Source organism: Hevea brasiliensis, chromosome 13 (assembly GCF_030052815.1).
Source record: "Hevea brasiliensis isolate MT/VB/25A 57/8 chromosome 13, ASM3005281v1, whole genome shotgun sequence".
NCBI classification, from domain to species: Eukaryota; Viridiplantae; Streptophyta; class Magnoliopsida; order Malpighiales; family Euphorbiaceae; genus Hevea; species Hevea brasiliensis.
In genome coordinates this window covers 86527808-86656252 of record NC_079505.1, presented here as the reverse complement: position 1 = coordinate 86656252, position 128445 = coordinate 86527808, and the positions used below count along the sequence as shown (strand labels likewise).

Genomic DNA, 128445 nt, shown 5'->3' with positions numbered 1-128445 from the left:
GGGTTATTTTGACTTGAGACAAACTTTTTTCCTTTTTCTTTATAGAAATAATTGACCTTGAATCTTACTATCTTATTTCTCATTCAGAGTTAATAAAATTTCTTTGGAATGGGTTGTCATCTGAATTAAGAAAGTCTATGCCAGAAATTTTTGCTTGAATTAAGTTTATTATGTATTATAAATTTAATAAATTAATTTTATAATATTATATATTTTAAATTTATAATAAATTAAATCTAAATAAAAAAAATCTTATCATATATATTTAAAAAATAAAGCTAATTAATGGGTAATCGTCAAGCAGTGGCAGGGATATCTTTTTTTTTTTCAACAGCGGGAGGATTTGATGGTTAAATTAAAAGAAATTTGAATCGGGGTTTATAAATTAAATTCCCACGACGGCTAAATGCCTAAATCCTAACCAGCCAAGCCAGCCCATGGGCGGAAGGGGGTTGGGTTATGGGTTGGCGGTGGTGGGCGGCGTATCTTTATCTCTTATCCAATTAGGTAACGAAGTGTGGTCTTGTCAGAAAAAAATGACCCCACAATCCGCACATGTTTGTTGAGTCTTCCTTCCCAATTGGGATTAAAGCTTGTCATGCATGACGGAATCATTACACACCACAATAATCCACAATAAGAAAAAGATAATTATGGCAAATGATATTTATTAAAAATATATTTTTTTTCATTTATAAATTTTAAATTTTAAATTAAAAATTGGGTTAATAGTTTGGATTATGACTTTTTTCAATATTTATTAATTAAATTTTAATATAAAATAAAGTAAATCATACTTATTTGTGTTTAACATTTATGTTTGAATTAGGAATTTGACTTTATAAATTTAAATTTTGATTAAATATATTATTTAAATGTTATAAATAAAAATAAAATAAAATATATTTAAAATCTCATGTATTTATATTAAGTTTAAAAATTTAAAATATATTAAATTTATATCACTATAATTAAATGTATCAGGTTTATTTGATATTATAATTTTTAAATACTTTCATTAAAATAATTTTTATTAATTAAAAAAAATATTTTTAAATTTGTTTAAAATTTAAAATCCAAATAAAACGTAAAATTATTATTAAATTCTAATTTATAAATTTCAACTTTTAAATCACTTGATAATATTATCATTTTGCAATAATCAACATAATATATAAATTTTGGCTCTTGTTTGATTGAAGTATTAATTATGATATAAATTAATTAAATTAAAAATAATATATTTAATATTTGCACGCAATCATTGAATTATAATTATGTAAAATTGAGGTAATTTAATTAGTTGAGTAGTAAGCTGCATACAAAATGAGAAAGTCAAAATAATAATTAAAAAAAATAATTCAAAAATTATAAAAAGGCATTTCCTCAACCTAAGTAATATTCTGTATTGAAAAAACATTAATTAAATTGTAATTTTAATCAATATAGTATCTGAATAATAATAATTAATTCTAAATTTATTTACACGAATTCAATGACAATATAATTAATTTTAAATTTATAAATTCAAAATTTTCATGTGAATTTCAAAACGTTGTTATCTTCTTTCTAATAATTTCATTCTCATCCACTCCTTTTATGGCTGTTTGATTTGGTCATTTTTTATCCTTCCTCTTTTGGTGAAGAAATTTCAACATGAGAAAAACATTAGAATGGGAAAGAGTCTCACCTACATATTCAATGAAAGGTTTGACCCCAAACAAAAGGTGCCTTCGTCTTTAATCTGTCCCTTATGCTAAGGGAAGATCGAAGTTTTGGGATACCCAATTGCGTATGGCTTCAGTGTCTCCCTCTCCCATCTCTTCCCCATGAGAATCAATAATCATCGTGACTGGGTAAGGTGTCACCTGTAACTCATCTACCTTCTCATTTCATTTGAAATAAATCATTTGAAAGAAAATAATTTAAAATGATTCTCACACAATCATTTGAAATGAATTTTATTTTTCATTTTAAATATGAAAATGGAATTAAATTTTTTCATTTTAAATATAAGAATTAGTTAAAAATTAATAATAATTAATCTTATTAAATTCTTGTAATATTTTTTATTTTAAATAGAAGGTAATAGTTGGATGACAAAAAATAATATTAAAATAAATACTGACAGTTTTAATTTAAAATGTAAAAGATCGAAATTAGAATTATGTTTGATTGGATTTAATTAAATTTAAAGATTGAAAATTTTCAGTTTTTAAAAATATTTAATTAAAAATTAATTTTAAATCAAATCAAATCATATAATTTTAATAATTTTAATATGGTTTAAATCGATATAATTTTGATTCTATAACAGCCCTTACCAGGTCTAGGTATTTTACCTTGCGACTGCAGTCTCGGGCTAGACCGTTGGTCCAAACTTTCCTTTTGGGCTCCTTAATTAAAGAGGACTGGGTTGACATGAAAAACGATTCTGTACCCTTCCTTGAATCAAGCCCGCTACAATCAGAGAGCGCAGAAAGAAGAAGTGGGTGTATAATCTGTTATTTCCAAGCTGGGGTGCCAATCATTTCGACTTTGTTATAGGGCACGCTGAAGTAATCCTGCAGTAACCAGTTTCAGTAATGAATTTCTTGGAAATTTGGACCTGCTTACCATCTTCGGCCTTATGGTTTTTCTGCTGTGTACGACCAGCCCATGCTGGGTCAAGGGATGGCCGATAACCCATTGAATTTGTTCCCTCCCTCCCCTTTCTCCCTCGAGGTCTCACTAATTCAAGTTGTGGGCATCAGTGTCACTCAATTTGGTAGCTTCATTGAGACAGCCCATGGTTTAACCTTCGGTTACACTTGGGCTCATAGATTTGTTAGGAAATATGAGCTATCCTTAAATAAGGTATTTACTCACCCACCACATGCAGTACAGGTGTTTGAAATCGGTCCTTCCATAAAATAAATTTGTTTCGATGTTGGAACTTGCAAGCCCTTTCCGGGAATATTCATATTGCCATTGGTTATTTTCAATTGCATATGTGAATTTCTTTGAATGTGTTTGATAATTTGATTTAAACAACAACTGGCTTCACTTGTCACATATTTAGACAAGCCAACAGTCCATAGTGACCCTGGAAGCCATGGCTAGGGCTGTTGAAACCGTGAATTCCCTTATAAATGCAACACTAAAAGGTGGAGTTATTGTGGAGAATGTCACGGGTCCACGCTCCACAGGCGATCTTAAGCTCAGGACCATAAATCCAAACGATAATCCATCAGTGAAATTTTACTACTTCAAAGACCCAGAGGACCTGAAGTGGTGTGTCCAGGGCATGAAAACCATTATCGATGTAATAAACTACACGTGCAATTCCGAGCTCTGATAAGCTGAATGGCAAATCTGCCTGTAAACTTGAGACCAAGACATGCTACTACAGCAATTTGTTGGCAGTTTGATCGTAAATGTAGTAGGGTTCGTGGTGTTGAAGGACTGAGGGTTATCGATGGCTCCGCTTTTCTTAGTTAATTCATTGTCCTGCCATATATCTTGATAAATCATATATAACCTCAGCTCCCAATTGAAAATATATCTTTAATATAAATTTCATAAATTATTGAGCGTCAATGTGATGTGCTTATTTCTGGATGTTAGGCTGTATATAGTACCAATGTACAAGTGAATTTAACTTTTCAGCTACCATTTTTTATTATTATATTGAAATAAAATTAAATTCAGGAGGAGGAGTTAGATAATTTTGCATATAAATTGAAAAAAAAAAAAAAAAAAAAAAAGGCCTTTTGTTTTGACTAGGAACACCGAGAAGCCAACCTGTAAAAGCAGAAGAAAAAAAAAGAAAAAGAAAAGGATGAATGAGGCATCAGCATATGCTTTTTTAAGGTCCAAATTAATGCTTAGATTTTATCTGTGAAGGATATCCACACTGCATTATTCATGTAATGCAGAAGGTATATCTATATATTTATATGCATTGGTCCATTACAAATTTGGCATAACAAACAGGCTACTAGAGAACCCTTTTCCAATATACATCTAGCCTACACAAAAACAAAATCATAAGGATCTACAATCCAACCTAACGGTGGGAGGGAACTGGGCCGGGAAAGGAAAACTTCCCCTGCTCAGAAAGGCAGAAAAAGACCGCGGGAGGCGGCGAGAATGTGAGCCTTCGAACCCAAGGAAAACAGAACTAGAACCAGATAGAGAGACTCTATCTCTCTCTCTCTCTCTCAAAACTAGAGAGATGAATAAAAACTAGTTGATATATGTCCGCATATTAATTTCAAGCGCTAGATCTAGGGCTATGAATTAATTAAGTTGGAGCGCCAATTCAAGCTAAATTAAAAAATAAATAATTCTCAAATATTTAAATTATTACTAAAATTAAACAAAATAATAACCAATCGTTCTTAACTAAAAATTAAACTAACAAAATCACCAATAAAATTATGCTAAGGAAATAATATTGAACCACATTCTGGAAAAATTTAAAATCTCTTATACATACATCGGTGAACAATTTCCCCAAGGACATTCGTCATCGCTTAACAATTTGCCTAAGATTATCAAGACCAAAACCCAGCATGGGAGGAGCAGCAATTCTGTTAGAATTTTCAGCATTAATTTGCTCTTGCTTTCTTTCTTCTTAAGCTTGTCCTTCTCAGAAGGCGGGTAATTGACATCTCTCTTTTTCTTGGACATACGAGCCTTCTTTGCGAGAAGGTCTTGCACGTTTGTCAAATCACTTGGTGATATAGTTTGCACAGGCTTGTGGTCGCAGCAAACGACGAAATCCTCGTGCTTCTCCATCAAGAACAAGTTATTACCCATTAGCTTATCAGAAGGAAAAGAAAAAAAAAGAAAAATCAAAAGGCAAGTTATTAGAAATAGCTCGGAGCAAAGAATGAAACAGAACTCCACCACAGAGACGCGTGTATACATAAGAGAAGTTGTTGGCATTCGACGAGGATAAGGATTGCACTCAATATTTGGAAGAGGAATTATTAGATGCATTCGTTGCACATATACTTTCTCTCACAATCATATGGGACTCACTTCCTATATAATATATAATAGGTAGGAAGGACTCACTTCCTATATAATAGGAAGCACCCACTTTTTGTGAGTACACTAATTGTACCAAATAATTAGTATATTTAAGGAATTATTAGGTGCACCCAGTGCACATATACCTTTTTTCACAATCATGTGGAACCCACTTCCTATATAATATGAATGACTCACTTTTTGTAAGAGATGGAGCACTATTTTTTAGTGCACCGAGTGTACCTGATAATTAGCCTATTTGAGGAATTATTTGGAAGTGATCTTATCTTTGTATTGGATTTGGATAATGAGATGTGGATTATTCATATTTTCTCAATTTCTGTTAGACATTCATGACCATATCATATAGGAGTTTGAATATTATTGAAATTGTAACTATGTGATACTTAAGGTTTTATTTGGAGTATACCTTTTAATCAAACACGCTAAAATTTTATTTATTTTGTAAAAACAATAATTTATAATAAGAAAATTTTGTTTTTAAGAAATAATAATTTTTTTTTATTGCAACGTTAAAAATTAGTGATATATACATTTTTTATTCATTCAGAATTAATTGTCATAATTTTAAAAAATAATTGCTCTTTTCCAGCAAACAAGAGAGGCGAGGAGGGCGTGATGAAACGGCAACATTTTGTATTTGGCCCTCGCGCGCGAGGTTGGCACAGATCCAATCGCCATCTATTTCCAGTGATGATCCCAGTTGAATTCCCTAATTCAAACTGAATGAAGATTAGGGATTCCCAAAGATTAGGTAACAGCAAATGTGAGAGTTCAAAAGTTGAGAAGCTGTGTGATTCCCAAAGATTACAGCAATGTCAATGGAGGAACGCAAAATTGATGAAGTGCCGAAAATTCTCGTTGAAGGTTATACCATAAATCCTGAGTTTTAAAAAAATAATTTTAGTACAATAAATTCAAATTGATAATTATTTTGATATTAAAACTACATTTAAAATTATTAATTATTATCAATGGTAATTAATAAACTAAATGATATGTTTTATGTGATTCTTTTATGTAAATTTCATACTCGATTATCCTTTTTTAAAAGAATAAAAAAAAATAATTATTTTTCTTTAGGATGACATATTTAACAGATATTTTATATATAATATAGTTAATGTCTATAACAATGTGAATGATTTAATTAGGAGTGAGTATTCGATTAACTAAATTGAATCGAATTTTTAATTAATTAAATTATTAATTGATTTTAAAAATGTTCTTTGTATCAAATTAAAATTGAAAAAAAAAATAAAATTAACTAAAATAAGAAAATATTCGATAAATTATCCGTTATAACCAAATTAAGCAATATAATTTATATGTTAATTATTTAATAAAATATATTTATTATCCTTTTATTTATAAAAAATAATAAATACAAAATAATATTAATAAAATAATAATTACAAGTTAAATATTATTATAAAATTGTAAAAATAATAATTATAAATAGTATATTATTAATAAAATTATAATTAATATATTAATTAATGGAAACTCAATTATTTTGATTTTTAAATAAAAAATAATTGAATTGATAACTGAAAATTGAAAATTTTTATTATTATTAACAAATAAGTTGAATTAATAATTAAATAATTCTATTTTTTTAATAATATATGCTTTAAAATAGCTGAATATATTGCTCGGACAATCAAACAATTGAAACCTAAACTATCTTATGGTTCGAATATTGCTATATAATCCTAATCTAATATAAATACTATTTATTAAGGATCATTCTGATTAGATTTCCTGCAAAATAAGTCTTCCAATTTATTCGAAATTTGAATTCCTCCTGATTTGATTACTTTCAAAATAAGAATCCCAGATTTCAAATTCCACTCTAATTATATATTTTTTTTTAAAGATAAGAATATTATATGATTACAAAATCTTAATTCAATACAAATACTATCTATTAAAGATAAGTGTTTCACATTATTCAAATTTCGAATTCACCCTTCCTCCAAAATAAAACTTTTATTTCATATTATTACAATCGTAGTAATATAATCTAATTGTTATTTAAGTGACTCAATATTTATAGTCAAATGCATTGATCTATTTAATCGATTATATATATATATATAAATATTCTGCTCTGTGATTTCTCTAAAATATAAAGTTTATTTTATATGAAGACAATGAGATCATGGCAAAGGCTCCATTGTAAGAAACACTGAAGAGTGAGCACATAAAGCAAAGGAAAAGAAAAAGAATCTGACATGAGTACATGCTGCAATTTCGAGACTACTTATCAGCCACCAGTATTAAGAGGAGCATCTCCTTTCTACTGCTTTTTTCCTCTTCTAAATGAACAACTCATGGACAAAGTTGAGAAGCAGAAGAATCTCATACATGCAATATTTTATATTTCTGACAAACAAAAGGAAAATGGCATTGGGGGGATATCCACAGCATAATCCTAAAGCTGCGAGCATATGCCATTTCTTCTACAGTTTATTCCATCAACAGTGCAGCACCAATCAGAGTGCTTACAAAACTCCGAAACCCAGAAGCGGTATGAAGCAAAATGAGCTACATCAATAAGCAAAGCGTTCGTAAGGCAGCTATCGCTTGGCAGGTAATTAATGGGATACCAATATTTGATCTCAATCATGACTTGCCAAAGGAGAGTTGCCTTGTGACTGCTTTGGCTTAATACGGTAATGGCAATTGTCTGTTCATCCGATCCTCTAAAAGGTTAGCTAAATTTTGCGATTAAAGCAAATGCATTATGGCATCTCTCCTGGAAATTCAGATCATGCTGTTTAATCTACACAAATGATCCCTGGAGAACACAATTAATTGATCTTTTGAATTTTATTTGAACTGAATTTGTCTGTTGTATTCTTTGCTGTTTTCAAGTCCACAGTCATATTCATGTAAATTATACTATCACAATTAATAAAATAATAAAGAATATTAATGATTATTATTGATATTTATTTATTTATTTATTTTATAATTTATCCATTTGTGCATCATTTTCTTTTCTATATTGAGATATATATATCCATATAATTAAAAATTGATACATCACTAAAATAATAGTGAATCCTATTATAAAATATAGCCAATTCTACCATAAAATATTGATTCTTTATTTTTTTTTTTTTCTATCGGCTTTTTTTTTTGTCAAAAGATAATAGATTTCATTGAAAGGAAGCATAGTCATACAAGGAAAAAAGACCCTAATACTACCTAAATCACTTAGCCCACAATAGATCAAATAGGTTTCAACCAAACACAGCCCTAGACCACAGATCGAGTTTACAACTCGATTGAAGATCTAGCATGGCAAACTATCAACGCTACACTACCTTCAGCAAATCATCAGTTGCCGCACCAATATTTTCACACAGCCGAATTCCTCCTTTTGATGGCATGCATCGACGAAGACTAGTTCATTTCCTGTCAAAAAACCAAAAGCACATGACACTACCACCAAAAGCTGTTGAAGTTAGGGGCACTCATAAGAGCACACCCAAGGTCCTCGAATACAAGGGAGAACCAACTTGCAGCAGAATCACAAAATACAACAAAAAAACTATGTACACCCCACTCAGGCGTGAGGAGAGACAAACCCACACCCGGACGGAGGAAGGGGAAGCTGTCCCTTGCTTGGAGGGACGGAGGACAGTTGCTGGACCGGCAGAAACTGAGACTGGCTCTCGACAAAGAAGATGAAAAACAGGTTTATATAATGAATTGGTTATTTCATTAAACCTACACGAAATAAATCAATTATATAGTAATAATTAAATTAAAATAAATTTTATAAAATTTAATTTAATTTATGTATTAAATTTTTTTTTATAAATAATGATTATTTTTTATATTTAATAATCTTTACATGATTGTATTTTTATTTTATGTCAAATGCTGACATCTCATCTATTACTTTTTTTTTCTTTCTATTAGCTGAGTGTACATTCTGGTATATCTAAAATTTTTCCTCTATTAGATAGCCCATCAATTCACAAAATCATATCGAAGCCGAATTGATAAATAACAGAGCCCAAATCAGGCTCAGTCAGCCCAGCTCATTCATCTCAGAAGCAACGTTCTAAATCAAGCAATTGGGTTTTTCCTTTTTTTTTTTTTTTTTATAATTTACAGTTGTAACTTAATTATATTATTTTTAAAGGAAAATAAGTTAATTGAAACAATCAACCTAATTAAAAATTAATAGACTACATTTGCAAAATATAAAATGCAATAGCCTAAACTGTTATTGCTTTTAATCTAATAATAATAAATTTTAATAGAAAATTTATTTTTGTTGATAAAAAAATTTTGAAATCTAACTTAATTTTTCAATAAAAACAAAAATTAAATTAAAATCTTTGTGATATATATATATATATATATATCAGCACGTCAATTTGGTGCCTGGATGGCTGGATTGCGTCTGTGTCGCTGTCGCAGAGGTTAGGCGAATCAAATAGAACCTCCGGCAATTTGCTTCGTTTTTTTATTAATTTTATAATAATTTGGTTCAATAATATTTCTTTAAATTAGATCAACTAGAAAGCAGCCGGCTCCGTCAGATGAGGCTGGTTGATAGACGTCGATGGGTTTCTTATTTTCGTTTGCTGGCAGATGGAAGCTTTTCTTAAATTTTTTTATTTAAGAATGACGAAGTCCATACATATATCGATTTGCACATGAAATTAAATAAGGAGAATTTAAAAAAAAATTTACTCAGTACTTTAGACATTTTGTGCAAATTAAAATTGATTTGTAAATTAATTGGTGAAAAATATTTATAAATGTATTATCAATTTTTTTTTTTATACGATAGAACTCACCTATTAAGTAAATAAATTTTTGATAAACTTTGTATTTATAAATTTCAGATAATATTTGTATTTTAAATTTATTGTGAATAAAATTTATGTTTTAGAATTAAAAATATAGAATTTTATATAAATTTTGTGTGTGAAATATCACAAATGTGAATTTATAAATAAATTCTAGACTATATTAAAAAAATTATTTATTTAAAAAGGCATGTGAATTCAAATCTGGTTTTAAGTTTTGGACCTCAATTTAGTGAGTAAATTTTGGAGCTGAATTCAACAAAGCAAGAGGCTTTCCCCCAGCAAAATCAAATGTAAAGATGGAAAGCCATGATTATAACTCAATACACCAAATGCATCGTCCTTGGCAATAGGCTTTTTTGACTGACTTTTCATTTTTTTGAAGAACAATCAATGGTTGGACATCAACACTTTTATTGAAAAATTAGAGCTTTTATGTTTCTAAAATCATGTTTTGGCCATACCCAACAATGCTAAGTCAAAAAAAAAAAGAACTATAAAAATACAGAGCACAACCTAGCATAGAATCGTTAGGTTGTCTGATTAATATTATAAAATATGGACTGTCCATTTCAAGTTTTGTATAAAATAAGCATAACACCACTCAAAGAGACTTCGGATCGTTGGAAAAAAAAAAGACTTTGGACCAAGCAATGCAACCAACCAGCACCGCAGCAAATGATTGAAGGGACACACGTGGCACCCAATAAATGGGCATTGCTCACCCTGCGCTGGGCTGGAGTGGGGCATTCATTTCATTCCTTTGAAATCAAAGCCTTCAACCATAAGCAAACTAGAAACATTCCAAAGAAGCTTGCAGTGCCAGTTACATTATCGACAATGCTGGCCAACGTAAAAGGTAGTTTTGTCGTCCACTTGCGTTTGTCGCTTTCTAACCCTGCCTCAGCCATTCAAAGCGGTGAGATGTTCAAGAAATGCCATCCAACTATTCTGGTACTGTTTGGAAACTGAGAATATATGTGTACCTAACAGATATGACCATCAAAATTAAGGAAAAACACAATGTAACTAAATCTATGAATCCATATCTGCAATAATGTGGGATGGAATACCAAGCATTGATTCCACTAGAAAAACCATGCATATATCTCTAAGCTGTGCTACTTGTATTCAGTTATGTAGATATGCAAAATTACATAGATTTTAAATTGGAGTGTAAATTTGATTGGCTACTTTGGAACTCATTTTAAATTTATTCGCATTTAACTTATTTATCAAACTTGTAAGCTAAATTCGTATTTAACTTATTTATCAAATTTTTAAACTCAATCTCAATTCATCAAATTTAATTAGTTAAATTATTATATATATATATATTATTAATTATTACCTAAAATTCATTTGATAATAGATCAATAAATCATAATAATCAAATTAACACTTATAATAACACTAATTAATTAAATTACAATAATCATAATTATATCTTATATAGTTATATGATCTAAGATGGATGAGTGGTCATACTAGACTAGATAAAGTTCGTAATGAGAGTATTAGAGAAAATGTAAAAATGGTGCTAATTGAGGATAAGTTGAGAGAAAAGAAATTGAGATGATTTGATCATGTGAAGCGTAAACATATGGAGGCTCCAGTTAGACAAGTAGAGCACATTAGGTTAGATGTTAGAAAGAAAAGAAGGGGTAGACCTAAACTGACTTGAAGGGGAGTAGTACAACATGACCTAGAAGCATTACACATTTCGGAGGATTTAACCCAAAATCGTTTAAAGCGGAGAAAGAGAATTCATATAGCCTATTCCAAATTTTTTGGATAAAGATTTAGTTGAGTTGAGTATAGTTATATGATCTAATTATACTTTTATTTCTATAATTATATTATTTATAACTTAATTTATAATAAAATTAATATATTAATATTTAAATGAGTTCATTCACGAATCTATAGACGAGTTAATTCATAAGCCTATAAAAATGCTAATTCACAAACTTATAAATAAGTCAATTCGTAAGTCTAAATGAACTTAAAATTAATAAATTTAAATTTGACGAATTTAAAAATTAAGTTCGAGCTTGTTTAATCATATTGTCACGACCCAACCTATGTGCCTGACCGGCACTAGGACCTGGGCCAGCCTAAATCCCCAAGGCCCGTAGTAAGCCTAACTATTCCTTAACCCAACTCTAAGACCCATTTGAGCCTAATTTCAAGAATTCAACCGGACAGAGTCCGACCATAAAATGGACCTTTCAACGGGGAGTTTTTGACTCACCCGACCTGTAAACACAATATATATCAATTGGGGAGCTCAGCTCACCCTCCACATACTCATACAACATAAAAATAAATGGGAGCTCAGCTCCCTCATCCAGTCCATCAACATGCATAAAATAATAAGTTTACAGGTCTAAAATAATAATTTTATATTACAGACCCAATTCAAATAAATATTTCTAACACATGCGAAAATTCTAAAAGTTTATAGAATTACACAAACATGAATAGACGACCTGCGAGGGAGAAAAGCAGGTTAACCTCAAAAATATCCTCCTGTGGCCTGGAAAAATATTGAACAGGAGTGAGCGTTCGACTCAAAGAGTAAAATATCAATTTTAACCATAATCTCTATAACTATCTAAAATTAATGCACCCTGTAGAGTGAAATGCAACATCAGTAATATTTTCATATCATAACAGCAAAAAGGTAATTTGGAGCACTCACACACCCGATAATGTCAAACAATACATATATGGGAGCTGATCCCCTATACAGCTCTCTTAATCTAACCTGTGCCAGCGAAGAACTCAGTTCGGACTTCCACTTAATAACCAAATCGGGGTCCCAGTGAAGAACTCAAGCCGTGTCTACCCCAAAGGACCGAGTGTCAGCGAAGATCTCAAGCCGTGTCTACCCGTCCTATTCATAGTCAACACCACATCACACGCACACCAACGCACGCACACTGCACTAAATTACCACAACAACATCCATGGCACTTTAACAGTTATGAATGCAGCATAAAACGTGCATAGAGTTTAACTACTTAGATACATACATATAAGTGATGCATGGGCATGCTTAAACATATAATAATATTGAAATTACAATTAAAATTAATATTTTACTCACATACTTGACAGCGGTCACTGTGGCGGCTGGGCGTAGGAAGAAGGTTGTCCCGGCTCATCTGACAATTTTATTACAATCATTTAATAAATTTGACTTAATACAAGCTAAGAAAAGACCAAATACGTCATAAGTCGTGCCGAAAATCCGGCAGAGTCTCTCCTATACCTAGGACCTACCCAACCTGCAAAAGGGCTCAAAACGCACTTCTATATTCACAAATCATACACTCACAACTCAATCACATCACACAGCCCCTCCTGGGTCCATCAAAACAGTCATCCATCACAATATATAAAATTTCAATTTAGTCCTTATAATTGACTCTTTTTGCAAAAACTACCCAAGTGAACTCTAAAAATTCTAAAACTTTGTCCCGCGGTCCTTAGCAATATTACTAGGCTAATGCAAAAAGAATCATAATTTTCTGAGCTACCACGAATATTTTATGGATTTTTAATCTCATTTAAGCACTAAAAAACTACAAAAAAGTAAGGTTCGGGTTTACCTATGTTGATTCCGACTTCGGGGACGGGCTCGGGACGTCTGACAATGGTGGGGTAGCCAAAACCTCGATCTAATTCCGAAACTTTTCCGGTAGCCGGTCTGTCTGGCCGGAAATTCACAGACCTGGACAACTGTCGAATTTCTGCGAATTGAAGATACTTACACTAAGCTCATTTAATGCTCGAAAAAATACTGCGAAGTTTCGTGGGACCCATCGAAAAACGGTGTAGAAAAATTTCGAAATTTATATTGCCGCGAAGCTCTAGACGAGTGGAGCGCTCTGGTACTCTCGGTTTTCTCGTGGGGTTCACGGTTTGCGAGAAATCTAGCCCAAAAGTCAAAATGGGTTAAAACTTCCCAGGCAAAAATTGGACAAACCGCTTAATGGATTTCGATGTTCTTGGTGTCAATGGAAAGCTCTTGAAGAGTATATGAGTTTAGACACAAGACCAATTACCGACTTCGCCGGAAGACGCGGTGCGTCGCGTCTCTTCGTGCGACGATTGCCGTGGCCGCGAGTCAGCTGGGAGGTGCGCCGAGGGTCGGGCAGGAGGCGGCTGGCCGACGGGCTAGGGTGGGAGGAGAGTGAAAACGGAAGAGAGGGAGAGGAAGGTCGAGACGCGCGTGGGGAGAAGAAAAAGGAAGAAGAAAGGCCGGTCCGATTCGATCGGTCCGATCCGGTCCAGTTCGATTCGATCGGTTCGATTTATGATACAAAATTTTGAATTTTTTTACTCTGCCTTAGGATCGAAAACAAGGTCAAAAAATCCAAAAAAATTCTAAAAAACTCAGAAAAGTTTAGACTGCAAATATAATTTTAATTTTATCACGTGGTCTTTAAATTAATTTTTAAAAATCATCAAAGTTTATATTTTCAAAAAATCGAACCCGATTTCTAAAATCTGAAAAATTTCAAATAATTTCCTAAAATTTCAAATAAAATAAAATATCAATATTTACCCAAAATAATAAATTTAAAAATTAGGGGTGTTACACATACAAACAAATTAAACCAAATCAAATTTTTATAACTTTAAATCTTGAGTAGATCACAAGCAATTCAGCTTATTTACCGCTTTAATTTTGAAACGCGTATCCTTCTTCCAAAAAGCAAAGAGTAGAAGTAACTTTCCAATAGCAAAATAATTAGCTCCAACGCCAGTTTCTCGTTCATATTACTTCGCCAATGACGAATTAGTACTTTTGATACTTTTTTTTTCCCTCGTATAGGAAAAGAGCAGGCGTTATTGACATACTCTCCACTTAGAATTAGCTTTAGATGTGTTGATTAAGTTAATTCCATCAGGTAAATTATCAGCAGTTTTGCCAAAGAAGTAGGCGTTCAGCTAATTAATAATTAACCACATCATATAAGAAGGTTTACTTGGTGAAACATACAACACATATGATAATCAATTTTATAGCTCTGACCTGTTCAACGTGTCCTTGTGGAGCCTGGGAGGCACACTGTCCCCATCACGTTTAAAACAAAGTAAAACCTCCACCGTACTGCAAAGAGATGATATAATAATGATAAATGCTTCTCACAAAGAAAACACACCAAGAAGGCAAAAAAAGAGCAGAAACCAACGTTAAACATCAACATTTTTGAGGAGAGAGCAAAAAAATGGAAAAAATGCAGTCACCTTGCCCAAAAGAAGCCTATCAAGAATGCCTCAATGGCTGCTGCCCAAACCCTCTACTCGGCTTTCCTGAGCCACAGAAAAAAATGGGCAAGACCAGAAGCACAGCAGCAACATGTCGCCGGAACTTTGCTGCGACTGCTACTTCCTGTATCTTCCCAAACACCCAATTCACAAATCCTGAGTCTCTCCCATCTTTGCAAGAATCATTTGCAGAATTCTCCAAAGCTTACCCACAATATATCGAAACCCATCAAGTTGACAAAATTCGAGAACAGGAATACTATCATCTCTCACTTTCCCACCATACCTGCCTTGATTATATTGGCATCGGTCTCTTCTCCTATTTCCAGCTACAAAAACATGACTCCAGAAAACAAATTGTCTCTTCTTCCCATCATTCACCTCCTCCAAATTCACATTTTCCTTTCTTCAGTGTGTCCTACAAGACTGGAAATCTGAAGACACAGCTACTTCATGGCGGCCAAGAATCAGAAATAGAATCTGCAATAAAGAAGCGGATCATGAGTTTTCTGAATATATCTGAAAATGATTATTGTATGGTTTTCACAGCAAACAGAACATCAGCTTTCAAACTTGTAGCAGAATCTTACCCTTTCCATTCTAGTCAGAAGCTTCTGACTGTTTATGACTACGAGAGTGAAGCAATAGAGACCATGATTAACTGTTCTCAGAAGAAAGGAGCCAAAGTCATGTCAGCGGAGTTCTCATGGCCTAGGCTGAGGATTCATTCACCAAAATTAAGGAAGATGATTATGAGGAAAAGAAAAAAGAAGAAGAAGAGAGGACTATTTGTCTTTCCACTTCATTCTAGAGTGACTGGAGCCAGATATCCTTATCTGTGGATGAGCATAGCTCAGGAGAATGACTGGCATATCTTGATTGATGCTTGTGCATTGGGACCAAAGGACATGGATAGCTTTGGCCTCTCCCTCATTCGCCCAGACTTCCTCATTTGTTCCTTCTACAAGATTTTTGGGGAAAACCCATCTGGATTTGGATGCCTCTTTGTCAAAAAATCTACCGCACCACTCTTGGAAGATTCCACTACTACTGGAATGATAAGTCTCGTCCCAGCAAAGAAGCTGTTCTGGTTCCTAGATGAATCTTCTGGTACTGATGCAGAACTTGAACAGATGTCAAAATGTGTTTTAGAAGAAGATGAATTAGATTCATCAAACTCTTTTTCAGGTCCAATGTCCAGCCCAAAGACGTGCTCGGAAAAATTGGAACAAGGAGAAACCTCCGAGTCCCAAACTGCAGTAAAAACTGGAAAGCAGAAAGCATCAGAAACCTCTGAGACTGAAACTGCGGGAACAGCTGCAGAACATGAAGTGTCAGAATCTCCAGCCTCCAAGTCTCAAACCATAGGAATAGCTGCAAGACAAAAAGAACCAGAAACTTCAGAAATTGTTGAATTAGTAAAACCTGCTAAAGTAATCCAACAAGAAACTGCAAAACCCCGCAAAAATGGGACCATGGAGGTTGAATGCAGGGGATTGGATCAGGTTGATTTATTGGGACTTACACAGATCAGTAACAGGGCAAGGTGCCTGATCAATTGGCTGGTGAACGCTTTGATGAAGCTCAAGCATCCGAACACAGAGGAAATCCCTGTCATTAGAATATATGGGCCAAAGATAAAGTTTGATCGGGGACCTGCATTGGCATTCAATGTGTTTGATTGGAAAGGAGAAAAGGTTGAGGCTCCTCTGGTACAAAAACTTGCTGATCGAAGCAACATATCTCTCAGCTATGGATTCTTACATCAAATATCATTTTCAGGTAAGTATGAAGAAGAAAAGGCAAAAGTTCTCGAGAGAAGAACATGTGGAGTAAAAGGAAAATTAACAAACAAGAGTAAAGAAAGAGCCAATGTGGGAATAACAGTAGTCACAGTTGCACTTGGATTCCTGGCTAACTTTGAGGATGCTTACATGCTTTGGGCTTTCATTGCTCAGTTCCTGGACGCAGACTTTGTGGAGAAGGCAAAGTGGAGATATACAGCTCTGAATCAGAAAACTGTTGAAGTTTAAATGGAAATTATTTGTTCACTCTTTTTTTTTTTTGGGGGATTGTGGAGTGCATTGTATACAAAAACAATTATCAAAGGAAGAAAGATCTAAGCCCAATTGTTTATTCAGATGATAATTTCGGGACATTCCATTAAGTGCATAATCAGCTGTATATCATTTTCCCCTTCTATCTGAGTAGCATACCCTTGCACTTGCATTTTGGCAGAAGAACAACTGTAAATAGATTGAAAGCAGTAACCTAGTGGATTAAACTAAGAAACAAGAATGTACTTCCAGGCCAGCTACTCAACTAAAACCCTTGTTTGTTAAATTTACCCGCACTTTACTGTAACATCCATTAAGCACAAATTGATAACATTGTGTTTTTGTCTTTGTTCACATTTTACCAACAATTTATCACTTTTCATTACTGTATTAAAAGAAAGATATTGAGAAGAAGGGGAGCACCCAATTGCACAGGAAGTCAGACAGAGCACCAAGCAAAGAAATAAAGTATTCATTCAAATCATTTGATTTGATTATTACTATATTATTTAAACTATTATGGAAATCTACTACATATAGCAACAAAGTAAGAGCTTAAACTTGTCAATGGAATGTCTAGAGAGCGATGGTTTTAAAACCCTACAATAGTGCTTATATCAAACCTAAGAATCAAATGAGAAAACAACTTAAATGACCATAGTAATATGAAAGGCTCATAAAGCTATCTTATGCAATGAGGATAAGAAAGTATTTGTATTTGTCTCTAGAGCATGGATATAGAGTCTGTCTTTCAGAAATGTCCTATCATAGATTATGCCAAGCATGATGACAATAGAATAATTTCATGCTTCTTTACTAAGACACTTCAGCAATAACTCCATTTTCTCCAAAAAATAACTCCTTCATTTCAATACTCACATAACGGTTAAAAAGAATATACTTTAACACCAATTTTTAATTAGTCTATTCGGCAGCAGAGGCTTCAAAGCTCCATTAAAACTATGAGGTGCATTGTGCATAACACACTTGACCTTTTTCCTTCTACTGGTATTTGATACAAACAAGTGACAGTACACTGTCACTAAAAAAAGAGGGGAAAAAGAAAGACTGACAAATCAAAGGAAGGATAGGGGAGGGCGCGAATTACCAAAAAAAGATTCATAGGCAATGAAGTAAGGATCGACCTATGAAATAAGCACAGTAAAAGTTGAGATCCTAATGAACACATCTTGCTATTTGATTATGCTATTAGTTACTAGAAATCCTAATGAACACATCTTGCTATTTGACAGGTCTGATACTTGACCTATGAAATAAGTCAAGTATCAGACCTGTCACTGCTTCCACAGAACAGAAAATAGAGAAAGATAAAGAAGAGAAGGAGATGAGAATAGAAAAAAGAGAAAAGAGAAAGAGAAAGAATCAGAGAATAAGATGAGAAGAACGATATTTCTTATTACTGATCAAGAATGAATCTTAGACAGGTGATACCACTGTCTTTCATACATTCTAATAACTGCCTTTTACAGTTTGTCACTACTTGAGCTGACTTCTAGAAAGTCTCTAACTGAGTAACTACCTTCTAAAAATATCTGCTAGTTTCCCTTTAAAACATCTAACAAACTTCTCCCATCCCAGATTACTAAAGCTGAAACAATTTATACTCTACATTTCTTCTCCCTTTCCTATAAAATGTGACATTTTACTATGATAATAGTCTCCACTCTGTCAATGGGATTTAAAAAGTATGTTATTTAAGAAGGCATGAACCACAGAAAAATTTGGCAGTGTGAAACCAGAAAAATATATGAAGACAATAGTTGCAATAAGTAAGATTAGGATGTCAAGAATTGGCCTGTATCCTGTCCTTCAAGGAAGATTTGGTTGGTGACAAACTTTAGCAGTATCCAAGCATCCTCATTTTGAGGATGGCTAAATACTCATTCCAGCGATCTTTTTAATTCCTTTATAATTCATCAACCTCCTTACTCTGGTCACATCAGTCCACCTTTGTTTGGTAGCATGGATATTGGAGAGGAGAACGTAAACCCCACTGTCTCGAGACTCAAGTTCTATGATGTGATCTAGTATACTTCGAGAGATTTGCAAAATTCGTATAGCCTTGGAAGCACTAAGAAGAACTCCCACTATAAGCACATCAAGTGACATAGGCATAGTTTTTACCAGAAGTAAAGCTTCATCCAAGAGTCCAGCCCTGCAAAACAAATCTACCATGCATCCATAATATTCTAACCTTGGAGAAATATTATACTGACAGCTTATCATTTGATGAAAGTATTTACATCCTTCATCTACCAACCCAGACTGGCAACAAGCTGTCAAAATGGCAAGAAATGTCACCTCATTGGGCATCATGCCCACCCTTATCATTTCTCCAAAAAGTTTCAGTGCCTCAGATCCATGTCCATGCATTGCCAACCCATTTAGCAAAGCATTCCATTCTTAATGGGCATCCCATTGAAGGTCTGCATTGCAATATCTATAAGGCCACATTTTGCATACATATCAACCATAGCAGTTCCAATCTGAATATCCCATTTGATTGCCCTTCAATCCTGTACTCATGTACCCATCTGCAATAATCAAGAACACCAATGGCAGCACAAGCTGAAAGCACACTATAAAACAACTCCAAAGACTCCTTGGGACGTTTACATTGAACCAATCCGCTTATAATACTGGTTCAAGAAATAATATCTTTCTGAGGAAGCTCAACATAAATTTGCTTGGCTTCACTCAAACACTCACACTTAGCAAGTTAGCATACATGTCAATGAGAGCATTGCCGGCCTCCAAACCTACCTCTAACGCTCGCTTAAAAATCAACCCATGAATTCCGCTCCCTACACTCAGATATCTCTTTCTCCCACAGGCAACTAACACACTTACAAATGATTCGATATTTGCCTCAACGTCCATCCTCAAAAACAGAGTTACAGCCTCATCAAACAACCCTGCCCTCACATGCCCAGATATGATACTGGTCCAAGAGACGACATCTCTCACGAGCATCTCATCAAACACTCTGCCAGCACCACAATCACAACAAATACTGTAAAAATGAAGAAGCGAGTTTTGCTCATAGATGTCAATTACAAGACCCATCTTAACAACAACCTCATGAATCTACCTTACCTCTCCAATGCCCATAAACTTAGAGAACGATTTCAAAACCGCAGATAAAGTGTACATATCGGGCAAAAACCCATTTCTCACAGTCTGCCTATAACCCAAAATTCCTCTCTGCGGCCTAACAATGTCAGCATAGCTGGATATCAAACTATTAAAAGGGAATGAGCTTAAGCGCCAATCACATGGTTTCAGAAAACCACAAGCGTAATCAAAAGAACCACCAGATTTTCCAAAGAAGCCAACAACTCTGTTGACAACTAAGTCATTGCGAACAATCCCTAAGTAATTAACTGCGCATGAATTGTTTTGAAAGATTGCAAGTTGTTGCATCTACGAATGCAATCCAAAAGAACCCATTTCAAAAGATATGGCCTAATCTGGCTCATTGTAGTTGCACTTGCACTATTCCCATATTCAAGCAGCAAAAAGCTCCGCAATTTGTTTGACATATACATGCAGATAAATGCACCTTAGAAGTCCTCGTACAAATTCGATATTGCGAGAGGCACAACTCCATGATTTCATGGAACACAGAGATTTAAATTACAAGGGAAGAGAAGCGGTTAAGTAGTATTACTATAAGCAGAGAATGAGAATATGTGAGGAGGAAGAGGAGCTTTTTCTCCAGTTCCATAACGCGCGTGGTGTATTCTCTGTGAATTTTCCAAATGTGATGTCTGAGAAGTGAGGAGTCTGCTCCGTTCCAGTTCGTATGAAGAAAGACGACGTTAAATACCTCCTGAAAGGTCCATTTTCCCCCGAGTGGCTACATGCCCACGTAACCATACAAACACAGCTCAAGGCATGCGAAGGAGTAAGGAGCATGGATGCTTATAGGCAATTTAAAAAAGGAATAAGTTTAAATTTGCCCGGTACTTATAAGACGGGTTTAATTTAGTTTATTTTTAATTTTTATTTAATTTAATTTATAAATTTTAATTTATATTTAAATTAATTTAATTAATAAAAATATTATTTTTTAATATTAAAAATAATATAAAAAATAATTTATTTAATATTTTAATTATATAAATTATATAATATAAAAATTATATTTTAATATTATTTTTAAAAATATTTAATTATTTTATTTAAATAATATTAAAAATTAATTTTTATTAATATTAAAATATTATTTTATATTGTATAATTAATTAATTAATTTGTTTATATATCAAATAATTTATTTTATTTAATATTTAATTATTTTTAAATATAAAAATATTATTTTTTATATTGTATAATTAATTAAATAAAAATATTATTTTTATTATTTAATATTATTAATTAAAATAGTAATAATTTTTAATTTTAATTAATTATATGAAAATATAAAAATATTTTTTATATTTTCAGTTTAATTAATAATATTAAATAATAAAAAATATATTTTTATTTTTATTAATTAATTATATAATATAAAATTAATATTTTAATATTTTAAAAAATAATTAAATAATTATATATTTTTATTAATTAGACTAATTTAAGCATAAATTAAAATTCATGCATTAAATTAAATTAAAAATTGAAAATAAATTAAATCAAACCTCTCAAATAAATATAAAAAACAAATTCAACCTCACTCCATTTAAAAAAATTAACATTGAAGTTAAAAAAAATAAAATAAAATTATTAGCAGTAATTTTCCATCGTTGTCACCCCGAGAACCGAAGGGCTAATGTTATAGAAAATCCAAAATAATGCACCTTGGATGGTTGCAACAAATAAGCCCAACACCCTAAACCCAATCCAACGTCATTTTAGTTTTTAGTTTTTGGTTTTCAGTTTCACCAAGATCATATTGAAAGATCAATATCATACTGATGGTAGGCGAAGCAAGTGTCAAAAAATTTCCGGAGCCCATATTTACGTGATGAATCGCATGTGTATGTAGGAATTCGGGCCCACACGTTGTTACGTTTGAAGCCTTTTGAGCTTGCGAGGCAGGGTTTCAGGTCTGCTTCTGTGTGCACAATGGCTGATCTCGCTGGCACGCGCTCTCTGGTTAGTAATGATTGCTTGACATGTTGACTTTCCTACTTTCCTCCCTGTGTTGGAGACTGCGAACTAGGAAGGAAAAAAAAAAAAAAGTTAGGAAGGAACAGTTGGTAGAGAAAATATCAAACAAGCTCACCAAAGTTGAGCCTAAGAGGCAACAAATCCTGAATTGTAACGGGTTTAAAGATCGGAAACTATGACCTGGTCAAAGGTGATGTAACCTCCCCAGTATCACAACCTGGTTCCCATAGTCGGTAACTTAAGAAGTCAACTGAAGTCAACCACAGCGAAAGACTATAGAATCTCTAAATAACTGATGCTCATCTCGAGGAACATCAAAGTATCGATGGTCTAAGAAATGCCAAGTTAAGGGAAAGCATCATATAGTCGATTGAGGAAGGAGGAGACAGAAATCTTAGAGACCCATTCGCACCTATTAGGCCAACCTAAATTCAACGAGATGTCTTTCTCTTCATAGCAACGCCATCCTCACACCATAGCAAGCCAAGGGAAACACTGACGTCTGACTTCCACAAACATTAAAAGTTTAATCCTAAAACAGATCTGTTATACAACAAAAGAATCACAGCTACAAGAATTCTTTCAATACAAAATCAAAACAGATATGATACACACACTGCCTAAAAACCAAAGCAGGCATCTAAAGTACCATTTCAATACAAGGTGGACTTGCATGCAACAAAATCACACTAAAAAATTATGTACCCCTTACCTAAAAAAGGGGAGGGAGACCCACAACCGACAAGGAGAGTAGAGCCATTCCTTGCTTGGAAGGGACAAGGAACAACCAACAAACCCTGACAGAATGAAGAGATTCTTGTCTCAGAAGAAACCCACTCAGAGAATATTTCTCCGTATAAACGAAATCACTCCTGATACTGGTTGTACTAAGAAGATGAAATATTGAAACATAAATAAAATTATTTTAATATTAATATTTTTAAAATTATAATTCTTTTTGATATATTTTTTTTCTTTCATACTATAAGTCTTCTTTTTTTGTCTCATCACTTCTTTATCATTAATTTATTATATTTTCATATTAAAGCATTTAAATTTCTATGTTAAATATAATCAAAATTATCTCAATGCATCTTCTTATTTTATTCTCAATATATATATATATATGCACATTTTTTAATGATTATAATCATTTTTAAAAGTATCTATTATTATAATACTAAATATTTATCTTAATATTCATAAATGATAAATACATGCAAACTTTTTTTTTCTTTTTATTGTTATTATTGATGATGGAAAATAAGTGGACAGGTATTTCATTTTTCCTTGCTTATTTTTTTGGTTTTGTACTCACATAAAAGAAGAACGGCTGAAGCTGGAAAGCCCAACAAAATGATCCAGATACTGAAAATGGGAACCAAAACCCACACTAAATTCGACCCACTCCAATACCATGCGCCAATCAGTCCCCCAACCAATCTTGTTTTTAATTATTTTCAATTATTTTTATTTATTTCCTTTCCACAGTTAATAAAGTTTATTTATTTAATAAAGTACAGAATTTTGTGTACTCCGACTCTTGCCAAACTGTACCCTATGGTCTTTGCTTTGCATTGACCAAATTGATAGATATAAGCCAACGGTCGAAAAACAATTAATTATTTCACATTTGAGCTTTGCTGATAAGGAATGCTTGCATTTTAGGCTAAATATAAATCATATACAAATGCCATAACCAGAGCTCACCAATCGCATTACTGTCAGTGCCATAATTAATCGTTTTATTAGCCCCGAGTAACTAACCTTATCAACTAAACCAAACAGTCCCTTGGTTCTCAAACATATTATACCAAATATCATATTAAGATTTAAGACCCATGTTTACTTGGTACTACAAGTCTAAAATTGTACATCATATTGTTAGTAGTATAGATGGAGATACTTGGTTTCAAAGCACAAACCAAAACTCAATTTTCTATTGAGTAACTTCAAAGCATATGAAATCTATAAAAAAAAATTTGTTAAATGTTTTCGATAATAGATCAGTATATATACTGCCCTACGCCCATGGCAATAGTTCATCATTCATAATCATTTACCTTTTTAAGTTCCTTATCTGAAAACTAACAAATGGCTGCTTTTGCATTAAAGCTTTCATTTTTAGCAACAATTTTCCTTCTCTTAGTCTTGATTTCACCAACAAAATCCATGCTTGATGCTCATTACTATGATCAAACATGTCCACAAGCTGAGAAAATAATCTTAGACACAGTTCGGAATGCCATCGTGCATGACCCTAAAGTCCCAGCTCGTATCCTTAGAATGTTTTTCCATGACTGTTTCATAAGGGTATGATATCTCTCTCTCTTACTCTAATAAATGTTCTTCATGCACACACATGCATGATGATTAACCTTGCACATGCATGTGTACAGAAGCTTCCCACCCTTAAATTTTTTTTCCCAATGTCAAGAAATTAATAACCACATTACTGAAAGAATTGGGTGTCATTCATTGTTTATCTATTGATAGGGATGTGATGCATCAATTTTGCTGGATTCAAATCCTGGAAATCTAGCAGAGAAAGATGGCCCTCCCAATATCTCAGTTAGATCCTTCTATGTGATTGATGATGCCAAAGCCATGCTTGAGACGGCTTGTCCACACACCATTTCGTGTGCAGATGTCATAGCTATAGCAGCAAGAGATGTAGTGGCTATGGTAACATACCATATACTCTGCAAAGGCTAAAACTTGATGAAAATTGACAGCTAATATTTTTAATATACATTGGTTTCAAAAGCATAGTTCTCTTTTATTTTCTCCTAATCATCATCCCTTTCTTGACATTTTCATCAGTCTGGAGGACCTTATTGGAATGTACTGAAGGGAAGGAAAGATGGAAGGGTGTCCAAAGCTAACGATACCATTAACCTACCAGCTCCAACTTTCAATGTGACACAACTCATTCAAAGCTTTGCCAAGAGAGGTTTAGAAGTCAAAGACCTGGTTGCTTTATCAGGAGGCCATACTCTTGGTTTTTCACATTGCTCCTCGTTTGAAGCTCGGCTTCGCAATTTTAGTTCAGTCCATGATATTGATCCAAGCATGAACAGTGAGTTTGCAGAGAAGCTAAGAAAGAAATGCCCCAAAACTAACAAGGATCATAATGCAGGAAAGTTCCTCGACTCAACCTCTGCAACTTTTGATAATGACTATTACAAGCAACTCATGGAAGGAAAAGGCGTGTTTGGATCAGATCAAGCATTGTTTGGTGATTACAGGACTAGGTGGATTGTTGAATTCTTTGCTAAGGATCAAAGTTTGTTCTTTAGAGAATTTGCAAGTTCAATGGTGAAACTTGGTAATGTTGGGGTAATTGAAAATGGAGAAGTCAGACGAAAATGCCGAGTGGTTAATTGAGACGGTTACTGAGTGAATGCACTCAGAAGGCGAAAATTTTTCTTTCTTTAAGTTTTTTTTTCCCCTCTTCTATGATTAGAAATAATGTGAGGCTGATCATGTTATGAGTTCTCTATATCTCAATAAATTGCTGCTATTTCCATTGCTTGCTAAAATTCTCTTTTTTAAATGGTCAGATAGAGATTGCTGTATTCTCTTGGTGAAAATTAAACTGCTTCATTGTGTTTTTATGCATATTAGAGGAATATTTAACTGCTTCCTGTGTTTAACAGGACAGTTTGAAGGTTAAAAGCTTCTCTATATAAGTGGCATTAACGAAGCAGAATTGCATTGATCATAAAGGGAAAAATATTATTAGCTCTTGAAAAATTCCTTAACTGAAGTTATCCAAAGGAAAGAAATACAAGTATTTTACCATGGTGAAAAGCTGTGATCACTATTGGCAGAACAAAAGTCACAAACAACTTCTAATTGAAAAACATTTTTATTCAACTATGTCGACAGCTGAGAAAATTTCGCCATGATAATAATGCTGTCAAGGTAAATTGTCAGTGTGGGCTCATCAGTATTCACTGTTTGATGCATAAAAAAGAAGTACAAAATAACACAATATGGCACACCCGGAAGAAATCACCCAACCCCAAAAAAATTAGAGATGCATTTGTTGTGGGCGGCAGAATTTTTTTTCAGCATGCTTTTCAATTAAGAATGTTTTAATGTGAGGATGTGTGAAGCTATTCACCCTGTATCCAAAGTGCCAATCAAGTTTAACAAAGCAAAGGGAGATGATGTGTTTCAGAACAAGACTCAGAAAGAAAGGTAAAGAAATGGACATAAAAAAAAAAATAAAAAAAAATAAAAAAAAAAAAACTTACAGATTTTGCTTCACTTAAAAATGATAGCTACTCTTTAAGCAAAAACTACATCTGACCGAAACACTTATTTGACACCTTTGGTAACTTTTCGGGCTTCATGCAGCTTCTACTTGTCCCCATGAACGTGCAGGAGTGCCATTTCTTCAGATGGAGTCACCTATAGAGTTCAAATTGCATAATAGGCACAATTGACCAATGAAACCTAAGCTCATCCACAAAGGGAAGAAGAAGAAGAAGGTTGTAAAAAAAAAGGAAAAACAATTTCATAGAAAGAGAAAACAGAAAAGGAATTTACCTCAGCTACAACACCATTCCTTGAAGCATAGTGATATATCTCCTCAAAATATATATATAATAAATTCAATAACTCAGATTTTTTGATAGTCCATTAGTCTAATGATATTTAATAGTTCAATAATGAGATTTATTCAGTCTGTTCAACTACTGTAAAATTCACTCAATGAAAGGAAAGGATCTTGATTAAAGATAAGCAATATTAGTAAGATTGCTAAATATAACAATTCCTATAATTATGTATTATAAATAGAATTAAATTTCTATAATTATACTAGTTAATAATATTTACATAATTATATATTTAACTTACTATAATCATTCATTGTTCATATTCTATATAAAGAGATCAGATCATCTATTGAGGTATGTTATTTCTTCTTAATTAATCTAATACACTATTCTCTCATATCAATTCTAACTTGAGCATTGGAGGGTTCTCACCGAATCCACACCCGGTAGATTTCTGAACCATTTATTTTCTATTTTGCAGGTCCATACTCACAAGAAATTTCCGTGGACCACATCATTAGCGCCGTTTGTGGGAAACGACACAAGAAGCTATGTCTCTCCCTTGTATTCTTTATATTATGAACTCAAAATGAGAGAATGAACCAAGTGAGAGGATGGTTTGTGATTTGCAACAATCCAATCAAAAACTTTTTATCATGTTTAAGAAATTTCTAAATGTTAGCATAATTACAGCAATTAGCATGATTATAGGAGATTTGTGTAGCATAATTACAGCAATTAGCATGATTATAGGAGATTTGTGTAGCATAATTACAGCAATTAGCATGATTATAGGAGATTTGTATAGCATAATTACAGATGTTAGCATAATTACAGCAATTAGCATGATTATAGGAGATTTGTATAGTATAATTACAGCAATTATTATTCTTGTCTAAATTAGCTCATATTTTCATGTATAAATAGATGTAATATCTCTGTAAATAAGACACAGATAAATACACAATCCTTTCCTTTATTACTTGTATTCTTTCTTCTAACATGGTATCAAAGCCATAAAACTTTTATTTTTAGTTTCTGGGGTCTTTCTGAGGTCTCTCTTCTCTCTGTACAATCTGTTCTGATTCATTCTTTCATTCCTATTATTATATCATTTTTTTTTCTCCTCATCTTGTTATCAATGAAGAAATCTGATATTTCAAAACCTATTGGTTGCAAATGGATTTACAAAATCAAGACCCGTTCTGATGGAACTATTGAACGCTACAAAGCTCGCTTAGTAGCAAAGGGTACACTCAAGAGTATGGTATTGATTATGAAGAAACTTTTGCTCTAGTGGCCCGATTAACATTTATTCGCAGTCTCTTAGCTATTGCTGCAGTTCGTAAATGAAAACTTTTCCAGATGGATGTTAAAAATGCTTTTCTTCATGGTAATTTAATAAAAGAGGTTTATATGCATCCTCCTCCTGGTTATCATTCTCCTCATAAGATTTGCAAACTTCGGTGAGCCTTATATGGATTAAAACAAGCTCCCAGGGCCTGGTTTGCCAAATTTAGTTCCACTCTTGCTCAACTTGATTTTCTCTCTAGTCCACATGATTCTGCATTATTCACTAGCCAAACTGAAAGTGGTATTATTCTTCTGTTGCTTTATGTTGATGATATGATAATAACAGGAGATGATTCATCTGGTATTTCAGAGTTACAACATTATCTCAATCAGCATTTTGAAATGAAAGACCTGGGTTCTCTCAGCTATTTTTTGGGTCTTGAAGTTTCTCAGAATTCTGATGGCTATTATTTATCTCAAGCCAAGTATGCATCCGACTTACTTTCTCGAGCAGGCATCACTGATAGCAAAACAGTATCAACCCCATTGGAGCTCAATTGCAAACTTACACCTCTTGATGGCACTCCTCTTGATGATCCTACTTTATATCGACAACTTATTGGGAGTCTTGTTTATCTCACAGTTACTCGACCTGATATTTCATATGTTGTTCATCTGGTCAGCCAGTTTATGTCTACTCCTCGCTCAACTCATTTCTCTGCAGTACTTCAAATCCTTTGTTATATTAAAGGCACTATTTTTCATGGTTTGCACTTTTCCACTACCTCCTCCCTAGTATTATTTGGTTACTCTGATGCTGATTAGGCTGGTGATCTGACAGATCGTCGCTCTACAACTAGTTATTATTTCTTCTTGGGTAATTCTCTTATCTCTTGGCGTAGCAAAAAGCAAACTATTGTTGCACGTTCTAGCATAGAATCTGAATATCGTGCTCTTGCTGATGCTACATCTGAATTACTTTGGTTACGGTAGTTATTAACTGATTTGGATGTCACTCATTCTTCTGCCATAATGCTTCATTGCGATAATAGAAGTGCCATACAGATTTCTCATAACGATGTATTTCATGAGTGTACCAAACACATTGAAATTGATTGCCATTTTATACATCATCATGTTGCTCATGGCACCATATGTGTGATTCCTGTCTCCTCTGTCAGCCAAACCGTTGATATATTCACCAAAACGCATCCTCCAGCTCGCTTTCAGGATCTCTTAAGCAAACTCAAGTTGGCACCTGTGCTACCACCTTGAGTTTGAGGGGGGGGGTGTTAGCATAATTACAGCAATTAGCATAATTATAGGAGATTTGTATAGCATAATTACAGCAATTATTATTCTTTTCTAAATTAGCTCATATTCTCATGTATAAATAGATGTAATATCTCTATAAATAAGATACAGATAAATACACAATCATTTCCTTCATTACTTGTATTCTTTCTTCTAACACTAAATTTACTCAGGTACGATCTGAAAATTTTATTTACAGTCACATGAGTTTTGTTTTAAATTTACAAAAAGGTTATATATCCTATTGGACGATCAATCAATGACATTCTTCTTATAGCAAGTATAAACACTTTATCATTGCATCACTCTTTCTTCTCTGCTATTACATGCCTATATATAACCCATGTGCTTCAAGCGATATTTTCATATTTTATTTTACAAAGATTTGATATTAAGAAAAAAAAAATCATCACATTTTCATTTGCTATGAAGTATTTTTAATAGTTTAACAATTGACAGGAAATCATTGTGAAGTTTCAGAACTTTCAAATTATTTGAAGTTATAAAAATTTTTATTTAATAATTTTTGTTTATTTTACAAAATTATCAATGTTTCGATGATAAAAAAAAAAGCCTCAATTTATGCTAATAACTATAAAAGAGCCATAATCAATAAGTCCTTCAGTTTTGTATTTTGGGCTATTGTTGTGTTTTGTTGAAAATTACCTATAATACTTCAAATCAAAATTATATGAATTTTAGTTAATTTTCTTGACACAGAATTCTATTATATCAAAATTAAATTTATTGCTTGACTTTAAACGAATAGAAATTATGATTGTATTTTAGTCTAATGGGACTTGAAAAAATTATATGATTCTAAAAGTTAAATTTTAGAATTATTTGGGGGCAATAGCATAATCTCCATTATATTAAATTATAGTTCAAGTTTGTCTTCAAAATGAATAGTAATTGGAGGCATCTAAAATTATTTTAAAATTTATCGCTCTAATTTCCGTGATTTAGCGTTGTTTTTTATTTCTATTTAGCTCATACTTATTATACTGCAGAATTTAGATGTGATTGAGAGTAAAATTCATTTTACAATTATGTATATATGAAGATATGTTTATGAATAACATATCACTCTTAAATATTTTTTAAACCTAAATACCTTTATTTTTTATCAAAATCATTTGGTAAATCCCCCTAGAAATGTACATTATACATTCCATTTATAATACTATTTATTTAGAAAATCGTGGATAAGTTTACAACATGCATTATATAGATTATCTTCACAAAAATACAAGTATTATTTTTGCAGATAAATTTTAAGGAGTGTTTTGCCCATCCACAATGATAGTCCGTCAAGCTAAATAAACTGAGGGTGTTTAGCCCATCTACAGCGATAGTCCGTTAGGCTAAAAAATCTAAGGGTGCTTAGCTCATCCACGGTGATAGTCCACTAGGCTATGTATTTAGCCCATCCACGACGATAGTACGCTAGGATAAATAAAATAAAGGGTGCTTAGCCCATCCACGACGATAGTCCGCTAGGTTAAATAAATTAAGAGCGCTTAATCCATCCATGGTAATAGTCCACCAGGCTAAATAAAATAAGGTGCATAGCCTATCTATGACGATAGCCTGTCTGGCTCAAATAAAGGTGCTTACCCCATCTAAAATAATAACCCACTAAGTAAGCAAATTAAAGGTGCAAGTCCACTCAAGGATTAATTTACCAAACTAAGCAAATCGAATGTGCAAATCCACCTAAAGGTGAAAATTCTATCATTATCAAGTTTATCAATATGATAGTCCGCACTAAAAAAAAATTTAGGGTGATGACCAAAGTTTTGACATGTAAACGAACCTAAAGATTCATACTTGAAGGGGGGACTAATGATATAACTCATCAAAATATATATAATTAATCCAGTAACTCGAATTTTTGGATAATCCATGAGCCTAATGATATTTAATAGTTCAATCATGAGATTCGTCAGTTGGTTCAACTACTGTAAAATTCACTCAATGAAAGGAAAGAATTTTAATTAAAGATAAGCAATATTGGTAGGATTGCCAAATATAACAATCCTTATAATTATGCATTATAAATAGGAATAAATTCCTATAATTATGCTAGTTAATAATATCTACATAATTACATAGTTAACTTACCATAACTATTCATTATTCATATTCTATATAAAGATATTAAATCATCTATGGAGGTATGGTATTTCTTCTTAATCAATTTAATACATTATTCTCTAATATCTGTTCTAACTCGAACATCGAAGGGTTCTTATCGGATCTATACTCAGTGGATTTCGGACCTATTTATTTTTTATTTTATAAATCTATACTCACAAGAAATTTTCGTGGACCACATCACATAGAAGATAGTTTCTCCTCCCGCTGGAGACTCTGACGAAGAATACTTTGGATCATTTCTAGTTTTGAATTTAGAATCACCACTTAAATATATCAGCAGAGTATAATGGGGGCTTCCCATCCCCAAGATAAACATTTTCATCAATATGACGTCCAAAACGCTGGCCCGCCTTATACCTGAAAGGTGAAAAGTAGAAAACTCGTTGAATCCCAAATGTCATGTAAATTCAAAGTATACACAGAGCAAAAAGAATCAGGTCACTACTACATTAAATGAGCAAACTACAGCATAAACAAAGAATGTAGGTGATAGAGATCTCTCTGTGTATTGAAAACAACTCAACTAAGCCTTAATAGTAAGGTTTAACCATTTTCATAAATTCCTTTTTTACTTTATAATTAAGCCTCTAAGTCACAAGCCAAGTGTTCTTCCAGATGCCAGTTCATTGCTCACAAAACTTTAACATAATAGCTGGCTATGCATTACTGTATGTCTGTATAAGAATTAAGAATGATTGTAAGAACACTGCGTCTCTGAAATCCGAGACAAGAAAATCCAGCAAACCTGTAGAATCTTGATATTTGGAATCAAGCCAACAGCAACTTTTCCTCGAATTATTTAAGTCCAGACTCTCATACTGTATTTGCAAGAACAGGATCATTAGCCCACATTCTGTCATTGTCTCTATAAGCTTTTCCTTTCGTTGGACCAAGACTCCCTTGATGAACAAATCCAATAGATGCTGCAGCTTTGACAAACACCTGCTTTTCCTTCCTCCGCCATAGATTCACCTTCCCTTCGTTTCTGATGTTTATGTTTTTCTTCTCTTTATTAAATTTTTCGGGTTATTAATGAGGCCAGATGCTATACAATCTCGTCATTTTCTGGGCTTCCATTGGTCCTATAATAAGGCCTTGATGGGCCAATTCTATACAAAAAATCTGGGCTTGGATCAATGTGTATTTTCTATTATGCTATTTTCAGCTGGCATCATAATTTTCTAATGCTAGATCAATACGAATTAGGGGACTATTTAACACGAATTTTTTTCCCCAAAGATTCACGAGTTCAATTCTATTCAAATCGTCCTTTTTTTATTTAAAAAAATTTTAATGATTTAATTTACTTAAATAAAAATAAATTAAAATCATAATCGGAATCAGAGAGCAGGCGATGGGCACCCTCAATTGTAAGAACTGATAGAAACGAAAATATGATAAAACAAGACTTGATAACTTGTCGAGTCCGAATTAGATGTGACTGATCAACAACTACAGTGGACCCCACCCACAACATCGACTCTCAGCCCAAAAAGAAGTGCCGCCCCCAGTCCCACTCAGAACGGCATCTCCTTACACGCCACAGCTAGTCATATTTCAACTTTTCTTATCTTATTTTGTTCGGTACGATCTTAAAACTACCATCCAAAAAGAATATTCTTCATATTAAAAATTAATTAATATTAAATCTAATAATTATTTTCATAAAATTATTAAAATAAGATTTTTTTTTAAAAAAAAAATCGCTGCTTAACCATCAAACTATAATGCAAAATTGGTTTGTCATTATTCTTTATCAAGTAAATTTTAAAATTTATATTAATATATTAATATTTCTCCTTTTATATTTGTATTCATTATAAATAAATTTTAGATTCTCTTTTTAATATTAAAATCTTGTTATTCTTATTATTGGAAGGTTTTATTTATTTATTTATAATATTTAAATAGATTCTTGAAATACACATTAGATTATTATTTTTTTTTTAATTTGAGACTTTAAATATGTTATTTGATAATTTAAAATATAACATGAATTATTGATTTTTTTTTTATTGGAGATTTTAAATTTTGAAAGTGTCACGACCCAACCTATGGGCCGGACCGACACTAGGACCTGGGCCAGCCTAAAGCCCCCGAAGCCCGTAGTAAGCATAACTATTCACTAACTCAACTCTAAGGCCCATTTGGGCTCAATTTCAAGAAATCAACCAGATAGAGTCCGGCCATAAAATGGACCTTCCAACGGAGAGTTTTTGACTCACCCGACCTGTAAACACAATAAATAATCAATTGGGGAGCTCAGCTCACCCTCCACATACTCATATCAACATATAAATAAATGGGAGCTCAGCTCCCTCATCCAGTCCATCAAACATGCATGTTATAAAAATTTTACAGGTCCAAAATAACAACTTATTACAGACCCAAATCAATTAAATATTTCTAACACATGCTGAAATTCTAGAAGTTTATAGAATTACACAAACATAAATAGATGACCTGCGAGGGAGAAAAGCAGGTTAACCTCAAAAATATCCTCCTGTGGCCTGAAAAAATATTGAACAGGAGTGAGCGTTCGACTCAGAGAGTAAAATATCAATTTTAATCATAATCTCTACAACTATGTAAAGCTAATGCATCCTGTAAAAGTGAAATGCAACATCAGCAATAAATTCACATCATAACAGCAAAAAGGTAATTTGGAGCACTCACGCACCCAGTAATATCAATCATAATATATGGAGCCGATCCTATCTGACTCTCTTAAATCCAACTTTGCGTGAAGAACTCAGCTCGGACTTCCACTTAATAACCAAATCGGGGTCCCAGCGAAGAACTCAAGCTGTGTCTACCTCGAAGGACCGGGTCCCAGCGAAGATCTCAAGTCGTGTCTACCCGTCCTATCCATAGTCCACACCACATCACACGCACGCCAACGCACGCACACTACTCCAAATTACCACAACAACATCCATGACATTTCAACAGTTATTAATGCAACATAAAACGTGCCTATAGTTTAACTATATAAATACATACATATAAGTGATGCATGGGCATGCTTAAACATATAATAATATCGAAATTACAATTAAAATTAATATTTTACTTACAGATGATACGGTGTGTCCGCAAGTGCACGGGTCACAGTAGTATAGTTTTTTAAAAAAAATGATATCGATCCCACAGGGAATTGTGCTTAAATTGGAAATAAAAGTATAAGCTAATTAGAATGACAAAAATTAAAGATGTAAAATGAAATTTCAAATTAAGACAAAAATTAAAGATGTAAAATGAAATTTGGAATTAAAATTGGTATTTGAGGAATTAAAACTAAATCAAACAATTAACTAAAATTAATTAAACTAGATTACCAAAAATTAATTTGAAATTTCGATTTATGAAATTTGAGAGGAATTAAATCTAAATTCAATAAAAATTAAAGTGATTCTAGAGATTGGATTTTTCAATATTGTTTGCATGTGGTTTATCCCTAATTTAGCCAAACACATGAGAATTGCAATTTTGAGGGAAATCAATTCTTAAATTTTTGAAACCTTTTTCAAGCATTTCAAAGTTGGTTTTCATTAAATCAAACCCTGTTTTCACGGTATTTCAAACCTAACAAAAACTCATTTAAAGCTCTAATTGATTTTTGAAAAGTTCCCCTTAATCCTCTTAGCTTATCTCTAACACCAAGAAAATAAAGTTTATTGCAAGATTATCTATCCCTAATATTCACTTTTCAGTCCATCTATTAAGGATTAAAGCTTAACTTAATGAGGGCCCATTCATCAAGCAAGGCAACAAGCTCACAAGCAATAAATCAAAATGTAACAAATCCCATTTAAATGGCTAAATCAGTTCAAAACCACAATACAAATCAATATTTACAAACCCATCTCTAGAATCTCAATCAACTACTCACAAATCATTGTTTAAAGACAAACCCAAATGTATAAATGAAGAAATAATGGAACTGTAAGCTCAAGGGTAGAAAAACCCAGAAATATGCAGCAGAATCTGCTGCAGAAAAGTGCAGAAAACGAGTTCTGCAGGCTGCTGGAAAAATGGAGAACGTGCTCCCTCCTTCTCTCTTTCTAATCTTGCCAAAAATGCCTCCCTTGCTCTCTATATCAAGAAAATGATAAAATGAGACTTTATATAGGCTAAGGGTCTGCCCTAGAATGGGTAAAAGGGGGAAGGTTCCAGAGAAAGTGAGGTAAAAAGCTGGAGTAACGGAAATGCCACGTCAATTATTTCCAGTAAAAATGACATAAGCCGAGTCAGTTGTGTCGTGGGTTGTGTTGCGGGTTGTGTCGCTCTCGGCCTGAATATCTGACGATCGACACAACCTGCTACATAAGCTAACTCGGTTGTGCTGCAGGTTGTGTCGCTCTCGGCCATTTTTTTACTCAACTTCAAAATTTTTGCAATTCGACTTTAATCTCCTCCAAATTGCTACTCTGATCCAAATACATCAAATTTCTCCAAATTTATCCTACAAAACAAATGAATTCCAAAAATTAAACTAAGAAAAGTGAAAATTATAAAATTGACTAAATATATGCTAATATTTATAATAATAGCTATGAACAAGGGTAGATTATGTGCAAAAAATTACTCCTAAATGATGATCTAAAATGCATGCATCAAATTCCCCCATACTCAAACTCTTGCTTGTCCTCAAGCAAAATTTCATTAAAACTCATTTGGAAGGGAATAGAATCAGTCTTTGAAAACACAAAAATCACAAATCCAAACCACCAACTTACCTCTAGCCACCAACATTCCAAGTTCCCACCAGCAAAAGCACAAAGAATGAAGCAAGCACTCTCAACAATTACAGAATAGCTAAGAATTAACCAATCAACCCAAGCAACAAATACCAACCAGCTACAAGAGTCAATTGTGCCAAAACAAACCTAAATGAAATAGATAGCCAATGTGTCTCAAATAGATGGTGAGTAATGTATGGAAGATTATATTGCCAAACCCATATACTCAACTCAACTCAACTCAACTAAGCCTTTATCCCAAAAATTTGGGGTCGGCTATATGGATTCGCTTTTTCCACTCTGAACGATTTTGGGTTAAATCCTCAGAAATGTGTAATGCTTCTAAGTCATACTGTACTACTCTCCTCCAAGTCAATTTAGGTCTACCCCTTTCTTTCTTTCTATCCTCTAGCCTAATGTGTTCTACTTGTCTAACTGGAGCCTCTGTATGTCTACGCTTCACATGACCAAACCACCTCAATCTCTCTTCTCTCAACTTATCTTCAATTGGCACCACTCCTACCTTTTCTCTAATACTTTCATTACGGACTTTATCTAGTCTAGTATGACCACTCATCCACCTTAACATTCTCATCTCTGCAACTCTTATCTTAGATGCATACGACTCTTTCAGTGCCCAACACTCACTACCATATAGCATAGCCGGTCGTATGGCTGTATGGTAAAATTTTCCTTTTAATTTATTGGGAATCTTACGATCACATAAAACTCCCGTGGCACGTCTCCACTTCAACCATCCGGCTTTAATCCTATGACTAACATCCTCCTCACATCCCCCATCTACTTGAAGGACTGAGCCTAGATATTTAAAGTGATTACTTTGGGACAGTGCCACTCCATTCAAACTAACTCCTTCCCTATCACCAGTTTGGCCTTCACTGAACTTGCAATGCATGTATTCTTTCTTCGTTCTACTTAACTTAAAACCCTTTGACTCTAGAGTACTTCTCCAAAGTTCTAGCTTCCTATTGACTCCTTCTCGTGTCTCATCTATCAGAACAATATCATCCGCAAACATCATGCACCAAGGAATACTCTCTTGTATATGTTTCGTCAGTTCATCTAAACCTTATGTAAATTGGTAAGGGCTTATGGCTGTTCCTTGGTGTAATCCAATTGAGATCGGAAAATCTCTTGTGTCCCCTCCCACTGTGAATACAATAGTAGTTGCTCCTTCATACATATCTTTCAATACTTGTATGTACCTAATAGATACCCTCTTTTGTTCTAACGCATTCCATAAGACCTCTCTTGGAACACTATCATAAGCCTTCTCCAAATCAATAAAAACCATGTGTAGATCTTTCTTCCCATCTCTATATTTCTCCATCAAGCTTCTAATGAGAAAGATCGCTTCCATAGTTGAACGACCGGGCATGAAACCAAATTGATTGAGAGAGATAGAAGTATCATGACGTAGTCGATGCTCCACAACTCTCTCCCACAACTTCATAGTATGGCTCATTAGTTTAATTCCCCTATAGTTTGAGCAACTCTGTATGTCTCCCTTATTTTTAAAAATAGGTACTAAAATACTCTTCCTCCATTCATCAGGCATTTTCTTTGAGTTTAGAATCTTATTAAATAATTTAGTTAACCATGCCACTCCCATATCTCCCAAATACTTCCACACTTCAATTGGTATTTCATCGGGTCCACAGGCTTTACCTACTTTCATTCTCTTAAGTGCTTCCTTTACTTCTAAAGATCTAATCCTTCTAGTATAATTTACATTCTTTTATATTGTTCTATAATCTATATTCACGCTATTTCCATTTTGGCTATTATTAAAGAGATCATTAAAATAATTTCTCCATCTTTCTTTAATGTCCTCATCTTTCACCAACACTTTTCCTTCTTTATCCTTAATGCACCTAACTTGATTGAGATCTTGACATTTCCTTTCTACTCCTTGCGAATGTATAAATATCTTTCTCCCCTTATTTAGTTCCATGTTTCTCATCTACCTTTTCAAACGCATGTGCTCTTGCTTGGCTAACTGCCTTTTTTGCCTCTTTCTTTGCTATCTTGTACTGTTCATATGCCTCATTATTATCACATTTAGGTAATTTCTTATACCATTCCCTTTTTCTCTTCACTGCCTTTTGTACTTCCTCATTCCACCACCATCTCTCTTTTGAGGGTGGTCCATGTCCTTTAGACTCCCCAAGTACTTTTCTAGCTACTTCTCTAATCTTTGATGCCATCTGTATCCACATATCATTTGCCTCCATATCTAGCTTCCATACTTCAGACTCAAGAAGCTCATTTTTGAACTTCACTTGCTTTACTCCTTTGAACTCCCACCACTTTGTTCGAGCTACACTATTTCTTCTGACCTTACTTGAATTGTTCCTAAACTTGACATCCAAGACCACCAACCTATATTGACTTGTTAAAGCCTCTCCTGGAATGACCTTGCAATCCTTGCATAGAGCTCTATTTGTCTTCCTGGTTAAGAGGAAGTCGATTTGGCTTCTATGTTGCCCACTTTTGAAAGTCACTAAATGTGACTCTCTTTTTATAAAGAAGGTATTTGCTAGTATTAGGTCGTATGCCATAGCAAAATCCAGGATGCTTTTTCCCTCCTCATTTCGACTGCCAAAACCAAAACCTCCATGAACATTCTCATAACCTTGCCTATCACTTCCTACATGTCCATTCAAATCTCCACCAATGAAAACATTCTCTTCATTCGTTATGCTTTGCATTAAATCATCCATATCTTCCCAAAACCTTTGTTTACTCTCATTGTCTAGTCCTATTTGTGGGGCATATGCACTTACTATATTTTTTGTTTCTCCGTCTAGTACTAGCTTTACTAGTATAATTCTATCTCCTACTCTTTTCACAGCTACTACTGCGTCTTTCAATGTCCTGTCTATGATTATACCCACTCCGTTCTTGTTTCTCTCCTTTCCGGTAAACCATAATTTATACCCTGAATTACCCACTTCCTTACTTTTCTCTCCTACCCATTTAGTCTCCTGAATGCAAGCAATATTCACCCTTCTCCTTTCCAAGGTATCCACAAGCTCCATTAATTTTCCTGTAAGTGATCCAACATTCCAAGTACCAACCCTAATCCTCCTCCTATCCTGCTCCTTCCTAATTGGTCTCCTTCTATGATATCTTCTATTATTTTCTATGTCTATCTTGTGTTCTGTTCCACTATTTGTTCTATTATCTGTCCTATGGACTAACTTCTTTACCCACACCCGTCCATGATGTGGGAACCCTTGCTCACTTAACACTACACCCGGTAGGCATGGCGTCGCTCGTGAACGCCCTACACCCTTGCATATTTATCACTACACCGGGCTCCATGTAGCGTCGTTAGTAGAGGACGCCCCAACGTTTATATCATTTGAATCCATATCATAGGGTGTGACGAAATTTTTACGCTGGTTGTCACCTACCGCAACCCTCCTCCTTTATCCGGGCTTGGGACCGGCTAAGCACAAACTACTTAGGTGGAGTTATTGCCAAACCCATATGCAAGCATAAAAGATCTAACTCTACTAATGTAACAAGCATTTTTCAAAGAATCATTAGGTCTTTTTAAGGGTTGTAATGGGGTCAAATAGGGTAAGATTGTGGTTATCAAAGAAAGGGAATAAGGTAAACAAAATATGAGAATAATATTAACCATGAAACTCAAAGTGCATCCATTTTTTTTTTTCTTTTTTTTTTTTTTAATAGTAATTTTTTTATCAAGAGTAAAGAAATTCACAATGAATCTTAAGTGCTAACACAATAAAGGGACTACTTTTATAATATATTTTTTATTTTGTATGTGTCCCTATTTCACGTCACACCCAAAATTACCTTTGGGATATTTTTGTGACTATTTTTTTTTTTATCAACTTTTCACAATTACTCTAGCACTTTTCAAGATGTTTCAATCCTCCAAGTTTTTTTTTTTATATCATTATTTATTTTATTTTATTTTATTTTATTTTATTTTATTTTTTTTATGCACTTAATTGCTAAAATATTATTCTCATAATAGGTGGTAGTGTTTAGGTTTAATGGCTAGGTAAATGATTTGGGTTCCAAAGAAATTAGGGAATTAAGGTTCAAGGGGGTTTGCAAGGGTTAAAATGAGATTAAGGTAGGTTAAGGCTAAATGCGAGGTTTAAAATATGAAGGAATGCCTAAATCATATTCTTATCAAATGCAAGTTAAAAATTTCGCTTTGAAAGATCTAAGATGCTTGTTCTAGGAATGGTGAGACGACAATGACCATTTTCTTCCTTAAAGGCTTATCCAGACACTCAAAACTCAAAATAACTAATCAGAATCTGCATACCTAGATGAATATATTAATTTTTAGCTATTAGGTAAGAGAAAGAATAATGCTTAAGACTTTGTACCCAGCTGGAACTTTCATTCCACTAACCATCTAAAGGCAAGTTGGATTGCTTGAATAAGTGGCTTATGGAATTCAAAGACTGGTTTAAAAATTCAAAAATTTTAAATGAATGAATAAAATGCATGAGTGTATAAATGTATAGTCAACTTATATGCAACTAAGTATGCATAACTAAGTATATGAAGCTATATGCAGTGTATATACGTGAATATGTACAAGTATGAAGTAATGAATGAGTATGTCACTATATGCAAATGAAAAAGGAAAAAAATAATTTTTGCAAAAAATTTACCCTCTCCCCCATACTCAGAATGAACATTGTCCTCAATGTTAAAAGAGTGCAAGGAATGGGATAATTGGGCTATATGTGCATAGAGAATTATTACCCTGTTGCATAAGCGATAGCACAACTTGTGTTGAAAGTGACACAAGCTGAGATAAGAAGTGTTACCTCATTGAAGTGCAGCCAATTTAATTAGATAAATTTTGGACAGCTGCTGCACTCATTGCAAAAGAAACAGTGCGATGGAATCCATTAAATCAATTAAACTCAAAAAGTTGAAATAGGAAGTTAAGCTCAAAAATGTAACCATCAAGTGTAAATCCGAAGTAGCACATAAAAGCAAGTGAGCAATGTATTAAAGATATAAAAGAAAAATGTATTTTATGAGGAACTAAAAAAAATTGAATAAGTAAACGGTTCAAGTAAAAGAGAAACAACACAAGCAAAATATTAACTAAATAAGTTCAAAATACTAATTAATTAAGCAACGAAAATAAAGACATGAAATGTAAATGGAGAATAAAAGCTGGTCAGTCAGGTATGAGAAGTCCTTTGCCCTTGTCATCTTGTGGAGGTGGTGGTGCTTGTGGTGGCTGCTGTGGAGAGATGATGCTCAAAATCGATTGCTTGGTTTGTTTGATCTTCTCGACTTAGCTCGCATGACTTTCAACTCGTCTTGCATTTCAGCACTTCTATCCAAATATATGTCAGCTAAATCTCGTAGTGTCTGAAAAGATACATCCGTCATTTGCCGAAAAGAATAAATTTCATCACTGAGATTCTCCATGAATGTCAAAAGAGTTGCTATGGATGGTCCAGAAGCTGTTGATGAAGCAGGTTGAGCAGCTGGTGGAGCTCGGCTTGAAGGTTGTGTAAAAGGCTGTGCAAATGGTCGCTCAGATGCTGAGGAGGAGCTAATTGCAGTGGGAGAACCAGGTGGTGGGTCTGTTAGTGCAGGAATCTCATACAGCTTGGTAGCCTCATTTTTGATACAAAATTTTTGGTTGGCCAGATGGGGTCCATCCAAAAATAACAAACCCGTTGGAAGAGCAGGACACTTGTACATTTGAGGATTAAAGCCAAAATAATGGGCAATGGGTGTGACCAATCCTCCAAAGACAATATTACCAGTACCCTAGTGGTGCAGCGGATCACATGGCGCGAAATAATAACTGTGGGAAGCTTTTTGCCGCTTTTGCACACCACAAAAAGAAGAGATCATCTCGTGACATTGTGCCAACACTAGATCCTCTGCCTAAAATTGTATTTGCAATTAGTCGCTGAAGCAATCTCAAGGCATGATTCTCAATCTTGGAGGCCTTACTGTGTCCTGGTTTGAAGGTACCTGCTGAAGGTGCAATTCGCTTCCAAAATTCACATGCATTGTAGTCCCATTGGCTAGTAGGTATTTTGAACAGACCATCAGGTGGAAAGCCAAATATATGATGAAAATTATCCATAGACAGCACCCTATCTTGACCAAGGCATCTAAAATGGATTGTCAAGTCATTGTCCAAGGCAATTTTATGCTCATTAGTGGACAGGGAGGCCATAAATTCCTGCACTAAAATGGGGTAGACCAGTTCCTGTTTATGTGCAAATCGCACCCAACCTAAAGCATCTAACAGAGTCTGCATTTCATCATAAATCTTCAAGGATTTAAGTGTAGACACATCCAAATACCGAGGTTGAACCATTTGTCGGGCTACAACTCTTGCCTTATTTTTCTTCATGTCGGCAGTAGGTAATACCCAGTGTGTAGCAGTAGGCAAAGAGGAGGGGAATGCGAGGTTACCTTTAGATGTACCGGGGCGCTTGACCTCTGACTTCGGAATGCCACGTCGGACAGCAGGTGCGGCCGGCATTGGGGGCGGAATTGGGGGTTGTTGTGTGGTCGGGTCATGTCACTTCCTCTTGACGTCGCCCGTTGATTTGTGAGGTTTAATACTTTTCGCCTTTTTCTTCTTGAATGTGGCGATCGGAGCGTCAGCAGAATGGACCGGCGATGGGTCGGCGTGCATGGGTGGGGTGCCTTGGGGCTGCGCCGGCTGGGAGGAGTGGGGAGGCGAGTTTTCGAAGGATAATGGGGAGTCAGACATGGCGAAATGGAGGGTTTTGATCGGAGAAAGAGAAATATGGGAAGAATGGTGGGTGGTGGAGGCAACGGTGAAGATGAAGGTGACAGCGGGATGGGAGGGTTGTGTCGGGAGCGATGTCGAGAGGGAGAAGGGGTTATGGGTTTACGGGTTGTGGGCTTGGGGATTGGGGTTTAGTCGGTTGGGCTGGTTTTAGGTTTGGTTTCGGGCTTGTAGGTTTTGGGTTTTTTAATCGGTTGGGTTTTAGATTTAATTTTTGGGTGTGGGCTTTTGGGTTTTACTGCTGGCCCATTCCGGTGAAGGGAGTTTTTATCCCAGTTATGTCGCAAGTTGTGCAGTCTGCTGCCCGAAAATGACCGAATTTTATAGCACCTAAAAAAATTGAAACAAATTAGATTTCGAATTATTAAACCTTTATAACATGAATTCTAATTGTTCAATTTGTCATGTTCATCAAGTTCTCATAAAAAATAATTTTTCAAAGCACCAATTCACACATCCAAATTCAAATAATTTTCCTTTTAATCCAAGATGTCAAAATGTGGAAAGATTTTCTCTTGAAATTAACCAAAAGGGCAATGAATCCAGCAAAAATCACCAGCAAATACTCAACGAAAGAAAGATGAAAATTATAAGTGAACAAATTTAAAACTAAAATTTAAAGCTAAAAATTTAAAGCTAAAAATAAAATTTTTATTGCCCATTTACTTGCAATGCATTGTATCCCATCTGCACAAGGAAATTAGAACAATGTTAAACTCTGAATAAGGAGTATAGAAAAACTTAAAACAAATATTTATATGAAAGAAATAAAGAGTCAATGAAAAATTGGGAGTTATGCACAAAAATGCTAAGTTTAGGTCTTTAGCTTGACCATACTCACTCAAGATTTTATGGAGAATGAGAGAGATAGCAAGTTGCTATCTTCTCAATTGGCTCACCAACTGAATAGTGCCTCAACCTTTGTCCATTTACCTTGAAATTACCAGATTTTGCACCAAAAATTTCCACAGCACCATGAGGTAAAACTTTCACAATTTTGAATGGACCGGACCACCTTGATTTTAATTTTCCTGGAAAAAATTTTAACCTTGAATTGAATAAGAGAACCAAATCTCCTTCTTTAAAGTCCTTTTTCTTGATATGCTTATCATGCCATTTTTTAGTTCTTTCTTTATAGATCCTAGCATTTTCATAAGCATCAAGTCTCAATTCTTCTAATTCATCAAGTTGCAAAAGTCTTTTATGTCCAGCAGCTTGTAAATCAAAATTGATTGCTCTAATGGCCCAATAAGCTTTATGTTCTAACTCTACGGGCAAATGGCATGATTTCCCAAAAACTAACCTATAAAGTGTAGTTCCTATGGGGGTTTTAAATGCTGTTCTATATGCCCAAAGAGTGTCATCTAATTTAAGGGACCAATCTTTTCTGGACTTATTGATAATTTTCTCCAAGATTTGCTTGATTTCTCTATTTGTGATTTCTACTTGGCCATTTGTTTGAGGGTGATATGGTGTGGCAATCCTATGTTTTACCCCATATTTTCTCATCAATTTCTCAAATTGGTGGTTGCAAAAATGGCTACCACCATCACTGATTATGGCACGTGGGGCACCAAACCTGGTCAAAACAAATTTTTTCAGAAATTTCACTACAACTTTTGCATCATTGGTAGGTGTAGCTATAGCTTCTACCCATTTAGATACATAGTCCACCCCTACCAAGATATATTTATTCCCATAAGAAGATGGAAATGGCCCCATGAAATCAATTCCCCACACATCAAATAATTCAACTTCTAATATGGACTGTTGGGGTATCTCATCTCTCTTGGAAATGTTGCCTACTCTTTGACACCTATCACACTTGCTTACAAAATTTCTCACATGTTTAAACATATTAGGCCAATAGAAACCTGATGTTAAGACATTTTCAACAGTTTTTGAGACACTAAAATGACCACCATATTCAGAGGAATGACAATGGTAAATAACATCATGCATTTCTTCCTCTGATATACATCTCCTAATTATTCCATCATTACATCTCCTAAACAAAAGAGGTTCTTCCCAAGAATAAAATTTAACATCATGCAAGAATCTTTTCTTTTGCTGCCAAGATAAATCAGGTGGCAAGACACCACAAGACAAGAAATTCACAATATCAGCAAACCATGGAAGTGTAGAATTCAACACATACAACTGCTCATTCATGAAAAACTCATCAATTGGCACAATTTCATCATCTTTATTTTCAGTTTTCATCCTAGAAAGGTGATCAGCCACCACATTTTCAACACCCTTTTTATCTCTTATTTCCAAATCAAATTCTTGAAGTAATAAAATCCATCTAATCAACCTAGATTTAACCTCTTTCTTGTTTATTAGATACCTTATTGCTGCACGATCAGTGAAAACTATTACCTTTGAGTTGACCAAATAAGAACGGAATTTATTGAGTGCAAATACTACCGCAAGGAACTCCTTTTCAGTTGTGGCATAATTAACTTGAGCTCATCAAGGGTTCGGCTTGCATAGTAAATGGCATAAGGTTTTCTATCTTTTCGCTGGCCAAGGACAGCTCCAACAGCAAACTCGCTTGCATCAGACATGATTTCGAATGGCAAAGTCCAATCCGGGGGTTGCATGATAGGAGCTGTTGTTAATGCCGTCTTCAACCTGCAAAAAGCAACCATACAATCTTGATTAAAATCAAATTTAACATCATGATTCAAAAGATTTGTTAAGGGTTTAGCAAGTTTAGAAAAATCCTGAATAAATTGCCGGTAAAACCCGGCATGTCCAAGAAAACTCCGCACTCCTTTGACAATGGTTGGAGGTGGCATTTTTTCAATAATTTCTATTTTAGCTCTATCCACTTCAATTCCCCTATTGGAGATTAAATGCCCTAAAACGATTCCCTCTTGGACCATAAAGTGGCATTTCTCCCAATTCAACACCAGATCATTATCAGCACATCTCTGCAAGATTTTAGACAAATTAGTCAAGCATGAATCAAAATTAGTGCCATATGCTGAAAAGTCATCCATGAAGACCTCCATAATTTCTTCAATAAAATCAGAAAAAATGGCCATCATGCACCTTTGAAATGTGCTAGGCGCATTACACAATCCGAATGGCATCATTCGATATGCAAAGGTGCCATAGGGACAGGTAAAGGTAGTTTTTTCTTGGTCATCAGGATGTATTGGAATTTGAAAGAAACCAGAATATCCATCTAAGTAACAAAAGAATGAATGCTTGGCTAATCTCTCTAACATTTGATCCATAAAAGGAAGGGGAAAGTGGTCTTTTCTTGTGGCATTGTTCAACTTCCTATAGTCTATGCACATTCTCCAACCTGTAACAGTTCTAGTGGGTATCAATTCATTATTCTCATTTTTAACAACTGTCACCCCACCTTTTTTTGGTACAACATGCACAGGACTAACCCACTCATCGTCGAAATAGGGTAAATAATTCCAAAGACTAGTAATTTTAGGATTTCCTTTTTCACAACATCCTTCATTGTAGGATTCAATCTTCTTTGGTGTTCAATGGAAGGTTTACTATTTGGCTCAAGGAAAATCCTATGCATACAAACTGTTGGACTAATTCCCTTTATATCATCAATTGCATAACCCAAAACTCTTCTATATTCTCTCAAAACTCTCAACAATTTTTCATTCTCAATATCAGTCAAACATGCATTAATTATAACAGGATATGTTTCATTCGATCCAAGAAAAGCATACCTGAGGTTGGAAGGAAGAGGTTTAAGATCTACCTTTGGGGCATCCTCTACCTTTAATGATGGTTGTTTGATTTCCAAAGTTTTCACTTCTTTAAGTTGAAAAATTGTGGCCTCAGGATGTGGTGGAGAGCTCTCCAAGTGTTGTGCAAAAGCAGCTATGTTGAGATTGTCATCATCAATGCTCCCACCATGGACTAAGCAATTTTCAAGTGGGTCATGTGGATAGCTTTTTCTGAAATGCTCTTGAACAATCTCATCAATAATGTCTACCCGCAAACAAGACTCAACTTCTTCATGTTTCCTTTTCATGGCAGGATTGATGTTGAATATCATTTGATCATCTCCCACTCTAAGCGTCAATTTCTCACCCTTTACATCAATTAATGCACCAGCTGTTGCCAAAAAGGGTCTTCCCAATAAGATAGGAACTTTTGTGTCTTCTTCCATATCTAAAATGACAAAGTCCACCGGAATGTAGAATTTCCCAACCTTGATAGGCACATTTTCAAGAATGCCTTCTGGATACTTAATTGAACGGTCAGCCAATGAAAGATACATGTTTGTGGGCTTCAACTCTCCCATATTCAACTTCTCATATATTGAAAGAGGCATTAGGCTAACACTAGCCCCAAGGTCACATAAGGCATTTGCCACACAATTATCACCAATATGACAAGGAATGGAAAACACACCCGGATCTTTGAGTTTGGGAGGTAACTTCTTCTGAATTATAGCACTGCATTGCTCTCCCAAGTTGATGGTGTCATAATCTTCTAGCCTTCTCTTGTTGGAAAGAATCTCCTTCAAAAACTTGGCATAACTTGGCATTTGGGATAGTGCCTCAGTGAATGGCACATTGATATACAACTTCTTTAGCACTTCAAGGAATTTGCCAAATTGTTTGTCTAGCTTATGCTTAATGAATCTTTGAGGGTAGGGAAGGGTGGGCTTGTAAGGTTCAGGTGGGATGTATGGTTTCTCTCCCTCATCTTGCTCACTTTTGCTTTCTTCTTCTTTTTCATTTTTCTTGCTCTCAACTGAATTTTCTTCTTTTGTGCTCTCTTTTTCTTCTCTCTTGTTTTCACTCTCTTGACCAACTTTTTTAACACTTCTCAAGGTTACAACCTTACATTGTTCATGAGGGTTTTGTGGTTGGCTAGGTAGTTTCCCATAGGAATTGCTTCCTGATGAGCTTGCTTGTTGAGCCAATTGAGTCTCCAACATGCGGTTGTGGACTTGTAATTGATCCATGGTTTGTCTCATGTGTTGCATTTCTTCCTCCAATTTGCTATTCATCTTGCTTTGTTCAGCAAAAAATTTCTCCATCATGCTTTCCAAGGTTGGCTTCGGTTCATGAGGTGGAAGGGATTGTTGTGTTCTTGCTTGATATCCAGGTTGTGGCTGCCTTGTGGGCTAAAATTGAGGCTGAGATTGAGGCCTATTTTGCTGCATAAACTGCTGGTTATGAGCATAATTTGAGCTTTGGCCTTATTGAGCAAAAGTTGCTTGTGGTCTCCATGTTGAGTTGTTCACATTAGAGTAAGCATTTCCCATAGGTTTCTGTTGATAACCTCCTGCATAAGCAGCTTGTTCTTGCAAATAATCATCACCATAAGAAGAATAATCAACTCCACAACTTTGAGTTCCATCTGTGAAGGCAACTTGTTGCATAGTTGTAGGAGTTGAGGTTGTTGCCTTTGTGCAAAAATCACTAAGAAGCTGAGTCAACTGATCAAATCTTGCATTCATGTAGCTAACTGAGTCAAGTTCATAAATCCCAGCCTTCTTTGGCTCAAGTGCTCTAGGATTTCCCCATAAATGGGTATTATGAGCAATCTTCTCTAATAGATCATAGCATTCTTCACTTGTCATTCTCATGAAATCTCCTCCTGCTTGTGAATCAATTGTGTTTCTTATGGCTGGAGTAACTCTGGTGTAGAAATTTTGAACAATCATCCATTTCGGTATTTCATGATGAGGACATTGCCTTTCAAGCTCCTTAAATCTCATCCAAGATTCATACAAAGTTTCATCATCTCTTGGTTTAAAAGCTACCATCAAATTCCTCAAATGAGTAGTTTTCCCGGGTGGGAAAAATTGAGATAGAAAAGCTTGAGATAGCTGCTCCCAAGTAGCTATAATAGCTTGTGGGAGTGAGTCATACCACTCCAATGCTGAATCCCGAAGAGAGAATGGAAATAAGGTGAGCCGAATAACTTCATCTGAAACTCCAGGCTGCCTTTGTGTACCACATATCATCAAAAATTTCTTCAAATGAGAATGAGGATTTTCAAGTGGACTACCTCCAAATTGTGAATTCTGAACCATTTGAATGAGACCAGTCTTTAACTCAAATTGATTAGCTCCAATAATAGGTCTATTATCTCTCACATCTGTACATCTAGGAAAAGCATAATCCAACATGGATCTTCTTTGAGGATCATTTTGATTAACAACTACATTTTGCCCATTTTGCTCATTTCCTCCATTGTCTCCACCAATAGCTCTATTTTGATTCTCCATATTTTTAATTGTCTCCTCTTGCTCAAATCTTTGTTGTTCTTCTTTTTCTGCTTCTTTTCTTCTTTTGTATTCCTTTTTGTTGGCTCGACAGAATTTTTCAATTTCAGGATTGAACAACAATTCAGTATCACTTGTGCTTTTCGATCGTCTCATAAACAAGAAAAGTACCTGAAAAACACAAGGAACAATAGTGAAAATAAAAGAAAATAAAAATTCTAATTAGCTTAAAACAATTAAAATCCAACTTAAAAACAAACAATTCCCCGGCAACGGCACCAAAAAACTTGATACGGTGTGTCCGCAAGTGCACGGGTCACAGTAGTATAGTTTTTAAAAAAAAATGATATCGATCCCACAGGGAATTGTGCTTAAATTGGAAATAAAAGTATAAGCTAATTAGAATGACAAAAATTAAAGATGTAAAATGAAATTTCAAATTAAGACAAAAATTAAAGATGTAAAATGAAATTTGGAATTAAAATTGGTATTTGAGGAATTAAAACTAAATCAAACAATTAACTAAAATTAATTAAACTAGATTACCAAAAATTAATTTGAAATTTCTATTTATGAAATTTGAGAGGAATTAAATCTAAATTCAATAAAAATTAAAGTGATTCTAGAGATTGGATTTTTCAATATTGTTTGCATGTGGTTTATCCCTAATTTAGTCAAACACATGAGAATTGCAATTTTAAGGGAAATCAATTCTTAAATTTTTGAAACCTTTTTCAAGCATTTCAAAGTTGGTTTTCATTAAATCAAACCCTATTTTCACGGTATTTCAAATCTAACAAAAACCCATTTAAAGCTCTAATTGATTTTTGGAAAGTTCCCCTTAATCCTCTTAGCTTATCTCTAACACCAAGAAAATAAAGTTTATTGCAAGATTATCTATCCCTAATATTCACTTTTCAGTCCATCTATTAAGGATTAAAGCTTAACTTAATGAGGGCCCATTCATCAAGCAAGGCAACAAGCTCACAAGCAATAAATCAAAATGTAACAAATCCCATTTAAATGGCTAAATCAGTTCAAAACCACAATACAAATCAATATTTACAAACCCATCTCTAGAATCTCAATCAACTACTCACAAATCATTGTTTAAAGACAAACCCAAATGTATAAATGAAGAAATAATGGAAATGTAAGCTCAAGGGTAGAAAAACCCAGAAATATGCAGCAGAATCTGCTGCAGAAAAGTGCAGAAAACGAGTTCTGCAGGCTGCTGGAAAAATGGAGAACGTGCTCCCTCCTTCTCTCTTTCTAATCTTCCAAAAATGCCTCCCTTGCTCTCTATATCAAGAAAATGATAAAATGAGACTTTATATAGGCTAAGGGTCTGCCCTAGAATGGGTAAAAGGGGGAAGGTTCCAGAGAAAGTAAGGTAAAAAGCTGGAGTAACGGAAATGTCACGTCAATTATTTCCAGTAAAAATGACATAAGCCGAGTCAGTTGTGTCGTGGGTTGTGTTACGGGTTGTGTCGCTCTCGGCCTGAATATCTGACGATCGATACAACCTGCGACATAAGCTAACTCGGTTGTGCTGCAGGTTGTGTCGCTCTCGACTATTTTTTTACTCAACTTCAAAATTTTTGCAATTCGACTTTAATCTCCTCCAAATGGCTACTCTGATCCAAATACATCAAATTTCTCCAAATTTATCCTACAAAACAAATGAATTCCAAAAATTAAACTAAGAAAAGTGAAAATTATAAAATTGACTAAATATATGCTAATATTTATAATAATAGCTATGAACAAGGGTAGATTATGTGCAAAAAATTACTCCTAAATGATGATCTAAAATGCATGCATCAACAGACTTGACAACGATCACTGTGGCGGCTGGGCGGAGGAAGAAGGCTGTCCAGGCTTACTTGACAATTACATTACAATTATTTAACACAATTGACTCAATACAAATCATGAAAAGACCAAACACGTTCTAAGTCGTGCCGAAAATCCGGCAGAGTCTCCCCTATACCGAGAACCAACCCAACCTATAAAATGGCTTAAAACACACTTCTATATTCACAAATCCATATATCCACAATTCAATCACATCACACAGCCCTTCCTGGGCCCATCAAATCAGTCATCCATCACAATATGTAAAATTTCAATTTAGTCATTATAATTGATCATTTTTGCAAAAACTGCCCAAATAAGCTCTAAAAATTCTAAAACTTTGCCCCGCGGTTCTTAGTAATATTACTAGGCTATTGCAAAAAGAATCATAATTTTCTGAGTTTATGAATTTTTAATCATATTTAAGCACTAGAAAATTACGAAAAAACAAGGTTAGGGTTTACCTTTGCCGATTCCGACTTCGGGAACACACTCGGGATGTCTGACAATGGTGGGGGAGCTAAAATCTCGATCCAATTCGGAGAATTTTCCGGTAGCGGGTCTGTCTGGCCGGAAATTCATAGACCTGGACAACTGTCGAATTTCTGCGAATTGAGGATACCTACACAAAGCCCACAACACGGGGGTTAGTATAAAATTTTTACAGAATTTTCTAAGCTCATTTAATGCTCGAAAAAACACTACGAAGTTCCATGGGACCCATCGAAAAACGGTGTCGGAAAATTTTGAAATTTATATCCCATCGAAGCTCTCGAGGAGTGGAGCGCTCTGGTACTCTCGGTTTTCTCGTGGGGTTTACGGTTTGTGAGAAATTTAGCCCAAAAGTCAAAATGGGCTAAAACTTCCCGGGCAAAAATTGGACAAACCGCTCGATAGATTTCGGTGTTCTTGGTGTCTATGGAAAGCTCTCGACGAATAGATGAGTTTAGACACAAGACCTGATTCGATTGGTGGCCGAATCGGCCGGATTTCGATCGGGAAGACGAAGCGGCGCGCTTGCGTGTCGGGTTGCGTTGCTTCGGGAGCCTTTTTCCGGCGTTCCAGGAGGCTGCCGGTGGGTTGGGACGGCTAGGGATGGGCGCCGGATGGATGGGGTGGCAGGGGAGGTGGCGGCGCGGCAAGGGGAGGAGGGAGGAGAGAGAAAACGGGAGAGAAAGAGATAGAGGAGGAAACGCGCGCGGGAGAAAAAGAGAAGAAGAAGAAGGGGTCGGTCTGATTCGATCGGTCTGATCTGGTCTGATTCGATTTGACCGGTTCGATTTAGGGTACAAAATTTTGAATTTTTACTCTGTCTTGGGACCGAAAACAAGGCCCAAAAATTTCAAAAAAATTCTAGAAAACTCAGAAAAATTCGTAGACTCCAAATATATTTTTAGTTTTGCCATGTGATTTTTAAATTAATTTTTAAAAATCATCAAAATTTATATTTTCCGAAAATCGAACCCGATTTTTAAAATCCGAAAAATCTCAAATAATTTTCTTAAAATTTAAATAATTAAAATATCAATATTACTCATAAAATAATAAATTTAAAATTTTTGGGGTATTATAGAAAGTAATGATATTTTATTAATGAATTCTAACAGTGAGGCATATTTTTTCTATTGATATTTAGTAGGCACAAATTCAACAAGCTTGAAATCACAATATTGTAAAAGATTTCTTTAATTTTTTAAAATAAAAAATAACCCGTTACTCCTTAAAAAATTTTTATATTTTATTTAAATTATATTGAAAAAATTTAATTATATATATATATTTTTTCTCTCATGAGAAAATTATACTATATTTGTCATATGATTTTTATTATTGAATTGCCAAAATTTTATAAAAAAATTAATGCAAAATGGGCTTTAAGCCTTTTTTCAGTTGTTATTCATTTTTCAAATAAAATACCACAGCTCAAAAGATAAGTAATCTTGATATTATGAAAAAATGGATTGGATCCTTTTATATATATGCAACAATGATTTATTATTTTTTAAATAAAAATAAATAATTGAAATTTTATTAAAAGTTAAAACTTCTTTAAAAAAATAAATAATTATATGTAAAAATAGAATTTTAATTATTTATTTTAAATTTAAGGACTGAAATTAATTAAATATAAGAGTGTGTTTGGATTGATGAAATAAGGGGAAAAAAATTGTGATGTAAAATAGAAAAATTTACCTTTTTTATGTTTAGATGAGAGGGAAATTAAAATCAAAAGGAAATAATAAATAAATTTGAAATTTATTTTTTCTTTATATCTGAAGGAAGGGAAAATTTATTTTTTTATATCGAAAAGAAAAGAAAGTTAAGTAAAAATTAATAAAATTACATTTTAAATTTTTTTTAATTTTATTTGAAAATAAAATAAAAATTTTATTAATTAATAGAACAATTTTTCATACCATTTATCTTCCTTATTATCCAAATATAAAAAATAAATTTATTTTCCTATTTATTGCTATCCAAACGAGACGATTTCCCAAAAACATTGGGACCTTTTCCAATTGATTCGATCTGAAAGTAATTGAGCAGACACTCAATGTAAGGAACGTGGGACGGTCTCTGCCCGCTGTTGGATGTGACTAACGATGTGGTGTCAAAAATCCATTGGATAATGGCGCACACCAATGTACGATGAAATTGACACGTATTACTGCTTTCTTTTTTTTTTTAATCAATAATATGGGCTACACACTTTCGGTGGGATTTTACAAAGATTTTATAGTTTAAAAATTAGGGATTTATATTTGAGAAAGTTTAGGTCTTTATTTGGGATTTTAAAAAAGTTTTTATATATTATTTTTACTATACTTTAAAAATTATCTTAAATAAAATTTTGTGATTACTGTTTTCCCTCGCTCTCAGAGTCACAGTCATCCGGCATCAATACCCATGAAAAATATCATCTTGCAGGTACAATATACTTTTTCCTCTCTTTTGTCTTCTTTCTTGTTTATGATGGGGGCCAAATTCTTGGCACTTGGAGAATGCAGGTTCCAGTTATTGGGAACAAACTAGGCAAGGCTGGTCTGCCTCTGACATGTACATCCATTGTTGCAGTGTGAAATAATTAAGCCTTTGGGAAATTAGCAATATCAGTTTCTTTTGGAATAAATTCTCACAATCGCTTAAATATTCAATATTTATTAAATTTATATATTTTTTAAAAATTTTTAACACATAAATTAATTTTTAAGTTAAATTTAAAAGTTTAAGATAATACTAAAGTCTTGATTACAGAAAAAGATGAAAAGCGTGTGAAATAAAGTCTTATTTAAATATTTAATATCTATAAAGTTTATATAAATTTTAAAGATTTTTAACTTATGAGTTAATTTTTAAGTTAGGCTCAAAAATTTAAAATAATATCAAAATTTTGATTAGAGAAGAATAAAGAGTATGTAAAATAAAATTTTGCATCACTCAAATATCTTGCATCTGTCAAATATATATAATAAATTAATTTTTAAGTTGAACACAAAATTCAAGGTATAATAATAAGATTTTATTATTATCATCTAGAATATTAATTTTTAAATAAATCATAAATATAATAAAATATTAAACATTATTTTATTTTCAACCAAAACAAAAAAATTAAAATATTATTATTATTATTATTATTATTATTATTTTATTACTTTCCAGGTTTTATATGATTACTTTTTTGCGTGGCCTTTGGATATTTTGAGAATTTTTGTCGCCATATCCTATCCACACACTTTTTATTTTCTTATTTTATTACCTACCTCTTCTTAATTTTACCAAAATAGGCTAAGAATTGAGCTTTTATTGTTTCTTAATGACATTCTTATTATGGTCTGTTTTGGTTCACTTTGTGTAAATATGTGTGTGCTTCTTTGATTTGAATTTTTCTTCTTTTTGCAAATATTCTCTCTTCCGCTTCTGGATGGGATGAGATCTTGAAAGCGGACACACAACTTGCAAATTGAATTCTATGAATAAACAGGCCAAATAATCTGGGAAATTGACCGTACAAGGATAATGTAAAAATAAAAATTATAAAAATTGAGTGGGATGTGAAAAATTTATCTGATCGGGGTGAGAAAAATCAGGAATGCAAAAACGTTAGTACTAATAGCGTTTTAATGTCCAAAACGCTATTAACAATAGCGTTCAAACAAAACGCTACTTTTAATAGCGTGCGGACACTATCTAAATTAAAAAAAAAAAGAAAAATTTTGTTTTAATTTTTTTAATATTTTAAATAAAATATAAATATTATTTTAATAAATAATATTATAATAATTAATATTATATATTATAATATTTTTATTATAAAAAAGTATTTTTTAATTTAAAATTAAGTTAAATTTTAATTAAATAAAAAATTAAAATATAAAATATTATTATAATAAAAAAATTAAATGAAAACCTGAACGCTACTATAAACAGTATCCAGCTTCTTATTTAATTTTTTAATTATTTTATTTTTATATTTTAAATAAAAATATAAATATTATTTTAATTAAAAAATAATTTTAATTTTTTATTTATAATTTTTTATAATAAAAAATTATAATATATAATTTTAATTATTATACTATTATTTATTAAAATAATATTTATATTTTTATTTAAAATATAAAAATAAAATAATTAAAAAATTAAATAAGAAACTGGACGCTACTTATAGTAGTTCAGGTTTTCATTTAATTTTTTATTATAATAATATTTTATATTTTAATTTTTTTATTTAATTAAAATTTAATTTAATTTTAAATTAAAAAATATTTTTTTATAATAAAAATATTATAATATATAATATTAATTATTATAATATTATTTATTAAAATAATATTTATATTTTATTTAAAATATTAAAATAAAATAATTAAAAAAATTAAATAAGAAGTTTGACGTTGCTGTTTAAATTTTTTTTAATTTTTTAATTTTTTTATTATAATAATATTTTATATTTTAATTTTTATTTAATTAAAATTTAATTTAATTTTAAACTAAAAATAATTTTTTATAATAAAAATATTATAATATATAATATTAATTATTATAATATTATTTATTAAGATGATATTTATATTTTATTTAAAATATTAAAAAAAATTAAAACAAAAGCTGAAAGAAGTGTCCAATTTTTTTTTTGGATATTATTAAAAATAATGTCCTGAACGCTTTACTTCCAAATGCCATATTTAATAGCGTTTCAATTAAAAATATTATTTTCAATTCACTTCATTCTTATAATTTTTAAATTTTTAACCCCCTTTTTGTATTTTTTTTCCCATGACACCTGGTAATTAACCCAAATAATCTAGGGTTTGTGGTATGTAAATAAATACACTGATACATCATTCTCTGGGATGATACTTGGGCTGGTTTTTCGTTCAATGAATCTTTCTAGGGTTTTCTCTTTGCCACTTTTTTTGGTTTTCCAGTGGACTGCTTTGATGCCTACTTTGTATTTAGTCCCCTTTCCACTTCCTTTTCCTTGTATAAATCTTTGACAAGAATTTCCCTTTTTTTTTCAAGTGTAGAGGAATTTTCCATGGCTGGGCTTGTGATTTTCGTTTATAGTTGGTGTACATTTAGTTCTGTAAGTCATCTCTGGGTTTTCTGGGTGTGTACTATTCTTGGAAAATTTTGACATTTTGAACTCTCTTAAAGATTTAGACCCTTTCTGGTGGTCTTGTAAAAGACGGGTAGAGCTAAATTTCTTCAGCGCAAACGCAAGGATTTCTGGGGTTTACTACCTTCTATTTGGTGAGATCGTGTATCTATTTCAAAATGAGAATTATTTACTTTTGCAGTGTTCTACTGAAAATCCTTAATTGCAACTGGTCTTTTGCGTGATCAACCAGGAAATGGTGAGAGGAAAGATTGAAATGAAGAGGATCGAAAATGCCACAAGTCGGCAAGTGACCTTCTCGAAGCGTAGAAAAGGGCTTCTTAAGAAAGCTTATGAGCTATCTGTTCTATGCGATGCAGAAGTTGCAGTACTAATCTTTTCACAGAAAGGGAGGCTCTGTGAGTTCTCAAGCAACGAGTAAGTTTTTGAAGAATGAAATGAATCCTTCATTGTTTTAATATTGGTTTATGCATCCTATTATATTATGCATGTCCTTGATGCCACTGCCAAGTAAATTAATGAATGCGTGTCATGGCCACCTACAACTCATCCCCTATTAGGTGCAGTCTACCAATGCTCCTCTCTATGTCACTTCTGGTCAGGGTTTAGTGATTACAACCTTTTTTTTTTTTTTTTTATAGATTATAACCCATTTGATTTGTACCGCATAGATTTTCTAAACGGAACTTAGATTTCCACTTTCACTGATGGTATACTACTTCTGCATTTGATTTCCTTCACATTCCAACTATTAGGAGGAATTTTTTTTTATATTTATGAGTGGCTCCTCTTTCTTTTTTTTACCTTTCTCTTTCTTATCTCTCTCTCTCTATATGTTCTATTTGTTTATTCTTTTTCCTTTGATTCTTATTCTTGTTCTAAATGCCGCTTATTCCCTTCAGCTCTGCTCCATTCGTATAGTTAGTATTTCCTCTCTGAACCATGCCATCTAGGGTTGCAACAGCTTCTTGAATCGTAGGCATGGCCATCTGGTTGGTTTGTAACACTAGGAAAGGAAGCCACTGGATTTTATGTTAAAACATTTTAGTTACTTGATGCAGAATATCCACCAAAAATTATACCTTGGTCAGTTCTTCTTCTTGTTCTTTCCCCTTTTTTTTATTGTTTTCTTCTCTTTATGTATCCTCTAGTTATGATTTCCTCTCTTTCCTATTATTGCTTGATTTTTAAACGGAAATACATGTGTTGCTTATTGAACTGGAACGAGATATGATCGCAGCTTGACCTTCAATGCATAAGATGGTGAATTGTCTTCTGTGGTGATGGGGATTCTTTTTTTTTCTTTGCTTACGGTAATTTTAGTCTGGTATTATTTAACATCTCTCCTTCTTTTTTCCAATTCTTTGATAATTTTTCTTCCTTTGGGAATAGGTTTGATATCTTGTGGATTCTACTTGTATGCTATTTAAATGGATACTTTGGGAGTGGACTGTATATGATTGCTGCTTTTTTTTTTTTTTTTTTTTTATAAGCACATATGATTGCTGTTAACATTCTCTGGGGTATTTGTATGAGTAGATTAAAACATTTGTAAGTGGGCATACGTGACTGATTTGTGTCTGAAAGACAGTATGATAAATCTCCAGCCAAATTAAGACAGAATTCATATATGATCAAATAATAAATGGTGTGAAATCAAATTTTCGAGTCAGAACACATTAGATGAAGAAATGGAAAGGTTGCTTATTAGTAGCAGAATTAACTTATTCTTGTTACTCATATATGTTATGTAGTTGTTATGGATTTTGGGAAAGAAGAAGAAAAATTTTCATTCGCTCATCCATGACAAGATTCAGTTACAGATGATAAATATCAATTTACAGAAGAAAAAACTTTGAACTGCCTCAAAAAAAGTTTTTCTCTAATTGGAGACTTTTGAGAGCATTATTAAATAGAAATCACCTCTGGGTCAAATATTCTAAGTTGCTATTGAGGAAGCATGCATGCATGGATAATATTTTGATTAGCTATTGTACGTTGCAAGTTTAGAGTCTCTAGCTTCTTTCGTTGAGTTCTCACGTCTGATATTTCGCATCCTTTTGATACTTAGTATTAGGTTGCTCCTTTTTGCCAGTTTTTTTTAATATTTTACGTAATTACTTCATAAGAATGTAGTGCTTTGGAAGCAGAATGATAAGATTCTAAGGCGTTTGAATCTTTCTCTTAGAATCTAATTATGTTTGTTACTTCTGACTAGTTGAGAAATATGCCAACTATAACCCTTGTATGATGGGCAAACCTTTGATCTAGTGTTGGTAAAAGTTGGAGGTTAAACAGATGACTGTTTGGCGATTGGAGAAACAAGATCATCATGCATGGTTTTCTGAACAGAAACTTAAGACACTGATCTCGGGCTTGTTTATTAACAGTAGGGAAAAAAAATAACTTAAAATTGAGGTTTATGTTAGTTTAATGGAGTGATGAGATTAAAGGCTTATTACTACTGGAAAAAGAGGGAATTTGATAATTTTTTTTTGCTAAGATAGAATGCGTTGAAAGCCTAAAGAGGCATAGAAGAAGTTACAAATAAAACTTGTCCCCAAGGATTATATAAAAAGGAAGAGTCTTTGAGGGCTTTGGAGGCTAAAGAGTGGGCCTCCCTATTAGAGCATCTTCTAACAAAGGAGAATTGGACATAATTGAAATTGGAGGACAAGATCAGTACGTCATTAACAATTGATTGAATATCTAAAGGGCCTGGCTTCCCATGAAGAGCTGCGATAAGCGTCTGGCAGTCTCCCTCTATTATAATATCTGACAGGCCTTTAAATTTTGCGATGACACAAGCTTCTCGGCAAACTAGGGATTTTAGAATAAACGGATCAAAAATGCAGGAGAATTGCTTACAGGACCAACCGACATGCCGTCCTAAATGGTACCTAGCTAGCGCAGCCACAGCTTCTGAACCTTGGGAAGGATTAGTAGCTGCATCAAAGTTCAATTTAACTCGTCCAATAGGAGGGGCTACCCAAGCAATGTCAAGAGAAGGAGCTACCGGAGAGTTAGCATCTGGAGTGGGGATGGATGAAGAAAAATCGTCAAATTGGTGCAAACTCAATTCATTCTACTTCCTAAGCATATCAACTTACAAGCATCATCATGGGACCAAGTTTCATCAAATAAAAATATTAAACCCTAAAGGATTTCATGGCTGCCAAATTTCATGGTATCCATGCTCATGTGTTTTACTTCAATTTTATGCAATCCCTACCTCAATTTTTGCTCTTAACAATAAATATAAAGAGAGAAAAAAGATAACTAGCACTAACCTCTTATAGCTCAAATTTAAGCTAACCAAGACTTTAATTTTTCTTCACTTTCTTACTCTTTCTTGGCTGCCAAACACTTCTCCAAGGTGTGGGCTCAAGTTTTTGTGGAGGTGACTAGGGCTTTTGGTGTGAGAGAATGGAGAATTTCAAGCTAGAAAGCTTGAAAATTTTATGGGAGCGCCATCCATGGAGTTCGGCTGATTTGGGGAAGAGATGAGTAAATTGTGTTTTCAATTTTAACTCCTTTTACCTCTTTTTAATTGGGTTATAAAGTGTGTGTTGCAATATGATTGGTGGAGGGCCTTTCATTGCATCATGGTGACTTAATTCTTATGTCATAATCCCAATTTTATTTCATTTTCTTTTCTTTTCTTTTCTACTCATTTTTAATTTTATTTTTAGCAATATTTATTCATATTTTATGTCATATAAATTATTTATTTAATTGGACAAGTTGGCAAAAAATCATCTCTGAAGAAACGACCAAAATGCCCTCTATTTGGCTTAACAGACTAAAATTGTCTATACCGATCTAAAAATTTTTCTAAGCATTTTCTTGGCATTTTAATGCCATCGAAACCTCAATGACTCTTCTCTGGAGTCCCAAAAATTATTTTACGAATTTTTCACTGGGTTTAGGGCTACTAGCTATCTTCACCGCTACTTCTCGTTAGGTCACCCATTGCTAGGACATCGACTCATTTAACTTTATTGTATTTCATTTCTAAAATTTTTCCTTAATTTTTCTTACCATTATTTGAATTATTTATGACTCATCACTCTAGTTTACATATAGTTTCAGTCATTCTAGCTGTTTGGACAGACATTGGTCATCGGAATAGTCGAATACACGGACTAGCTAAAGTGAGGGTGTTACATTTCCTTTGAAGATCCTTATATCTCTCCCAAGCTTCATAGAGACTCTCATCATCCCTTGGTCTGAAAGAAGTTAATTCATTTCTCAATTTTGCAGTCTTACTAGGAGGAAAGTATTGAGCCAAGAAAGCTTATGACAACTCATCCCAAGTAGTTATTGAACCCAGAGGTAATGAATGCAACCACTCCATAGCATAATCCTTCAAAGAAAAAGGAAATAATCTCAAACAGATGACATCATCTGACACTCCATTTATCTTCAGCATGTTACTAATTTCAAGAAAATGTGCAAGGTGCACATGTGGACTCTCAGCAAGACCTCTCCTAAACTGTGATCGTTGAACCATTTGACAAAGTGAGGGCTTCAACTCAAAATTATTTGCTTTCACTCTAGGCTTTATAATACTTGGTCTAAAATCTTCAAAACTAGGGAAAGCATAATCCTTAATTGATATGTTGTTGTTATTTGCCATAGCTTCTATCACTTGTTGCTCTTGTTGTTGTTCTTGCTATCTTTGAATTTTGAGTTCAGCTTTTCTTCTTTTAGACTCTGCTCTCAAAACTTTAGCTGTCTTTTCAATCTCAAGATCAAAAATTAAATTAATTTCTGCACTTTTTATTCTTCTTATATAAAAGATATGTACCTGAAAAACCAAAACAAGAAAATCTCAAAGTAAAATGATAAAGAAAGAAATTAAAATAAAAAATAAAATGCCCAAATTAACCAAACAATTAATCATTTAATATCAAACAAAAACAAATCCCCGGCAACGGCGTCAAAAACTTGGTTGCGTATTCCGCAAGTATACGGGTTGTTTAAGTAGTAAAGAAAATATATCGTCTCACAGAGATTTGTTGTTTGAGTACCAAACTATAAAAGTCACGATTATTTGGGCTGTCAATAATTTGAGCTAAAAATAGAGTAAGAGATGCAGCAAATTAAATTGAAAAATAAGGAACTTATAATGAATTAAGTAATTAAAATTCTAAGCACTATATTAATTTACTAAAATTTCAGCAAGTAATTAAAGATTTAATTAATTAATCATAAAAATTGATTCCAGAGTTGAGGTTCATGAAGTAAATTTCATTGGGATTTGGATAGGCAAAACCAAGATTAAGGGAAATACAAGTTTGAAGGAAGTTGATTATGATTTCTTTTAATTTCTCTTTCAAGCAAACTAAAGAGTGTTTTAAAGAAAACTAAACCCTATTCTCATGCGATGTTTAATTACCCAAAACCCCTTAAGCTCTTTAATCAACTTAAATTCCTCTTAACTCACTAATTTATTTCTAACACTAGGTGATTAAGTTCATTATCTTGATTATCTATCATAGATTTTCACCTCTCAGTCCTTCAATCTAAGATTAAGAACAAAACCCAAAGGGTACCAATAATGTGTATATAAATAAGCACACAAGATAAGAATCAAAACTTATAGATACTAAAATCTGATTAAAACCTGTCCAAATCCTCAAATAAAACTTAAATCATTGCACCAAACTTTGAAATTTTAAGTATCTACTCACTCATACTTGTATTTATAAGTGGAAAATATAAAATAAAACAAGAAAACATGAAAATAAGACTAAAAATAAAAGAATTCAGAAAAAGAGAATCCAAATTTCTGAAAATGGAGGCTGAAAAACGTCACTCTACAATTGTTCTTCCTCCAAAAATTGTGTGGTTCCTTCTTTCATTCCTCTTTTGATTTTTCTCTCTCTTTCTCCTTATGGTAAAAATGAGAATATGATGCTTATATATCCCCTCAAGCTTTGCCCTAAAAACTGTCTCTAAAGAGATAAAGACAAAAGGTGTAAAATGTATGAAAAGAGAAAATTTCCATGTCAGCAAATTTGCCAGTGCCATCCCACATGCCTTATGTTGATTTAAGTTATTTTCCACATGCCTCATGTTGATTCGGAGGAGGAGCCTTTAGATTTTACACGACCAGCCAAACGGGGCATGTTGAAGTCCTTGAAACTTTCGGCAGATTTTGTTCCAAAATCCCTGTCTACATGACCCGCTACACGGGGCATGTTAAAGTCCTTGAAACTTTCAGCATATTTTGTTTCAAAATCTTTGTCTACACTACCTTGTGTTTAATTTACATGCCTCATGTAGATTCCTGTTGGCTGACTCTTATCTTCACACGACCTTCAACACGGGGCATGTTGAAGCCCTTGAAAATCTCAGTTAGTCTTTTTCTTTAGGTAAATTTTCTTCATTTTTTACACTACTTTAAACTTCCAAATCACTTTGAATTTCTTCTATATAGACCTTTTGCCTTTAAACCTTATTAAAAACCTATCAAAAACATTAAAATTCCAAAAATCAAATATAATGAAACTAAAATTAATAAATTAACTAAAATAAGCATTAAAAGCATAAAATTACTAAACTAAAAATAGTAAAATGGATGCAAAACTACTCTGAAATATCTATACAAAATGGGTTTATCAATTATAGAGAGTTGAACCATTATAAATATTTAAAGTTTGATATTCTTAACTATATTCTCCATAATTTTCAGCACTTTTACATATTGATAATATTTTGTTGTGTTGAAATACATTACTTGAGATATTGTTGAATTAATTTGAAGAATCAACTCCTAAACTCTCTTAATTAAATTTTGTTATATTGTTTGTTGTGACTTGAGTTCTGAAATCTTAGCATATTTGTTAAATTAGTTACATGTACACCCTCACTTGACACATAAGTTTACAAACACACACATTAGAGTGCTTGGCTGCAATTTCTCACTTGCTTTAGAGTAAGAATCGAAAATTTGACATGGTGTTCAATTCATTTCCCTCTTTGGCACTTCTTTTGGGACAATACATAAATTTTATAACTTTTCAAAAAAATTTTGTGCAACTATTTGTAGCCTATAGTGAGTATTCATTGGTTTTAATAAAAAAAACCGAATCAAACTTATTTAATTTGGATTTTTGATTCGGTTTCGATTAGCATTTTTAGAGAATTTTGATTTTTCAGTTTGATTCAATTATTAAGTGTAAAAAATTTGAAATAACCGAACCAGAGTTGTATACAGCTAATGTTGTGTTGGTTTCATGTTCTTTGTGCTATCTTGCCCCTCATTTTTCTATTTCCTCTCAACTCACAAAGAGTCGAAGACCACAAAATCTCCTCTCATGAAGACTAGATCTCCTTCACGGCTTCACCTCACTTTCCCATCAACTTCACTTATTTGCTTTTATGGCTTTTCGGTTCTATTCAAATTCTTCATTTTGTTTTACATTTTGGTTAGTGTTGTTGAAATTTTGTTAAAATTTGTTATGATTTTGTTAATTTATAGTTGTGGGATTGATTTTATTCCTGTAATTTTGTTAATTTGTTGTGGGATTGATTTTGCTAATTTGTTGTGATTTTGTAAAAAATTTTTGTTAATTTGTTGAAAATTGCTAGGATTGGGATTTTGATTTAGGCAAACTGGGTGCTAGCTGGTTAGGCAAAGGTGTAGGAACAACATCGTTTTCATTTGCTTAGGCATTGTGTTCTAACCGACAAATTGAATCAGTTCAATTTTTCTATTATTTCGGTTTGGTTTAGTTTTCATTTATTTTATAGGCTTTTGATTGTTTGGTTTTACAGTTTAGTTTACTTTGAAATTGAATTAACTAATTGCATACCTTAAAGCCATAATCATCAGGTTATGGTCGTTAAATTCATGTTTATTGTTATCACCAACTATATAATTTATCAGTAAAATTAGACCGACCACTATCAAAAGGCTCGAAACTAGTTCAGACTAATTTGGGATTAGAATCAGATTGAATTTTTATGGATTCAAATTGGTCCAAAACCATTTTCTTTTCCTCTTAGTTAGATTGAAATTGGGCAAAGAAGGGCCTCTTATTTGAGGAAGGAAACCTAAACCCTAATGTTTATGATGATACAAAGCTATTTGCATGCACTTTACGTGGTTTTCCCTTGGAAATAGAAATAGATGGAACTATGTATTTGATTACATCTTACGGTTGGATGTTTCAGCATGCAAAAGACCATAGAACGGTATGGTAAACATGCAAAAGAAGTGCAAGATGACCGCGTTGATACAGAACAATACATTCAGGTTTGCTCTTTTATTTTGTTTGGTTTTTCCTTTGTTAAGTTTTAGTTTTAAATGAATTCTTTAAAACAAATTAATGAATAATTCATTTCATTTATAAGTGAGTTTCTTTAAAATTGCACTCATTTATAAATTATATCAACTTTTGTCAAGTTAAATTTATATCCTTTTTTACTTTAAATTTTTTTATGCATTTGACTTGAACATAATTAATTTCATAAAATATAAAGATGCAAAATTTTAAAAGAATTTTGTTGCACATCAAATATGTTAAATTTGTAAATAAATTTATATTTTTTTTCATTTTTCATAGCGAAGAATTTAAAATTTAAAATTTGTTTATGTTTCTAGTTTATACAATATAACTTAAGGTTTATACTTTTAAGAGAGAGAGAGAGTAAAAAATAATTATTTCTGCTATGCAGTTCACCTGCTCACATTCACATATACTTCTTGTGTTCATCGAGTTTGTATATCACTGCCTATAAGAGAGAAGATATAAACTGACAAATTCCATTTCACAAGAAAAATATCCAAAGATAGAAGTTTAATTGAATTTCTAAAACCTCCTTGTTTGGCTAAATTTGATCCACTATTGTGTCCTTCGGATAATTATTAAAGCCACAAGGCATAAAGAGATTATAGACACAAAGAGGTTTTAGAATTTAGGCGTAAGCAAGCGTTTGAATGAGATAAGCCGAAAAAAAAAAATTAATATAAAATTAAAATTTAAAAAAAAAATAGATGTAGTATATTTAACTAAGTTTATCAAAATTACCAATTTACAAAGCATTAATAAGCATAAAATAAATATAGATTTTACTATTAATATTATTTTTATAGAACTTATTAGAAAATAAACTCTAGATTTGTTTATATTCACAAACAAATTCGAATAGCACTATTAGTGTTGTTGGAGAAAACGAGAAAAAATAATTTTAGATATCGTAGAAATAGAAGACCTAAATAACATATTAATATTTCTTTTCTTTAAAAATAGATTACGAATAATTAAGAAATAATTATCTAAATGGCAAGTTAATGTCCTTTAATAAAGAAGCAATATATAAAAAAAATTGAAATAAAAGACCCACAGAGCATTTTTAGTGATACTTAAAAAATGACAATCGTAGATAAATTAGAAATAAAAAATCTAAATCAGTTAAGATGAGAAAGATAATAAGAGAATATTGAAAACAATGTATGAGGAGAGGGATTAAAAAGATGAGAGTGTTGAAAATGAAAATATGGGAGGTTTACAATTAGGGGTGTTATGGTTTGATGAAAGTTTAGGAATTAGTTATTATTAGCAATACAAACTTCGAAAACTTCTTAGTGCGTCAATATTGAATTCTAGTAAATCAATAAATTTCAAGTTAAGTGATAGTGTTTTTTTGCTAGTGGAAGTTGAGAAGACTTAGCTTTTTACAGCCTTGTGCCTAAAATAAGGTGCACGATAAGTCACATAAGATTAGGGGTGAGCATTATTAGGTTTAAACTGAATAAATCAAATCGAACTGTCTTAATTCGGTTCGATTTTTAAAATAATTCGATTCGATTATATTTTATATTATAAAAATTTCAGTTATTTCTGTTCGGTTCGGTTTTGAAGAGAAAAAATTGATTAAATCAAACCGAATCGAATAGTAATTTTATATATTTAAATCGAACCAAATTGATTTTTGAATTAATTTATTTTTATGAAAAAATTATGAATTATATATATATGTAAATTATTTAATTTCATTGATTAATGATTATTAGGTTCAAACCAAAGTCAAAATTAGATTAAATAACTTGAAAATTAAGTTTAAATTAAAAAATCAATCAAAAATCAAAACCGATAGGTTTGAACCGAATCAAAATAGAGTGGTTTGGTTTGATTCGATTTTTTTATCTATTTTAGTTCAGTTTAATTTTTAAAATATGTAATTTGATTTTCATAATTTAATTCGGTTTGGTTCGGTTCGGTTTGAACCGAATGCTTACCCCTACATAAGATGAGTGCTTGATAAATGTTGTCTGCCTTTCTCTTGTAGAGGCATTAGAGTTGGAGCTTGGTGGCACCTCTTTAATAACTATGATTATCTGAATGTTTTCATTTATTTAAAGAACTATCTGGTTGGTTTTATCAGCATGCAATTCAAGGTTTGTAAGCCACATTGCGTGATCCTTGTACAAAGATTGCTGATGAAAGGGAAAGAAAACGCTAGCTGTTACTATTGATTGTTGTTTTAATTAAATTCTATGAAAAACTCTATCAAACGTACAGAACTTGAAGGTGATCTATTAAGCGTCTAAAGAACCATTCCTTCTTTAGTTCTTTAGCTATGACACTACCGTCTTTCTGATTTTCTTCCGCTCCAATTCTAAATGCAGCATCTAGTTAGTGAATCCACTGAGATGGTGAAGAAGATTGAGCAGCTTGAAATTTCACAGCGGTGTGTGATTTTAGTTTGAGGTTTATCATCAGTCTTTATTGAGCTTGTAGAACAACAATTGACCTGAGTAATAGATCTTAGTAATTAAACTTTGAAATTGGTGTCTTAGGAAGATTTTGGGACAAGATTTAGCTTCTTCTTCTCTGGAAGAACTCCAAGAGATGCACAGCCAGCTGGAGAAAAGCATTAGCAAGATCAGGGCAAGAAAGGTTATCTTATATAACAATATCTATCTTCTTCTGGCCTGGCTAATGCATGTTAAATTAACTGATTGAAAGCTAATATAAAACTTAAAATGGCATAATATGCAGGATGAGTTGTTCAAGGAGCAGATAGAGAAACTAAAAGCGAAGGTAATTACCACAATGGAGACTAAACTAAAGTTGCATTAGGTGATCAAGTTTAGTGAAGGTTTCATATTAATTCGTAATATTTGCTGTTCTCATTGCTATTCCAGGAAAGGCTCTTGCTGGATGAGAATGCAAGTTATCGTGAAAAGGTGAACATTGATATGCAACTTTTTTTTTTTTTTTTTCAAATCCAGTATCAATGCTAATGCTTATTGATTATACATATTTTTATAATTGAGATAACAATAAAATCAAATAAATTTTAAATTTTAGCCCAACTTAAAGAATGACAACCCTAAAGTGCAAATTATAAAGGAAAAATCTTAAAAACATATTTTTTTGTAAGCTAATGATTTTATTCAGATTAAATGGTTAAGGAAAACTTAGCATAAATTGCTCAGCTGAACTCCGTGCCTCTTCAAAGAAATCAATCTAGAGCAATAAATGCTAAATGAAAAAAACCTGACAATAGAAAGATCGAGAAGGGGAAAAACTAGCTTATATTCATCCTTGAATTTTGCACCTCTCTCTAGTCCATTGAAGAATGCATTTGGATACACTTTGTTAATATATTTGATGCACCATGATATATTTAGTGTAGTGAGAAGCCATGGCCGCATCCAACTCAACAGAAAGAAGTTGACAGATACTTAAGCTTAAGTGGCAAGAATTCAGAGGTGGAGACTCAATTGTCCATTGGACTTCCAGAACCAGAAAGGCACTGACGTTTTAGCCCCTTATTATTATTAATAATAATTTCAACAGTGTCAAATAATTGATGAGCTTGTGTATTAGTTAATGATGGCACACAGTAAGCCAGAAATAATAGAGGATGATTTGGTGTGTTTCACTAGCATCTGATGGATCCTTTTTGTTTTAAATAATATCATCATTCAACTATATATACCTATGCATTTTCTGTCTAAACTGCCAAACTCTATGCATTGTCCAAAACTTTATTTGATGAAAAGTAGACTTTATTAGAAGGTTGCTGCTCCTTAGTTCTGGGTGTTCTTGAGGATTGCGTGTCCGTCGGGATGGGAATAGATTGGATATCCACGCTTTCACGTTATGACGTTCATAGTTTTATTTTTAAAAAAATAACGGTTTTTTTTTTTGTATTAATATTGAAAAAAAAAAAACACTATGTTAAGTCTATGGGCCTTCTAAGAATGTAGCCTGAATCTAAATTGGGCTGAACTTGAGCTTGGAAAAGTAGAAGGCTCGCATCTTTCCAACTTCCGACGTTTTATAGATGCTTTTGTCGGAAGAAAATTACAGGATATAGTTTTTGCAGTCGGTATAAATTCCCTCGTGGATGTGGAATTTGGAATCCTCTAGTAAACCATTATGAAGTGCAATTTCGAATTTCAAATAGATATAAGTGAAACAATCACTATGATGGATATGTTTTCCAAGAAGGAATTCCAAATCCTCCCAATTGTGGAATCTGAGGTATGAAATGCAATTACAAGAAGAAGATGAACGCGTAATCTTTTTCTTCAATTTCTTGTGTCTTTTTCCTTGGGTTAAAATAGAATCCAAAAACAAGATGGCCAAGGCATGGATGGAGCCGTGTCTGTGAATAATGAAACTTTGCATGATTTAGGGACATAGGTAATGGGTCCTCTCTGCCCGACACCCTTCCATTTTTCCCATCTTCAATAATAACAATACCCATATGTATACAACACAATTCCTTACCCTACCCCCCCAGCTCCTGTGTCTACCTATTTTCCTATGCACCAGACGCTCCTCTTTCTCTCTCTCTCTCTCTCTCCATTGTCACGTTGTTGTTCGTCAAGTAAAACACATAAAATGGAAGAGTAGAGAGGTCCATGCAGCTAATCAGATAATGTTTAAATAAATTAGTCATGTCATGTGTACGTTATGTATAACTGACCATGTTTGTCCAGAATATATATATATATATATATATATATATATATATATATATATATATATATTGCTATAATGCTATTATTTAATAATGTTATTAAGGCCCTGCAAGCTGCTGCTGCTGCACCACTTTGAATTTGAAATATCATATAATAGTCTCTCTCTCTCTCTCTATCAGTTTCCGATAGATTCAATTTAGATTTTAGAGTTAGTGTAGTAGTCAGGAATATTGTATAGGAGAATCTGCCAAGTTTTGCGCAAAACTGAATCTGAAACATGACCTCACCATCACCCTTCTTATTATTTATCCTTTAAAATTCATACAATTGCCACCTTTAAAAATATTCAAACCTTCATCCTTGGAGCTGTCGACCACCTGAGCTAATCTGAGAACATGTGCTATTGTTTATTTATATATTAGCAAATTCAAAAACAAAAAAACCCTAAATTTGTATATTCATAAATTACCTTATAAGTGGAGAGCTGCTGTTCACGAAACTTAAATCTGCAGTGATAGATTGATTCATTTTTATCTTTCTTGTAGAAGTAAAAATGTGCTAAACATGTTGGTACAGTAAATGAATCTCTTGTGAGCAGTGAGCATCAATCAACATGAATGATAAAGATGAATCTGCAAAAAAAACAGCAGATCTATAAGCTGATGAGGTCTTTACCCAGAAGAGCCCCAACATCATTTAATGCAGACGGTCAACCATATCATATCTGCCTTCACATTTTCATCATCACTATTAAGAACCATAATTAAGCCTCACATGTGGACCAACTCACAACTCCAATTTCATTTGAATTTTCCCGCTTCACCCTCCATTGTGTGTGTGCGCGTGTGTATATATATATATATATATATATATATATATATATATATATATATATATGTGTGTGTATATATAGGAATAGGATTTATCAATATATATATTGAGACTTGGCAGTGACCCACACCTAATAGCAGTGACCTCACCTCTATTCTTCTTGGGACACAAAAGAAAAATCAATATCTGATCTGCTCTGGTCTGCTCTGCTCTGCACATATGTCTACTCCACTGAATACCTTAATTTTGTTTTCTTTGCTTCTTTTCAAATTATTAATATTCCTTCCAAGTTTTTTCATTGCAAAATTTGAGTTGGAATTCCACTAAAATTATTTTTTTATTAAAGAAATAAAAAAAAATTTTGATAATAACCCAACAAGGGAGCTAATAAAAGTATAAAACCCAACCTCACCTCAATCTTAAAATTTTTTTTTTTGGTCTATATAGTAAATGAGGGCTTAATGGGCTTTTATCATGAATGATAATTGAAAGAAAGAAAGAAAGAAAGAAAGTCAAGAAATTATTATTTATGAGCATAATTGACCCTCATAGCCAATTCAAACTGATTAAAGAATCTCATGATTGTAGAATGGAAGAGCAACCCTATCTAACAGTAGTCTATAGTGATATTGAGAAGTGGAAGCCCCAGCCTCTGTGTTTCTCTCTCACATTAAATTTATTCCCTTTCCTTCTTCTCCTACACTGACACCATATGAATGGGTCTCAGATGCATAACTCACTACGTTTCGAAATTTACAGGATCTTTGCATTGAAGCCCCTCTATGGTTCTCTATTTCCACTTTCTGCCTTATTTAATTTATTCATTGAATTATATGGAAAAGGATACCAGAAGATATGCATGGCAGTGAATTGTTGAATCAAGAGAATGATTGATCCCAAAAAGCAATATGATTATAGCATTGCTTCTGATTCAGACTTTGCTTTGTTTCTGAATGCACACAATTTTGGCAATAGAAGAAAAGAAATCATCGTAACATTATATTGAATTTATTTTGAATTCATCAGAGTTAAAAAGGTTACTGAATAATGTTCCTTTCTTACAGAAAAGAAAAAGAAAGAAACTTATATTCTGATTTTGGCCTGGGCAGGTTGTCCTGTTACAACTTTAAGTTGGCTTTTTCGGTGCACGTTATATATAGATGTGTGTCGTCTCGAGTCCATGCAAAAGCCAAAAAACCATCTTTTTAAGCTTCGGCTTTTCACGTTTCGGCACTTTTACCAGCTCAAACTTCCACGAAATATCTTACCAAAACGTTACCCCTTTCGTATACAATAAAGAATGCTCAAATTAATGTTCTCAATGAATTTTCTTACTTAAATTCAATTTACTCTAAATTTAATACACAAAATGTTTCCATACTTATAATAAGAATGCGTGATACAGGAAAATTCCCATTAAATAGCGATTTTGCAGTCAAGCAATCACTTTGAACAATTAATTAATGCATAATTCTCTCATATATATATATATATATTGTTTGATCAAAGCCCATATTATATATACATATCTTCTTGTAATTTTCCTTTCGTCTCATTTAATTTTGTCATGCATTTACACAAATATTTGCTTTTTGATGATACTATATCACACATCATAATTCAGATCGTGGTCCATGTTCCATAAGATAAAACCCACAACAATAACAGTAATTACAACTAATACATTATTATATTTGGCCTTTACTAGGAAAACCCTGTTATTTTCCTAATTAAACCTCTTTAAGATTGAAATGAAAATTTAAAATACTGTATAATATACAACAGGGAAAGAGAGGGGGGGAAAGGATTCCTCTGCCAATTGTGGTCTTTTGAGAACCAATCCGTAAGTGAGAGTTGTCGGCCGAGGGTAGCTCTCTCCACGTGTGGACCTCAAACCTCTTTACAAGTCCCAATCTCGGGGTCCACAACCAACCCCAACGAATAGCATCTCATCACGTGAATGACCCCATGTGACCATTCTGCTCCCTGTCGCTCTTTTTACTATACTCTATCTATCACAAAACGCCTTGCCGTTTCACTACTATTGCACCCTATCACCATGAAGAATCACAGCCATTTCATGTATTAGTGCGTCCAGCAAATCCTTCTCAACCTCCGACACAATCCCTTCTCCTTCTTCGCCAAACGCCACCTCGCTCTGGAGCTTCAATTGTGGCATGTCTGTGTCTACTAAAGCATCAATGTCTTCAAGAACGCGACAGTCAGCGCAGGGGAAGCTTCTAACTTTCGAACATAACATGTCAATTAAATGTGAGCCTTGCACGTCTTTTTTACCGGCAATAAAATCACATGTACTGACTGATGTGCTAGCCCATGGTTTCATGTTCATGTAAGGCTTCAAAATCTCGACCAACATTTCATCCACTGCTTGAAACAGTAACTTTCTATTACACCTATGGCTGAGTTGACCATAAGCATAGTTTCCATTGCTGGTGGAGGCAGGGGAAATGGTGGTGAAATGCTCAAGATAGTAAAAAATTGAAGGGTCTAAAGGATGGGATGGAGAGAACCACCTACTAAACGACACTGGGGTATCCTTGTCTATGCCTGTACGTCTTATTATTCGAGTGATGTACTCATATTCTGCCGCTGCTCCATCTCCGGTGATGGTGGTGGTGGCAGCACCGTTAGACTTGTCCTCATTGTTGCTCTTGTTGCTGCCTCGGGCGTTGAGCGCTTCTTGTTGTTTGTACGACTGGCTCGAACAACTAGATAACTGTGAGCTACGTTTCGATTCTTGAGCATTTGGCACCTATAACATAAGGGCATGTCACACAAACTATACTTTCCTTATGCTTCAAAAACAAGTAAAGAATATTACCTGAGAATAGTAAAGATAATGGACTAGAAATAGATATTCAACTTTTTTTTTTTTATAAGCAAAAGTTTATAAATAGATATTCAACTTAATTAACGTCTAAAGAAAATAAGTAATATGAGGAAATAAGTGCATTTATACCGTTTTTTGAGGAATCTTTGTGGCTGGAGGAGTAGGATCTTTCTTGACTGGAAGGAGGGTAGGGACCGTAATGTTAAGTAGGTCATTTGATAATGGGGTTTTCTTGCATTTCTTGTCAGGAATGTTTGCTCTGGTTGCTATTGCTGGACTCACAAATGGTTCTTCCTGCTTGTTTCGGATAATATCCGAAGTTTGCGGAGGTTTCTTGAGTCTAGGTGGTGGACCAAACCTCTCTTCAGCCACTTTTTTGCACTTCTTGACAGGTCTCTGTTGCTGCTGCTGGTGGTACTCTTGCTCTTGCACCAGCTGCAACTTAGGCTTTGTTGGAGCTTTGGTCTTTTGTGGCATGATATTGACCGGTGAATGTGCTGAAATTGATGATTTTAGAGATTGAGAAATACAGTGGTCCTTGGTGGATGGTACACTGGAAATTGTCCTGGGTTCCAAGAATTTGAGTCTAGGTGAGCAAGAAGCTGTTTGCTTGCCTGGACTTGAATCATTAGCGACTTTAGTTAGAACCTTGCTCACCTTCTTCGACTTCAATTGGCTAATAAGCTCATCTCTGCTTGCTTGATCTCTGTTTTTTACCGTGTTTGTAATGTCCAATCCAACTTTCCTGCTAACGCGTTCTTTGACCTGCTTCACAATCTCCCTGGCATAATGGCCTGGACTTCTATTTTCTTCTTCAGTTTTGAGCTCTTTGCGTTTCAACGATGAGATACGAGAGAGAACCAGTTCTTCATTAGAGCTCAGGCTCTCTTTGTTGATCTGAAGCGACAAGCGGTGTTCCACATCTGATCTTCTAGCTGATGATATTCTCGGAGTCTCCGGCAAAGAACGCGTGCCTGAAAAATCACTGTCCAAACCACTTCTGTGGCTACTTGTTTTGCTTTGGAGAAACTGCCGACGTCGACAATGGTGCTGTAAATGAGACTTCCCTAGAGGATTTGGTGGCCCAAGAGTTGACGAAGAAGAGGTTGGAGAGTAGCTTTGATCAGGAAGAAGATCAAGACCCATGAGTCTAGCAACCAAGTTTGGGGTCTTGGTACTTGGGGAAGAGCTGATTTCTGAGGAAGAAGAATCATTTGGAGCTCCTTGTACTTTTGAACTTGCATCTCCAATATTTGTTTTAATTTGAATACCCATCTTGATATTTTCGAAAAGGATAATGTAAAACAAGATTATCATTATCATCATGATTACTCACTTTACAAGAAAAGAATCTCTAGAAAGAACAAATTAAATTTTAAAATTATGGAAAAAAAAAAAGAGATTAGTTAAAAAAAAATGAAGAGCAATTAAACTTACTGGGATATCTAAACTTTCTTCTTCTGTAACAGTAGTTGGCGATGAAGGCTCGTCTAATTCCAAGCTATTCCTTGGTGCTTCGGCACCTGACTTAAAAGGGAAATTAAAAAAAAAAAAAAAAAGGAAACGTTGCTCAGAATTTCTGAAGAAGAAAGTTAAACGAGGCCGGAGAGTAGGGAAAAACAAAAACCTTTGGAGATAGAGATCTCAGCCTCAGGCTCAGGCTGAGGAAGGAAAGAGTCGGGCTTTAATGAAGGCTGCTGCTGGTGCGAAGGAAACTGGAACTGATGGAAATCAAATATCTGAAAGACAGAGCACATACAACCAGAAAGAGTGGTTGCACTGTCTTTATCTAGTCCTCCTCCACTTCCTCTCTTGGAGGATTTGCCAGCAAACCAATACCATTCCTTGCCCATCTCTAGAAGTATAAAATCTACTCTTCTCAATAGCTTTCTGTGGAGACGAGATTCAAGAAAAAGAAAGAAAGGCTGTAGCAACGAGAAAATCAACAGTGACAATGACAGAAAGTAAACGCAGCAGAAGAAGTTAAGTCTCTTAGATATGAAAGAGATGGAGAGAGTTTATTTTTGAAGAAGAAAAGCCGAAAGACTTATAGGATGCTGTTGAAGAAGCGGAAAGAACGGATCCATGAAGCATAAATCAGCCACATTTGATTTGAGGAATTAAGTACAACAAGAGGGTGTTTGATATATAAAATATATTATTATTCCATCTCTTTCTCTCTCTGGTTTATCTCTTTCTTTCATTCAGACACTCACTCACTCCCAAGTTTTACCAGACCAACCCTGCTCTCTCTTTCTCACATTGGGAATTGAGCAGGTAAAGAAATGCAAAGAAGATGACGACATGACCACGCACTTCTATCCCTTTACAATATGATTCCCACACACACACACCCCCCCTGGGTTTTCAAATACGAGGTGGGTTTATTGGGGATCTGCACTCTCTTATACCTACATTATATAATACCATTTATTTTATTAAGTGGAATAATAAAGCCCGATGCATTTTTAAGAAGAAAATTCATATTAATTATTGAATGGAGTATTATTGAGAGAAATAATTATAAATTTTAAAGAAATTAATTTTTTGTGGAAAAAAAAAACCAAAGAATACCATATATATAAAGTCATATTTTACTTTACCATCCATATATGATAGATATACCTTAACAACCCAAAAAGTATGGCTTAATTAACACTTTCAACAAACATTTGGATTACCTCTTTCAAACTCTAATTATAGGATTTATGAGAGCTTGGTTCACTACAAGAGAAGGGTCTTTTAGGAAAGGGAAATCCGATCGCTGAAAGATACTTTTCTGTTGCCAAAATTCAATAGCGACAAAAAATATATTGTCACGTACCGTCACAATAGGCTTCGCCGTTAAAAGTTTTACGGGGTGAAAAAAAATCGCCAATCACAATTGGATTTTAGTAAAAGTATGTATTACGGTCACTAAAACTTCAATTTGCGACCGTATCTTAATAGTAATAGCGACAGTAATACTTTTGCAAAGTGAAAATCATGAATTTATATTCTTAAAAAATTGTGATGGTTTGTTAAAGCTAATTGCGACGGTAATACTCTCGCTATTGGAAATAATGAATTTATATTCATGTACAATTGCAACTGAAAATTCTTGTCGCTCTAAGCTATTATCCTACACTTTTGTGACCATATACTGCGGTCGTAACTTTGTTCATGAATAATAAGCTAAATGTTGAATCTGCTTGAACCTAATTATTTAAAAAATTAAAAAATATTTCACATAATGTAAATAATAAAGAAGAAATTATTAAGCATTATAAAACTATTTTCATATCTAGCGCTTAAAAAGTAGTTGTCATACGAAGTTTGTCCAAAATACATTGTCATATATAATCAATATAAATTAGCCCCAAATAAAATAACAAAATGCTAACCCCAACTAAAATATTAACATTCCTAATTATATCCAAAAAGAATGTAAATGAAGTTCATTCCTAAAAGAAGATAAATGAACTTCATATCCAAAACAAATTGTTAGTATATGGTTGACTTCATTCAGACACCTGCAATAAACAGTAACATATAATATTTAGAATGTTTCAAAAAGAGCAAAATGAATTGTAATAAAGAAAAATCAACTTCCAAGTGCCAATAAGTGTGAAATTAAATATTTACCTCAAAGAAGTCATTAAATTCACTAGAGTCAACTATCTTTACTTCAAAATATCATACTTAATTGGAGAAGGGGCTGCAAAAAAAAGACGACCTAAATACTTCAAAATATCATACTTAATATAATACGTACTATTAATAAATCCAAAAAAGCTAATCAAATATCCAACATATCACTTGCAGTAACATCTTTTAAAGGAATTAAATATGAAAAAAAAAAAAAAACAAAGTCTGCAGAACTAAACTATCTAGTCATAATCAAAAGGGCCAATTGTTAGGATGAACAAAATATGCTTCTAAGCAATACAAGCATGTGAACATGTGTTTGCACTAACATATGCTGTAAAAGTTTTGGAATAGGCCTATTTATCTAACTTATGATAAGACCCTATAAATTTGGCCTTTCCAAAGAGTATCCAAGAGACAGAAAGTTGAGATTAAATGTGAGAAAATATAAGGCCAAGGCAAATAACTTATAGTAGAAAGCTAAATACATGTGAGTTGAATTAGTAATTGAATGAATATTAATAAAATACCACAAAAAATCTTAGTGAGATATTTTAGATATAAACGTGTTTGATTAGAAAAGTATTAATGACTGAAAAAAAACACTCACTCTGATCCAAACACTAAAGAACTAATTATACCAATCATGTAGACAGCTTGTTTAGAAAAGCAAATATAGGTCATACCAAAAAATATGAAAGGCAAATATATCAGCTTGCAGACTACATTTGAACTCAGTGCCAAAAAAAAAAAAAATTTCAGAATATATCATTAAATTACCCAAAAATCATAAAATAAATAGAAGTTATGTTTAGGTCCCTTGTTTCAAATGCAGTATTATTTCTAACCTGCGAGATGAAGGAAATTTTCTTCTCAATAGAAAAAAGTGGATGAGCAACAATAGTAGCAAATGGGATGTAGAAAAGAAATCAAAACTAATATTGGAAGGAAGCAAAGTTTAGGATTTGGGTTTGCCTTTTCACTAGGGGATTGATAGAGGGAGGCGTATAGTTGCAAAAAGAGAAAAATTTCAGATAAATTAAAAAAAATAACAATAAAACAGAACAAGTAAAACTTGAAATTAAGTAGAGGAAGAGACAAAGGAGTTGCCTAGTTATGGATGGAGAGAGAGCAGAGTGAAAGGAAGGAGCTTAGAGACCATTTTTACGCTTTAATGGCGAAGGAAATGAGTAGATTTTCACTTTTATTACATTGAAGGAAGTGAGTGGTATGATTTTAGGTTTTATGTTTTTTTTTGTCTTAAAAATTAAATTAATTTAGTTTTTTTTTAATAAGCAAATAGAATTAAAAGAAGCATCTTTCTTACCCGCTTTTTTTTTTTCTCAACAAGCGAAAGTAACTCATTATCAATAGTGACCAGATATTTTACCCTTCTTAAAAGGGTCTAATATTCACGATGGGTAATAAATTTGGTCCTTAATACCACCCTACGACCACATTTTGCACCCTTCACAAAAAATTGGTCACTAAAAATTCAATTTCTTCTAGTGGTTGTCACCATTTCCACATGTAAGAATAATTTTAGATTTTCGAGTGTATAATATATTAACTCTTTTCTAGCTAGTTCATTAGCATTCAGTACTATTTGTTTCCTTGGTTCAAGCAGTAGCAGGTAAATTCTGCAGGATTGGATTGCATCGTTTGTGTTCTTTGGGCAGCAATGCAGCAGCTTACGAGACTTTCTACTATTCTAACGTATGGTTGTCTAATATAGTGTGTCAATTGTTCATAAATATCACTTTTAAAAATAATAATAATAATAAATAATCCGCCAAAATTTAGTACATAGGGAAAATTCTTAGATAAATCTAGTTATTATGAACTCAGTAAAAAAAAAAAAAAATTAAAGATGTTTTTAAGAAGATTAATTAAAAATAAATAAGATTGGATAAACTGATTATTAATATAATTTTTTATTAAACCGATGTGATTCAATTTTTAAAAAGAGTAACGAAAACGTTAAAATGCAGTTAATTTTCAAGATGTAAAATGACAAGAATTAATATTGAACACAATCTAATGATTAACACACAATGTACGAGTGAAAGAGTGTGGTGCATGTTATTAATATTATCATCATTATTATTGTTATTATTATAATGTGGGGGGAGGGGGACCGCAATCTACGAAGCATATGAGGAGCATCATCATGTGCTGAAAGGCTGATCACTGTACATGTTAGGACAAATAACATGTCATGGGGCCCCTCTCTACTACACAACTACTGTTTATTATAAAATCCCACTTTACTCAGATTCAAGCCTTGTCTCCTTCAAGGCCACAGTTAATAGCAGGACCACAAACTATTCCTTGATTCAATTCAATTTAATTGTTTTTCTTCTTTCTTTCATTTGTCACTTGGTTGCTATATGCATAATTGGCTAATTCCTATGGCTACCTGCCTCGATTCAAGTGTGCCCTTCCGACGGAGTAGAGGGGCAGGTTAGAGATATTAATGAGGTGCCAATATTTGGGGTTATTGTATATCCCCTTTTTAACGTGGGAAACCATAATTATAGTCCTTTATGTATGATTTACACATCTAATTGTAAAGGTGATGTAGTGTATATAATTCTGGTGGATTTTGATTTATTTTAAGAGTGTCTCTTCTTAAGAGAAAACATGTACTTTTTTATTACCATTTAATGAGAATATACATATAGCATTATTTTCAAGAAAGAGAATCCTTTTTTTCAACATTAATTTGTATTTATTGTTCCCCAGGAGGCAACAGGAGAAATATAATGTGAATATGCTATATGGAGGGAGCCATTTGAAATTTGTTTCAAGCAAAAGTTTTCAATTAGAAAAATAAAGGGATTCCATTTCTCAAAAGGATGAGACCTTGACATAAATATGGAGTGAACAGTGAAGATGGGGAGCTGCAGCTGGGTGCCTTTAATATCCTATAATGTCTATGTGTATAGAGACAGACTTCTACTCTTGTAGATGCCCAAAGTATGGCAGCGTATCGAGGCTGAGCTAGATGTGGTAAAAAAGAAGTTAATGTTGGACATAAATATAAAGTTTATTACATCTCACGGCTTCTTAAATGGCACAGGACAATTAATGCCACCTTACCTATTTTCTCTTCCTTATTTCTTCTTTCTTGCTTGCTATAAATTGTGAGACGTCATCTAAGTGTTTATTGCTTTCTACTATTTATATTGACATAAAAACTGATAGAAACTACTGCCTCACATTTCTTTTAAAAATAAGAGGAGAAGAGACTTAAATTTAAACTTTTTATCATAATTTAAATACACTTATCATTGTCTAGCATGGGTTTCATTCAACGTTGAAAACATATTACTCACCCAGTTTGAGTCCCAATCTCCCTACTCTAAAAACATAAAAAAAAAAATCTATCATTATATTAAAACTATGAATGCGATTATGTTTATTTTTAATACTTGCTATTAAAAGGGTAACCATATTCACCATGCGGCGTTCTCTACAAGAAAATTACTTCTTAATTATCATTTATATCATTGTATATATAGTTTCATTCATCATTAATCTATTACTGTTATTAGCAAAATTAAAATATCGATGATAAATCAGTATCGATGCATGTCATTATTTGTTGATGCGATGCGACCCTGAATTTGTTCCGTATACCTAACCTAAACAGTAGAGATTTTAATGCGTTTTTGGGGCCTTGCCTGCTTTTTCATTCTTCTCTTCCCTCCAAGAACTCCTTCCCAAACTTGAAACATCTTTGCTTAGATTAGCATTTACTAACCCCGCAACTAACAAACGTGTAATTAGTATAGTAATTAATTAACAATTATTGTATATTGCCACATTGGTGAGATATCAATGCTCGATCAAGATGAACCTCTTATCTAAATTAGGACTATATCTGTGTAATAGATTGTTGCCTTCGTTTGTGACAAGAAAGTGATTAATAGGTAGGGCATCTATGTTGGCAGTAATGGTTAATTTCCTTCCCTAGTTGCTGACATGTTTAACGGGGAGTTAGCTGCCAACAAGTTTAAATAGAAAACAGATGAAAAAATATGATGGCCCTTATGGTCATTGACCCACCACTTGTCTACATAATCCCAATACAATTCTGAACGCATTTTGTCCTTCACTCCCTTCCAAGTCCAAAAGCGTGTAACGGCAAGTTCACTCTACGGACACCTACCTTTTTCCCTCGCTAGTTATGAAGGTATAAATATAATGGCAAGAATCCGATTACCCAAAACTTCTATTCTATTCTATCATATATATATATGAATGGGAGAATAGGACCTGCAGGCTAAAACCAAGGACTCAGGAAAGGGGTCCTCTTGGTCAAGTACAAGCGCAGCTTTGAAAACATAAAGAATAGCTTTGGGATTTGGATCAATGGCTGATGAAATTCGACAACTCTATTACTACTGCTCAGACGCCAGAACAAATTTGGCGTCATTATATTGGAAGGTGCAAGTGTAATTGCAAAAATGAAATCATCTGGAGAAAGTCGGTGAATGGTAAGTGTAAATATCAATACGCCTTAGAAATTCTTCAATTTGACTGGTAAGTCAGGCTGGTTAACAGGATTGGGATGCAACCATTCAGACGGCTCAGTATAATGTTTCCTTTTACCATTTAGCATGAGTTGCTATTCCATTACGCTCCCAAAATCCTGCGAATGACACTAAAAATAATTATTAAATAGCTAGGTAGAATAAAAATGTGTTGCATAGATAGGTGTCTTTCATAGCCCCTCTTTATTTTAACTAGTAATATCTGCAACACACAACCACATGAACCAATGAGGCCTCCCACTAACTATGGATTGTGGAATATCATTTATATTATTAAATGATCAAATTGTTATAAGATTTTAATAAAATTTGTTATTCAAGTAGTTCACAGACTGCACCAAATAATTTGACGGGACAATTCAAGTCAGTCATCCTTTGGCGGTGACTAAATGAGACTGACACAGCAAACAATAAGAGAGCCATTCATAATAACAATTAATAGATAAGATTTTTTTAAAAACAACAGCTTAATTTTCCTTTCCTTTATTCCTAGAGGGAAAAAAAGGGGTAATATTTCATCAGTAAACAGATGCAAAATGGATAGGGCATAACAGGGAATCGCTTATTGTGACAACATATGAATAATTGAACGTGAATGAGCCTGAATAGTACAAGCATACCCAAGGTAGTATCAATCCAAACTCTACAGGACACGGCAATACGGTGCGTTGGTGGAACATTTGCTAGTACAGTTGGGTCGTCCAAATCTCCTGAAAATTCCTCATATTCTGCCTTTGGATGGTCTGAGGGCATATATGGAAGTAAAGTGTAATAATATTTTAAAAGACTCAACTGTTTGAGCATGCGAGATATCAATAATGAATATGTGGACACATGATTACAAATGGATATTCAAAGAGTGTATTCAAGATAGCAAGAAATTATGGAACCTTGAAATGGGCATTCAAACCTGGATAGCGGTAAAGCTAAGTGAATGAGGGGAAGGAAGCATTTGGAAACTGTATATTCAGTGTCAAACAACTAAATGATTACAGAAGTACATTCAAAAGAAACTAAAGTTTTAGAACCTGGAAATGATTACTCCGCCCCAAGACGGTGATAAAATGCCAATTCGCCAATTCAACCCTTCACTTTCTGTCTTTTCTCTCTTTCTGCAAAGCTCTCAACATAAGCAGGGAATGCCATTATCACGAGTGCGGGTAAGTTTATTGAGGTGAGAAAATCATTTTGGAGGTTTACTATTGAGGAAAAATAGATAAAATTTGTAATCACCAATCAAATTGGTTTACCTTCACCAAAAGCATCCCATGGAAAAACACCAAACCTTAGCCCTGCTCCCAGCTTTTAACACCAATTGTATTGATAGTTGATAGATTCATCTAAGAGAGAATTATTGGTCAATCCTCAATAGCATTCATGAGGCAAAAATGAAAGAAAGAAAGGAAAGAAAAAAGGTGAGGAGGTTTCTAGATTTCAGCTCACTCCTCCGACAGAAAATGATGGCTAACATTGAAAGGAAAGAAAAGATAATTATAACATTCTTGAAACACTGCTTGATTGAGTGAGAATATTGGTGACATGAATCAACCAGCAATATGAAGTCTGAAAAGTCAGATGGCATCATCTTATCAACCTATCAAAATTGAATCGATAAAGGGACAACCAACCAACACGTAAAGAAAGACGAATAAAGAATATGCCCAATAGAGCAAAACTAAAACGACTAGTCTCATTGATTCTGTTGGGGGAAAAAATTTGAAATGGTGTTTCTAACTTCTACAATCTGCATCAAACCCAACCCCTGTATAGCCTGGTGTTGTAGATCCTCTATCCATGGCCAAAGCCCCAATTCCCCTTCCTCCTCCATGGAATTGAGTTTACTTTTTTTTCCTTCTTCCTGCTCCCTCAAGGATAGGCTGTTGATTTTGCCCGTTCAAAAGTGGGACATTTCCGCTATTTGCGTGATTAGGTATAAATTATGGACTCTATCACCTGGTGCTGTTGAAAGAGGAACTGACGAAGCATGTATAATTGTGCTGTTTGATTTCCCATTCTGAACATAATTGCAAAGTACAGCTGACGTGGCCCAACCACAAGTGCATGGGATGTGTTAATGATTGAATTTTTGATATAAAAAGTTGATTAAATTGAACTAATTTTGAAATTAAAACAATAGATTGAATGGGTATTTAAGTATGAAATCTATATGTGCAAAATTAATAATCTATCAAACAATGAATTAATTAAACTAAAATTACATCAAATTAAAATAGGTAAGTTCAGATATGGCAATATTCAAAATGGCAAGCAATTAAATTTGATTGGAAATTAACAATGAAAAAAAGGCGATTCCGGAGTTCGGGATTTCATATTCGAGCTATTTTGGGATTTTAAATTGGTTATCCAATCTCGTAGAACTTACGGGTTTTAAGTAGATTAATTCTTAAATCCTTTGAATACCCTTTCGAGTGGGACAAAGAGTGCCTTAATCAATCTAATCCTACTTTCGTGGAGTTAGAGTTAATTAAGACCCATTAAGTTCTTTAATTAATTTGTGAATCCTCTTAATCCTTAGCCTATTTCTAGGTCTAAGTTAATTAAGTCCAATTTCTTGATTATTTATCACAGGGCCTTCTCCTTTCGGTGCCTCAACCATGGATTAAGAACATCACTTAATGGGATCCTACACTAAGCATGTCATTAAGCACACAAGAAATGAATAAAACTCATTAAGACCACTAAATATGGATTACCCAATCAAAATCCACAAAATATCTCAAATATTACAACCCTTACTCCAGAATCAAAAGTAAACTATTCACTACCCATAATGCTTACAAGATATATCGAGTTTAAATGTAAATAAAGCTTTAATCTAAGCTAAGAAACAAGAAATTAAACTCTAGAAAGGTAGGAAAAATGTAAGGAAAGAAAGAAATCTGCAAATCTTGGATGAAAATGGTGTGGAAGGTGAAAATGACTCTTCAAATTCTGCTTCTCCTCTTCCTTTCCTTTTCTGCTCCTTGTCTCCCTCTAAAATGGGAAAATGGGACTATTTATAGTATTTTCTGATATGGAGCCCTAAAATGGTGCGTTCTAGGAGGAATTTTCTGACTCTAGAAAGGTAGGAAAAATATAAGGAAAGAAAGAAATCTGCAAATCTTGGTTGAAAATGGTGTGGAAGGTGAAAATGACTCTTCAAATTCTGCCTCTCCTCTTCCTTTCCTTTTCTGCTCCTTGTCTCCCTCTAAAATGGGAAAATGTGACTATTTATAGCATTTTCTGATATAGAGCCCTAAAATGGTGCGTTCTAGGAGGAATTTTCTGAGGGAATCTTCTGCCAGCTCATTAATGAAACCTTTATGTGACTGCATAAGTGGACTGCATAAGTTATGCAGTCCCTTATGCGATTTTCAGTTACAGTTCACTTATGCGAAACTGCATGACTTGGTGCATAGGTTATGCACAATTCCGTGAGAGTGCATAAGGGAGGCGTGAATGTGCATAAGCTATGCAGTCTCCTTATGCACATTTCGGTAGGTATTGGAACAGTGACTTTTCTCCTTATGCAGATCTGCATAGCTTATGCGGCAAGTTATGCACAATTTGGTCAATGCATATTTCAGCTTGAAAACTTGTTTTTGACATCTTTGGCTATAGAAGTCACTCCTCAATGGCCAAATTTCTCTTCAGTCCTTCAAAAATACCATTTTTCCTACAAAACAAAGTAAAAATTACAAATTAATCCAAAATTGACAATTATGAAAAACTAACTAATTAACTAATGAAATTAGCTAAAAAATGACTAATAATCAAATAAAATGGCTATGAAATTAGACCTAAATGACTATGCAAAATGTATGCATCAAATACCCCCAAACTCAAGCTTTTGCTTGTCCTCAAGCAAACTTTAAAATGTGATGCAAAAATTTTTTTAGGGGTGCCTTATCCAAAGAGCTATGAAAATCACCTATTAAAGTAACTTAACACCCCTTTAGCCATACTAGCAATCCATATACCCATTCTTCAAAATGCAAGGAATTTAATGCTTATCCAAACTTTCACCGCTTAGCCATCAAGTCAATTATCATTCAAAATCCTCAAACCAACCAATCAATAGAGAGAGTCATGCTCAAAAGGAATTCTAGGACAATCAATAGGCAAAGTGTCTCTATATAGAATGATGGAATTAATGAATGAATAGGTAATTTTTTTTCAATCCCATAGGCAAATCCCCTACTCCTATCTCCACTAATGTAGCAAGTACTATCAAGAGATCAAAGGTCTTTTTAGGGATGTAATGGGTCCATGGGGTTCAAAATGAGGCTAAGAAGAAAGATGGGTAAAAATGATTCAAGGCATGAGAATATTTTCAATTTTTGAAACATTAGGTACACTTCTTATTTTATTATATTTTTTTTTCTTTTTTTTTTTTATATATAGGGGAGAGAAATACACAATGAGGATTGTCAAGTGCTAGCATAATTTACAAAACACATAAAAATGGAGGGACATTTTGATTCTTTAAACTTGTATCTTGCATTTTCTTTTTGATGATTGTCCCTAAAATTGCCACCCCCAAACTCATTTCTTTTAATACTTTGGGTGGATTTCTTTCATTTTGAATGACATTAGTGAAAAGCACATATACTAGCACTTTTACAAGATGACAAGTAATTCTACTCCCTTTTATTGTATTTTTTTTTTCTCTTTATATATATATATATATATATATATATATATATATATATAAATGTACCTAATGTTGTGAATAATTATTCTCATGAAAAGGGTTGGAGTGTTTGGTTCGTTGGCTAGGTAGTAATAAGGATTTTAAGAAAAATTAGGGATAAAAAGGCTCAAAGGGTTTGCAAGGGTAAATTTTAATTGGGAAAAGGGCCAAAAGTTTAAAATGAGAAGGTTTAAATCAAAGAATACCTAATCATCTCTCTCTTCAAGTACAAGCTGGTATTTCGCCTTGAAAGGTTTAGAAAATTTATTCTAGGATTGGTGAGACATCATTTGACTACCTTATATCCAATAACTCCCTCTAAACATTTCAATCTCTAAAGGACTAGTTGGGTGGCTTTTTGGCTAAGAAGATATAGGCAAGGGATAGACACTTCAAAACCTTGCACCTCTTAGGAAACTTTCAATCCACAAACCTAACTAAAGGTAAGTCAAATCACTCTCATAGGCAACTTTTCAATACTCAAAGGATTTGGCAAAAGATTTTAATGCATGATGCATGATTCCTAAAAATGAGTAATGCATTAACTAAATGGAGGAAGTCTATTTGTGTGCAATGTGTACAATTTCTAAGTGATGTATAATGTGTGTGTAAATGTGTTATGTATATGTAAAATATTTACAATATATGTAAATGGAATGGGATGAGATGCTCCTATACTCAAAATGTGAAAAATGAAACAAAAATCAAAATGTGCACCCCCAAACTCAAAATTGGACATTGTCCTCAATGTCTCAAGCAGTATATAACCAAAACTCAAAGCAAGTAATATTTACCAGGAATTGTGAAAGTTAAGAGCAAAAAGAAAGAGGTACCTGGTATGGAGCAGATGAGAATTCAAGATATAATGGGGATGCATAAGAAGCTGTACAGGTTATGCAGAATAAAGTGCTGTCCAGATCAGGTGCATAAGTAAGGTGCATAAGCCGTGCGGTTCTGCATGAGTGGCAATAAGAGCTGCACAAGCTATGCAGGACATTTGCATAAGGGGATTACAGCCTGTGCAGTTCTGCGTAAGTGGCAGAAAGGGCTGCACAGGCTATGCAAAATAATTGCATAAGGGAATTCACAGCCTGTGCAGTATATTCAAAAGCTGCTGCATGATGATTAGCAAGGAAAAATGTGCAACCACCAGTAAAAGCATGCAAAAATATACAATATATGGACAATTATGCACAAAAGGGCAGTAAAGGCAGTGAAAATCAATGAAAAACTAATGTAATGGCCATCCAATAGAACTGTAAGAAAAACAGAATTCAAAACAAAGTAATTCAAAACAAACTAACATAATTCAAAACAAACTATAATTGTTTGAACATATGTACAAAGAAAAAGTCCTACAAGATTGAACAAAAGTGAAACAAAAACTAATCCAGTTCTATTGTTTTGCCCTTGTCCATAGATGTTGCTAAGGGGCTGGTTGCATCTGGCTGCTGTCGAAATGATGGTGCTGGAGGAGGTGATGGAGGTGGAGGTGGCATTCCCAGAAAAATCATGAGTTTCTTCATCATCTCCTTCAATTCTTTTTGCTTGTCCCTGGTTTCCATGACAAGGTCAAATAGGTAATCATGATGATCCTTGAGGGTATCAAGACCAGTGTCAAGCTTCCTATCCATAAAGTATATATCATCACTAAGCCTTTCAAGATAGGTGAATAAGGCTTTAGTGTTGAATGCAGGAGGGGCTGTGGATGAGGAGGGTTCAGCTGTAGGAGGTGTGGGCTGAGTAGAAGCTGCTGGGGTCTCTTGTGCAGATTGAGGGGGTGGGGTAGGTTCAGTAGAGTGCTGTGGGACTGATTGGACAAGTTGGGCTTCTGGTTGTGCAGTGGTTTCAGTTTCTGCTGCTAGTTGTGCAATATCAGAATGTGGCAAACTGAACCCTATTTTGGATAGGTGTGCAGCATCAAAATATAAGGTGTCCACAAGTGCTGGTATTGGGTGCTCTTCAGGATTAAAACCAAAATGCTTGGCTATAACTGTTATGAGTCCACCCAAGACAATGTCACCTATGGATTTAGTGGCAATATGCAACACATGCTCACAAAAGAAATAACCAGGAGAAACCTTGACCTTGTGAAAAGCACACCATAACATGAATAATTCAGATTTCCCCAAGCACTGAACTAGTCCCTCTGCCCAAAATAGTGCTAGCAATCAGTCTATGAATAAACCTAAGTGCAGGGTCAAGTATTTGAGAGGTTTTTGATCTGCCAGCAGAAAAAGTCTGAGGTTGGTTTGTGATGATTCTCCAAAATTAAGCAGCATTCCAAATACCCTTGTTTGCTACCTCTACCCCTGTATATGGCACTCTAAATAGCCCATCAATTGCAAAGCCAAGAATGCTATGAAATTGATCCAATGATAACTCTCTATTTTGCCCCAAACATCTAAATTTCATAGTTGGCTTAAAATCTACATCATGCAATTTCAGGGTGGCAGAGAATGAGGAAATAAATTCCAAAACTAAAGCTGGGTAAACAATTTCTTGCTTGTGCACAAATTCCATCCAACCCATACCATCTAGATAGGCAACCACATTGTCAAATAAACCAAGTGACTGGAGAGAGTCCACAGAAATATACCTAGTGGGTTGCACCTTCCTTTCCTTAAGTCGTTTAAATGTTGCTTTGTGAGTTGCATCAGAAAGGGACCAAGGGAGTTTTGAGATCTGTGAGGTTGCTGACAATTGCTTTTTGCTGGAAGAGGGTGTGGAGGCTGAAGTCTTTGGCTTTTTGGGTGGAGGCTCTGACCTTGGGGTGGTGGGTGGTTCTTTGCGCGTTGAGAGAGGAGGTGCAGAGGACATGGGCCTAGTGGATTTTGACCTGATTTTTTGTTTATACGTGGCTGTGGAGGGTGGTGGGGGTGTCGCTTGTGGAGGGGAATTAGGGTTAGGAGGTCGCATTGACAATGGTGAGACCTCGAGAGGAGAAGCTGGAGGAGAATGAGGAGGCGACTCCATGGTTCCCGATGGTGAGGGAGGAGGAGATGAGGGCGGAAATGAAAAATGTAGGGAGAAATTAGGGTTAAGGCGGCGGAAATAAACGTGGAGAAGAAGGGAAAGAGGGAATGTCGGAATAAATGTGTCACGACCCAACCTATGGGCCGGACCGGCACTAGGACCTGGGCCAGCTTAAAGCCCCCGAGGCCCGTAGTAAGCCTAACTGTTCATTAACCCAACTCTAAGGCCCATTTGGGCCCAATTTCAAGAAAACAAACGGACAGAGTCCGGCCATAAAATGGACTTTCCAACGGGGAGTTTTCAACTCACCCGACCTGTAAACACAATATATAGTCAATTGGGGAGCTCAGCTCACCCTCCACATACTCATAGCATCATAAAAGAAATGGGAGCTCAGCTCCCTCATCCAATCCATCAAACAGACATAGAGTATTAAGTTTACAGGTCCAACATGATAATAATATTACAGACCAAATTCAAATAATCACTGCTAACACATGCGGAAATTCTAGGAGTAAATAAAATTACACAAATACTGATAAACAACCTGCAAAGTAGAAAAGCAGGTTAACCCAGAACAAAATATCCTCCTGTGGCCTGTAAAAATTTTTGAACAGGAGTGAGCGTTCGACTCAGAGAGTAAAATATCAATTTTAACCATAATCTCTATAACTATCTGTAACTAATGCACCCTGTAGAGTGAAATGCAACATCAACATCATATTCACATCATAGCATAATATTGGTAATTTTTAGCAGTCACACACACTGTAGCTTCAATCATAATATATTGGGAGCCGATCCTATACTGACTCTCTTAAATCCAACTTTGGTGCCGTGAAGAACTCAAGCCGGGACTTTCGCTTAATAAACCAAATCGAGGGTCCCAAATGAAGAACTCAAGCCGTGACTACCCCTCAAGGAACGGGTCCCGTGAAGAACTCAAGCCGTGACTACCCGTCCTATCCATAGTCCACACCACATCACACGCACGCCAACGCACGCACACCGCCTCCAAATTACCACAACAACACTCATGGCACATTATGATTATGAATGCATCATAATTCATGCCTAGAGTTTAACTACATAAATATATGCATATAAGTGATGCATGGACATGCTGAACATATAATAATATCGAAATTACAATTAAAATTAATATTTTACTCACAAACTTGACGACAAATTACTGTGGCGGCTGGGCGGAGGAAGAAGGCTGTCCCGGCTCACCTGACAATTACATTACATCTATTTAATAAATTTGACTCAATACAAACAAAGAAAAGATCAAATCGTCCTAAGTCGTGCCGAAAATCCGGCAGAGTCTCCCCTATACCTAGGACCTACCCAACCTGCAAAAGGGCAAAAAAACGCACTTCTATATTCACAATCCATATATCAACAGTTCAATCATATCACACAGCCCCTCCTGGGCCCATCAAATCAATCATCCATCACAATACGCAAAATTTCAATTTAGTCCTTATTATTGATCATTTTTGCAAAAGCTGCCCAAACAAGCTCTAAAAATTATAAAACTTTGCCCCGCGGTCCTTAGCAATATTACTAAGCTATTGCAAAAAGAATCGTAATTTTCTAAGCTACCACGAATATTTTATGGATTTTTAATCCTATTTAAGCACTAGAAAATTACGAAAAAACAAGGTTCGGGTTTACCTTTGCCGATTCCGACTTCGGGAACGCGCTCGGGACGTCTGACAATGGGGGGCTAGCCAAAACCTCGGTCCAATTCGGAGACTTTTCCGCAGAACGGTCCGTTCGCCCGAAATTTGCGAACTTGGCCAATCGCCGAATTTCCGCGAATCGAGGATACCTACACGAAGCCCATTATAATATATAAAAAATCAGGGGTGTTACATTCTTCCCCCCTTACAGAAAATTCGTCCTCGAATTTTACACAAGGAAGAATAAAGTACATGATTACACATTGAACAGATAAGGGTACTTGCTACGCATGTCCCGCTCGACTCCAGTGCACTCTTCCACCGATGGCTCCTCCATAAAACCTTAACCATAGGGATCTGCTTTTGATCTTAGCTGTCTCACTTGGTAGTCCACTATGGCTACAAAGTTGCTCCTCAAATGTCAAGTTCTCCTTTAGTTCTATTACATCCATTGTAGTACATGAGAAGGATCGGAATGTATTTCTGAGCATGGAGATGTGAAACATGGGATGAACGTGAGAAAGGTTGGGTGGTAGCTCCAACCGGTGAGCAATCGCTCCAACTCTATCGGTAACCTCAAAGGTCCAATATACCGAGCTGCCAACTTGCCCTTCTTTCCAAATCTCATGACTCCCTTCATTGGAGAAACCTTCAGAATACATAGTCGCCACCGCAAACTCCACATCCCTCCGTGCGGGTGCATAACTCTTACGCCTCTTGAAAAGTTTGTTTTGATCGTTCCTCGATTAAAGGAACTATCTACAAGTGTTCGCACTAGATCTACATCATGCACCTTCGCTTCCCCATTTCCGTCCAACACGGAGAGACCTACACTTTCTTCCATATAGTGCCTCATAGGGTGGCATCCCTATCTTTGGAGTGATAAGCGTTGTTGTAGGCAAACTCCACCAAAGCTATTGCTCATCCCATTGACCTCCAAAATCCAAAACACTCATGCGAAGCATGTCTTCGATGTTTGGATTGTCCTTCGGACTGTCCGATGCATGCGAGGGTGGAAAGCCGTCTTGAAGTTCAGCGTGTGCCAAGTGCCTCCAGCAACTTTCTCCAAAACCAGAAGTGAACTGGGGCCCTCTCGGATATTATGGGCCAGGAACTCCATGCAATCTGACTATTTCTAGAATGTAGAGCCGGGCATACTGTGCCACAGAGTAGGTAGTCTTTACAGGCAAAAAGTGAGCTGATTTGGTCAGACGGTCTACAATTACCCATATCGAGTCATATCCTCGCGTGGTACGAGGCAACCCAGTCACAAAATCCATAGTGATCATTTCCCACTTCCATTCTGGGATAGGGAGCTCTTGCAGCTTCCCTGACGGTCTCTGGTGTTCAAACTTCACCTTCTGACAAGTCAAGCACTTGGACACAAAGTCTGCTATGTCTCTCTTCATGCCATTCCACCAGTAGCTATCTTTCACATCATGATACATTTTGGTGGAACCTGGGTGGACACTGTAAAGTGTGTAGTGTGCCTCTCGCATGATTTCATTCCTGAGGTTGTCCACATCGGGCACACATATCCTAGAACCATGCACTAGGGCGCCATCATTGGCAAATCCAAACTCACCACCTTCACCTTGCTGTACTCTTTCTATGATCTTCATCAATTGTTGGTCTCTGTGCTGGGAAACTCTAACTCTGTCCCTCAAGTCTGGCCTCACTGAAAAGTGAGCCAATAATACCCCCTCATCTGAAAGATCTAGGATTAAACCTTGATCCATCAACTCATGTACTTCCTGAATCAACGGTCTCTTCTCTGCTGAAATGCGCCAAGCGCGGAAGATTTCTGCTCAAAGCATCTGCTACAACATTGGCCTTCCTGGTGGTACTTGGATGGTGCAATCATAGTCTTCGAAGCTCCATCCATCTCCTCTGTCTCAAGTTTAAATCCCTCTGTTGGAAGATGTACTTCAAACTCTTATGGTCGGTGTATATCTCGCACACTTCACCATACAGATAGTGTCTCCAGATCTTCAGTGCAAAGACTACAGCCGCCATTTCCAAATCATGGGTGGGGTAGTTCTACTCATGCCTCTTCAGCTGCCTTGAAGCATAAGCCACTACCTTTCCATTCTGCATCAAAACACACCCAAGGCCAACTCTGGAGGCGTCACAATACACGGTGTATCCTTCACCACTCACAGGTAGTGCCAACACAGGGGCAGTGGTTAGACACTCCTTATCCTCATCATTATAACTGACTCTATCGAGCTCTCTTCCTGTCCTTTGCATCTTATCCACTTCCCTTTTCCTATTTTTGGTATTGTTGGTATCTTTTCAACCTGCTGTACTTATTCCTTAATTTTAGTCCTATCTCATCCTTACACCTTTTCCTTCAAAGATGTTTATCCCATCATCAACTTTAACTTTCTTTTTATTTCTTAGTCTTATCTTGATTACTAGTTTCATTACTTCAAGAATTCTAACCCTATGATTTACTCCTACCAGCACATTCTTCACCTTATGTAACACTTATAATTACCCATAGAAAATTTTTCTTGTATCCCCTTTTTTCCAACTTAACTATCAGAACATTATCATTCCCTACCAGCCTTAGTAGGAAATTGCTTATCCTGGATGAATATGAGCCCCATAAACTATAAGTTCCATCTGAACTAACACGGCTGTAGGAAATATGTGTCATGCCTTAATTCCAAACAAGACACTTCACGTGTTCATTCTCCTTAATATAATCATATATACTGCCCATAGCTTTCTAAACTTCAACCTCAAATTACCCATCAGCAACAATTTCATCTATTGAAACTCATCCATAAATAGTACTTCATCTAGCTCATAGTTTAAAGCGATCATGCAAGCCTTAGTAGCTAACTCAATTTAACTCATCACATTACTCGATCGTCCTTTCATACTTAACACTAGGTATGCACTTACTGTCATTCTCATATCAGGAAATTGTATATGAATTGGTGCCTATCAAAATCTCAAATAACTAGGTCTCCTTGCCTCAGTCTCTGCTCCTTATATAACGCTCTGGAATCAAAAACACGAGCTAAACTTGAAAAGAAAGGAAAATATCCTCTATATTCAACTACGCCCGATTGTCCATATAATAACGTTTAACCTATGTTTCTTAGTCTTTCTCTTCAAATTTCATCATCTCCTAGCACAATTGTGCTCTACCTATAAGGTATCATCTGCATGAACCCTTTACTGTACCATCGTCCTTCCTGACATAATATTTTATAATTTATTAACTTTACTTATACTCGACCTTTGATTCATATCCATCATCGTTTATATTGTGCCCTTAACCCTTGTTGAATCCTGAAAGATTTCTCTCGCTAATAGATTCTTTCAACACTAATTTCACCCTTATCTATGGTCATTAATTTGATCCTTAAACTTTCTAGTGATTTATTACCATCCATACTTGTCACTTTTTATTCTACCCCTACTGTTGCTCTGTCGTTATTGCTTCACTGCAAAGTGATTATGTTGATCACACTAAAAAGGTTTGCCTGACATTCATAACGAACCTCTAACTACCTTCTCACTATCTCAAAAGTCTAACCTAAAACCTATGTGTCATTATCTATCATTCTTTTCCTCTCATCATACCTATTTGATCCCTTAGATGACTTTTATTCAACTTATCTACTAACTTCTCTTTCTCTACCTATTTAGGTAGTCCGCAATACCATCGCACACCTTCTAGCATTTACTCATTATTATTGTATTCCATACCTCCATCACTTTTCTCATTAATGTGGTCCCATTTTGGGTTTTCCATCCTTGTCATTCTCCTTGCCAAGAATAACACTTAGCCTATCCTATATCTTAACTTTGTTCCTTTTATTATGCGCTCTTTAGGTTGTCCTTTCATTTATTTCCTTTGTCTTACCCAAAATAGAACTTGACTATTCTATCCCTGGTTCCATTCTTCTTCCTAACATAACAATTTGTACTTGCTAACTATATCTTTCAGAGTCTCTATCGCGTTATCATATGTCTGTGCTACTCAGATTTGGTCCTTTGACCACTCTAGCTAGTACTCCCACTGGCACTTAGATTATATTGCATCTGTAATCAATTATCCCAATTTTCATTCTACACTTTCTCTATCTACTGGCTTTCTGTGATTTATCTTCGCTAATTTATTACTCTTAACACTATTATAACTAGATTTTACTCTTTGTTTGAACAATATGAAGTCGAGAAAGGAACTCAGAAATTGCAATCATACCTTTATCGTATGATTTCTATTCTTATCCTTTAGCTTACATAATACCCTTACTACCTCGAGAACTGATTCTGCAGTAATTTTATTTATTTGTTATTATTATTATTATTTTCCATGTTTACTCAACTAGCCAAAACTTAAGATTCCGGGTACCCAAACCCGTCATCCAATTCAAAGGATTTACATCCATCATGATCTGATTATATATGATTCCTATAATGGAACTTGTATCATCTGCAGGATACCCCAGCCAACTACTCTCTACCACACTCTACAGTCCCATCTGGGGCACTATTTGGTTGGTCACCATTATTAGTAATAACTTTCGATCCCTTCTGAAAAGATAGGACTACACCCTAACTTGCTGCATCAAAGGTACTACATTTACCACCTTGCCCAAACCATGTCAAATTAATGACTCTCCTATCATATCATATCTCTGCGAATCATCAATTCATAGTTTCGACCTTCCCTAGGTAGTAGGGTTGCACTTTACACCTTGCTAATACACACAAGGTATTCTATTCTCACTAAGTTCTAAGCAAAACGTCTATCGTTCTGCAAAAACCATCCAAAATTCCATACCGAAGACTAGATGGTCTCACTCTATAGGTATCAACTTTACTTTGCAACTAGTCCGAAACCTCTGGTCTGATGGCAACTCTTACTGTAACTCTAGCTCATGCTAGGGTAACTGAGTCACTAACTCTAGTTACCACCCAACTGTGACCTTTCGATATTCTAGCTCTAGACTCTTAACCAGGAGTTCCCAACTCCTCTGCAGATATAGAACTCTGTTCTGGCATAATTGTACCAAAACAGAAGCCATCCGCAAACACCCTCATTATGGAGCACCACGGGGATGCACGCAGCTCTATACAATAATCTCATGTCGGTACTGTAATCTGCAGCTTACAGAGCAGACATCGAGAACATTGTATAGTTACTACGATACGTCCGGACCGACTAGGCCTCCTAATTTCTTATCTCTCTCGAATCTTCTATTATCATAAACTTATTCTGACGGGGTCATCCACTGATGACTGCCTGCAGTGGTATCCTCATCCTTATCTAGGGCAACTGTACTTTCAAGACTCACGTTTATGTACTCGTGCCTTGCGAAATGGGCACACCATTTAAACCCATCTGCAGAAAACATAACATTTCTTGGAGTACGTATCCTCATGATAGACCTCACATGTCTACTAACTCTATTTCACATTTCTGTGTACTCCGCGAAAATCAAGACACTAACTGAGGTAAATCTTATATTTCCCGAGGTATAACGCAGAATCTAGAAACAAAGAATTACAGAAAAAGACGAAACAGAATCCTATACTCCGCATGTGACTCCTAGTAGACTCTTCCCAACACTTAGATGATTTTTTTCACCTATGAATCTGGAGCCTAAGCTCGATACCACATTTGTCACGACCCAACCTATGGGCCGGACTCCACTAGGACACAGGCGACTTAAAGCCCCCGAGGCCCGTAGTAAGCCTAACTGTTCATTAACCCAACTCTAAGGCCCATTTGGGCCCAATTTCAAGAAAACAAACGGACAGAGTCCGGCCATAAAATGGACTTTCCAACGGGGAGTTTTCGACTCACCCGACCTGTAAACACAATATATAGTCAATTGGGGAGCTCAGCTCACCCTCCACATACTCATAGCATCATAAAAGAAATGGGAGCTCAGCTCCCTCATCCAATCCATCAAACAGACATAGAGTATTAAGTTTACAGGTCCAACATGATAATAATATTACAGACCAAATTCAAATAATCACTGCTAACACATGCGGAAATTCTAGGAGTAAATAAAATTACACAAATACTGATAAACAACCTGCAAAGTAGAAAAGCAGGTTAACTCAGAACAAAATATCCTCCTGTGGCCTGTAAAAATTTTTGAACAGGAGTGAGCGTTCGACTCAGAGAGTAAAATATCAATTTTAACCATAATCTCTATAACTATCTGTAACTAATGCACCCTGTAGAGTGAAATGCAACATCAACATCATATTCACATCATAGCATCAAAAAGGTAATTTGGAGCACTCACACACCCTGTAGCATCAATCATAATATATTAGAGTGATCCCTATCTGACTCTCTTAAATCCAACTTTGGTGCGTGAAGAACTCAAGCGGACTTTCGCAATAAACCAAATCGAGGGTCCCAGAAGAACTCAAGCCGTGACTACCCCTCGAAGGAACGGGTCCCGGTGAAGAACTCAAGCGTGACTACCCCGTCCTATCCATAGTCCACACCATCACACGCACGCCAACGCACGCTGCTCCAAATTACCACAACAACACTCATGGCACATTATGATTATGAATTCAACATAATGCGTGCCTATAGTTTAACTAACTAAATATATGCATAGAAGTTATTCATGGGCATGCTGAACATATAATAATATCGAAATTACAATTAAAATTAATATTTTACTCACGAACTTGACTACAAATTACTGTGGCGGCTGGGCGGAGGAAGAAGGCTGTCCCGGCTCACCTGACAATTACATTACATCTATTTAATAAATTTGACTCAATACAAACAAAGAAAAAGATCAAGTACGTCCTAAGTCGTGCCGAAAATCCGGCAGAGTCTCCCCTATACCTAGGACCTACCCAACCTGCAAAAGGGCAAAAAAACGCACTTCTATATTCACAATCCATATATCAACAGTTCAATCATATCACACAGCCCCTCCTGGGCCCATCAAATCAATCATCCATCACAATACGCAAAATTTCAATTTAGTCCTTATTATTGATCATTTTTGCAAAAACTGCCCAAACAAGCTCTAAAAATTATAAAACTTTGCCCCGCGGTCCTTAGCAATATTACTAAGCTATTGCAAAAAGAATCGTAATTTTCTAAGCTACCACGAATATTTTATGGATTTTTAATCCTATTTAAGCACTAGAAAATTACGAAAAAAACAAGGTTCGGGTTTACCTTTGCCGATTCCGACTTCGGGAACGCGCTCGGGACGTCTGACAATGGGGGGCTAGCCAAAACCTCGGTCCAATTCGGAGACTTTTCCGTGCAGTGCATCTGGCCCGAAATTTGCAACAGTCAATCGCCGAATTTCCGCGAATCGAGGATACCTACACGAAGCCCATAATAATATATAAAAAATCAGGGGTGTTACAAAATGGGAGTAAACGGACGGTAGTGAACAGAAAAGTCGGGAGGTGGGAAAAATGGGAGTCGAAGAAAATTTTTGGATTTGGTTGTGTAAGACTGCATAAGGGGATTAATGGTTGTGCATAACTTATGCACCCTGCTTATGCATGTTTCGGCAGGTTTTGGACTTCAGAGAAATAGCTCATGCAAAAGTGCATAAGTTATGCACTGTCCTTATGCACTGTTCGGCAAGTTTTGGGATTTTGGGTTGGTGGTTATGCAGTTGTGCATAAGTCATGCACCTTCCTTATGCAGGTCTCGGTAAGTTTTGGTGTTTGGAAAATGTGGTCATGCAGTTGTGCATAAGCTATGCACTCTGCTTATGCACTCCTCGGTGGGTTTTGGTTTTCAGAGTTTTCGGTCATACAGTAGTGCATAAGTTATGCACTCTGCTTATGCACCTCTCGGTGAGTTTTGAGATTCAGAATTTTTGGTCATGCGAAAGTGCATAAGTTATGCACTCTGCTTATGCACTCCTCGGTGGGTTTTGAATTTTGGGGTTGGTGGTCATGCAGAAGTGCATAAGTCATGCACTCTGCTTATGCACCTCTCGGCAGATTTTGAATTTTGGGGTTAGTGGTTATGCGGAAGTGCATAAGTCATGCACCCTCCTTATGCAGACTTCGGCAGAGAGAGAAAATGCAGAATTTGAAGTTATGCAAACGTGCATAAGTCATGCACTCACCTTATGCAAGTTTTGACAGATATGAAATTTGGCAAAATTAGGCTATGCAGAGTTGCATAAGCTATGCACTCTTGTCATGCACTTTGCAATATGAATGAAAATGGCAAGAATTGTGGTTATGCAGGATTGCATAAGCTATGCAGTTGCTTATGCACAATTCAACAAGATTAAGATTGCAATGGAACATGATTTGCAAGTGTGAAAAATACCCTAGAATGAGGAAATATAATTCTATGAAGCATAAACCATGAGAAATTTTCACCAAAAACACATCAATATATACAAAGTCCATCAAAATTTCATCACACAAGAATGTAGAAATGGATCCTACATAAAAGACCTTTGTGAACCATGCCATTTCAACTCAAATTCTGCAAATCAACATTTAGCACAATAAAAACTCAATAAAACCTGCATAAAGTTGCATTTATCTTCAAATGATGAACTCCCCAAGTCATGCCAAGAAAATGAAGCATGTCCATCTTGAATTCCACAACCCAAATAAGCTCAAAACTACAAAGATGACCAACTTACCACCATATTAACATTAAAAGCACATATACTTAAAAGTTACACACCCAACCTCACCAAGAACATAAGCCATCTGCTGCAGACACCCTCTTTGCTGCAGAATTTCATTTTTCCTCTCTGCATAAACTAGGTAGCAGACCCTGCATAGGTTATGCAGCAAAAATCAATCAATTTGTAGGAGGTTTAAAGAACATAATTTCAGGTTAAGGGTCACTCCCCAGCAGTTCACCAACCTTCCTCCATTTGAAATACATCTACAAGGGACAAGATTCAACAATGTCAAAATTTTAATTTGGGGAGATTCAAGATAAAAAACAAAAGCAATGAAAATAAAAGTAAATCAGCAAAAGCAAAATAAAAAGACTTGGGATGCCTCCCAAGAGGGCTAATTTATAGTCCTTAGCTGGACTTTTCATGAATTTCACTGAAAAGAGGTGAGGGATTGGAGAGCTTGTAACAACTTGCTCCCTTTATTGGGTCTCCAGTTATGTAATGTTTCAATCTATGCCCATTGACCTTAAAATTCCCAGATTTTTCACTCCAAATTTCTATTGCTCCATAAGGGAAAATCTTATAAACTCTATATGGACCAGTCCACCTTGACTTAAGTTTTTCAGGGAACAATTTCAATATTGAGTTGAACAATAAAACTAAATCACCCTCTTTGAATTCCTTTTTCCTAAGATGCTTATCATGCCAAACTTTGGTTCTTTTTTTGTAAATGTGGGCACTTTCATAAGCATCCATCCTCAGTTCTTCAAGCTCATTAAGTTGTAATAGCCTTTTCTCACCAGCTTGCTTAAGATCAAAATTCAAGGTCTGAATGGCCCAATATGCTCTATGTTCTAGCTCCACAGGTAGATTACAAGACTTACCATACACCAACCTAAAGGGAGTAGTTCCTATAGGGGTTTTGTAGGCAGTCCTATATGCCCATAAAGCATCATCTAGTTTGATAGACCAATCTTTTCGAGAATTGTTCACTGTTTTCTCCAAAATATGCTTGAGTTCTCTGTTAGAAATTTCAACTTGTCCTGAAGTTTGAGGGTGGTATGGGGTAGCTATCTTGTGCACTACACCATACTTCCCCATTAAGCTCTCAAATTGCTTATTGCAAAAATGGGAACCCCCATCACTAATTATAGCCCTAGGAGCTCCAAATCTACTCAAGACAAATTTCTTCAGGAATTTCACTACCACTCTAGCATCATTAGTTGGAGTTGCAATAGCTTCCACCCACTTTGACACATAGTCAACTCCAACTAGGATGTATCTATTACCAAATGAAGGAGGAAATGGCCCCATAAAATCTATTCCCCAAACATCGAATAATTCCACTTCAAGAATATCATTTAGGGGCATTTGATCTCTTTTTGACAAATTTCCACTCCTTTGACATTTATCACATTCCAACACAAATTTTCTTACATCCTTAAAAAGATTTGGCCAAAAGAAACCAGCTTGCAAAATTTTACTAGCTGTTTTAGAGATTCCAAAATGTCCTCCATAATCAGAAGCATGGCAATGATGCATAATACTCTGTGTCTCATCATCAGGAATACATCTCCTTATTAAACCATCACAGCATCTCCTAAAGAGTAAAGGATCATCCCATCTATAAAACTTCACCTCATGCAAAAACTTTTTCTTTTGTTGCCATGTCATACCTAGAGGTAAAACTCCACAAGATAGATAATTCACAAGGTCTGCATACCAAGGTAGTTTAGCAACAAGAGAGAAAAGTTGTTCATCCAAGAAAAACTCATCAATAGGGATTTCATCCAATTCTTCATCATCCAATTTCAACCTACTAAGATTATCAGCAACTACATTTTCAGCTCCCTTCTTATCTCTAATCTCCAAGTCAAACTCTTGTAGTATCAGAATCCACCTAATGAGCCTAGGTTTAGCCTCCTTTTTACGGAGCAAATACCTGATGGCTGCATGATCTGAAAATATAACCACCTTTGAGTCAATAATGTAAGGTCTGAACTTTTCCAATGCAAAGACAATTGCTAAAAATTCCTTTTCAGTTGTTGCATAATTTGTTTGAGCCTCATCCAGTGTTCTACTAGCATAATAAATAGCATAAGCCTTTTTGTCCTTTCTTTGACCAAGAACAGCTCCAATTGCATAGTTGCTAGCATCACACATAATTTCAAAAAGTAGGCTCCAATCAGGTGGTTGCATGATTGGTACAGTGATAAGAGCTTGCTTCAACCTGCAAAAGGCATCCAAACACTCTTGGTCAAATATAAATGGTGTGTCATTACTTAACAAATTAGACAAAGGTTTGGCTATTTTAGAAAAATCCTTGATAAAGCGTCTATAGAACCTGGCATGTCCTAGGAAACTTCGAATTCCCTTGACATTGGTAGGAGGAGCCATCTTCTCTATCACTTCAACCTTGGCTTTATCAACCTCTATTCCTCTGTTAGACACCAAATGTCCAAGCACTATCCCTTCCTGAACCATGAAATGACACTTTTCCCAGTTTAACACAAGGTCAGTATCTGCACATCGCTGCAAAACTTTAGAAAGGTTAGCCAAGCATATGTCAAATGAAGATCCATAAACAGAAAAATCGTCCATAAAAACCTCCATTATGTCTTCAATGAAATCTGAGAAGATTGCCATCATGCACCTTTGAAAAGTGGCTGGTGCATTACACAACCCAAATGGCATCCTCCTATAAGCAAAGGTTCAATATGGACAAGTAAAAGTGGTTTTCTCTTGATCATTTGGATGGATAGGGATTTGAAAAAAACCTGAATATCCATCTAAATAGCAAAAATAAGAATGCCTAGCCAGTCTTTCCAACATTTGATCAATGAAGGGAAGTGGAAAATGATCTTTTCTAGTGGCAACATTTAATTTTCTGTAATCTATGCACATTCGCCAACTAGTCACTGTTCTGGTGGGAATTAATTCATTATTTTCATTTTTTACCACTGTCATTCCACCTTTTTTTGGGACAACATGTACTGGGCTCACCCAAGTATTGTCTGAGATAGGATATATGATCCCTGCATCAAGCAACTTCAAAATTTTCTTTTTAACAACTTCTTTCATATTTGGGTTCAACCTCCTCTGATGTTCAATAGATGGCTTACAGTTATCTTCCAAACTGATCCTATGCATGCAAAAGTGTGGGCTTATTCCCTTAATATCATCTATGGTATATCCTAAGACTTTCCTAAATTGCCTCAACACTCTTAACAACTTATCAGCCTCTAAGGTACTTAAATTTGCATTTACAATTACTGGATAAGTGTTATTAGTGCCAAGAAATTTATACCTGAGCTGAGAAGGAAGTTGCTTAAGTTCTACCTTAGGTGCATCTTCTTCCTTGAACGATGGTTGCTTAGATTCTGCTTTTTCCTTTTGTGTGAGTTGAAAAACTGGAGCAAAAATGAATGGTGGACTACCCTCTAAGTGTTGAGCATATGCAGCCACATGAGGGTTGTCATAGTCTATGCCTCCTCCATGAACCAAATAATTTTCAAGTGGATCTTCTGGATATTTCTTTCTGAAGTGTTCTTCAACCAGCTCATTAATAATATCAACTCTCAAGCAAGTATCAGCTTCAGAATGATGCTTCTTCATAGTGTTGTTAATATTGAAAACCAATTGCTCTTCACCAACTCTAAGAGTCAATTTTTCTCCCTTAACATCAATCAATACTCCTGCTGTAGCTAGAAAGGGTCTTCCTAAGATAATTGGAATATTAGAATCATCTTCCATGTCCAAGATGACAAAGTCAACAGGTATGTAGAACTTTCCAACCTTCAGAGGCACATTCTCCAAAATCCCTTCAGGATACTTAATTGATCTGTCAGCTAACTGGAGAGAAATGTGGGTTGGCTTTAGATCTCCCATATTGAGCTTCTCATAAATGGAGAGGGGCATAAGGCTAACACTAGCCCCTAAATCACATAAAGCTTTTGTAGAACATGATTCCCCAATGTGGCATGGAATTGAAAAACTCCTTGGATCCTTGAGCTTTGGAGGATAGCACTACATTCTTCTGTCAAAGCTACAGTCTCATGGTCTTCAAGCTTCCTCTTGTTTGAGAGAATTTCTTTCAAGAATTTTGCTTAAGAGGGCATTTGTGAAAGAGCATCAATAAAAGGCACATTTATGTAAAGCTTCTTCAAGACCTCTAAGAACTTCCCAAATTGCCTATCAAGCTTGGCTTTGTGAAATCTTTGTGGAAAGGGAAGTTGTGGCTTGTAAGGCTCTGGAGGTATATACTTCTCTTCCTTTTCTTCAATTTCCTCTTTACATTTTTCTGCACTCACTTGTTTTTCACTCTCTTGTTTTTCACTCTCATCAGTTTCTTTCTCATTTTCTCTCTTCTCACTATTTTCACTCTTCTCATCATTTACAACTTTCCCACTTCTTAAAGTAATAGCTTGACACTGTTCTCTTGGGTTTTCTGGTTGACTTGGAAGTTTTCCAAAAGACTTGGTACCTGAGGAAGATGCTTGTTGTGCAATCTGATTTTCCAGCATTCTATTATGTGTTTGCATCTGTTCTAGCCTTGCTTTCATCTCTCTCATCTCCTCATCATGCTTATTTTGGTTAGCAAGAATCTGTTGCAATAAAGCTTCAGTGGTGGAACTTTGTTCTTTCTATTTTGGTGGAGGATTCATAGTTTTCTGCTGAAAATTAGGCAATGGTTGCCTATTTTGCTGATATGGAATTCCTTGTTGCTGTTGTGGTTGAAAATTCTGATTTGGAACTTGACTTTGCTGGTTTCCCCATGAAAAGTTGGGATGATTCCTCCAATTTGGATTATAAGTTTGAGAATAAGAATTCCCCATTTGTTTGTTTCCATAATTACCAACATATGCTGCTTGCTCTCCATAATCTACTCCACAGCTGGTAGTTCCCTCTGCATAAGCCACTTGTTGTGAACTTCCAGATGATGATGATGAACTAGCCAACATACTCAAATCTTCCATCTTCTTAGCCAAAACATTTGTAAGTGCATCAAACTTTGCATTAATCATGTTGAATGGATCAAGATCATACATTCCAGCAGCTTGCCTTTTTTGAGTTGGAGCTGGTCCTCTTGGACTACTCCAAAGATGAGTATTCTTTGCAATTTTCTCCAATAGCTCATAAGCTTCATCTTCATGCTTCATAATAAATTCTCCTCCTGTTTGAGCATCAATAATCCCTCTAATTGCAGGAGCGACATTTGTGTAAAAATTCTGATTTATCATCCATTTTGGAATGGCATGATGTGGGCATTGTCTCTCTAATTCCTTCCATCTCATCCATTACTCATAGAGAGTTTCATCTTCTCTTGGTCTGAAAGCTGTCATTTGATTCCTCAATTCTTGAGTTTTTCCAAGTGGAAAATATTGTGCAAGAAATGCATCAGTGAGTTGCTCCCAATTTGTAATGGAGTTGTGAGGTAAAGAATCAAGCCAATCCAATGCTCTATCTTTCAAAGAGAATGGGAATAGCTTCAATCTTGCTGCATCATCAGACACTCCAGGTTGTTTTTGCATATCACAGATCATAGCAAACTTCTTCAGATGTGTGTGTGGATTTTCAGAAGGATGTCTTCCAAATTGAAAATTTTGAATCATTTGAAGAACTCCAAAATCCATCTTGTAGCTATTTGCATCAATTCTTGGTCTTGCTATGCTCTCTCTCAGGTCATCAAACCGAGGAAAAGCATGATCCATCATACTTCCCCTACGCAGATTAGCAATAACAACTTCTTCACTTTGGGCTGCATTTTCATTGTTTCGATCATTTCCAGCATTACCAACACCAATTCTAATTCTTTCATCAGCCATGTCTGCTTCTAATTCAGTTTCTCTCAATGCTTCTTTTCTTTTTCTGGTTTCTTTCTTGTTGGCCTTACAAAATTTCTCAATTTCAGGATTGAACAATAAGGATGTGTCACTTGTGCTTCTAGCTCTTCTCATAAAAGATTAAAAGTACCTGAAAAAGAACAAACAAACACAAAATGAAAAGATAACAAAGATAAAACTATAAACAACTAAAATAATCAAGAATTCAATCTTAAACAAAACAACTCCCCGGAAACGGCGCCAAAAACTTGACGTGGCCCAACCGCAAGTGCACGGGTCGTACAAGTAATACAGTAAAGATATCGTTCCTACGAGGAGTTGTGTTAATGATTGAATTTTTGATATAAAAAGTTGACTAAATTGAACTAATTTTGAAATTAAAACAATAGATTGAATGGGTATTGGAGTATGAAATCTATATGTGCAAAATTAATAATCTATCAAACAATGAATTAATTAAACTAAAATTGCATCAAATTAAAATAGGCAAGTTCAAATATGGCAATATTCAAAATGGCAAGCAATTAAATTTGATTAGAAATTAACAATGATAAAAAGGCGATTCCGGAGTTCAGGATTTCATATTCGAGCTATTTTTGGATTTTAAATTGGTTATCCAATCTCGTAGAACTTACGGATTTTAAGGAGATTAATTCTTAAATCCTTTGAATACCCTTTCGAGTGGGACAAAGAGTGCCTTAATCAATCTAATCCTACTTTCGTGGACTTAGAGTTAATTAAGACCCATTAAGTTCTTTAATTAATCTGTGAATCCTCTTAATCCTTAGCCTATTTCTAGGTCTAAGTTAATTAAGTCCAATTTCTTGATTATCTATCACAGGGCCTTCTCCTTTCGGTGCCTCAACCATGGATTAAGAACATTACTTAATGGGATTCTACACTAAGCATGTCATTAAGCACACAAGAAATGAATAAAACTCATTAAGACCACTAAATATGGATTACCCAATCAAAATCCACAAAATATATCAAATATTACAACCCTTACTCTAGAATCAAAAGTAAACTACTCACTACCCATAATGCTTACAAGATATAACGAGTTTAAATGGAAATAAAGCTTTAATCTAAACTAAGAAACAAGAAATTAAACTCTAGAAAGGTAGGAAAAATTTAAGGAAAGAAAGAAATCTGCAAATCTTGGTTGAAAATTGTGTGGAAGGTGAAAATGACTCTTCAAATTCTGCCTCTCCTCTTCCTTTCCTTTTTTGCTCCTTGTCTCCCTCTAAAAGGTGAAAATGGGACTATTTATAGCATTTTCTGACATGGAGCCCTAAAATGGTGTGTTCTAGGAGGAATTTTCTGAGGGAATCTTCTGCCAGCTCATTAATGAAACCTTTATGTAACTGCATAAATGGACTGCATAAGTTATACAGTCCCTTATGCAGTTTTCGGCTGGTTCTGGTTCACTTACGCGAAACTACATGACTTGGTGCATAGGTTATGCACAATTCCGTGAGAGTGCATAAGGGAGGCGTGAATGTGCATAAGCTATGCAGTCTCCTTATGCACATTTCGGCAGGTATTAGAACAGTGACTTTTCTCCTTATGCAGATCTGCATAGCTTATGCGGTAAGTTATGCACAATTTGGTCAATGCATATTTCAGCTTGAAAACTTGTTTTTGACATCTTTGGCTGTAGAAGTCACTCCTCAATTGCCAAATTTCTCTTCAGTCCTTCAAAAACACCATTTTTCCTACAAAACAAAGTAAAAATTACAAATTAATCCAAAATTGACAATTATGAAAAACTAACTAATTAACTAATGAAATTAGCTAAAAAATGACTAATAATCAAATAAAATGGCTATGAAATTAGACCTAAATGACTATGCAAAATGTATGCATCAACAACTTTCAACAATCTTCACTGCGCGCAATCCACAATCCACATGTCTATGCTAGCATGCCTATCAATACAAAAAGCTTGACTCATATATACGAGAAATGTTCCCTAACTATGATAGTTAAATGGATGGAAACATGCAGTTCTATTTGAGTTATCAAAAAGGTGCCTGTGTCAATACTTCATCCATTTTAGTCCAATTAGTGAGCATTTTCAAGCTTAAGTCTTAATTCTTAATCGAACTTCGTGTACCCATGTGCGTGCAAATGCTTTTGCAGTTAATCACAGATACCGGTTTGACATATGATATACCATATCTTAGACCATCTATGATTATATTGTCTTCAAAAAAGCATCAGAAGCTTTTCAAACGAAAATAGATGTTGCTCTATGATATCCAATGTAAAAGTTGCACCGCTATTTGGCATCTATAGAAAAAGAAGACGAAGAAGAAACTTTTCATATTTTCTATTTAAATCATAATAAGCGATCATGCGTGTTATATCCATGTCATTTTAAAATTAAAAATAAAATTAAAAAAACAAAAGAGCTTCCTCCATAAAACAGGAACATTAGTGCTTTAATCTTTGTTCATGGTTGGTATGAGTTGCACACCTTCAGACTTGGCCTAGAACTGAGATATGTCGGCTACAGCGAGATAATCATTTGAGTGATTCATCGTTTTTCCACCACTCCCTCCCTGCCTTTTTCGGTGGGGATTGGAGGGAAGTGGTGCTGGGTTTAGGTGGAGGAATACACTCTCAATGTGTGAAATGTGCATAATGAGTTAAATTAATTCGATGGATCTCCCAAGACTCGACTTTGTTATTTACCTTGTTTCCCCTTCCAATGTATTTTCTTGCCTTACCTCAAATTATCTGAAACTCAAACATGCACAAGGGAGAAGGTTGAGTACATGTTAGCTTACAATAATATTTTTTTTTTTAAGGGGGAAATACATCCTCAAATATGAGTTTGTGTGCTTATGTCTGTCAATTTGTTTCCACATCGTCTGAGTCTGTGTTGATGCTAAACTCATTAGCGAATCACAGTCAAGAATGCCCAGTCCCAAAAATACAATAGAATAGATCACTTACTCCATGTGTTGAATTTGATACGTCCCAGATATGTTGTAAGGTCAAACCGTTGTAAGGTCAAACCATATTGCACCCATAGAAGACCATAAAAATCAGTATATAACACAACTAGTAGTTAATCCCAATCTGTACGTATCATTCATTCAAATTGTGCAGTGCAGTTTCAGTAAATTCTGTATTCCTTTATCAAGGAAAGAGAATCTTAGAAAAAATAATGAATATCAAAAACGGATCTCACTTCTATTGGAGAGGAAAATAAAATAAATAACAAAAATGATCCCGCTTCTATTAGAGAGGGGAGGGATATTTTTTAAAAAAAGGATTTTTGCTGAAGAAAGAAAAAAAAAAACCTAAAAAGCAATCGTGAAGGTTATCTGATATCTTTTATAATGCACTGGGTCTTGTCTTTGGCAGAATATTTGATTTCTTTCATACTACGGCATATCTTTAGCATTAGTACACCTTTCTGTTTTCCAATCGGATGGGAGTGCTGTCCATGAAGTAAATGCACAAACATAAAAGTATGATAAATATTTTGGAAAGAAAGATTTACGTGAAGAGAAGAGGTGGATGCTCTGCTAGAAGCTTCCAGTTGTCTTTTTAATTCCTCGAGTCTAGAAAACTGAGAGTTACTGCTTTCTGGGACCTATAGGAAAATACATCAAACATGTTAGCAACAAATGGCAAAAGTTTTACGTTTTTATTCAGTGAAGATATACCAGTTGATTCAAGTCTTCATATAACTTTTGCTCAATTGCTTCCTTATCCTGCACAGCTTTTGCTGATGCTTCCCAAACCTAAAAGACATTCAAGCAAAGATACAACAATGCTAAAGAGAAATACAATTATCAGTTACTTAGAGTATATAAAGGAAAACCACAAACATCTAGAAACTCCCACGAGTATGCCGTGGTCAAGAAAGAAAAATCATGTCTCCAAGTGGTGCAAAGTTCCTTCAAAGGATGCTCAATTTTATTTAATAACTATGAAGTAAATAGAAAATCTTGCTTCCAAAGAAATTCCACCATTTAAAAGATAAAATTTAGAGAAAGATAAACTAAGACTCAAGAAGCAGCAGCCACATATTTACATATGTTGCATATCTTCCCCTATGTTGTAGCTTGTACTCTTTTTACATGCAATACTAGAACATCGTCACTCCTACCGTATAAATGATATCTAAAATCCTATGATTGTTAAACGTTTGCCAACTAAAAGCCTCATCACATCTTGTCAGTCACTTTAAGATAATTCATAATTTGGCCAAAACAGACTACTTTATTATCATTATTATTTTTTAATCTTGCAAGTTTCACTCTTTATATGACTCAGTCAACTAGGTTGACTTGCTTCCTAACTAATGAGTTTTTTTGGGTGCTGGACCTGTGTGCTAAATAATTTCAAGCAGTGCTCATATTATTCAGGGTTAAAACCACAAAAAATGGCAAGGAAATAAGCTGAGTGTTGCAATCCTTCAGCTTGGCAGCACAAATTCTTTCAGTTGACATTTCTATTTTCTCTCATGTGTTCAAGTGCTTCAGGCATGCATCATAGATGAGAATAATCACAAAGTGAACCATAAACAATAAAAAAGGGAATTGAGAAAAATTGCAGCATAACAATATCATACCCACCTGCTTTTTTAGGTCCAGCTCTATTCATCTCCATTGCAAGATTTGCTAGCTCTCTCTCAACATCTCGTATTTTTTGAGTAATTTTCCTTAATATACCTACAAGAAAGCATCAGAGAAGCTCACACATATCCACATCCACATATTAAATTACTAGTATGGACAACAAGAACAATAAAAGATAAAGTGCACGGAAGTCCAACACAGAGCAAATGCGATGTGTCGCTCCTTTTAGCATATTATATTTAACAGACCAGAAGGTCTGTCTACAATTAGGTAATCTAACATGATGCTTCTAGTTCTACATTTTCTCTAGATCTAAACTACAATCCATTCACAACTCACAAGCACCCATTCAAGCTCTGTTTGGTTGATTAGAACAGAGGGAAAATTGACAGAGACAAAGATTTAGTCTCTTTGACCAGCCAACTTATTGAATAATACGAATATGCAAAGAGTTGCACTAAATTCGAGCTAAAAATTACTGATATGATAAACGATGAACGCAGTTCAAATTCGTTAAACCTTTAATCTCTAAAATTTCTTGTTTCTGGGCAACTAAACATAGCATTAAAGAAATGCCAAATAATTATTGAATTACAATTCTACATTACTTGAATATGTTGGTACACAACCACGGAAGACTGGAGGGTGACTCATATGGACCTTATATAGCAGTTATACAGTACCACAACAGATGATATATCTAAGACAACCAGTAACAGATCTAACTTTGAGAGAGAGAGAGAGAGAGAGAGAGAGTGAATTAAAAAAAAAAAAACTTGTGATCTACCTGGTCAATTGAAGCTGCTCTTCCTCGATTATATGCCATAACCAACACTGAATCACAACTGCATTCAGCAAATACAACAATTATAATGAACAGGTACGTGCATATGTATAATACAAAGACCTTCTCGGTGTAGGCAATGACAGGGGCTTCTCTGACGAAGCACCGGGTCCGATCTGAGGAAGAAGCGAAGGATTCGAAGCCATTTCTGTTTCAAAATGTGAAATTTGAACCGGAACAAAAAGGAAAGAATAATGCAAATGACTTTTGACCTCTCACTCAAATTAAACTCTACGAAGGTGCCCAAAAAAAAAAAAACTCAACCCTACCAAGATCTACCTATTTCACTTCAGTCGGGTCATTTATACGTTATAGGCTTCTTAGTGTTGTTCTATTTTATTTCCATTTAAAAAAAAAAAAAGACTTACTTCTGGTTTCATTTTTTTTTAATTAATGTCATGTAATATTTTTTGTTCAAAAGTGTCGCGTAATTCGAGTTGTGAAAATAGATACATGCAATTGTTTGTTAATATCAGCGTATTTTTTTCTAATGACGTTAAACATTGTTGTATGTAATATTAAATAATTAATTAAAAATACTTTAAAATATTAATTAATAATTTTTGTTTAATAATATTAGAGTCAAACACAATTTATTTTTATTAAAAATAAATTAAGATAACATATTAATAAACAAATTAATTTTATTTCCTTTTTAAGAATTTAAAATTTTTGAGTAAATTTATTCCGTAAAAATAAGTTGAGTACTTAGATAATAAAATATCTTATGTGACTGCTCCCCCTTTAATTACCCCTTCCGAAGACAACAATCAGGGACCCAATCCATAGCTTTTCTCCTCGCAAGACCAAATGGCTTCCTCACCATAACCATGCATAACCAGGCCAGAAATCATAATGTACTTCCTTGTACTCGTGCCTCACACACCCATATATCAAATTTCAGAATGAAAAACTTCTTCAATAAGTTTTGAGTGATAAATTGAAAATAGGGATGATAGCTTTCTATAAGTTTTGGGTGAACAGATTTCATCCCAAAATTTTCCATCTTCTCTCAAGCCTAAAATAACATTCAAAAACCAAAAACAAGATAATTCCCATCCTTTTAATTTGTAGCCTCTATCTGTAAATAATAAGACTAGATTTGCGGTCTTCCATTTTATTAATCAATCTAATCTACAACAGTTGAAATCAAAATAAGCCCAATTGACAGAATGGGGCTCATTCCAACCTTTTGGTTCATAGGCAAAAGAAATGGAGCAAAAACGTTGTAAACTACAAAGGATTTAAACCTACATCAACTTGATACAAGAAAGAGATAAATCGCCGATCTTTCACATTTTTCATCACGCAGGGACTTTACCTAAGAGTTTGAGGACGGCTTCTTTGGTGGGTAATGCAGGGATTGCACCCCTCTCTGTTACCGTTACAGCACCACAGCCATTTGCAAAAAGAAGAGCGTCTCTCAACCGCTTCTCATCCTACACAATAAGATATTAAGATCAGGTTATTTGAAGTAGTTTTTTTTTTTTTTTTTTTTTTAATATAAGTTTTTTGGAGTTGTTAGTCCTCAGAAGAGCTAGACTCGTACCATTTGAAAATGCCATGTGAATCACTAGAAACATGTGAAATAAGCTTAACCCAATGGTGTGAATTTCACCAAGGTGCATGTAAATAGAAAAGCATAGTTCCATACCGAGCTGAAGACTAGATTTTTCCAGAACCGATGATCCTGGCAGAGGAAGCAACTTGGCAAAAGTATAGAACTGTTACTAACAAAGTGGAATGCTTAGGATTGATTCACCATTCTTAACATACATAGTTGACTAGATTCCCGAAACTGCTTCGTATATAATCCGTCTCACTATAAAGTTTAGCGTCACAGACTCGATCCAGTAATGCCACATGATAAAATCCAAGAAAGTTTTAAATTTAAGCACTATAGTAATCCATAAAGCCCTCCAAAAAAATCCGTAACAGCTAAAGAAAAGGACTTTCTAGAGAAGCCTACGATAAATGATGTCCAGTGATTCCTACAAATTGCTATGCTGCTCTTTTCCCAAGAAATGCTTTTAGATTATAATGTTGTAAGAAATCAATGGGAGAAAAAAGATAAAACTAAATCATTACTCTCCATTCACGTGATAAGAACTAACAATACCTTCAATAGACATAGATCAGATGCTAGGCAGCTGAGAATCCCACCAACAAAGGCATCACCAGCACCAGTTGTGTCAACAGGCTTCACTTTAACACCAGCAACCCTGCCCTTGAATTCCTGCATTGAGTTTGGTTGATGTCAATTTCCTAATGAAACAAGCAATCATGTCATAGAGGAGAGAAAACATATAAAAGAAGAAGTTGTGGTTTATGCAAAGTTGCAAACAGCAGGTTTTCCAAACAGTATGTAGCCATCATGAACAAGGTAATTTCGCATATGATGATTTGTTGGATTCAGAAGTTCCATCAAATGACAATTCATCTATTTATTTTAATGAAAATAGTAGGAGCAAAGTTCTACAGAAAAATGGCAGTTAAATTTGACCTTATCCAATGTGGACTTGGGATACACGTATAGACTAAGTAAATCAATTGATAGTTTCCATTCCTCTTGAAAATTCCATTATAAGTGAAGACCCAATTATAAAGGATACAAATAAAAACACCCATAGTTGCAATCCATATTATTTAATTTTTTTTAAGTGCCTTTTTACACAAATTCAGGACATCATTACTGAGGAAAATCAGTCAAAAAGCTTGATCCATCATATAGTTTGACAAGACAAGCATTGTAGATGTTTCTCAAAGGATTACAATAAGAATAATGAAACTGATCCATATGCTTCCACATTCCATATACAGAAACACGCATTTAAATACCCAAAGGCTTTTTTTTTCTTTTCCTTTTTTACCTCCGATGTCTTAACTGACTACTGAATCGCATCGATAGAGAGAAGCTTAAGTGAAAACCTACTCTACAACCACTAAACTACCTTTTTGAATTTTTAACCACTAAACCACCTTCTTCAATTTTTAACCTGGTTGAGCTATGTGAAAAATTAGGATTTAGGATCTGTCTTTACAGAGATGCTTAATATGAAATCATACATATGAAAATAATAATGACAAGCTTACCTTGGTGTAATATCTACAGCCTTCAGAGCCTTCAGTCACAACCAAAAGCTTCAGATTGGGATGAAAAAGCTTCTTTAAGACCACATTATCATCATTAGGATCATCACCTCCAGTTAAAAATGTGATTTCCTCCTCACTTATCTGCCATTTCATAAGATCATCACAATGAGTTATAAAAAGTACCAGTTAGATGATCCTAGATGGCTTTGAACATGCATGGCAAGCACACACAGCAATTTAAAAAAAAAAAAAAAAAGAGCTAGTGCATTTGCACTTATGCAACAATATACAAATCACACGTTTTAATAAATGCACCTTAATAACATCAGCTTGTTCCCATATACTCATTATGCCTTTTCGAGCATCCTCAGGTGATGGCCATAATGCCAATCTCAAATTTGGATCATAAGAAAGGATGCTGCCAGAGCTTTTGGCAATCCTCATTGCAGCAAGATGAGCTGACCTGCATGGTTCCGCAATCAAACTAATAGAACCATAATGAAAGATCCTTGCCTGCAATCAATATAATTTATGAAAAAATTTCAGACAGATGCCCTGCAAGAATTTGTATATTCTTTTGGTCTATGTTACCTAATATGCTACAGTACTCGTTAAAAGAAGAAAGAGAAAGCTAGACCTGCTTGAGGAGATTCATATCTAGTTCTGACTCATGAAGAAGCATGTCTGCACTGGGATGACGAAAAAATAAGAATTCACGTTCACCATCAGCTCTGAGAGTAACAAATGCTAGTGCAGTCCTTGCGCTGGGATCAAATCGTACACCAGAATGATTGACATTGTTTTGTTTTAAAATGTCAGCCAACATATAGCCAAAATCATCATCACCTAGCTGAAATACAAACGGCAGGTAATTTGAAATAGGAATGGTTAGAAGCAAGGAATCAAAATTGTTCATAGATCACAGAAAGAAGAACATTGAAACAAGGCAACAAAAGTATAGAATTGGAACTAAAATTTGTTTTTAATTACAATCTAAGAAAAATTAAAATATTAAAAACACAATCAGGTGTGGACAAGATGTGTCAAAAACCTTTGTTAGAACCATGATTTGGATATAGAATCACTTCTAATTCAGGGATGGCTGCTAAAAAATCAGGTCAAAAGATTACAATAATTGACAAAATATGATTATACGAATTCTTTTGTTCATTCATATCACCAAATGGCCAATTAATACATTGACAAAATATCCATTTTATATAACAGATATTGGCTATTTCATTACCATATTTAATGAAATTTTCATATATGTGGCTTTTCCTTTGGAATTAGGGAAGTCTACATTTAGTTAGCAGTAACAGCCGAGTACCTGACATGCCACTCTGTTACATATAATCCAAGCACAAAGCAACTAAAGGTCCAGTGTTTGGCATGCAATAAGGAGGAAAGGAAACCGCTAAATGAACAAGACTAAGCTATATTTATTCAAATGCACCTTGCCTATAAAAGCTGATGAACCACCTAGTCTTGATATGCAAACAGCCACATTAGCAGGTGCACCCCCAGGAGCCTTCTTGAAAGCAGGTGCTTCAGCTAGTGAAACTCCTCCAACTGTTGGCACAAAATCTATCAACATTTCCCCAAAGCAAACTACTAGCGAGATGTCATCTTTAGACCGTCCTTTCAATTTTGAGGCATGATCTTTAGAATCATCTGCACATTTGCAGTTGCTTTACATCAGTACAAACTATGAATAAACTGGTTCAATATTCCCGACCAAATTGAAGTAAAAAAGAATGTTGTGCCTTGCAAATCATGATTGGAAAGTTGGACCAAGCCAGATTTTTCCTTTTTTTTTTTTTCATTTTGGGAGTTTCTATCATAAATTTGTTTTTTACAGAGTAAATTTAATTAATAAAATCCAATCTAATGACCACGCCGTTCATTTTTTCCTCATATTAAGGGAGAAAAAGGCGTTGATAAAACACAACTAAAGCAACTCTTTCTGGATCAATTGCCTAATCTATAAGCCCTACCAAGAATACTGACGTTTAATGACCAAGAAACAAAATTTTCAATATGATTTGATCCCAAATCACTCGTATCTAATAAACCTCTGATAATAAGTAGAAAGCCAATAATTATGTGAAATGTGGATTATTACAAAATTCAACAAACTAAGGCGTGCCCAAAGCACCAGAAATGGGATAGTAATTTCATCGAACAAAACAAGAAGACAACATATGATTCAAAACAGTGAACAGAACCTGAAGCATGTAAAGCAAGATCTCATGAAATAAGCTCAAGAATCAACAAACAAAAGACAAAACAATCTCGAAAAATAAAACAGGTATATCCTATATACACGAATCAATTATTAATGACTGAAAGAACATCGAAATCCAGAAACAGAATGAATCAAGAATCCAAAAGATAAAAGAGTAATGGAATTAAAAGGAAGGAAGAGAAAACAAAGAAGGAGCACCTGTATTGTGATTGGGTGCCATTCAAACGTTGAAACTGCGAGATTGAATAGAAAGACGGAGTATTGCAAGACAAATCAGAGAGAGAGAGAGAGAGAGAGAGAGAGAGAGAGAGAGGGAAGGAAAAGTTTAGGTTTCTATGTGATAAAAAAGGAGATAAAGAAGTAAGGAGGTGGTGGTTGTATACAAGTAACAAGCAGAATCTTCAAGGAATTGTTCAAAGCTGACCAGATTATTTCTCGAGCACAAGGTTTGTACAGCTACAGCTTTCCTATTACCCCCACTTTCTTTCTTTCTTTCTTTATTTTGCACCTCTCCCCTGCTTTGACCCACTGAATCCAAAGCAAAGCGCGTGGCGGCACCGCAAAGTGTAGTATTGAATTTTGTTTAGCATAAATGAAATTTTTAAGAAAAAAAATGTTTAAAATCTTATTTTTATGGTTTATATATATATAATACAAGCCATGATCTGGAAAACAACTGCGGCGCAGGCTGTGGCTCGCCGCCGATATGGCAGCTGTCTACCAGAACATTTTGATTGGAAAACGGTGGGCCATAGTTTGCCGCTGTATTGATGCATGTGGATGTGGTTTCTGTGAATAAGTTTCGGGAAATTATCATTGCACAGTTACAGCTCAATTTCGACCGTCAAAGAAAGGCAAAGTACAGATTCCAGACAGAGAGACTGCCGCTGTCGTTTTGGAGAATTGACATACCACAATAATAACATTTTTCCCAGCCTTTTTCTTCTAATTTAAATTGCATCTGGATCCGACGTAAATTATTGATGGAGATGGTCCCATATAAAAAAAATTAACCTGTATATTAGTATTATAATTGGGTTTTTTTTATACGTTATTTTACCAGATTTATTCGTTAATTTTCATTATTCAATAAATATTCAATCCATCAACATCAGTAAATGACAATGATTACATCTTCAAGAATCTTCTACGAAGCCATCCAGGAGAGGAGAGGGGTCACAGGTTCCCTCCGCGCGTAAAATTCCTCGTACCAAAGGCTTCTGCATGGAGAATAAATGGACAGTTCCAAAGCCCGGTCCCGGGCTAGGCCTTGAATTGGATTTTTTTTTTTTTTCATGAAATAACTTTTTTTAAGAGGGAGAACTTAAATTGGATGTTTGTTTAAGTTGATTTTAATTTTTTATTGTTTTAGTATAATTTTGATCTAATTTAGATGACAATTTCAAAAATAATTTTAATTCAGAAATCATGCTAAATTGAATTAATTAATTTTAATTTAGTTTAAAATTAATTATAATTTATTTAATTTCAATTAATTTTAACATCATTTTAATTTTAAATTAAAATAAATTAGAGTGACGTGTCAAAAAAAAAAAAGGATATTAATGGCAAAAAAAAATTGCCGTAGCCAAATTAAGTTACCTATCCAATTAAGAGCGAAGCATATGTGATCCCTGATGGCCTGACTTGAAATATTAATTGGTTTCGTTGAGCTGCTGTTGACCACCTTCCCTTGCTCTTCTTGAGTGGGAGGGGACAGCTCATCCCCATACCAGAGACAGGTTCATCCCTCCCCATCTCGATTTTGGGTTGTGAATAGTTGGTTTAGTTTTTATTTTATAGTGCAAAACTAATGCTGATGAGAGAGGGATTGTGATAGGATCTGCTTCTTATGAAGTTCCAGTATTAGTTTTCTGGAATCTCCCCATTCAGCTAGCATCTCAAAGGTGCTTTCAATACAGATCGTTTGGCTGCTAGGTTCCGATCTCTTTAACTATATGTGAGTAAGGAGCCTAAGTGATGCTAGGCCTTTCCAAGCTTTGCCAGCGTTTACGTGGTCCTATATCACTAGCTCGACATGTGCCTGCCTTTCTGACCTGTAGGTATCCCTGATTTGATTTAGTGTTTGGGATCTCTATTTTTGGGATGGCTTTTAGTCTACATGTGCTTTAGTTTGGTTGAGTTTCCCTCTATTACCGTCTCCTTATGCTCGCTTTGTATCAATATGCACTTAAGCAATGGCGATGGAGAAGGTCTTCCTTCTTTGCTTGTTGGGTTGATAAATTGAGTATGTTATCTGATAATTTTAGAATTTTTTTTAATTGAGAGTTGGTTTGTTTTTGAGTTTGGCCTTAGATATTGTTGGGATTATAAATCTCACATCAGGAAAATATAAACATAAAATGATAAGTATAAGAGGTTAGATTGTAATATTAACTTGGCTAATCGTTTTGATGTATAAAATAATATAATCACTTATATAAGTCTAAGTCTGAATTAAATTGTAATTTAATCAATACTCTCTCCAAATTTAACATAGTATTAGAGTCCAAGTTGAGTTGTGGGTTTCATACCTAAGGTTATATATTTGAGCCCGTATTTGGTTAAAAATATAAACTAATTACCAAGTAATAATCATATGATTGCGCTTGAGGGGGGAGTATTGAGATTATTGATGTGTACTCCGCAAGTATACAGGTCGTTCAAGTAGTAAAAAAAAAATATCGTCCCACAGAGATTTGTTGTTTGAGTACCAAACTATAAAAGTCACGATTATTTGAGCAATCGATAATGTGTGCCAAAAAGTAAAGTAATAAATGTAGCAAATTAAATTGGGAAAGTAAAGAAATTATAATAAAATAAGCAATTAAATTTCTAAGCACTATACTAATTTACTATTAGATTTCAGCAAGTAACTAAAGATTTAATTAATTAATGGCAAAATTGATTTCAGAGTTGAGATTTATGAAGTAAATTTCATTAGGATTTGGATAGGCAAAACCAAGATTAAGGGAAATACAAGTTTGAAGGGAAGTTGATTATGATTTCGTTTAATTTCTCTTTCAAGCAAACTAAAGAGTGTTTCAAAAGAAACTAAACTCCATTCTTATGCGATGTTTAATTATCCAAAACCCTTTAAGCACATTAATCAACTTGAAATTCCTCTTAACTCATTAGTTTATTTCTAATGCTAGGTAATTAAGTTCATTATCTTGATTATCTATTATAGATTTTCACCTATCGGTCCTTCAATCTACTATTAATAACAAAATTCAAAGGGTACCAACAATGGGTATATAAATAAACACACAAGATAAAAATCAAAACTTATATATACTAAAATCTGGTTAAAACCAGTCTAAATCTACAAATAAAACTTAAATCATTACACCAAACTCTGAAATCTTAAGTATTTGCTTACTCATGCTTATATTTACAAATAGAAAATATGAAACAAAGCTAGAAAACATGAAAATAAGATTAAAAATAAAAGAACCTAGAAGAAAAGAATCTAAATCTCTGAAAATGGAAGCTGGAAACGTCATTCTACAGGTGTCTTTCCTCAAAAAATGGCATGGTTCTTTCTTTCCTTCTTTTTTTGATTTTTCTCTCTCTTTCTCCTTATAGTAAAAATGAGAATATGATGCTTATATATCCCCTCAAGCTTTGCCCTAAAAATGGTCTCTAAAGGGATAAAGACAAAAGGTGTAAAAAGAGAAAATTTTTCCATGTCAGCAAATCTGCCAGCATCATCCCACATGCCTCATGTTTATTTAAATTATTTTCAACATACCTCATGTTGATTCGGAGGGGGAGCCTTTAGATTCTACATGACCAGTTACACGGGGCATGTTGAAGTCTCTGTCGACACCATATTTTGGCCGATCCCCAAAATCAATAAAACTTTGGAACTGACCTCAGTACTAAGTCTCCTTTTGACAGCTAATCACATTTCCGATCTCTCTTTGATAAACAGTCACATTTCCGATCTCTCTTTGATAGAGGTCAAATACATTTCCGATCTCTCCTCACAAAGAATTAAATCAATGCTAAGTCCTCACATTAGTCAGAGCCTTACCAGTCTATTAAATCGCTCACCGATCTCTCCGACCCGTTGTAGTATAAACGAAGTGAACTAGATCTTTTCTTACCAGTTTTATTGCCGATCTCCCTTTCAAAAGTTTAAGAGCTAAGGTTTTGGTCCGGTTTAATGAGGATTCCGATCTTAAGTGTCCAAGTCTAATTTCCAATTTTAATCAAGTCCCGTTCAGCATTTCTTCCTTACCGATCTCATGCTCATTGTGTTTTCCGATCTCTCACACTTAGGTTAATAATCATCTTCGGTTATTTCAACATACTTAGACAATCAAGTGTTTAATAAATGAGAAATTTTCCTATCATAACCATTCATCGAACAAAAAAGGGCATTCCACTTTGTCGACACCATATTTTGGCCGATCCCCAAAATCAACAAGACTTTGAAACCGATCCCCAGCACTAGGTCTCCCTGGGCCAGCCAATGACATTTCCGACTTCTCTTCATTTTTCTTTACCAGATGACCATATTTCCGAACTCTCCTTAAAAGGAATTGAATCAATGCTAAGTCCTAACATTCGTTAAAGCCCTGCCGATCTCTCAAATCATTTACCGATCTCTCAAACCCGCTGTCGAATTTCCGGACCCGTCGGGTATATCCCTGATCTCTGTTGATAAATGAAATGAACTAGCACTAGATCTTTTCTTACCAGTTTTATAGCCGACCTCATTTTCGGAAGATCAAGAGCTAGGGTTTTGGTTCGGTTTAACGAGGGTTCCGATCTTAAGTTTTCAAGTTAAATTTTCAATTTTAATCAAGTCCCGTTCAGCATTTCTTCCCCACCGATCTCATGCTTATTGTGCTTTCCGATCTCTTATACTTAGATTAATAATTGCATTTTTGTCTTCATTTGTGCTCATACAATCAAATACTCGGACAAACAATGGTTTAAAATGTTCCGATCACAACCCTTCATTGAACAAAGAGGCATTCCATTTCATTTCATAATTTGTACAGTTATTCTACTGGGGATCACCCCACTGATTTACATTCTGCTCACTCTCTCTCTCACCCTCGGCTTCCTCCTCACCGTCCTCATCGTCGCCTCAGAGCCGTCGGCCATCCAGAGAAGTCCTCTTCAGTAGCGCTCGAGTTCGGTCAAGAGGTCCTTGTGAGCATTCACATAGGCTCCGCTATCCTCGTCACCATCTCTTCGTCTTTCTCCTTAAGCTCCTCATCCTTCGCCTTAAGCTCCTCGTCTTTCTCCTTAAGCTCCTCGATGAGTTGGGCGACTGAGCAGCCGTTGGCACAAGCGCTGGACTTCTCCGAGAGCCCGATCCTTTCGGCCAGACACGAGTCTGTTCGGCCACTGCCTTTCATAGTACTTTGCCCGTCCCTCGACTTGAGATATATAATCCCGAGCGGATGAGAGTTGGGATCGGAGGGAAGCCAATTCCTGATTTTTCTTCCCGATCTCCTTACCCAGACGCTGGACCTTTTCCCAAACCATGGTCTGATTCACCAGGCATTCCACATTCAGACTCATGGAGTGAGTCAAGATGTCATCAAGGCTGCTCGAGGATAGCCTGTCCCGATCCTCCCGAAGAAAGATGGAAGACCCCAAGACTTGGGCAAAACCGGGTTCTCCTGCATCGGTTATTCTTCAAAGACTCCATTAACTGGGCGCCACGAGAGGAGGTCCTCCCGAGAAGATTGAGAAGGCCCCTTTCCGTGCTTGGGACAACCGAAGAGTCTGAGGTCGCTCTTCCGATCTAGGAGGAGATCGGACAGCCTTCTGGGTCGGCAGATCCGAAGGTGGAGGCGGGTCTCCTTGTACTTCCTGTGTTCACGACCAGGTGTTCGAAGCATTTCCGAAAACTTCATCTCCTTTATCTTCCGGGAGATCTCCCTTTCCTTCTTCCGCTTCCTAGAACCCTCACCACCCGCCATACCTGCACAAAGAAAAGGTTAGTGAGATCGCTAAGGTCGTGAGAACTGAGATATAGAAAATACCAATGCCGAGGTCAGAGAGCGGAAGTTCGCGGTCTTGGCCGGTGAGCAATTGAATAGTCCAATGGTGCAGCTCGGCAGTCACCGCATCCAAATAAGAATACTTTTGAGTGGCGGCCTGACTCTTTAGATCCATCACAATTAAACTTTCCTCCTGACTCAGGGTAATGTGCTTCGGAAGCAAGGGCCCCTGGTACCACCAGCTACGGGGGAAGTCCTCAAAGCAGCTCGGATCTTTGCTCCTCAGAATGAAGAAACAGTTCTTCCAATTCTTAAGGGATGAGGGCAGATCGGAAAAGAGCCCGCAATGAGGCTTCGCCTGAAAGAACCAGTGTTCGTCATCCTTTCGGCGAGTTAGTCTGTGCAGCTCGGCGAACACCTTAGCCGTAGGTCTGATTCCCTTAGCTCGGCATAGACCTCGGAAGGCTACCAAGATCCGCCACGAGTTGGGGTGAATTTGAACAATACATGCTCGGTGAAGTTTTAAGACCTCCTTGTAGAAATCGCCTCAGAGGAAACCTCGACCGCCTTTAACTGCTCGTACACCATAACCTTGTCATTGTGTAAAAAGGAGTGATCGACAGGAAGATCGCCGTGGCACTTGATTAGCTCGCATTTAATCAGCCGAATATTGTTTTCTTGGATAAACTTTTGTTGATCGGATTCTCTAAGAACCGACGGTAGCTCGTCTATAGGGAGAGTCTCTCTCCCTGAAGAAGGTGCGAGCCTTGATGGTATGACCCGCCCCCGAGTTGGAGCGGAGGCCCTGGGAGGTTCTTGTTGAACGCTTGGCCCGACTGCCTCTTCTTCATCAGACGATGACCACGAGAACTGAATCGAAGGAGGGCTCGCCGCTCGACCTTCTGCACCGCTTCATTTTCAAAAGAAACAAAGAATTTAAATTAAAAAGAGGATCAAAGCCCTTACCGGAGTCTGATCGGCGTCGGAAGAACTTGAGAAAACGAGAGAACTTCGAAGTTGTGAGCAAGGGATTGAAAATGGAATGAGAGAACAACTGACTAACCCTCCCACCCCTATTTATACTAGTCCGAGCATTTAATGCTCGCGAGGTTCTAGGCAGCGCATCGATTAGTGGGACTCGACAGCTGTTCTGACACTTCTCTCAAATATCCGAATGTTCTGAGATCGGTTAATTGGAGATCGGCATAATAAGTTAAATATTTTGAATAAAGGATCAGTTAAGTGTCATTCAGGTAAAGAACCAGATCGGATAACCACATTAGAGATCGGAAAAATAATCAATGCAAAAATAATAAGATGATAACCGATAAAATAAAGTCTTTATTTTCAAAAGATCGGATTACATCATTTGGGCGATCTCTAGGGATCGGATTACACTAACATTGGATCACATCATTTCTGTGATCTCTAGAGATCGGATTGCATTGAAAATAAAATACATCATTTGGGCGATCTCTAGGGATCGGACTACAATAAAGGTCTAACTACATCATTTGGGCGATCTCTAGAGATCTGATTACATCATTTGGGCGATCTCTAGAGACCGGTGGAACATCCTATCTAAAAGGCCTATGTCAAAGCCTAGTCTCGTGGCTGAATCAAAAGACGTGTTTGACCAGAGACCTTGCGTTGGCATCGGATAGATGTGCGGCTCGGATGGGGTGACTATGACTCCCATGAAGATGAGAGACATCGCCACCGATGTTACCACCGAAACCGACCATTGTCGAACACCCAATGTGGAGGAAAACCGCCGGAACACTCAATGTGATGAGAAACCGAATGAACTCAGTTGAGCGACTCGAGATCGGTACAACCAAGGTCCGCAATACAGATCGGTCAAATCCAGTCCTCTCACCATCGTCAGTTAAGGTCATTCGATCACCGGGATCGTGAATTTTCAGTCGGTGAGTAAAGAAGTTCATCGGAAAAAGATGAAAGCCACAGTTATAGCCGGAACTTCCACCGGAGCAGCTAGAACAGGGAAAGTAAGAAAAGAAGAGAGGAAAATCAGATGAAAGAAATGTCTCTGCCGAGGAGTATATATAGGGGAAAATGAGCATTTATTGTCGAAGCGTAAAACGGCTTAACGCCGGAATCGAGGGACAATTAATACTTTGACCGGACGACTGACCAAGAAGGGAAAAGATCGGAATAGTAGATCTAAGGTGGGAGACCAGCATGAAAGGTCTGGAAGAACATGTGAAAGAGATCGAAAGAGGAGGGATCGGTAGGCAAAAAGAATAAGACAAATTCCAATAACCGTCGTCAGAATCAGAGCCGAGGTAGTTAAGGCGTTGCAGACGAGATCTCGCCGCACGCCTAAGAATCGCCCGCACGTCGATACAAATGCCGTGGTATGTCATGACACCCTGTACATCCCAATCTCCACCGTTGATCCCACTGTAAGGACGAACCGGAACCCTTAGATCAAGAGAGAAGACAATACCGGCGTCTTTCGCTCTTAGCCCTGGATCGTTAGGACAAGGAAATTTGGGACCGCGGATGGAAAGAAGAAAAGGACAAATATTATGAAGAGTGATCTCAACCATTCATTTTGATTCTCTTTAATTCTGAACCTCCGATCATGTCCTTCGAAATCTCGACCCTCCATCTCCCTCAAATAAATCCTGACCCTTCACGAAGAGCACCCGATTCCTATAAATACCTGCACAAAAACTGTTCAAGGGACGGGCAAGAAAATAGACAAGAGGCTGTTATTATAGCAGAGGAACTCTGAAATTTCATTTAGTTTACTACTCTGCTACTTAGAAGTGTCAATCAAAAAGACTTTTGAAACAAGTTTTCTGAAGTGTTTTTCTTGAAAAGATTCTGAATACTGGAACTCTACATTTCCAGTTTGTTCATTATCTGGTCACACTCTCACTTTCTGCCTTTTGTCATTTCTGTCCAAGCTCAACTTCATTCCATTCGGTTCTTTTCATCTTGATCTGATCGCATTTTAGCTAAGCACCCTCCAGTTCACGAGGAACTCCACCCCTCAGGCCAATCAATCCTTGCCTTATCACTATTTGGCACCCCATAGTTATTTTAGTAGCTTTGGCTCCTTACAGGTAAGAGCTCATACTACTGTTTTATTAAGTGCTTATATTTACTTTCTGCGTTTCCTTTGTTCTTCTCACATCTGTGACTTCCTACTTTTGCACAAACGATCCCCAAAGAATGTTACTGTAAGAGCTCATATCACTGTTTTATCGAGTGTCTACATTTACTTTCCGCATTTTCCTGTGTTCTTCTTACATCTGCAACTTTCTTCAAGACTATTTTTGCACAAACAATCCCCAAAGAATGACACTCTCAAATCATCTATTTAGTGATTAGTTCATTTTATTAATCTTCATCTTTTTGAAAGCAAGTTTTCTAACTCCTAGTAGTATGAAAGTGGTTGGGTAAACGAGGTAATCGCAACTTAGGGTATCTTTTAAAAGAGAGAACATGAATAACACGTCAGAAGATAGCCAAACTATTAGGCCGACGAAACAAAGAATTCGACAAAGATGTCATAAAGTGGAATAAGACCAAAGTAAACTAAGCAGTAGATCGGTCATTAATAGATATCGGTAAAATGAACGCATGGAAGGTCGGTAAATCAAGTCTAGTTTTCCCTATCTAGTCAAAAGGTATCGAGAAGCCTTATCCCCAGCATCTTAGAACGCCAGAATCTTTAGCTTTAGGTTCTTATGTCATGTATTTGAAATTAAAAATCCGGGAGATCGGAGAAATCCCTTCCAGGCTCTTGTCAATCTGAAAGAGATCGGAAGAGAGTTCTTATCCGGTCTCAATCCAAAATTTTAATAAACTCTAAAGGAGATCGGAAGATAGTTCTTATCCGGTCTCAATCCAAAATTTTAATAAACGTAAAAAGAGATCGGAGGAGAGTTCTTATCCGGTCTCCCTTCAAAATTTTAATAAACATTAAATGGGGATCGGAGGAGAGTTCTTATCCGGTCTCAACTCAAAACATTAATAAATAACTCTAAAGGAGATCGGAGGAGGGTTCTTATCCGATCTCCCCTCAAAATTTTTATAAATACCTTAAAAGAGATCGGAGGAGGGTTCTTATCCGGTCTCCCCTCAAAATTTTAATAAACAACTTAAAAGAGATCGGAGGAGAGTTCTTATCCGATTCTCACACCCGTACACTAAGGTTGTCTCATTTACTTATGTATCTGGGTGATCCAAATTTAGTGAAAAATCAAATATTCCTTTTACCAAAAGGATTAACATTGCCGTCTAAGCCCTCCTAACTAATTTATAAAGGACGCAGAATTAAATCTACTTACCCTTATTAAGGGACGAGGTGGGGTGCCTAACACCTTCCCCACCCGTTTACGGACCCCGAACTTAGAATCTCTGTTTTGAAGTGGTTTCATTTTTAATTTAACTTCTCAAATGGTTTTCTTTAGTTTCCCTCAAAACTAAGGTGGCGACTCCTCACTTTTCCCACTTCGGTGAGTGATCGTCCAGGCGACCGCAAAATCTATTGCGACACACTTCATTTCATTTCAAAAAATTTGTACAAGTCATTTGGCTGGGGGATCACCCCCAGCCTGATCTACATTTTGCTCATTTTCTCTCTCACCCTCGGCCTCCTCTTCGCTTTCCTCTTCGCCTTTGGGAGCCAGGTCGGCCATCCAAGAGAAGTCCTCCTCTTGGTAACGCTTCTGGAGCTCGGCCAAGAGATCCTTGTGAGCGTTCACATAGGCACCGGCTATTCCTGTCACCATCTCTTCATCTTTTGCCTTAAGCTCCTCAGCAAGATGAGCGACCTGAGCAGCTTCGTTGGCCCGGAGTGCCTGGACTTCTCTAAGGGCATGATCCCTTTCAGCCAGAACATGAGTATGTTCGGCCATCTTATCCTCATAGTACTTCATCCGCCCCTCAATTCGAGATATGTAATCTTGAGCAGATGAGAGTTGGGATCGGAGGGATGCCACCTCTTGACTCTTCTTCTCGACCTCCTTACCCAGGCGGTGCGCCTTTTCCCGAACTATGTGCTGGTTCACCAGGCACTCTACATTCAGACTCATGGAGCGGGTTAAGATGTCGTCAAGATTGTCCGGAGACAGTCTGTTCCGATCCTCCCGAAGGCAGATGGAAGACCCCAAGACTTTGGCAAAATCGGGGTTCTCCCGAACAGTCCGGTTGTTCTCCAGAGAAGCGATCAGCACTTAGGCGCCACGAGAAGGGGGCTCGTAGGAGGTCGAGAACGACCCCCTTCTGTGCTTGGAACAGCTGAAGGAGGTGGAAGCGGCTCTTCCTGTTGAGGAGGAGGTCGGACAGCTTCAGTGATCGGCGGCCCCGAAGGTTGGGGAGGGCCTCCTTGCGTCTCCCAAGGTTCATGGCCGGGTGTTTGAAGTAGTGCCGAACGCTTCATCTCCTTTATTTTCCGGGAAATCTCTCTCTCTTTCTTCCGCTTCCTGGAACCTTCACCACCCGCCATACCTACACAAAAAAGAGGTCAGTGAGATCGCTAAGGTCCAAAGATCTGAGAAATAGAAAATACCGATGCCAAGATCAGAGAGCTGAAGCCCGCGACTTTCGCCCGTGATCAACTCCATCGTCCAATGATGCAATTTCGGCAGCCACCGTGATCTAAACAGGAGTACTTTTGAGTGGCAGCTTGATTCTTCAGTTTCATCACTATTAGGTTTTCCTCCTTGTTCAGGGTAATACGCTTCGGAATCAAGGGCCCCTGGTGCCACCAGCTACGGGGGAAGTCCTCAAAGCAAGTCGGATTTTTGCTCCTCAGAATGAAGAAGTGATTCTTCCAATTCTTAAGGGAGGAGGGCAGATCGGTGAAGAGCCCGCAATGAGGCTTCGCCTGAAAGAACCAATGCTCGTCGTCCTTTCGGCGAGTTAGCCTGTGCAGTTCGGCGAACACCTTAGCCATAGGTCTGATTCCCTTAGCTCGGCACAAGCCTCGGAAGGCTACCAAGATCCGCCACGAGTTAGGGTGAATTTGGGCGATGCACACTCGGTGGAATTTTAGGACCTCCTTGAAGAAGTCGTCCAGAGGGAACCGAAGACCGGCCTTT

At 35.1% G+C, this 128445-nt stretch overlaps 5 protein-coding genes, 2 long non-coding RNA genes, 4 other non-coding genes and 1 pseudogene across 16 annotated transcripts; 6 read left to right on the top strand and 6 right to left on the bottom strand.

The window, feature by feature from the left end:
* Nucleotides 1-15059: 15059 nt before the first annotated feature.
* On the top strand, nucleotides 15060-17301 carry LOC110632962 (uncharacterized). Of its 2 annotated transcripts, XM_021781371.2 has the most exons (2): nucleotides 15068-16271; nucleotides 16350-17301. In XM_021781371.2, exons 1-2 carry the CDS (start codon nucleotides 15122-15124, stop codon nucleotides 17192-17194), a joined length of 1995 nt encoding a protein of 664 aa, XP_021637063.2. In that variant the 5' UTR covers nucleotides 15068-15121; the 3' UTR covers nucleotides 17195-17301. The 2 variants fall into 2 exon arrangements, with proteins under 2 accessions (XP_057988683.1, XP_021637063.2); XM_058132700.1 differs by having other exon boundaries at nucleotides 15060-17301.
* LOC110632963 (pentatricopeptide repeat-containing protein At4g38010-like) lies at nucleotides 17213-21151 on the bottom strand (annotated as a pseudogene).
* A 3221-nt stretch (nucleotides 21152-24372) lies between these two features.
* Nucleotides 24373-25896, top strand: LOC110632988 (peroxidase 66). Its single transcript, XM_021781408.2, has 3 exons — nucleotides 24373-24667; nucleotides 24851-25039; nucleotides 25178-25896. The coding sequence occupies exons 1-3, from the start codon at nucleotides 24449-24451 to the stop codon at nucleotides 25739-25741; spliced, it is 972 nt and encodes a 323-aa protein (XP_021637100.2). The 5' UTR covers nucleotides 24373-24448; the 3' UTR covers nucleotides 25742-25896.
* A 754-nt stretch (nucleotides 25897-26650) lies between these two features.
* LOC110632939 (uncharacterized) lies at nucleotides 26651-33166 on the bottom strand. Its single transcript, XR_009142728.1, has 5 exons — nucleotides 33052-33166; nucleotides 32444-32696; nucleotides 31871-32060; nucleotides 26912-26950; nucleotides 26651-26773 (listed from the first exon to the last, which is right to left on the bottom strand). It is a non-coding gene; the product is annotated as an uncharacterized LOC110632939 (transcript).
* Nucleotides 33167-48926: 15760 nt separating this feature from the next.
* LOC131172338 (small nucleolar RNA R71) lies at nucleotides 48927-49033 on the top strand. The gene has a single exon (XR_009142820.1). It is a non-coding gene; the product is annotated as a small nucleolar RNA R71 (small nucleolar RNA).
* A 7606-nt stretch (nucleotides 49034-56639) lies between these two features.
* On the top strand, nucleotides 56640-68918 carry LOC110632947 (MADS-box protein AGL42). Of its 2 annotated transcripts, none has more exons than XM_021781335.2 (8): nucleotides 56640-57094; nucleotides 57193-57377; nucleotides 65145-65226; nucleotides 67603-67664; nucleotides 67774-67873; nucleotides 67976-68017; nucleotides 68122-68163; nucleotides 68611-68914. In XM_021781335.2, exons 2-8 carry the CDS (start codon nucleotides 57196-57198, stop codon nucleotides 68737-68739), a joined length of 639 nt encoding a protein of 212 aa, XP_021637027.2. In that variant the 5' UTR covers nucleotides 56640-57094; nucleotides 57193-57195; the 3' UTR covers nucleotides 68740-68914. The 2 variants fall into 2 exon arrangements, with proteins under 2 accessions (XP_021637027.2, XP_021637029.2); XM_021781337.2 differs by having other exon boundaries at nucleotides 56643-57094; nucleotides 68616-68918.
* LOC131172255 (small nucleolar RNA R71) lies at nucleotides 61113-61218 on the top strand. The gene has a single exon (XR_009142738.1). It is a non-coding gene; the product is annotated as a small nucleolar RNA R71 (small nucleolar RNA).
* Nucleotides 68919-72359: 3441 nt separating the features above from the next.
* LOC110632971 (uncharacterized) lies at nucleotides 72360-75971 on the bottom strand. 2 transcript variants are annotated; one of them, XM_021781378.2, is made up of 4 exons: nucleotides 75222-75971; nucleotides 75032-75117; nucleotides 73724-74869; nucleotides 72360-73516 (listed from the first exon to the last, which is right to left on the bottom strand). In XM_021781378.2, the coding sequence occupies exons 1-4, from the start codon at nucleotides 75445-75447 to the stop codon at nucleotides 72785-72787; spliced, it is 2190 nt and encodes a 729-aa protein (XP_021637070.2). In that variant the 5' UTR covers nucleotides 75448-75971; the 3' UTR covers nucleotides 72360-72784. The 2 variants fall into 2 exon arrangements, with proteins under 2 accessions (XP_021637070.2, XP_057988681.1); XM_058132698.1 differs by having other exon boundaries at nucleotides 75032-75121; nucleotides 75222-75266.
* Nucleotides 75972-89826: 13855 nt separating this feature from the next.
* On the bottom strand, nucleotides 89827-91217 carry LOC131171749 (uncharacterized). Its single transcript, XR_009142391.1, has 3 exons — nucleotides 91130-91217; nucleotides 90624-90682; nucleotides 89827-90046 (listed from the first exon to the last, which is right to left on the bottom strand). It is a non-coding gene; the product is annotated as an uncharacterized LOC131171749 (long non-coding RNA).
* Nucleotides 91218-105017: 13800 nt separating this feature from the next.
* On the top strand, nucleotides 105018-105124 carry LOC131172349 (small nucleolar RNA R71). The gene has a single exon (XR_009142830.1). It is a non-coding gene; the product is annotated as a small nucleolar RNA R71 (small nucleolar RNA).
* A 1415-nt stretch (nucleotides 105125-106539) lies between these two features.
* LOC110632975 (uncharacterized) lies at nucleotides 106540-111405 on the bottom strand. Of its 2 annotated transcripts, none has more exons than XR_009142669.1 (4): nucleotides 110999-111405; nucleotides 109294-110304; nucleotides 108093-109220; nucleotides 106540-107328 (listed from the first exon to the last, which is right to left on the bottom strand). It is a non-coding gene; the product is annotated as an uncharacterized LOC110632975 (long non-coding RNA). The 2 variants fall into 2 exon arrangements; XR_002490745.2 differs by lacking the exon at nucleotides 106540-107328 and having other exon boundaries at nucleotides 108690-109220; nucleotides 109294-109371; nucleotides 110209-110304; nucleotides 110999-111394.
* A 732-nt stretch (nucleotides 111406-112137) lies between these two features.
* Nucleotides 112138-116934, bottom strand: LOC110632974 (probable fructokinase-7). Of its 2 annotated transcripts, none has more exons than XM_021781383.2 (7): nucleotides 116595-116934; nucleotides 115605-115822; nucleotides 114786-114998; nucleotides 114464-114661; nucleotides 114149-114289; nucleotides 113175-113291; nucleotides 112138-112494 (listed from the first exon to the last, which is right to left on the bottom strand). In XM_021781383.2, the coding sequence occupies exons 1-7, from the start codon at nucleotides 116614-116616 to the stop codon at nucleotides 112360-112362; spliced, it is 1044 nt and encodes a 347-aa protein (XP_021637075.1). In that variant the 5' UTR covers nucleotides 116617-116934; the 3' UTR covers nucleotides 112138-112359. The 2 variants fall into 2 exon arrangements, with proteins under 2 accessions (XP_021637075.1, XP_021637076.1); XM_021781384.2 differs by having other exon boundaries at nucleotides 116821-116844.
* Between the last annotated feature and the right edge of the window lie 11511 nt (nucleotides 116935-128445).

What these genes read in the sequence shown, in the direction of transcription:
- LOC110632962 (XM_058132700.1), top strand. Translation starts at nt 15,122, where the DNA reads ATGGAAAAAATGCAGTCACCTTGCCCAAAAGAAGCCTATCAAGAATGC.
- LOC110632988 (XM_021781408.2), top strand. Translation starts at nt 24,449, where the DNA reads ATGGCTGCTTTTGCATTAAAGCTTTCATTTTTAGCAACAATTTTCCTT. An exon ending in TCCATGACTGTTTCATAAGG is followed by an intron (nt 24,668 to 24,850) that starts GTATGATATCTC and finishes ATCTATTGATAG; the next exon opens with GGATGTGATGCATCAATTTT. An exon ending in CAAGAGATGTAGTGGCTATG is followed by an intron (nt 25,040 to 25,177) that starts GTAACATACCAT and finishes CATTTTCATCAG; the next exon opens with TCTGGAGGACCTTATTGGAA.
- LOC110632947 (XM_021781335.2), top strand. Translation starts at nt 57,196, where the DNA reads ATGGTGAGAGGAAAGATTGAAATGAAGAGGATCGAAAATGCCACAAGT. An exon ending in TGTGAGTTCTCAAGCAACGA is followed by an intron (nt 57,378 to 65,144) that starts GTAAGTTTTTGA and finishes TGGATGTTTCAG; the next exon opens with CATGCAAAAGACCATAGAAC. An exon ending in GCAAGATCAGGGCAAGAAAG is followed by an intron (nt 67,874 to 67,975) that starts GTTATCTTATAT and finishes CATAATATGCAG; the next exon opens with GATGAGTTGTTCAAGGAGCA.
- LOC110632974 (XM_021781383.2), bottom strand. Translation starts at nt 116,616, where the DNA reads ATGGCACCCAATCACAATACAG. An exon ending in GCTGTAGATATTACACCAAG is followed by an intron (nt 113,292 to 114,148) that starts GTAAGCTTGTCA and finishes AACTCAATGCAG; the next exon opens with GAATTCAAGGGCAGGGTTGC. An exon ending in CTGATCTATGTCTATTGAAG is followed by an intron (nt 112,495 to 113,174) that starts GTATTGTTAGTT and finishes CTTATTGTGTAG; the next exon opens with GATGAGAAGCGGTTGAGAGA.
- LOC110632971 (XM_021781378.2), bottom strand. Translation starts at nt 75,447, where the DNA reads ATGGGCAAGGAATGGTATTGGTTTGCTGGCAAATCCTCCAAGAGAGGA. An exon ending in TGAGATCTCTATCTCCAAAG is followed by an intron (nt 75,118 to 75,221) that starts GTTTTTGTTTTT and finishes CTTTTAAGTCAG; the next exon opens with GTGCCGAAGCACCAAGGAAT. An exon ending in AAGAAAGTTTAGATATCCCA is followed by an intron (nt 74,870 to 75,031) that starts GTAAGTTTAATT and finishes GAAAATATCAAG; the next exon opens with ATGGGTATTCAAATTAAAAC.